This window comes from Myotis nattereri, assembly GCF_964212035.1.
Source record: "Myotis nattereri genome assembly, chromosome: 4".
Classification (NCBI taxonomy): Eukaryota; Metazoa; Chordata; class Mammalia; order Chiroptera; family Vespertilionidae; genus Myotis; species Myotis nattereri.
The window spans coordinates 56587938-56732116 of record NC_138079.1 but is presented as its reverse complement, the minus strand read 5'-3'; the positions used below and the strand labels follow the sequence as shown (position 1 = coordinate 56732116).

General features: G+C 39.0%; 2 protein-coding genes across 2 annotated transcripts in view; one reads left to right on the top strand and one right to left on the bottom strand.

The window, feature by feature from the left end:
- The first annotated feature begins 31915 nt into the window (after positions 1–31915).
- CHD1 (chromodomain helicase DNA binding protein 1) lies at positions 31916–108916 on the top strand. The gene is made up of 37 exons (XM_081090173.1): positions 31916–32445; positions 34530–34725; positions 53915–54116; positions 55313–55441; positions 57927–57991; positions 60292–60441; positions 60573–60841; positions 64685–64910; positions 65288–65388; positions 65584–65762; positions 66615–66742; positions 67481–67697; positions 68350–68439; positions 69632–69822; positions 70497–70685; positions 72788–72950; positions 73786–73938; positions 76352–76423; positions 77128–77277; positions 77438–77586; positions 77958–78054; positions 78171–78266; positions 82573–82749; positions 86508–86668; positions 87976–88017; positions 89467–89597; positions 90285–90423; positions 90643–90793; positions 92530–92652; positions 94492–94617; positions 95079–95351; positions 95701–95841; positions 97219–97397; positions 102563–102659; positions 103650–103701; positions 104208–104418; positions 107384–108916. The coding sequence occupies exons 2-37, from the start codon at positions 34673–34675 to the stop codon at positions 107727–107729; spliced, it is 5418 nt and encodes a 1805-aa protein (XP_080946299.1). The 5' UTR covers positions 31916–32445; positions 34530–34672; the 3' UTR covers positions 107730–108916.
- A 33702-nt stretch (positions 108917–142618) lies between these two features.
- RGMB (repulsive guidance molecule BMP co-receptor b) overlaps positions 142619–144179 on the bottom strand; it is a 21042-nt gene continuing 19481 nt past the window's right edge. Inside the window, exon 3 of the mRNA XM_081088808.1 lies at positions 142619–144179. This exon is cut by the window's right edge and continues 247 nt beyond it. Coding sequence (XP_080944934.1) covers positions 143758–144179 — 422 coding nt within the window. The 3' untranslated portion in view covers positions 142619–143757.

Below are 144179 nucleotides of genomic sequence, written 5' to 3'. Positions count from 1 at the left end.
TAATTTTTATTAAAATGTTCTATTATTTTATGTTAGCGATTACTCATTTATCTTAGCCCTTTGTAGTCAGCATGTCTCTATTGAAATAAACCTACGTTTCTATAAAAATTGAAGCTTTTGTTTTTTTGCGACCCACATAAACTTAAACCTTATTTATTTGGCCCATGTTAGCCTATGAGTTTAACATGCTTGCTCTACAGTATATAGCTCGTCCTTCTTTTGGTTAAACTCCAGTTGTGGTTTTAGTTCATCCTATGCTTATCGTCATAAGAATGTAAACATTCTGCACTTGCCTCATCCTTATCTACTTTTCACAGTGTCTTGGTGACCTGAATTCAGTGGCTTGATATATTCTGCTTTTTGTAACTTACATTAATACAATTTCACTCTCCAAAAAATACATTTCCCCCCTGACCCGTTCTACTCAACACCAAAAATTTTAACACTCTGATCCTTCAAATTCTCCCTAAGCACTGCCTTCAAGCCCCGCCCAACCTCTCCAGAGCTTCTCTTCTTTTTCTGTTTCATTGAAGCCTCTCTTTTGAAAAACCCTAGGCTAGTTTTCCTTAACATTGATCACAATTCAGTGTTGTAAATAGTACATTAAAAATAAATGAAATTGTAGTGGACAGATCATATAAAAATCCATTGCAAGTAGTAAGAGTAAGGTTTTTTTATGTGAAACTTGTTTCAGCTATAACCTATATACTGAATATTATACACACATGTGAACTGGGTCATAACACATATTTCCTATTGTGGTTACTGGTGCTTTGAAAGCCTGGCTAGTTGGCTTAGCTTTTGATGTGTTAAATGCAAGTTAAAGGAGTTTGAGAATACCTTTTCACTCCCTAGGTTTTGCAAGACAATTACCGTCTTAGAGAGGTCAGGAAAGTCAGCTTTTGAGTCTAAAGCTCATCAATGCCCTTTTCTGGTGTAGCTTCTTTTGTGCAATAGCCTTTGGCTCCTTTTGTGTAATAAGCCTCAAACCCAGGAGAAAAAAGAGTTCGAAGAAGCACTAAGTTGTATCAGTATAATATTGTAAAATGTGACTCTATTAATCATGCCAATTATGAATCTTGGGCTTCCATATGAATTTAAAGTTAGTTAAGCAAGAAAGGCAGTTTTTCTTATTGACCTCAGGATGTATTTGAGGAGAGGATACAGTGATGGCTTGCAGATCCCTTGGACAGCTCTGGGAGGAAATGCTGGCACTAGCAGGACAAGCAGTTTCTTTTCAACACACTAGTTCAGCCAGGTGTTTATGTATAAGTACAGTGGTCAACATTCCCCTCCCTCATCTCTGGGCTTTAACAGATGCACTTATCGCTCTAGAGCAGCGGTTCTCAACCTGTGGGTCGCGACCCCTTTGGGGGTTGAACGACCCTTTCACAGGCGTCCCCAAAGACCATCAGAAAACACATATATAATTACATATTGCTTTTGTGATTAATCACTATGCTTTAATTATGTTCAATTTGTAACAATGAAATGGGGGTCACCACAACATGAGGAACTTCATTAAAGGGTCACGGCATTAGGAAGGTTGAGAACCACTGCTCTACAGTCTAAGAACTTTTGTTGACTGTCATATCATTAGTAGCCAGAACAGCATCTAACATATAATGTACACTTAAAAAGTATTTGTAGAAAAAAAATTGCTGATTTAAAGTGTATTTTTGAGCCCTGGCCAGGTAGCTGAGCGTCGTTCTGATACCCCAAGGTTGTGGGTTGGATCCCTGGTCATGGCACTTAACAGGAATCAACCAATAAATGCATAAATAAGTGAAACAACAAATCAATGTTTCTCTCCCCCCACTTCCTCTCTCTCAAATCAAATTTTAAGTGTATTTTTGCATGTATCTTTAAGAAAAGTACACTTCTAGAATCAACAGTTAGCAGCAAAATGTCCATTATCTCCACATAGTGATTGGGTGTTAAGCTGCCTGGGCTGTAGACTATTGAGCATGTGACTGATGATGGTGACTACATTACCTGCAGGGGCCCAGAAAAGAGAAAGCCAAGTCAGAATCCTAAGATTCAAGATTTCAGAGCCAGAACTTAGACATAACTGCTAAGTTTAGGAAGTAGAAAAGATGGAATGAGGACTCAGAGTATGTAGTATGTATAGTCAGCCTAGAACTGTTTCTGTAAATACCGTTGGGTAGTTTCTTTTACAGGCATACAGGTAAGTGGCACATGGTGAGTTAGACTGATTAAGAAGTAGAGGGTTGAAAGAGAAAACAGGAGGATGGTTAAAGAAATAAAATTAGATATATAGGTAGGTTATAAATCTTAAAAAAAAAACCAAAAAACCAAGGTTCCGAATAAAGCAGAGAAAAAAATGTATTTTAGACATATTTCTGATAAGAATTTTTCAAGACTTGGTGACTAATTGTTAGTATGGTATGGAGGAAGAATAACAATGATTAAGGTAATTTACTTTGGGGAATTGGGAAGACAGTGATTGTATTAAGAAGAGATGGAGACCCCATGGGGGGACAGTTGTTACCCCATAGACTCATTACCTTTATAAGTTAGTTTGAGCACAATGACTTTTAAGTGTCTGTAGAAAATTCAAATTGAGAAATTAAAAAGGCCTTTGGAAATACTCATCTAGATCTCAGAAAGGAGGTTAGAATAGAGTTAAACGATTTAGGAATCCATTTGTGTGTTAAGAGCTAATTAATTTCAAAGGCCTAATTTGAATGCAAAGGCATCATACAAAGAAAAGAGTGAAGGATGGAAGGATGAGGTAATCTAAAACTAAGGGGTAAATGGGAGAAGATAATGCAGCAAAAGGACTCTAGATAAAATAGGACCAGTGGTACTTAAGAAAATGAATTTGATATCCAGGCCTTGTTTTATTCTCCTTTCCCCCATCATTATGCCACATGTGATAGCCAAAATTAATCAACTCATTCAAATTTATTTCTTCCCTTATTTTCATGTACACATATATGCTTACTGTTGCAGGTTGGAATCCTGGGAAACAGACTCTGAGATTCTGAGATCTACATGTAAGAGGCACGCTGGGGGTAGTTACTCTTGGGAACAAGATTTGTGAGAGGTAGGATTAGACAGAGGGAGATGAAGTTGTAACAGAGGCCTTTGTGGACCTATTAGAGCCCTGAAGCTTTCTGGAGAAGTTCTGAATTACAGCAAGGGGGCCAAGTCTTTGTATCCTCACATTGACAGAGAGACTGATGCAGTAGCTTCTTTAGGTCAAAATCAATTTCCAGAAAAGAGTGTAGTTATGAGCAGTTAGTAACCAACACTGTAGGCAGATGTAGCATGAGTGTCACAGGTCTTTAAGGGTTGGAATCTACATGTCATAGCATCCACCACAGGTTCACGTGTGTGTGTGTGTGTGTGTGTGTGATGTTTGGTGATTCTCTGGTTTGTCAGTAAGTGCATTATAAAAATTGATTAGTGATGACAGAAGCATTCTGGTGATATAACAAATAAGTTGGTAAACTGACTGCACCTGCTGCTATTGCTGAATCCACTAGTAAGAACAATTTTCCAACTCAGATCCCAGAGGCACAGACAACATAGGCCTGGATGGGAAATCCAAGGTTGAGGGAGTCCGAGAGAAACAGTCAGTAAAAATGTCTCTCCTACGCTTTTGATCTCTATAATTTCCTCATATTGCAGTGTTATCATGGGTGCTATATTGTTATTTAGAACTATCTAAATAGAACTATCTAAACAATAACAAATACAACTTTTGCCAGCAAATTTCAACACCTATCAAAGTTCTTGCTAAGGATAATTTTAATAGACATATAGATGTTGTGATAATGTGCAATAAGTAATGATTTTTATAGATCATCCAAACTTAATACCATATAGTACAAAACAAACCTAAAATTGTTATCTTTTTAAAAAATGTGTCTCTTTGTAAAAAATTCAGATAATGGAAGTTAATTCTTTTAATAAGTAATCATTATGAAATAATTCTGAGGGGGTAAACCTGACCTTATTCAAGCCTAAATTTCTTCAGATTCTTCTGAATCTACTACAAAGTTCATAACTAGTTTCCATTTCATAGACACATATTAAAGACATGGTTCATTTGGTAGTGGTGTGTGTGTGTGTGGGTGCACAATAAAGACAAAATTAAACAAACTCTGCCATCAAGTGGCTAGGTAATCTTGGGGACATCACATAAGCTCCTTAGGTTTTTATTTTTTGACCTATAAAATGAGGAGTTAGACATTTACTAAGGACCCTTCATACTCCAATGCAGGGGTCCTCAAACTTTTTAAACAGGGGCCAGTTCACTGTCCCTCAGACCGTTGGAGGGCCGGACTATAGTTTAAAATAAAACTATGAACAAATTCCTATGCACACTGCACATATCTTATTTTGAAGTAAAAAAACAAAACGGGAACAGATACAATATTTGTATTTGCATGTGGCCCGCAGGCTGTAGTTTGAGGACCCCTGCTCTAATGAATACATCAGAGGTATAAATGATTCATCAGCAATGATTTCAAATAGCATGTAACACATTACCGAAGGAAGTGCTTTTAAAGCAGAATTATAAGACTTTGCCACTGAAATATATGTAAGCTATAGAATTCTTGAAAGTAGTCTATGACTGCCCTCTCCTGTTAATTATATGGTGAAGATAAGAAATAAACCCAATACAAAGCATTTTTATTTTAAACTAACCTAAGATTCCTACCTCTCCTCTCAATAAATATTATATTCATTTACTTAGAAAGGAGGAACTATATTAAAATACTACATTCATGTGAGTTTGATCAAACATTGTACATTTTTACAAGAACGACCATGGCTATCATTGCAGTAAGAAGCTTACTCAAAGAAATAATATGCAACATATTAGGCACCATGAATTCATGCCATTAAATGTAAGTGTTATACTTACAAAATATAAAAAACATTTTAAATGCCTTGAAGGAGCAGAGGTATCTAATCACTCTTTTTCCTCTGAAAAAGTAGCAAGGGAACTTCAAATATATATATATATATGTTTGCCAAAATCTCAAAGTTCAAGACTGTATCCCAAATATGTCTCCTGACAACTAATGGTGTTATTAGGTATTTGATTTAAATTTCCATTACTTTTATTTTTTGGTTGTTTTATTCTGAGCATCATAAATCAGAATTTCAAAATTGCAACATGAATTTCCTTACTTCTATGTTCATTTATTCAATTTCTTTTTTTTTAATATATTTTATTGATTTTTTACAGAGAGGAAGGGAGAGAGATAGAGAGCTAGAAACATCGATGAGAGAGGAACATCGATCAGCTGCCTCCCGCACATCTCCCACCGGGGATGTGCCCGCAACCCAGGTACATGCCCCTGACCGGAATCGAACCCGGGACCCCTCAGTCCGCAAGCCGACGCTCTATCCACCGAGCCAAACCGGTTTCGGCTATTCAATTTCTTTTAAAATTGAGAAATAACTCATCCTATATAACAAAGAGATAATATGCTAATTAGACAGAACAGCAGAAGGACCATCCAGACGACATTCCGGACAACCGTCGGATCAACCTTCCAGACGAAGTCAGGGCTGCAAGGGCTGAGCCCCTTGCATGAATTTCATGCATCGGGCCTCTAGTATACCATAAAATTCACCCTTTACAAGTGTACAATTCAGTGGTATTTAGCATAATCACAAGGGACAAATATTTATTGAGTGCTTACTATGTGCCATGTTTCTGTTCCATTTGATATTCATGTACCAGAAATCAGAATATTCAAATTACAACATGAACATTCCTTTCTATGCCAGATAAACCAGTTAATATTAGGATAATTCTTGACCAGAGATGAAGTTAGCCAGTGTGGTATATGACATACGCTTCCAGAGTTCAAAACAATGCAGTGCAAAGTCAAGAATTGTTTCCCCTTTGGCATAGCCTGGCTTGCTCATAAACTTAAATTTCTGGTATTGGTTGGACAGATGTGGAATGACTTGTCACCAGGTAGAACTGGAGATCATAGAATTTTAGAGCTACCTTAGAGATAATCTATATTTTATATATCTCCACTGTACAGGTCAAGGAACCAAAGATCAAAGAGAATTAATGGCCAGTTCAAGGTCACAAAATTGGAGCAAAGCTTTCAGATTCTTACCTTGTTTCTCTGTAACAGTTTCCCAACAGTATTTTTCAGGGACCCAGGATTCTTGGAGGAGCCTGCAGAACTTCTGGGATGATGGAAGAGTAGCTGAGTGGAAGACCCTCTGCATCCCTCCCTAGTGATTGATCAAGACAGCTGACCATAAGACTGGATGAGGGTAAATTTATTGACCTGGAAGCATTCTTAGGATACGAGATTTAACACCTAGAGCAGTGGTTCTCAACCTTCTGGCCCTTTAAATACAGTTCCTCATGTTGTGACCCCCAACCATAAAATTATTTTCGTTGCTACTTCATAACTGTAATTTTGCTACTGTTATGAATTGTAATGTAAATATCTGATATGCAGGATGGTCTTAGGCGACCCCTAAGGGGTCATGACCCACAGGCTGAGAACAGCTGAATCCTAGAGGATGTTGCCAACTTCCTCTTAGAATGGTTCCTAGAGAAAGTAATGGCCCATGCTGAGATGCTGAAATACTTGAACTACCATGACAGATAGTGGATTAAAAAGTTCAGGGAGCCCTAACTGGTTTGGCTCAGTGGATAGAGCGTCAGCCTGTGGACTGAAAGGTCCCAGGTTTGATTCTGGTCAAGGGCATGTACCTTGGTTGCAGGCACATCCCTGGGGGGAGGTGTGCAGAAGGCAGCTGATCGATGTTTCTCTCTCATCGATGTTTCTAACTCCCTATCCCTCTCCCTTCCTCTCTGTTAAAAGTCCTATCTAATAAAAGAGAAACATGGTAATTGGCATACGACCGCTACCCTTCCCATTGGCTAATCAGCAAGATATGCAAATTAGCTGCCAGCCAAGATGGCGGCCGGCAGCCAGGCAGCTTGAAACTAACATGAGGCTGCTTGCTTCAGTGACGGAGGAAACCAATGTTCCCCGCCTGCCTTGCCGGCCTCTGAGCTTGCAGTTTAAGAAACATTGTAACAAATATAGAAGCTAAACAAAACCCCAGAAACCTGCTTTAAGCAAGCCCGGGATCTCAGAGCTGGAGTTATACATTATTTCGACTATAGAACCGAAACAAACCAGATACCTTCTTTCAGCAGCAGAGGCCTCAGAGCTGGAGCCAGAGCTAAAGCTGGCCCAGAATAAAAAGAAAAAGAAAAAAAGGAGCAGTTGGGAGCTTCAGTCGGCCTGAAAACAGCCCTCAGCCCCTCACCCAGACTGGCCAGGCACCCCAGTGGGGACCCCCACCCTGATCCAGGACACCCTTCAGGGCAAACCAGCTGGCACCCACCCGTGCACCAGGCCTCTATCCTATATAGTAAAAGGGTAATATGCCTCCCAGCACTGGGATCAGCAGAGCCGAGAGGCCTCCCAGCACCAGGATCAGCGTGACAGTGGGCAACGCCCAAACCCCCTGATCGCCCTGCGGCTCTGTGTGTGACAGTGGGCGGGGCCACAACCTCCCTATCCACCCTGCTCTGTTCGTGACAGGAGAAGGTGCCCCAACCCTCTGATCAGCCCTGCTCTGTGTCTGATAGGGGGGAACTCCCCAACCCCCTGATCGCCCTGCGGCTCTGTGTGTGACAGGGTGTGGCGCCTCAACCCCCTGATCGGCCCTGCTCTGTGTGTGTCCGGGTAGAGCCATAACCTCCCCATCAGCCCTGCCCTGAGTGTGAGAGTGGTGGTGCCCCAACCACCTGATTGGCCTTGCTCTGTGGGTGAGAGGGCGGCGCCCCAACCCTCTGATCCGCCCTGCCCTGAGTGTGACAGAGGGCGGTGCCCCAACTCCCCTATCGGCCCTACTCTGTGAGTGACAGGGGGGAGCTCCCCAACCCCCTGATGGGCCCTGCTCTGTGTGTGACATGGTACGGAGCCCCAACCCCCCCGATGGGCCCTGCTCTGTGCATGACAGGGGGTGGCGCCGCAACCTCCCAATCTGCCCTGCTCTGTGCATGACAGGGTAGGCGCCCCAACTCCCCAATCGGCCATGTTCTGAGCCCAACCAGGGGTTGCACCTAGGGATTGGGCCTGCCCTCTGCCACCCGGGAGCAGGCCTAAGCCAGCAGGTCGTTATCTCCCAAGGGGTCCCAGACTGCGAGAGGGCACAGGCCAGGCTGAGGGACCCTCCCCTCCCCCCGAGTGCACAAATTTTTGTGCACCGGGCCTCTAGTCAATAATAATAAAAAAACAAGTTCAGGGAGTTGCAAAGACTAGAGTAGATATATTATGTAATGCCAGAAGCCCACAGGGAGCATTATGTTCCATAGAAGCCAGACATACACCATGCACCAGGTCATCAGGAATGCTGAGGTGAGAGAGACATCAGGCTTGCTAAGAAGTTCAGAAACAGCTCACCTCTGAGGGGGGGGGCTCAGGTAGATGTTATAGAGCTGGGCTTATTAACAGCAGCAGGAATGATTGAGCCCAGAAGCACAGTAGATCCGGGATGCAGAGCTTAATGCCAGAAGTTAGGGGGAGTCACAATGATCATAATTTGCAAATCAGAGTGACAGCCAAGGGAGCTCAACCTGGAAAGTGTTGTGGAGATATTTATGGAATCCAGTGTCCCTAGTGGGAGAATAGATGGGTAAGGGTGCTGCTTAATGTATGTAATGAAGGAAAGCAGGAGTGGATGACGAGACTGAGGGTGGTCACTAAAGTAAAAAGTGTCATGATCCCTTTTACCTATTCCCAGTTCTGAGTCAATTTTTCAGGCTCAGAACCTGTTGACTGTAGAGGTAGCCAGGTCCTGGAGGAAAGGACCCCACAACACTATGACAAGTATATAAGGAACTTAGGCCAATTTCTGAGTTAACTGTGCACTGAGAACAGGAGAATATCCAGACATTTCAGGGAAAATTAGGCACAGGGTCTGAGTTGCGTTGATATGTGGAGACTCAGAATATCATCTTGGCCTCCCCAGTTATGAATAGGAGCATACATACTAGTAGTCCTGGCCAAATCCTGGCTCAGCTACACTGGGTTCATGGAAACATCTAGGGGTCATTTCCTCAGTTCCTGACGGTTACAATTAAGATTGACATACTTGGCAGTTGGAGTAATCCCCACATTGGGTTTTAGCCCATGAAATAGGAGCTGCTGTGGTGGGGAAGTCCAAATAGAAGTCTTGGTAACTGATTCCAAGCCCCCTTCAGACAAAATAAACCAAAAGCAATATATCATATTTTGGGTGGCAATGGCGGAGATTATTGCCACTTTTAAGGATCACAAGGATGCCTGGGTAGTGGTCTGTGATGGTTAGTTTTATGTGCCAACTCAACTGATTCACAGGGTGCCCAGATATTTGCTGAAACATTCTGGGTGTGTCTGAGAGGGTGTTTCCATATGAGGCTAGCATTTGAATGGTAAACTGAGCAGGCTGTCCTCCCCATTGTGGGTGGGCTTCTGCTGAAGGTATGGATAGAACAAAAAACAGGGAGAATTTGCCCTCTCTGCCTATCTTCCAGGTGAGACATCAGTTTTCTCCTGGCTTCAGACTCAAGATTTAACTGAAAATTAAACCATCAACTCTCTTGGTTCTCAGGTCTTTGGACTAGGATGGAACTATACCATTGGTTCTCCTTGGTCTCTAGCTTGCCAACTACAGATCTTAAGACTTCTTAGTCTCTATAACTGAATTAGCCAAAGAAATCTCAGAGGGACGGGGAGAGGAGAGGGTGGGAAGAAAAACTTATATGCATAACCCATGGACACAGACAATAGTGCAGTAGGCCTGGGGGTGGTGGTGGTGCAGAATAGAGGGGGTCAATGGGGGGCAGGGAATAAAGAGCATCTGTACTATTTTCAACAATAAATATAAATTTAAATAAATAAATAAATTCTTATCTCGGCTTCATTCATCTCTTCTTCTGGAGAATTCTCTAGTTCTTTCATTTGGGGGTTGTCTCCTCATTTTGGCTTTCTTTTTGGATTTGGGATTATGTATTAGGTAGATCCTCTACACCTCTCTACATCTATAGGGCAGGACAGTGTTAAAGGCTGTTTCTGACTAATTAGATCAGGCATAGACTCAAAGCTTCCAGAGACCGCCTCTGCCTACAGACTGGTAGGATTTCGACTTGAATTGTCCCCCAGGCAGTCGTCCTTAGGTGTGCTGAGGGTTGTTTTTTTTTTTTCCAACATGGTGGGGCAGTAGCTTCTGGCTGGAGGCTAATTGTTATTTTTAATCTCTTAAATAGCCTCAGGGCAAGGTGTTTTCCAATAGGGTGCGTGGACTGTTTTCCCCCCAGGCAAGGCAGATGTCTATGTGGGAAAGATGTCCTGGCTTGTGTGAGAGTGTTACTCAGCCCAGGAAACTTGCGGAGTGTGCCTTCTGAGCTCTATCCCCCGAGTCCCCAGTTCTGGCTTCTGCTCTCACAGCTCCAGTCCACTTCAGCCTCCCTCTGCCAGAGCACAAGGTGGGTGGCTCAACAGGGAATTTTGTGTGTTGTCCCCTTAAGGGGGTGCCTGAGTTTTCAGTTGTTACTCCCTGGCAAACAGCCCCCCACTGCTTTTCACAGCCAGATGTCATGTGGGTACCCTCCTCAGTTTTAGTGCCCTCTGCTGGGAGGCCCAGCTTGGGGATTATATCCCAGTATTCTCAGTGGCAACCCCCCACACCTGAGATATCTCTCTGGGACTTCAGTTGCTGTCTGTGGGTGCCTGGCCAGTCCTTTCCAGCCTCCGCTCCTCCTACCAGTCTCTATGTGGTCTCCACTTTCAGTCCTCAGGTATCAAGGTTCTCTCCTGTGAGTTTTCCATTGATTATTCAGGAATTTTTTCTGTATTTAGTTGTAATACCAGTTTGTTCCTGGGAGCATGTCCATGCAGCATCAACTTACTCTGCCGCCATTTTTAATCTAAATAAATAAATAAATAAAATTTCTTTTTATACATATCCTATTGGTTCAATTTTTGGAGAACCCTAATACATGGTCCCTATCATATCACCATTTAATTTATCTGTCTGCCCTCTGCAAAACCTGAATGACCATACACTACTGCAAGCCTAACCAAATAGCAGTCCTAATTGCAGATGCCAGACTTGACCTGTCTCTTTACCACAGCATTATTAATGTGGCTTCAGCTACCTAGTATATGGTAAACTGAGCACAGAACCTTCTTGATGTTTATGCTATTTTCCTTTCTCTTTTTTTATAGTTGTCTCACCCACACCTCATGACCTGAATATTTTTAGCCAGTTGCCTTTCAGTTTTTCAGCATTTCACAACATTTTCATAGAAACAACTATTTGCTTTCTTGTTCATCAGTTTACATTTTTTTTCAGTTACATAACAGCAATAACAAGTACAAATAGCATTAACAGATTTAAGAACACGTAATTTTAAAAATATACATTTCAAATTATAGGAGCAGAAACGTAGGTTGTCCTAGAGTAGCTTACCACCTGTAAGCATTTAGCGACTCAGCATGCCAATGACAGCAGTGTGTTTTACACATGGAATGGAGTAGGCTGTTCAGTCCAAGGGTTACTGTGGATTTAAGATTAAGTGGAGCTCAGTTATAAGTGTGTTCACAAAGCACATGATGCTCTCCTCCCTAGCCCCATATGTATATAGGGGGGTGAGAGAGGTGGGGAAATGTACTTTTGCTCTTTGTAACAGATTTGATCATATCGTTTGCCTGACACCAAACCACCATCGGTCCTCAATATATCAATATATATCAATATATATCAATATATATATATATATTTTTAAATTTTATGCTAACATTTTTTAAATCTTTATTGTTATGAGTGTTACAGATGTCCCCCTTCCCCCCTCCCTCATTATCCCCCTCCGCCCAGTTCCCGCTCTGCCCCAGACCTTCATCACCCTATTGGTGTCCATAGGTAATGCATATATGCATATGTTCTTTGGTTAATCTCTTCCTGCCTGCCCCCCGCCCCACCTTCCCGCTGAGATTTGTCAGGCTAGTGCATGTTTCTACACCTCTGGTTCTATTTTATTCATCAGTTTGTATGTGTGTGTGTGTGTGTTTGTGTTTGTGTTTGTTACTCCTCACCCAAGAATATTTTTCCCCATTGTTTTTAGATAGAGTGGGAGGGGGAGGGACAGAGAGAGAGAAACATTGATGTGAGATACATTGATTAGTTGCCTCCTGCACATGCCTCGACCAGGGCCAGGGATCGAGTCTGCAACCAAGTTATGTGCCCTTGACCAGAATTGAACCCCGGACCCTTCAGTCCATGGGCCAATGCTCTATCCACTGAGCCAAACCGGCTAGGGCTATTCATCAGTTTATTTTGTTCATTAGATTCCTTGTTCATTTATTTTCATTTTTATATTCAATTGCTGATAGCTATGTATTTATTGCCATTTTATTGTGCATATTTTTTATCGCTTCTTCTTAAAGAATACCCTTCAACATTTCATGTACTAGTAATACTGGTTTGGTGGTGTTGAACTCCTTTAGCTTTTTCTTGTCTGTGAAGCTCTTTATATGACCTTCAATTCTAAATGCTAGTTTTGCTGGGTAGAATAATCTTGGTTGTTAAGTCTTTGCTATTCATCACTTTGAATATTTCTTGCCACTCCCTTTGGCCTACTAAGTATCTGTTGAGAAATCAGCTGACAGTTTTATAGGTATAACTAATTGCTCTCCTCTTTCTGCTTTTAAAATTCTCTCTTTGTCTATAAGTCTATTTCTTTCACCAGGTAAGGGAGTGTCACTTGTGGATATGGAAGGGTTGTAATTTGGCATGATCTGAAGCGGTCCATTGAGTGCACTGGCTCTGGGACTCACCCTAACCCCTCTGGAGGTGCAAAGTCAGCCACTGCCTGTGTCCTGCCTGGGCCATCCATCAGGAAATACAGAGCAATCTGCAGATGACTGCTATTTGTGTTGGGCTTGGCAGTGCTCAGGAGAGGCCAAGCTGTGAAACAAAGGCGGTTGCTGCTAGTGCCAGGTATGGGGCCTCTTCTTGAGAGGAATGGGGCATGCTGACACTAGCTACTGCTTGTTTGAGAGATTTTAGGAAAGTGTGAAGCCTGAGCCAGGACAGGCCATTCATATGGAAAAGCTGCTGCAAACAGCTTGGATGGGACTGCAAATTGGGTGGGGTGGAATCTCAGGAAATCACCAAGGTGGAGGGAACAGTATGCACCAGACTGATGGAAATAGATATGGTGCCTGCTAGACTGTGACAAGGGTGGGGGGAGGTCTCAGATAGGAAAAATGACCTCTGTGAGCACTTTTGTCTGAGAGGTGTCAGACAACCCAGTTCCTCTCAATATGTCCCTGGATCCCCCTAAGCCGCTGCCCCAGTGCTGGAGCTCAGAGGGAACAATTAAGAGGAGCTTAACCAACTACCCTTTAAGGAGCCGGTCCTTTAAGAGGAGCTACTGGGACTCTAGCAGCCTCTGTGTCACTCAGCCACAGTCTCTGCTGGTTTTTACCGCTCAAAGTTACAGGAGCTTCTCTTCTCAGCTCTGGAAGCCTGGCCTGAGGGGTCTGATGTGGGGCTGGGACCCCTTGCTCCTCTCAGGAGGTCTCCACAGCCTAGATACCCCTCCCTATTGAAAAAACATGCCACACATGGGTGTTGGACCAGCCTGTTCAGCGCTTTCACCCCTCCTGGTAGTCTCCATGTGCTTTCTTCTTTATTTTTCTAGTTGTAGTACTAACATTCAGCAAAATTTCACACAGTTCTGAATGATGGTTGTTCTGTACTTTAATTGTAATTTTGATGTGGTTGTGGGAGGCAGCGAGTCCTGGCATTTACCTACGCCACCATCTTGGTCTCTCTGCTAAGCGTCATGTGTATCCCCCAATACCTTAATTACAAATAAAAACTCCTTAAAAGTGGTGTATAAGGCCTTTCACCAGCTCAGACACCCTATCATATCAGTCATATTTCCATTTCATGCCATTTCCCCCCAACAACCCTCCTGCCAGGCCAAACCAGAGGAGATCATGCTTTTTCACTTACCCATGATTTTGCAACTTGGTCTAGAATTAATTTTTTCTTCTTTTTGGGGTGACAACATAATTTACTGCCCAACCTGGTACACATTTGAGAGTGAAAGGGAACACTAACCAGATGGGACAATGGGAAAACAGATACAAACTGGGGTAGTCCTATGCAAACAGGCCCATGGTCACCCTACTCATATGGACCCACTGATGTCCTCATTTCTGTGATCTCAGTGCCTAGCCCTCAGTGGGTGCTTTAAAAATCTTAGTTGAAATTAACTATATATTCTATGAACCTCTCCTATTGCTGTTTTTATTTCCCTCTAGAACCTTAGTTACCACTAATATACTCTAATACTGCACATAAAAACTTTGTATGAATTACAAAATGTGCTCTTTCTACCTGGTAGCAAATTCAAGACTACACAGTGAGTGGACACAGGCTGGATTTCAGCTATCACTTTCCCCTCACCTGGGCGTTTTTGTGTAATGAAGAAATTACTGAACATGTCTTCAATTATTTATCCTGAATAAAAATTAAGTGGTTGTGAAAAATACTGAAACACTCTATAAGAGATATATCTGATGACGTTTGAAATCTGGATGAAAAAACCTGCAAAGTAAATCTGTAATAAGAAGAGGAGAGTATCAAACATATTATCTGGAATTTTATGCATAGTAGACATGAGGACACCGTGAAAGTATGTTGGGGAGTAATAAATTGTTTTAAATGTTTTTATTTTTAATATTTATTTTTTTCAGAGAGGAAGGGAGAAAGAGAAAGAGATAGTAACATCAAAGATGAGACTTACCAATTGGCTGCCTCCTGCATACGCCCTACTGGGGTTGAGCCTGAAACCCAATGACCTCCTGGTTCATGGGTTGATGCTCAACCACTGAACCACACTGCCTGGGCAGGGAGTAATAAATTTGCTTCACATTGAAACAGGGAAGTATTCTACAAGTGAAACATAGGGTCATAATATTACTTAGACACACCATACTATCAATATCAATCTAGTAAAAACTTATTCTTACCACTCAGAAACAGACTATGAAAACTATATGTATAAAACGTTCATTTCATTTTAAGAAACAGCATTCAGTATTTTTTTTTTTTTTGGCTCAAAATTTCTGTAGTATAACTAGATACATTTAAAAATATTAGCCATTAGGCATTTAAAAAAACCCCACAAAACCTTCCAAACTTCTTATCCTGTAAGACCCTGCCTTGCCTTCCATGTCTACTCCGTGTACCCCAGTCCTTGACTACCATTTTCTACATCTAGAACATCAAATATTTCAATTTTTTAATTGCTTGTATTAAAATAGTAATTAAAGAAATATTTAAAAAATGGACTGGATTTAAAATTAATTTCATTAGGTTATTTTGAAAAGTCTAAATAATTAAAATACATTGTTAAGAAATCAAATCGTTTTGAAAGGCTAACAATTAAAAAGAATAGCCTGTGCCTCATCTCTCTTCTCTCCATCTCTGGTCTTATTTCCTAGAGGCAAACACTTCTCAGCTATTAAAGCTGTTTGTTATTTCCCTCTGAAATTGAGTGTCGACCTATGAACCAGGAGGTCACAGTTCAATTCCGGCTCAGGGCATATGCCCGGGTTGTGGGCTCGACCCTTAATGGGGGGTATGGAGGCAGCTGATCAATGAATCTCTCTCATCATTGATGTTTCTGTGTCTCTCCCCCTCTTCCTTCCTCTCTGAAATAAAAATATATTAAAAATAAAATAAAGCTTTTATACAAGCAAGTTTCATTTTTCTAAATAAAATATAGCAATAGCTTAGAGAATATCTAATTTTGTTAAGAAAGAGTAGGGTTTTGTCAGGATACCTCAACATCTAGTAATTCCAATCTCAGCTGGGATTACTACAAGTGAGAAATGCAATCATTTCCACAATTGGAAGCCAGAGCTGATGAGGAACCTGGGTCGGCTTCATTCAGTGGCCCTAGATTCATTTCTCTGTGGTTCCCTCAGTTCTCTTCTCCCTTGCATAATGGCCCCCATCTTAGACTGCTTCTCCTGTGGGGGCAAATGAGCTGCAACAGTTCCTAGTTTCACAAAGACACATCCAACATCCAGAGGAGAAAAAAGATTTATGAGGGAGCTTTTTTTCTACTAGAGGCCCAATGCAAGAAATTCGTGCAAGAGTAGGCCTTCACAGTCCCCACTGCCTCGGCCCTCACAGCCCGGCTTCATCTGAAAGGTGGTCCGGACAGTCGTTCTGCTGTTTGGCCGTTCGGTCAATTTGCATACCATGCTTTTATTATTATAGATTTCTAGTAAGAGAAGACAATAGACAAGTAACATAAGTGAAATGAGGTAACTGCAAATCATCATCACAACTGTGAAGAGAATAAACAAGGAAACTAGAAAAAGTAACTGAGGAAGGCCTCCTTTGACGTTGTTTAGAAGGCCTCTCTAAGGAAGTGACATATGGTCTGAGACCTGAAGGATGATGAATAAGCTATATGAGAAGAGCTGAGAGAAGCATTCCAGGCCTAGAAACCACCAGAGCAAAAGCCTGCAAGTGGAAAAGAATTTGGCTACCTTGAGGACAGAAAGGAGGCCAAGTGTGAAACACAATGAGCGGGGGGAGGGAGATGAGAGTAAGACTTTGGAGAGCTACCAGTGGTCGGCAAACTCATTAGTCAACAGAGCCAAATATCAACGATTGAAATTTCTTCTGAGAACCAAATTTTTTAAACTTAAACTACATAGGTAGGTACATTGTTATTAACTTAATTAGGGTACTCTTAAGGCTTAGGAAGAGCCACACTCAAGGGGCCAAAAAGCCGTATGTGGCTCGCGAGCCGCAGTTTGCAGGCCATGTACTAACTAGACTAAAGTGGGATTATGCAGGCTCCCAAAAGACCATGGAAAAGAGGTTAAATTTTCCATGAAAGGGTGTTAAACAGCAGAGCAATTATGATTTGTTTTATGTTTTTAAAGACCCCTCTGGTCCCTGGCTGGTACTGCTCAGTGGATAGAGCCTTGGCCCTCACACCAGTGGGTCATCGGTTCAACCCATGTACCTGGGTTGCAGGTTCCATCCTGGGCCGGGTCGAGGCATGTGAGGAGGCAACCAATCAATGTGTTTCTCTACACCCCTTTTTCCACTCTCTCAAAAAATCAATGGGAAAAATATCCTCGGATGAGGAATAACAACAACAACAAAATTTAGATAAAACCCCCCTCTGGTTGTATGGTAAGAGTGGATTTGGGGATGGGGGAATAGGACAGAATGAAAGAATAAAAAACAGAATACTGCTGCTACTGTTTTCCTTGTAGCAATTCTACTAGACTACATTTTCTGTCCTATGTAGTATTTTTTTACGTAAGTTTAAAAAGTTTTGAAAATGTCTAATCAGCTTTATTTATTAATATATCATCATTTAAAACTAGATGTTAACTTAATGATGAAGAGCCATAGGACATCAAACTTAAAGTACTTGCACTTATTTTCCTTTTCATTCTAACATGTCTATTTGTCTTGGCTAATTATATCAGATGAATCATGTAGGCTCATCTACCATTTCCACTGGAAGTTTTGTTAGTGATATTTATGAGACAGTTTCACATTAACTTTTACTTGTATCTTTTTAAAATTTAAACTAGTCAGCGGAAAAAATAGGTGATCCACAATAGCAAATAATATTAATATATCATAAAATCAAATTGATTACAAAATTCTTAGAAATAAAGCATTTATGCCTTATTATAACTGTTTACTCCAAGTATCCAAATACTTCAAATTTCAGGTTTAAAAATCAAGATCTATGGAGAATTTAAAATATGAAATGAGATAGAAAAGCTTCTAACGAAATGAACATTTTTACTTCAATACAAAAGTTAGTATAAGTAAGTAAATAAATACCGGTGAATACTCATTCTACTGAAGTTCCATTAGATTTTCTGCTGTTCCAAAAACATAATAAGCATACTCTGGCCTTAAGGCTGTCATCCTTGCTCTTCCTTCTACAGGAATGTCCTTGCCCCTGACAAATATTTGCAAGTCTCTTTTCTTCACTTTATGCAGTTGTAGGCTCACATGTCTATTACTTTATCAGAGAAGCTCTCTGTTTAAAATACCATTCCCATTATACTCTATCCCTCTCAGTATATATATATCTTTTCTACATAGCACTTACCACTAGCAGATATAACATGATTATTTTCTGGCCTCCCTCAGAAGTTCTAAAAAATGCAGGGATTATTTTGTTGTTGATTACAGTATCTCAAAAACCCTAAAACAGATGGCATGATATAATGATGTTCAAAATAGTTGTTAAATAAAATTTGTCATCAAATTAAGAACCTATATTCTTAGCATTAACTGAGTCTATGATGTTTTTAACTGATAATGATTTAACCATATTCTTTTCAAGTGAAGACTTTCTTTGCTCCTATATTATGAATCTTAGGGTCAGGATCTGGGGTCCATGTCCTCCTTGTCTCCAAGATCATAAGTTCCATCATCAGCTTGACCACTGGCCAGTCCTCTATACTCATTCATTTCTAGTCTCTCTCTTATTTATTGCCAACATTAGCTCCTGGTTTACTACCATATTTTTCCTTTTCAAGACTATACATAGTTATGGTCAGTGACTTTCAAAATATATGTAGATGACCCATCTAATAGCAGTCTCTTTATTCATTAGTGGTTTTTTTGTTTGTTTTTGTATCTCTAGCATTTTTGTTATTGTTCTTAGGATTTCCATCTCTGCTTACGTGACCCATCTGTTCTTACATGGTACCTATTTTATCCATTAGAGCTGTTGGTATATTAACTATAGTTGTTTTAAACTCCTGACTTGGTAATTCCAACATTCCTGACATGTATAGTTCTGATGCTTGCTGTCTCTTCAAATTGTGGGATTTTCTTGTTTTTTGCGGGGTTTTTTTGCATTATGGTATGTCTAGTCATGTTTTTTTGTTTGTTTTTTTTTTTTTTGATAGCTTGGTATAGTGTGCTGTGTAAAAGGAACTGCTGTATATAGGACTTTAGTGAAGTGGCAACGAGGTGTGGAAAGAGGTAAGCATTCTAGTCCTATGATTAGGTTTCAGCCATTTAGTGAACCTGTGCTTCTGGGTGTTATTTGTGCCTCTCAGTTTTTTTCTGCCTCCTTAGGTGGGACAGTATGGCTAAAGCAGGATGGAGTGCGTTATTTCCCTTCCCCTAGGTCAGTTAGGATCTGATAATATCCCAGCAGGTTAGGCTTTGGTTAACTAAATTGCCCTGAGGGCAGGTCTTGTTTATGGCAGAATGCTCTGAAATATTTCAGATAGTTGCATTTTCACTCCTTCTGCTAGAAGCAGAAGGTATTCTTTGGTCAGATATTTTCTGTGGGAACCAGCTGAGCTCCTGGAGGTAAACCTCACAATACTGTGCCCCTCCCCCTTTGACTGGGTCTCCTAAAGTTTTTAATTCTCAGAGTTCTCTGCACTGAGCCTCCAGCAATTCATTTCCAGTTCAGATTTTCTATCCCGGACTGGCTCACACAGTGGTTTCTGTTGGTTTCCATTCAGGTAAACGTGACTCCCTGTATATGCTTTTCTCTACAACCTTTTTTTTTTTTTTTAAAGAGAGAATGGAAGGGAGAGAGGAGGGGAAAGAAAGAGATAAATATCAATGTGAGAGAGATACATAGATTGGTTGCCTCCCGCATACCCCTGACCTGGCCAGGGATCAAGTCTGCAACCCAGTATGTGTCCTTGACCGGGAATTGAACCCACGACCCTTGGGTTTGCAGGCTGATGCTCTAACCACTGAGCCCCAGCTAAGGCTCTTCTCTTCAATCTTGAAGGCAGATGTTTGTTCTGTGTCCTCCCCCCTCTTACAGATCCAAGAAGACCTGCTGAATTTTTAGTCTCACTACTGAGTGATGACTTCCAAGCTCCTTACATATGGAATTGGAAAAAACTTTATTAACTTCATCACCTCCAAAGATTCAACCCCATTTCACACCCTGGACTAACAGGCCATGTAAGACTGCTAATGGTACTACCTGTAAAATATCAATTTTGAACATTCTACTCAGTCCACCACCTCCTATCCATCCAGCTCACTTTAGCTTGGAAATAAGTTTTCAGCCTCTCAGAGACCTCTGGTCAGCCTATTGAGCACCCCAATTTTTAATTACAACCAAAATCCCAAACCTGCTAGAACAAGCATGTCAAACTCGCGGCCCATGCAGCCCACAGCGAATATTTTTGCGGCCCAGCCAACATAGCAGTATGTAAGAAACATTTTAATAAAAATTTAGTAACTTAATTTTTTACAATATCCTGTTACACGTAACTATTAACGAACTACAACGTTCGCTAATGACTGATTACTATAATCGTGTTGCATTAATTTCCCCTATGCACCTTACGTGCAGGCACACCATTTCTTTCTACTAATACCAGCAACAAATATTTTAGCAGCCGATTGCCATGTCAATAAGTCTTGGACTGACTTGCTTGGTGTGCACAACAGGAAATATTTTGCTTTCAGAGAACAAGAAAAATAGGTTTATTTGCATTACGCTTATTAATTTGTGCAGTTATTCAGTGTCTGCTAAGTTAATGTTCAAGAAAAAATACTTTTATTAAAATGTTCTATTATTTTATGTTAGCGATTACTCATTTATTTCAGCCCTTTGTATTCAGCATATCTCTATTGAAATAAACCTATGTTTCTATGAAAATTAAAGCTTTTTTTTTACGGCCCACATAAACTTCCACCTTGTTTATTTGGCCCGTGTTAGCCTTTGAGTTTGACATGTGTGTGCTAGAACAGTTATTTTGTTCTTTGGGCAAAGACTCAAGCAACTTAAGAAACAATGAAATTAGGTGACTGATTTCTTTTTAAATTCATGACCACAGACTGCAAATGAGCAGTCAAGCCCACCTGACTATCCTACTATGCTTCCCTAGGAAGTTCATCTTTACATCCTCTGAGGTAAAAATACCTTATTTTTCTCCCATTATCTCAAACTCCTTCATTCTACCCATTTTCAGCGGGTGATATTATTCTGTAAGCCACTGTGAATACAGAAACCATCAGAGATAACTTACTTCATTTTTATTCTAACAAATATTAAACCCTCTCTGCATCTGTACTCACCTTCTCAGCCTTCTTTTCTATAAAATTAAAAGCATCATTCTTCCTATTATAGACAATTCTGACTATTGACACCTATATTTTCTCTTCTTCTATTTTGCTTCTTCAGTTATACCATTTGTCCACTACCTATCATCAAATTTTCATTCTCTGCTTATTAGTCATGCCAGTCCACCAACATACATTAGTATTTTCTACTTTAAAAAAAAAAAATCCTTGACTCTCTCCACCTAAACCATACCTCTCTAATCTTTTCACAGCAAAGCTTATACACACACATTACACATATTACATACAATTTTTATTAGAAAGTTATATTGAATGTTTATTAAAAAATATTTCTCTTCATTTCCAACATTTCTAGCTCTTTGATTTTTATCTCCACATTTCCAAATATGCTTGTTATTTATTAACATATTTAGATACTGTGTGGTAAATGAGGACCTCAATGTGAATGTTACCTTTATATCCCAAATTTATTTTGATTCCAACTTCTCTACATCTCCAAAGCTACTCCTCTAATCCTAATAGCCATTATATACTAGAATACCTAAATGGAGAGCTAGAGAGTGGAGAGTCACTTTCACCCTTGCTACCACTATCCATTTTCTACAGAGCAGCTAGAACAATCCTGTAAATCAGATTATGCTACTCTTCGGCGTCAAAACTTTCAATGGCATCCTTTCGTGTCTGGAGTTAAACCCAAAATACTTTCCATAGCACACAACTCAGGATCAAAGGAGTTTTAACTGTCTTTTTAATCTAGCATCAGCTCAGCTTCTCACTATGCTTCAGCTATACTTGCCTCCAGCTAATCACATGTAACAAACCCTTTCTTAACTTAGGGTCTTTGCACTTCTTTTCCTTTCCGTTCTCCCCTACAATAGGCTTTGCTTTATTTTTCTAGTTACAGCTCCAAGCTTTCTGTGACCACCCTTCTGCCCTTTCCTTTTATTGCACTTTCCTTCTGCTCTCCGACATTACCTTAGCTTTCCTTTACAGAACACATCCTAATTTGTATCTCTCTTCTCTTCCCTCCACCAAACTAGACTGTCAACTCCAAGTGAGAATAACCCTTACCCATCTTAACACTGTTTTTCATGTACCTAGTCTGATAGGCATATAAAGAACATCTAAAAAAATACTTTGATTAATACTGCAAAGTGGACTAAATATAAACTTAACTAGTTCAACTAAAGTATACATTGTATACAGCAGGAGTGGGATAGTAAATAAAAAGCCCTGGAAATCTTATAAGGCATGAGTTAATTGACCCACTTCCTAATCAGTTATCTGGTTGCACCCAATTTGGATTCTCTTTTACCGACCTCCAGTGCCACTCCTGACAAGGGACACTACAGTTCTTCATTTGGGACAAGCATACCCTCTTCTGGCTGGTGCAGATTTTTTTGTACTCAAGAACGGGAAGTGCTTGAGGAGTTGAGATAGCCTGCGGTCTGAGTCTACTTTGGGGTTTTATGGTATGCAACAGCTCTACACGGAGGATTGCCTGCCAATTTTCTTTTAGGGAGATTTTTTTGTGTGTGTGTTTAGCTAATGCTAAAGACCCTAGTGGGTCAGGTTTCTCCTTAAGTTTTCAATTCTTCTGGACTTTGTTTCTTAGCAACAGCTGGGACTCTACCCATCTTCATTGTTCTCTGCTTTAGCCTCAAAGCAAATAAAGAAAGTGGGCATGGCAGCTTGCAGTTTGCCACTTAGTAATATTCCCAGACACACAGTGCATTCCAATCCCTGTGGCTAATGATAGACAGTTCATTTATATCACTTACTCCTCCTTGAGACTCCTATACCTATAATTTCACTTTCTGGTATTCAATGTAAAAAGTCATTAGAAACAAGGTGGTAAAAAAATTTAATTGTTGTAATTCAATGAGTCTTGAGTAATTTCCTGACTTCTTATATACTGAACCAAAGGCAAATTGTATTGCAATCATGTTAAATATGATAAATTTGGCACAAATTGCCAAATTTGTTCCAATCTACTTTCATCTGGGAACCTTATTACAAAGTCCTCTTTCCTAATGTACTTTTCAAAACTCCACATATACTATATGGCGAACCTTTTGAGCTTGGCATGTCAGCATTTTGAAAAACCCTAACTTAACTCTGGTGCCATGTCACATATAAAAATTTTTTGATATTTGCAACCATAGTAAAACAAAGACTTATATTTTTGATATTTATTTTATATATTTAAATGCCATTTACAAAGAAAAATCAACCAAAAAAATTAGTTCGCGTGTCACCTCTGACACACGTGTCATAGGTTCGCCATCACTGACATATAGTAAACCAATGCACTTGACATTTTTAATATTTAGCTAACAAATTCTCTAATATCCTACCTCAGTGACTAAAGTCTGATTTCTAAGACACTACTGGAGAAATCCTGAGTAAAAACATCGCTATTGCAAAACACAATGTAACAAGTTCTCATCTTAGGGTAGTTCTTTATTACCTGCTACCCCACCTCTGAGGTTTGTTATTTGCAATCCCATTTAAATTGGAGCAGGATTCTTCCTGTTATAATAGGCTGAAATCCAGCTTACACAAAGACATGTAATCTTATATACAGGCAGTCCTCAGGTTACATCGGACTTGATGTATGTTGTTTCGTAGTTATGTTGCCATCTCCTATTTATTAAAAAAAAAAAAAAAGTTCCGCCGAAAATGGTTTGGCTCAGTGGATAGAGCGTCGGCCTGCGGACTGAGAGGTCCCAGGTTCGATTCCGGTCAAGGGCATGTACCTGGGTTGCGGGCATATCCCCGGTGGGAGATGTGCAGGAGGCAGCTGATCGATGATTCTCTCTCATCGATGTTTCTAACTCTAACTCTCTCCCTTCCTCTCTGTAAAAAATCAATATATTTAAAAAAAAAAAAGTTCCATCATTTTGACATATGTATGTATGTGCTTTATGTTTTTTATTATTTACTTACCACAAATAAAGGTCAGGAATTGTTATCTTCTTTTAAACTTTTTTAATTTTAAATTTTATTGTTTAAAGTATTAGATAGTAGTACATGTCTTTTTCTTTTAAATTTTTAATGTTTCACTTCATTACTGCTGTGAATATGCTCCATGTGAGTGACGTAGGTGCTTATGTAGGTGGGTTCTGACTTATGGAGAAAATCGTGTTACGTCACACCGTAGGAATGGATCTCTGACGAAACCCGAAGACCTACTGTAATAAAAGCATAATATACAAATCAACCGAATGGCAGAATAGCGGAACTATCCAGGACCACGCTATGACACCCACAGGTGACAGGCCAGCCAAGGCAGGTGCGATGCAATTGGTTGGGGGCCTGGCCATCACCCCATGATTGCCCCAAAGAGGGAGGCCCAGGCCACCAACCGGCGGGCTGCAGTGCGTGTGGGAGGGAAGCCTGGGTCCCGGGTGCCAGCGGCCGGAGGGAAGCCTGGATCCTGGTGCTGGTAGCCGGGAAAAGGAAGGCCTACTCTTACACAAACTTTGTGCATTGGGCCTCTAGTTTTATCATAAAAATAAGTTATGATAAACAATTCAAAAATAGAGAGCAGACTCAACCATGTTAAGGGCCAGAGATCAGGACCTGGAAATCTATCAGTAACCCAGGCAGCTATTATTTCTGTTTGACACACCAGCACAGACTCTGGAGTTAAAACTGCTGGGGTTTTGGAGAAACTAAGATGGCGGCATATATAAACACCGGGAAATTGCCGCCTCCCACAACAATTGAAAAATACCGCAAAGGACAGAGCAGACATCATCCAGAACAACAGGAAGCCTGGCTGAGTGTAAATTCTACAACTAGAAGGAAAGAAAAGCACGCTGAGAGCCAGAGGAGCTGCAGAGGTGAAGTGCAGAGGTACGGCGGCTCGCGCATGCGCGCAGAAAGGGGGTGGCGCCTGAGGACGCGGCTGTCTTTTTGAATCACAAGCTCCCGACTGCTCTGAACTCCGGTTTCGGCAAGTCTCTGGGGACCCAGGACTCATACAGGGAGAAGCTGGACTGTCGGGCAGCGGGCGAACTTGAGTGCGGCTTTCCCTCAGAGGTGCTTGCAGCCGTTACCTGGACACTGAGATGCGCGACTCCAGGCGGAGAATCAGCCATAGCTGCTTTCTCCGCCCTTTGATTCCCTGAGACCCCGCCCCACCCAGGCTGCGGCAGAGGCTTTTGCATGTGAATGCACCTAACTGCAGCCGAGCCAGGCAGACCCGGAACTTCCAAGAGAAGGCCCAAGGCCCTGCAGCGGCTTGCATTGCTTCACAGCTGAGCCTCTTCGTGGCTCCTGCTGTGTGGCCTCAGGCAGAGGCTGAATTAGCACCTCCTTAGATCCAGGAGCCACTGTACCCAGTGGTCAGAGGGGGACCATCCAGATTGCAACTCCTCAGATCCATAAGGGACACACTCAGGGAGCAGACTCAGTGAGCACCAAAGCCCCAGTGAATCAAGTCTTGCCCGAGAAGGGTGTCTTCAGCACAGCAGTTCTCCCACTTCAGACAGCTGATTCTCAGAGCCAATTGGCCTGGAGGTCAATTCCTCCCAGTGATCCTACAACAACCAAGGCACCAAGAGTGCACCAAGAGTGTCCACCCCAGGTAACTGGGGAGGCTGAGCCACTGGGCCCTACAGGACACCTGGCGCGCAGGGCCACTCTATCAACACAGGGAAGCAGCCAAAATGCAGAGACAAAGAAACAGGTCACAAATGGCAGAAATGGAGGAAAGCAAATGACTGGATATAGAGTTCAAGGCCACGTTTATAAGGTTTTTCAAGAATTTTATGGAAACCGCCGATAAATTTAATGAATCCCTCAATAAGTATAGTGAGACCATGGAGGACATGAAAAAGGACCAACTAGAAATTAAGCATACACTGACTGAAATAAAGAATAATTTACAGAGATCCAACCGCAGACAAGAGGATCCCAAGAATCAAGTCAAAGATTTGAAATACAAAGAAACAAAAAATACCCAACCGAAAAAGAAAAAAGAAAAGAGATTCAAAAAATATGAAGATAGTGTAAGGAACCTCTGGGACAACTTCAAGCGTACCAACATCAGAATTATAGGGGTACCAGAAGGAGAGAGAGGGCAAGATATTGAAAACCTTTTTGAAGAAATAATGACAGAAAACTTCCCCTACCTGGTGAAAGAAATGGGCTTACAAGTCCAGGAAGCGCAGAGAACCCCAAACAAAAGGAATCCAAAGAGGACCACACCAAGACACATCATAATTAAAATGCCAAGAGCAAAAGATAAAGAGAGAATCTTAAAAGCAGCAAGAGAAAGACAGTCAGTTACCTACAAGGGAGTACCCATCCGACTGTCAGCTGATTTCTCAACAGAAACCATGCAGGCCAGAAGAGAGTGGCAAGAAATATTCAAAGTGATGAATAGCAAGAACCTGCAACCAAGATTACTTTATCCAGCAAAGCTATCATTCAGAATGGAAGGTCAGATAAAGAGCTTCACGGATAAGAAAAAGCTAAAGGAGTTCATCACCACCAAACCAGCATTATATGAAATGCTGAAAGGTATTCTTTAAGAAGAGGAAGAAGAAAAAGGAACTCTTACCATTTGCCACAGCATGGATGGAACTGGAGAGCGGATAAATACCACAGGATCTCACTCATTTGTGGAATATAATGAACAACATAAACTGATGAACAAGGACTGATCCAGAGACGGAGAGGCATTGATTGGACTGTCGGGCCTTGGAGGGAAGGTAGAGGAGGGTGGGGGTAAGGGGGAAAGATCAACCAAAGGACTTATATGCAAGCATATAGGCCTAACCAATGGACACGGACAACGGGGGGGGGGGGTGAGGGCATGAGCGGGGGTGGGGAGTGGGGTGGGGGAGGGGGTAGAGGGTAACGTGGGGACAAGGACACATATGTAATATCTTAATCAATAAAAAATACATTTAAAAAAAAAACTGCTTGGGTTTTATTTTAACTTTACACTTACTTACGTTTGTCAAGCTTCTCAGTTTCCTCACCTGTAAATTAGGGATAACAGTACCAACCTCAGAGAGTTATAATACCAAGTGACAAAATAATATGAAATGATGTTTGTTCTGCAACATAACTTCGGTTATCCACGTTCTTCTCCTAGACAAAGTAGCCCTGGCTAAATGTGTACCTCAGAACAGATCACTATCTGATAAGCTTGCTCAATACCAATTTAAATTCTCAGGACAGATAGTATCTAGTTGTTCATTCTACTTTAAACAATGCATTAGAGTTGTTCATATTTATTGAAAACATACCTAGTAGCACTTGAGATATGACTCCAAGTAGTTCAAAATTAGGTTTTCTAGCCTTTACCCCTAATTTTTAATTAAAAAAGGGGGGGGGGGCAAGGCATATTTACAGTAAAGTTCACAAAATTTAAATGTTCAGCTTGATTTTTTCTTATGCATACACTAATATAGGAGCCACCCAGATCATGATATAGAACATTTCCAACATTTCATAAGGCTCTCTTACACCCTTCTAAGTTAATATTCATGCTCAGAAAGGTTATTATGCTGACTTCCATCATGTATTAGTTTTATTCTTGAATTTCATATAAATGGGATTATACAATATGAATTTGTGTCTATTTCACTCAACACAATGCCTATGAGAGCCACCCATGTCATTGTGTGTAGCAGTTTATTCTTTTTCATTGTTGGGTAGTATTCCATTGTATGAATACACTTCACTTTTTCCAGTTTAAAGCCATAATGCATCAAACTGCTATGAACATTCATATATAAGACTTAGTAGGCACTTGTACTCATTTCTCTTAGATAAACACTCAGGAGAGAAACTGCTGAATTATCAGGTAGGCATAAATTCAGCTACAATGGATGGAACTGCCTATTAATTTTCCAAAGCTCCTATAACCAATCTATACCCCTATCAGCAATAAGTTTCAGCTGCACTATAATTAACAAACAAGGAAAATATAGTCTATTGTGATAGTCACATTTCTTAGTTCTGCAAATGTATTGGCTCCTTTGTGGCTGGTTTTAAGCAAGGCTGAGTTTAGGTTAAGTAGTTTACAGGTAGAGTAGATCCTCACTCATTAGCACTCTTTCCAAACAGAAACCCCCACCCATTAAGATTTCACTAAAAAATACTACCTAGCTTGCCTACCTTGATAGTAGGATTTCTCAGCAATGGCACAATTGTCATTTTGGGATAGATAATCCTTTGTTGTGGGGGACTGTCTAGTGCATTATAGGATCTTTAGCAGTATCCCTGACCTCCACCTCCGTATATAAGCAGCACCCACCCTTCCCCCTCCCCTCCTTCATTGTGACAACCAAAACTGATCCAGATTTTGTCAAGTGTTCCCTGTGGGGAAAATCCGCCCCCTATCCCATTAAGAACCCTTATTATTTATTTTCAAAGAGAGAGAAAGGGACAGAAACACCAATCAGCTGCCTTCTGCATGCCCCCTATGGGGGATTGAGCCTGAAACCTGGGCATGTGCTCTGACTGGGAATGGAACCAGAAACCTTTTGGTGCAGAGGATGATGCCCATCCAAGTGATCCACACCAGTCAGGGCTATCTGTTATATTTAATTAAATACATGAATTCAAAACAGGGAAGTGATTTCAGAAGATTTCAAGTCTGAAGGAAGTCTACTGGGTGAGCTGGAGGGAAAGATGGAGAGAAAATAAGGCCTAAATAAAGTAGTGGGGATTAAGAATAAAAGCTGAAGACAACATAGATGAAGTAAAACGGACAGTAAATAAAGGATTTGAAGAAGGAATCATACAGCATGGATGCACCAATTTGTTATTTTGAGGTTAGCTACTTAACTTTTTTCTTAGTCTGTGTGCACAGTTAATTTTGTAAGTAGGGAAAGTAGAATCTTTGTATCCATTTAAATGCCTATTAGATTTTATAAATAGTTGCCTCTCAGTATCATCTGTAATAACTTTCCATTTGAAATTTATCTTAATGGTGATTCATTAATAAAAATTCACAAGTACACTGGCCATAAACAAGGTAGATGAGCTGTTGCTGGAAAATTTTCCAAACACTACCCAGAACCTAGAAATTCTGCATATCAGAAGAGGGGAGGAGTGGGAGTGACAGGCATGTGTAGTTAGGAAAACATTTCCTAGATGACTGACTCCTGTCCCCTGCCCAACACTGAGAACCAGAGCTGCTATAAACTTTATAATTTTTTTAAAAAGTACAATAAATTTTCACTATAAGGTGATTTGGAATTTTATGAGTTCTATTTATAGAGGCCTTGGTAAATTAAAGTATCATTTGGAAGTATCACCTAAAGTATCATTTGGAAGGCTCTTCCTGTTTGTCAAGGACCTGAGGGATGATGTCATAGGTTGAGATTCTAATCTAGCGTATTTTAATACTGACTGTTTTAGGAGTTTCTCATATGCAAAAATCTCTAGGCCACAAGAACATAATTATAGAATTAAAATCCTATCTTGGCATCCTAACATTAACAGAAAAGCAGAGTTATCATTGTCTCACAGTTATGGATAAGTGGTTCTCAATCAACCTCCACCTAAAGGTACCTACTCACTGGTAACTAGTCCTAGTAAAGCATCCCAGAATTAAAGACCCACAAAATGCTGTCCTCGATTCTGTAAAATTCTTTTTAAAGAATATAAAATTTATCAAATGGAAAATCAGATAGTAATAAAGACCTCCTGATTGATGTTAATTTTCAGAGATTTTTAAAAAGTGATGCATTGAGATTATCAACAGTTTTTTAATTGTTTTCAGTACCAGTAGGCTGAGACAATTTATTCAAACAAAGTGAAACTGAGAATTTAACTGTGCAGATAACGGTTAACAAAAAAATTGTTATAGTTTTTCACTTACCTTGTATTTATCCACATTGTCAAGAGTCATTGGAAAATTCTGTACCAGTGTAACCCCAATAAATTAAAAAAAATAAATAAAAAGAAAAATAAAATAAACTTCTGTGGAGTCATAAGTATATTAGGACTTTACCAGTTATATAAATCTCCAAGCATCACATATGTATATATGGAGCATATCATATCCAAATGGCAAATCAGTTTAAAAAGATTTGATGTGCTTTCAGAAAACATACAGATTATGCCTATACAGTAATGATAATAGTATATTAATAGTTATGTTTAGAGACTTTATCTGATTAATACTTCTGATTACAAAATTCGTTATCAGCTATGGTTATTGCTTTTGGGGGGCTTTCGTTTTTTTTTTTACTTACCACTCTAGTAATCCAAGAAAGAAATCAGTCAGAAGCACAGAAAGTTCCTATCATTAAGTCACCTTTATCACATTTTAAAAACATATTAAAAATTAGCACTCAGCTACTTGAGAGATGGAGTTATTCCTCACAACCCAGCATTATAGCTATTTGATAACTAGGGGGGAAGGAATAAAACAAGAGGCTGAACGCAGATAATTTTACAAAGTACAGTAGTGTTTCATTTTGTTTCACTATTTATTGATCAGACATACATTTTTTTTCGGGTAGACCATGCGTACCTTTTTGCCTTTCCCTACGCCCCAAGGGTGAAGATGAAGGTACCCTTCCATACACAGAACACATAGGTTTTGAGATCTTTTTAAAGGCTTTGAACCAAACTGTTTGTAAAAGTTGACTGTCCCACACAACGAATTACTTTGGAAATGCGGTCATTACATTCAAACTCATGGACTTTACATCAAATCAAATAACTGAAGAATGGGATTAGAAAGTTTCAAAAATTATTAACTTTGAGTGATTCAAGATCGATGAAAACTAATGAAGTGTAAACTATTTTTTATTTAAAAAAATTTTTTTTCTAAGAGTGAATCAGGGCACCGCCGTGCTTGCAAAGTTCCCTACGACTCACTTAAAGGATTGTATCCGAGCCCGCGGTTACAGTTATGAAAGAAACGGTCAACTAAATTACAGCACCTTCAGCTGAGGCAGTTACTAACGTCCTACACACTGCTTTTTTTGTTGCGATTCTGAACCGCACCCTCCACCCCGCCTTCCAGGGAAGGAACCTAGAAAGGCTGTAAAAGTTGTTCTTTTTTTTGTTTTTTCCTGAGCCGGGCTCGACTGCCCCCAAAATGAAATCAAGAAGCGGCACCGGATGTCAACAACTCGGTCTCTATGTTCCTCCGTCACCCCAGGTGCGGCCCCGCCCACGCGGAGCCCTAGGCCCCCGGGGGAGCCCCAGTGGCAGGCCGCCTAGGCGCAGGGGCGGCGGGAGGGGGCCACAGTGGCCCAACAGTTGGGTTCCCAGGCTGCCTGGTGTGACGCAGCGGCCCCGGCCCCGGCCCCATGCCTCCCGACAGGCGCTCAGCCCCGGCCGAGGCCCGGGCGACCGGACCCCCCGCTCGACCCAGACCCTTGACTGACCCAGCGCGAACCTTTCGCGGCTACCCAAACCCCATCATAGTCTTCTGTACCTCCCCACCCCTCCGCTTCCTCTTTCCTTCTCAGTCTCTCAGCCTCGACGTCCTGGCGCAACGGTCCCGAATAGCGTCCATACCCGCACGGAGCAAGCCTACGGCTCCCACTTCCCGGAACTCAACTCCAGGCCGCTAAGGGGAGGGCGCCTAGTCCAAGATCCGCGGCCCACGGCCGTGGTCAGAGTCCGGCGGCCTCCGCGTAGTCGGCGTGCGCGCTCCCACCCGCGCGCGTGCGCGCACTCGCAAGCCGCCCGGACTCCGGGCCAATCGCTTGCTTCCTACGCCCTACGACTCCACAACGTAGCCCCTCCCACCGCCCGCGCGCCGCTCGGAGGGTTCGACGTGCTCGCGCCCGCTCGCCCGCCAGCTTGCCTCGCGCTGAGTGAGGAAGGGGAGTGAGCCGCGGAGCTTACGTCGCGCGGGAGGCGGAGGCGACGGCGACCTCGGTGGCAGTGGCGGCGGAGACGGCTACGACCGGGACGGTTGCGCTCTCGCTCTCTCGGCGTCATGGCGGCTTCTGAGAGCCGATAAGCGGCGGGAACGGGAGCGCGCGCGTGGCCGCGGCGACGACGACGACGGCTGGTTACTTGTCGCTCTTGCTGCCCTCGCCGTTGGTGCTTCAATAATGAATTGATTGTTGGATCCGCTCCGTAGGGGATCGCGCGTTGGTGCCGCGGATCGGGGCTTCCCCTTGCCCGCCGCGTCCTTCCCCTCTCCCCTCCCTTTCCCTGACTCCCGCCTACCCCGAGACGCCTGGAGCCTCAGGACTCACTCGGCCGAAGAGACCGCGGGCCCGGGCGCGGGGGAGACCGCCGAGCCGAGTCGTCTCCCTCCGCCCCGCGAATCCTGCACGCCAGCCGGTAAGAAAGGGAGCGGCGGGCGGGCGGGTCAGGATGTGGCGGGGCGGACGGGAGCCCGCCGGGCGGAGGGCGGAGGCAGCGCGGTGCCCGGGCGGCGGCCCAGCGGCCGGACGCCGGGCGAAGGCCGAGCAGCTCTTGGAAGGCCGGCGGCGGCGGCGGCGGACGGGCTGGGCGCTTAGGGGGCGTGTGAGTGGCGAGCGCAGGCCGGCGCCGCGGAGCGCATCCTCGCGCCGGGCGGACTGGCCGCCGGGCGGCCGACCACGGGCCTTCTCTGCGTGGGGTTGGCCTGGGGCGGACGGGGCCGCGAGGGGAGAGCTGCGAGGCCCCCGCAGCGAGCCTGTGGCTGGTGCAGCGATCCCACCGCGGCCCGGGCGCCCTGCACGTGGGGAGCGGCGGCGAGGGGGAGGGGGCGGCGGCCGGGGCGAGCCTGGGAGGGCGCGGGGCGGGTCTGTGGGAAGTTTGAGGCGGGAAGAGAGACTCCGGGACGGTGATGGAGGCCTCGGGAGGCCCGGGGGCGGGGGCGGGGTGGGTGCGTGCGTTCCGGTGGGAGGCTGGTAGTAGCCTGGACGCTGCGAGGGGGAGAGGGAGGAGGCGGGTTTCTAACCTCCTGTCGAGGACGGCTTCGGAAACTTCGCAGAAGCAAAACAACTGTGAAACGACGGGGCGTGAAGAGGGTGGCGGAGGCTTAATGACTTAGGGGAGAGTCATTGTTATGATGCTGGGCAGGCTCGGACAGGGCTGCGGGCGCCCGGGGCTTCGGGACTTGCGAGAAGGGTCTCAGAAAGCGGACTTGGAGAAGGAAGGAGAGGGGGGAAGGAAGTTGCAGTGTACAAAGAAAGCCATTTTGAGGGGCGAAAGCCAAGAACGGAAAGAGGAGCGAACTTTCTCTACCGAGAGAGACTTCTGGGCGGAGAGGCAGTTTGCTCGAGTATCTAGATTTCTCAGTAAGACTGCTGTAACAGTAAAGCTCCTTGGCTGGCTGGAGTGAGTGCTCAACCTCAGGAATACATGTTTCTGGGTATATAGTTACTTTTTGGATAACCAAGTTCTGGCAGAGTGTGCTGGACTGTGGTCTCTGGAGAATTAAAATCCCGATCTGTACAGATGCGGAGTTTGCTATGATTGAATTGGCAACCGCCTGTGTCCCCCCCACCCCCCTTTTTTTTGGCGGAGTGGAACTCACAGGAGTGGATTCTCTTCGCGGAGGTCGGAGGACAGCTCTGCTCTGTTGGCTGTCTCGGTACTTTCTGGCTGGGGAAGGATCTGACGTCTCCTTCCCCCGCTCCTTCCTCTCCCTCCCCTGCCAGAGATCTCCTTTGTTTATTCGTGGACGGCTTGTAGGTGAATCTCCAGTGTTGTGCTGGTGCCTTGGAAAGTGGAGATGCAGTGTCTTGATCCATGATTGTTGCCCTAAACCCCTTATTACAAAATAAGTAGGACATATTTTATTACCTTTTTTAAAAAAATGGAATCTCTGCAAGTCCAACCTGGATAAATATTATTTAAATTTTTTCAGTCCACTATCGGTTTACTTGTGAAAGAACATACTTGTTCTGACCTATACATGTTTGTTAAGATTATATGATACCCTTTAATATTCTTTTCTGCTTTCATGTGAGCATTTGCAGAACTTTCCCTCACTTGAGTATATGAAGTTCTAGGCTTGTTAGCACTAGATAGGTGTTGGTGCTCAATTAAAGGTAACCTTTCCCTCCTTAATTTGTTTGACCAAGTATTTAATAAGACTCCATTTTCTATTCTTTGGGTGTATGTATATGTTATATACTACCACTTTACTTTAGTTATCTGTTATATATATATTGCTACACATTGCAATCAGTCTAAAAGTTTTATCACTCCACAAATATTTTAATTTCTTCTGTCAAAAGTAAGCAGTGGTGTGCTAAATTCTAGTTAATAGTCAGGAATGTAGTTGATAGAAGCCTAGGTATTTTGAATAAAAGATCTCTACCTCTTCCTTACCACCTCTGATCTAAGTGGTTTAGATTTGTGTAAGTTCTAAATAGACTTTTTAATTTTTTTCTTCTAGTGAAATTTTCTTACTTTCTTAATATGTTTTTTAGGTGAATCAAAAAGGGTCCCAGGAAACCTGTGACTGTTGAAGAAAATTCATCTGTCAATTTTTGATATTCAAGGAAGAGTATTTATATTCATCTTTTAAACTGGGAAGATTTATATTCCATTTTAAAACTTGTTGATATTTACAATGAATGGACATAGTGATGAAGAAAGTGTTAGAAACAGTAGTGGAGAATCAAGGTAAGCACTTACTATCAAGTATTTATGAAGAGAATTGAAAATTTTTGTGATTATTTTTAGTTTCCTAATAGGTGGCAGAGTTTTCAGATTCAGATTCTTCTTAGCTATCCAAAGACTAAAAAGTGTCTAATATATGAAGCTTGTTTGGTAAAAAATTTTAATTATTTTTTTTCCATTGAAGTACACAAAGAAGAGTTCATAGAAAGTTTGTCTTAAATCTTTGGAGATTTCTATTGTTTGGGTTAATAATTAAAGCAAGAGTAAGTAAAAAGACATTTAACTTGATTTGACTGTTAATGCACTCTCCAAATAAAAGCAGTAAGATTGTATTTTTCTGGCATTTTGTCTTCTCTACTTGTGCTGTCTAATATATAGTATCCACTAGCCATGTGTGGCTCTTTAAGTTAATTAAACTTACAAAATAGTCAAAATTCAGTTAGTTACACTAAACACATTTCCAATACTAGTCACTTGCGGCTAGTGGCTACCATGATGGACAGCACAGACAGAAAACATTTCTATTACTGCAAAAAGTTCTGGACAATACTGATCTGACATTAGTTGAAATATTGCTGCAGTGCTACCCCCCCCCACCCCCCCCATTATCTTTCACATTTGAGTTGTAATTAAACTAGTATATGAATGAGTTAAAGGTTCTTACTTGAGCCATGTATTTGCAAAGAAGATACCGTTTATGGGAATAAGCCATATTAAGCTATTTTAATTTGTGAGAAACCTTTTCTAGTACAGAGTCTTTAAATTCATCTGTAGACCTCAAAGTTGAGTTATCTGCACAACGATAATACAATCCATGTAGCTATTATATGTGGAAATCGGGAATATGGACGTTGGAATCAGACTGCCTGATATCTTAAGCCAGTTCTACGTATTAGCTTTGTGAGTTAGGGCAAATTATTTAACTTCTGAGGAACTGGTTTTTGCACTTATAAAATGGGAATTACGGTATTAAAGTTAGGATTGAAATGCTACATGTAAAGGGCTTAACATAGTTCCTGATATACTGTGCGTTCCATATTTGCTTATTATAATTTGCATCATGTTTTATGTAACACATAGGATACTACATAACTAAAACATTAATTATAGTGATGGACGGGAAACAGGATAGTTTTGGCAGTCAGAATTTCAGTAAAAATGTTGGATAGACAATGAAACAGTAGTTTATTCCTTTGACTTGAGCCTTGAGATTTTCTGGTCTTGCTGGCTATTTAGTTTATCAGCTTCCATAGGCAGACTGGATAAGAAGAGCATCATAGTGAAAAAGGAGCAGTTAAGGAGAGCAGCATTATTTAGTTGAACAAGTACTGATCTAGGAGTTACTAAAACCAGAGTTGACACCATCTTTGCACTAATTAGTTCTCCGAATGATTTCTTAACTGTGAAACAAGAATTTAAGTAAGTGATTTCGAAGTTTCCTCTTACTACTTAATGTATAAAGTATAATGTTTTAGACAACAATTTGACTAGAATCATCAGTGTTGAGAGGCTAAATTACAAGATGAATCTCAGCTGTGATTCAATCTCTACAGATATACTGACTGTAGTAAGTGAATAGGAGGATCACATTGTCCACTTTCTCTTATTCATTAGTGAGCAATGAGTTGGTTAAGAGGTAGAAATATCTAGAAACATAGGAACCAAATTACCCACAAAATAGGAAATAAGACTCTTGAGAGCAAGAGGTTATGCTTTGTTATATTCTGACCTGTTTCAGTAATCTTTTATGTATTTTGCTGCCATATCTGAAGCAAAGGGTGACTACAGTAGTAAGTGAAATTGGATAGTATAGGGGAAAGAAATTAAACCCCAAGAAATCCATTTATTTAAAGCAATCTTTTATAATGCATACTCATTTTAAATAATTGCATATTCTCTAATTATTCTGAGTCATTACTTCACCCATACAGGCTTTAATCCTCAGAAGTGTTATCTATTCTTACAACTGCCTTGGTGTTTATCAGAAGGAGAACCTGCTTCCATTTTACTTTCATTTTCTTCCTTATTGCTGCTATGCTATCCTTTTCCTTTGCTTCGCTGTCTTTGTTACTAATTCTTAGGTTCTCTCCCACCCCCCATCCCAAACTTTCATAACAGGCCAGTCCAGAGAAGGGAGATTGTGTCTTGTTAAAAAAGTGAGTTGAATTTCATAGATATAGGGATTTTCTTGCAAAAACCCAGAAGTTACCCTGTGAATATTAATATTAGTAATGAGAGGAGAAATGTACTCTGCTTGAAAAATTTATATACACTGTAAATTTGCTTTTTATTGACTAGAGTTTTTAAATGCATTTTGGCTTCAGATTATTTTTATCCTTTGTGGAAGTTCCTGAAATGAAATAGAATTAAGAAAGGTCATTTGACATTTTGGCTTGGTATATAATAAGCTTTCTACTAAAATTTTTTTTAATTCTTTCCGTGTAGAAAGCTCTTTATAACTGTTTACTGAAAGGAACAATACACATAGGAAAATGTCTCTGGCTATGCTATAACTGTCAATTTTGAAACTTATTTACTAAGAAATGTGGGTCAGGATGCACCTGTACATCAGTTTCAACTCAGCACAAAGTCTACTATCTCATTGAAGTTAAGTTTTCTAAAAATACTATTGGAAGATTTCAAAGCATCAATTTCTAGCTGTGTGAATTTATGTTATATGCAACCTGACCAGGAGGTCAGGGTTCGATTCCTGGTAGGGCACATGCTTGGCTTGCGGGCTTGATCCCCAGTAGGAGGTGTGCAGGAGGTGGCCGATCAATGGTTCTCTCTCATCATTGATGCTTCTATCTCTCTCTCCCTCTCCCTTCCTCTCTCTGAAATTAATAAAAATATTTTTTTTTTAAAAAAGAAATATTTCTTGCCATCAGACTCTATTTCTTTCACTAAATGAATTTGAACAATTTTTAAAGGCCACGCCAATTAAAATGGTGTTTCCTGAGCTTACTTTGCAATTATCTCAGAGTTAAAAAAAAAATTCATTCTTAAATTTCAAAAATTTGTACTAAAGAGCATTTTAAGGAAGACATGAAATTCCAAAACCAGAATGGCTAGAAATCAGTGAGTTAAGGAAACTGTTTTTTAAAATTTCCTGTGATGTCATTAATTGCAGGAAAGTATGACTTTTTCATCTCATATTTTGTTAATTTCTCAGTTCAGTATGTGCTTTCTGCATCTTTTTCTATTAAGTTTTTTTTCCCTCAAATTTACATGTACTGGATCTAAGGTCGTTCAAGATAATTTCTTAGGCTTTAAAAATTCAAACTGTTAAGTAGGAGCTTAAGTTATAGGTTACTCTCCCCAAGTAGGATTGATTACATCAAGATTTTCACAGAATTTCCTAGGATTGTGGTCAGTCTAGGTTACTTTATTCAGATTTATTGGAGGCTCATAAGGATAAGAGAATTGTATATGACTTGACTCTCAAAGACATTACATAGGCATGAGATAATGTGGGGCAAACAGTGTCTTTTTAATATTGCTAAAGTTGCTTATTTAAGATCTCGATGACTGGTGGGTTACATGGGTACTTCTTTGTAGTGAAGAGATAACGAATAAATGGAGAAACCTTTTTGTTTTACATTTTTGATGGGAAATTCAAAAACATACAGAAATAGAAAAGCTGCAGGTCCAGTTGTGTTATTCAGAATATACAACCTTGGGCCCCACCTCAGACTTAATGGATCAGAATCTTCATTTTAAATAGATTCCTAAGTGATTTGTTTTCATATTAAATCTATATATAAAAGCCTAAGTGACTATCCTACCAGTAGCTATGATGCACAATGACCACCAGAGGGCAGATGCTCAACACAGAAGCTGCCAAGCTGCGGTGACTTGGCAGCTGCTGTTCTTGGGTGATGCACCTGGAACCAGAAAGGAGGGAGCCTGATTCTGGGGTGCATCACCCAAGAACCACCTTCTTGCAATCTGGGACGCCTTGGGGGATGTCGGAGAGCCGGTTTCAGCCTGATCCCCGCAGGCCGGGCTGAGGGACCCCAGTATGCATATATATGAAGCTGTTTGCTTGGAGTCATTAAAAACCTTGCCATTTTTATTTATTTTTTTTGTTATTATACATGCTTTTTATTTTCTGGGAACCCCACAAAAATGGTGTCATGGGCCATGCCAGCAAGAGGCTGGGTACATTTTATTTTTCAAAAAACAATAATAATGGCAACCAGTAATTATTGAGCTCTTACTCTGACTGAGCCAGGCATAACACACATAGTGCACAGTGCATTGCATGAATTTATCACAGTTCATCTTCACAAAACTGTGATGTGCACAGTATCAATGATTTCCACTTGTCAGAGGGGAAACCCAATTTAAAAATATTTTAAAATCTTTTTGAAAAAACTAAATTCCAGACTTTACTTGGATTTCATTGTTTTTTCCGTTAACATTCTCTTCCTGTTCCAGGATTTAATCCAGAGCACCATGTTGTATTTAGTTGTTAACTCTCCCCAGTATCCTCTGGTATGTGAGAGTTTCTAAGTCTTCCTTGATTTCCTTAATTGTCTTATGAATTACTGGCCAGGTATCCTGTAGTATGTCCCCAAATTTGGATATTTGTCTGATGCTTTTATTAGGATAAGCTAGGGTTATCAGTTTTTAGAAAGAGTATCACAGAGGAAACGTGCTTTTCTATTCACATTATATGGGGAGCATAATATCCATGTGGCATTACTGATGATATTAACCTACATCACTTGGCCATCACTTACGTATTTGCCACATTTTTCCACTGTAAAATTACTTTTTTTCCCTTTCCATTCTGTATTCTTTTGAAGCATGTCACTAGTCAACTCAGGTGGGTGGGAGTATGGAGTGGGAAATAAGTTACATCCTCTGCTGGGAGCAGATATTTATAATAATAATAAAAGTGTAATATGCTAATTAGACTGGACAGCCAAACGACCTTCCGGATGTCCTTCTGGACAACCTTCTGAATAACCTTCCAGATGAAGCCAGGCAGCCGTAGTGGCTGTGAGGGACTAGGGCACAGCTGCAAGGGCTGAGCCCCTTGCACGAATTTTGTGCATTGGGTCTCTAGTATACATATATTAAGTGGAATTCTATAAAGAAGTCATTTCTCCCCCATTTATTCAATTATTCATTTATATATAAGCAAGGACTTATGTGTATGTATTTTATACTTTGGGTTATAAGCCAATAAATTATTTATTTTGTTGCTCACATTGTTCTAGGTTTGCTCATTGGGAGTTCTCTTTCAAATTGGCTTCTGTGTCTTTTTACTCACTTCCATCCTTTTGCCCTAGAATCAGCCATCTCTCCAAGAACTTTGATTATATTTTTATTGATTTCAGAAAGGAGGGGAGAAGGAGGGAGAGATAGAAACATCAGTGATGAGAGGGAATCATTGATCGGCTGCCTCCTGCACGTTCCACACTGGGGATCGAGCCTGCAACCCAGGCATGTGCCTTGACTGGGAATTGAATCCTGACCTCCTGGTTCATAGGTCAACACTCAACCACTGAGCAACGCTGGCTGGATGCAGTTTTGGAATTATTAAGCGATATTCCCAGAAGAAACAAATTTATTAACTAGAATACAATATTTATATATAGTGAACAGTTGCTATTATACTTAGCTTTATAGTTTTCTAATTAAAAAACTTTTCCCAAGTTACTCAAGCTAGCTCTCCCTTTCCCCTCGTCATTATGGATAAATCATAAATTTGTAATGAAGTTAGATTCATTTGTTACTTGCATTCTTCCATCCTGGGATCCTCAGTCACATGGATTGATTTTTTTAAAACTTGTATTTATTACATTTACTCTCTGAAATACAGTTTTATGGGTTTTGACAAGTACATGAAATCATGTATCTTCACCCAACTACTGTATAGAAAGATTCTTTCACCCTAAAATTTCCTGTGTGTGTTCCAGACCTACTGAATCAGAATTTTCATTTTAATAAGGTTCCCAGGAAATTAACTTGAAGAAAGATTATTATGATCTATAGACTGGTCAGAACCTCTGGTTTTAGGGAGAAACTTTAGGAATCTATTGTTCCAGAATCAAGTTCTCTTCTATATTAATGAAAACATTACTGTTTATATTTAAGAATATATTTTGTGTCGTGATGCGAGGTGACTGCTTAGTTAAGAAGTCAACTTTAAGTAAATGTTAAACTACATTTGAAAATTTCTTTAGTATGTATAGATTAGGTGAGATGTAGTTATCATTGAGATTAAAATACAGTAGACACTGAAAGTTCTGGCTAAACTGTACTGGTTTCTGGGATCCAATAGCTATAGTATCTCTCAGAGTTGAGGCACAAGGCACAAAAATAGTGGAGAGCTCTTAATGAACCACTCCTAGTAGCTATTATACATCTCTCCAGTTGCTGCTTTCATAAATAAAGTTCTGTGTCTTCAGGTAGTTGTTTAATTTAGATCAGTGATTTTCAACCTTTTTCATCTCATGGCACACATAAACTAATCACTAAAATTCTACACTATACCAAAAAAAATATTTTTGCTGATGCGACCAAAAACAGGTATAATTTTGACTCATTCACACACAACAGCTATTGGCTGTTGTCCTTTTGTAATGTGACAATCTAAGGGAAAAGAGGTCATTTCCCCTAAGTAGTCAGGTATTAGTGTGTTTTAAAAATTATTGAGACACACTGGTTGAAAATTGCTGATTTTGGTGATTGAGCAACTACTAAGTCATAGATGTCCTGAAATGCTAAAATTGGAGATTCTTTTCTAAAGTTTATAATCAAGCAAGAAACCTAAGCCTTAAATATTTGTACTATCATGTGCATATGGTAAATACAGAAATAAGAGTCCTCAGCAGTTAAAATGTAGGAGACAGAGAAGTTTGATTATAAGACAGGTGGTTAATTTCAGCATCAAGCCAAATACAGAATGAAGTTAAAAAAAATTTGTGAGAGATCATTTAAAACGCTGGTAATCTTAAATTTGGTGTGTGTTAAAAGTCCTGGCAATGTGGTTTATAATATAAGGTGAGGTATTTTGACAGGCTAAGGCATAAAACAAAAGTACTTTTTATATCCAGGAAAAATGATGTTAGAAGGCAATAATTACTATGCTGAAGAGTTTTTATGTAAAGAAATGGGGCCATTGGAGAAGAGTGGAGTTACAGTCTAAATGCCCACAAGGAAAACTGTTCTTGTTTTTTTGTGCTTGAGGTAGAATTCGTGCACGGGTGGGGTCCCTTGGCCTGGCCTGCGATTGGGCCAATCAGAGCCCTCTCACCTAGTCGTGATCAGGGTGGGGCCTGCTGGTGGGGAGTGGGGAAGGACTGCAAGAGGTTGGCTGTGAGAGTGCACTGACCACCAGGGGGCAGCTCCTGCATTTAGCATCTGCCCCCTGATGGTTAGTATGTGTCATAGCTACCGGCCTGTCATCCGGTCATCTGGTTGACCGGTCATAATGGTTGCTTAGGCTTTTATACATATAGACTAGAGGCCCGGTGTACAAAAATCATGCACGGAGGGGAGCGGGGTTCCCTCAGCCCAGCCTGTACCCACTCCAGTCGGGACCCCTCGGGATGTCCATAAGGGATCGGGCCTAAACCGGCAGTCGGACACCCCTCTCACAATCTGGTACCACTGGCTCCTAACCATTCACCTGCATGCCTGCCTGATCACCCCTAACTGCCTCTGCTTGCCTGCCTGATCACTCCTAACGGCCCTCCCTTGCCGGGCTGACCTCGCTCCCAACTGCCCTCCTCTGCTGGCCAATTTGGTTCTGATTGGTCAGTTTCGATGCAAGTCAGTATCAAAAGCTCCGCCTCCACCCTAACCAGTTTGGCTCAGCAGATAGAGCATCAGCCTGCAGACTCAAGGGTCCCAGGTTCGATTCCTGTCAAGGGCATGTACCTTGGTTGTGGGCACATCCCCAGTAGGGGGTGTGCAAGAGGCAGCTGATCGATGTTTCTCTCTCATAAATGTTTCTAACTCTCTATCGCTCTCCCCTCCTCTCTGTATAAAATCAATAAAATATATTTTTTTAAAAACCTCCACCTCCTAGGCAGCCAATAGCTCCTCACAGTTGACCCAGATTTGGTTCTGATTGGTCAGTTTCTATGCCAGTCAGCCTCAAAAGCTCCGCCTCCTAGGAGCCATTGGCTCCTTATATTCACCCAGATTTGTTTCTCATTGGTCAGTTTCTCTGCCAGTCAGCTTCTCTGGGCCTATCAACGGGGCCTGATCAGAAAGGCAGGGCTGATCAGTCCTAATGGAGGCCTGGAGAGAAATGGAGGTGAGGCTGTTGGCCAGGCCGGGAGAGAAAGAGAGGCAAGTTCTGATCAACGGCTGCCACAGAGGCTACAGATCAAACCCTGCCTCTCGCTCTGCAGGCCTTTCTCTGGGCCTGATCCGCAGCCCCCTAGGCAGTCAGTGCTTGGTTGGGGTGCCTGGAGCGGCCCCAGTCAGTGCTGGGTCGCTATGGCAACCCTGCACTGACTTTCCGGTCTGGTCGATCCTTAGGTCGTAATTGGTCATTACGACCCTGGCTCTTTATTATATAGATTACTAGAGGCCCAGCGTGGGAAATCACACTTGGTAGCCTGCCGCTGCTCACAGCCCTGCCCACCTGCCACCCACCTTACTGCGATCAAAGCCTGTGGGCTGCAGGGGAGGGGCTGAGAGGTGCTCAATGCACCTCATTGTGACAGGTTGTTTGGTCATCACGGTCATCATGGACACTGACTTTTTATATATAGATTGCTATTTGATGGAACTACTGCAATACTTCCACTTCTGTAACTAAATTCTGGATTCATTAATAAAAGGAAGTTTGAGCTGAAAGGAAATTTTATAAGAATTACAACTAGCTGTACACGAGTACAAAAACATGATCTCTTTATTCCAATTTTAGCATGTATTTTATACCAAAGCATTTGCCAAGTGTGCAGTAGCTTATCCCAGGCATACTATACTACATTGATTAACTTTTTTTGCTATATGACTCACAGTAGATGGAGGTTGTTTTTATGTGTAAACATTCCCATGGGTATATGCAGACTGTGATGAAACACTAAATTACAAATAATTTTGTTAGAAAGCAAAGCATATGGTGCTGGAAATTTTGTGGGTTGTGTGTGTGTGTGTGTTGCGTGTGTATGTGTATGTATGATGGTATTCATTAAAGTAATTTAAAGGCATATAAATATGTACATACATTTTCAGTCCTTACCCAAGGATATGTTTATTGATTTTAGAGAGAGGGAGAGAGAGAAACATTTATGTGAGAAAGAAACACCGATTGGTTGCTTCTCATACATGCCCCTACCAGGGACCAAACCCGAAATCTATGTCCTGATTGGGAATTGAACCCAATACCTTTAGGTTCATGGGACAATACTCCAACCAACTGCGCCACACTGGCCAGGGTTCATATAAATGGATTAGCTTTTTAAAATTGAAGTTTTAAATATAGACATTTATTTTATTTGTGCTAACCTAAGAATTGCTGATAATTTCAAGCATATGCAAAAGTAGTGGCAACTGTAAAATGAACCCTTGTGTACATATCATCTAGCTTCTGGAGCTCCAGTGGCGCAATCGGTTAGCGCGCGGTACTTATAAGACATATCATCTAGCTTCAACATATTTTATCTCATGGCCACTTTAGTTTAATTTCTAAATTCTACCTACTACTAACCCCTCCTACTCAATTATTTTAAAGATTATTTTGAAGCATCATTTAATTTCTCCATGTTAGACTTCCACGTGATAGGGAATACCAATGAGGAAAAAAATTGTTATCAAGCTTTACTTACCTGTTGTAATTATAAATTATTTAATTTGAGATGTATTGTGTCATTAATAACAAATTTAATGTATTTTATGAGACTATTACTTAGTGACTTCCAAGCATAAACATATACACATAGGCCTTATTTCTCATCTGATTCCTGATTCCTGAATTTCCAGAAACTTTTCAATTTACTGTCTTTAACTTAGATTCAACATGACTAAACCCAGACAGTCATGCTAAATGTTATCCTTCCTAGCATCTATTTCTAGCAGCTTTATTCTCATTTATTAGAGACTTTAAGGTATTGTACTGTGCTTTAACAAAGTTTACTTTATAATTGGATTTTTGTCTTGGATTGGTAATTTAGAATACTAAAAGGAACCATTGTATTTGTTGTTCAGTTCCTAAAAGCAGTGGCACTAACAGTTTCCGGAACCGTATGGGTGGATAGATGCTTTCCAGATTTTTCTCTATATACTTATATTGATTTTAGAGAGGAAGGAAGAGGGAGAGAGAGATAGAAACATCCTACCTAATAAAGAGATAATATGCAAATTGACCATCACTCCAACACACAAGGTGGCCACCCCCATGTGGTCAAAGATGGCCACCCTCATGTTGACACAAGATGGCCAGCAGGGTAGGGCAGTTGGGTGACCAGGCCTGCCGGGGAGGGCAGTTTAGGGGGAGCAGGACAGGGCAGTTGGCGGGGGCAGGCCTGTTGGAGAGGGCAGTTGGGGGGGACCAGGCCGGCAGAGGAGGGCAGTTAGGGGCGACTGGGCTGGCATGGGAGGGCAGTTAGGAGCAATTGGGCCGGCAGGCGACCGGTTAGGCGTCGTCGTTCAGCCTGTCGGGAGTGGTTAGGGGCAATCAGGCAGGCAGGCAGGTGAGCGGTTGGGAGCCATCAGTCCTGGATTTTGAGTGGGATGTCTAACTGCCTGTTTAGGCCCGATCCCTCAAGGGGTCCCAGATTGGAGAGGGTGCAGGCTGGGCTGAGGGACACCCGCCCTCCCACCCCCCGCATGAATTTCGTGCACCCGACCCTCTAGTCCAGCCGTAGGCAAACTACGGCCCGCGGGCCGGATCCGGCCTGTTTGAAATGAATAAAACTAAAAAAAAAAAAAAAAAAAAAGAAAGACCGTACCCTTTTATGTAATGACTAGGGGCCCGATGCACGAAATTCGTGCACTGGGTGTGTGTGTGGGGGGAGTGTCCCTCAGCCCAGCCTGCCCCCTCTCACATACTGGGAGCCCTCAGGCGTTGACCCCCATCACCCTCCAATCGCAGGATTGGCCCCTTGCCCAGGCCTGACGCCTCTGGCCCAGGCGTCAGGCCTGGGCAGGGGACCCCCAGACCCCTCCCATTGCTGGGTCTGCCCCTTGCCCAGGCCTGATGCCTCGGCCAGAGGCGTAGACCCCCATCACCCTCCGATCACATGATCGGCCCCTTGCCCAGGCCTGACGCCTCGGCCAGAGGTGTCAGGCTTGGACAGGGGACCCCCATCTCCCCCCGATCACTGGCTCTGACCCTGCCCAGGCCTGAGGCCTCTGGCCCAGGAATCATGCCTGGGCAGGGGACCCCCATCTCCCTCTGATCGCATGCTCCACCCCCCGCCCAAGCCTGACATCTCTGACCCAGGCTTCAGGCCTGGGCAAGGGGACCATCATATCCCCCCAATCCCCGGCTCCGCCCCCCCAGCTCCCCGCGGTTGCAGGCTCCGTCCCTGCCCAGGCCTAACGCCTCTGGCCTGGGCATCCGGCCTGGGCAGCGGGGACCCGCAGCTGCAGCGGCCCCGGGATCGTGGGCTCCGCTTTAGGCCCAGGCAAGGGTCCCCTAGCTCCTGGGACTGCCAGCTTCAACTGTGCCCAGCTCCCATCGCTGGCTCCACCCCTACTTCCTGCTATCACTGGCCAGGGCGGCAAAGGCGCCTGATTCTCTGATCATGGCTGGGGGGCAGGGCGAAGGCGGCCCCAGGGCCGCCTTCGCCCTGCCCCCCAGCTCTTAGCTCCCCCCTGGGTTTCCGGTCACTGTCAGTGGCAGGGGGCTTCTTCCTGCTTTCCCTTTCGCCTCCCTGCATTGTGCCTACATATGCAAATTAACCGCCATCTTGTTGGCAGTTAACTGCCAATCTTAGTTGGCAGTTAATTTGCATATAGCCCTGATTAGCCAATGAAAACGGTTCGCCGTACGCCAATTACCATTTTTCTCTTTTATTAGTGTAGATGTTTACTTTGAATTTATATTAGTTCACACAAACACTCCATCCATGCTTTTGTTCCGGCCCTCCGGTCCAGTTTAAGAACCCATTGTGGCCCTCGAGTCAAAAAGTTTGCCCACCCCTGCTCTAGTCAGTGATGAGAGAACCATTGATCGGCTGCCTCCTCCATGCCCCCTACTTGGGATTGTGCCTGCAAACTGGGGCATGTATCCTGACCAGGAATCATACCATGACCTCCTAGTTCATGAGTCTGCTATGCTCAACCATTGAGCTATACCAGCAGGGCTCAAATGTTTAATAATTATTTTATGGTTTGTAGTAAAAGATAAAATGGATAACAAATTTTAACAGTATAATTTTATAGAATTTAAAGATAGTCTGATTTTGGTCATCATCTGCCTAGCTAAACCTCATTTTCTAAATGACTTGTTCTAAGCTAATATATTTTAAATAGTGAGTTGCAACACGTTACAAGATCATGATAAGATTTTTAAGTGAAAGAAATAATATAAACTAGAATAGAAAATGCAGTGTTGTAGAGTTATTTCATCAAGTTTTTTCATGTATACATGTGTACACATGCATATATGCTTCATCGTGATATAAAATGTATGTTATATAAGTTATGGTCTTAAAGTTTGAAAGGCCTTTGGCCACTAATTTGTTTTTTCTAATTGTAATTATTTACTCAATGCCTATTTCCATATTGTTTTTCTAGTTCTGTTAAAGTGGATAATGATCTATAAAAATAACTAAAAGGCCCTGACTTAATGAATACCTATGTTAACTGCTTGGTCCTTATGACCATTTCTCTCTCTGATACAGGTAGTCTAATTTACATATGTTTAAGCATGCAGTCTTTTTTTTTTTTTTTCTTTAGTGCTACTGTTTTGAGATGTTCTTTTCATTCCTCTTCAGAACTTTTACACCAAGTCCAATATTACTTTCTTGACTTTTTAAAATCTATTCCAAGATTTATCAGAGCCAGTTTTTTCTATTAGTGATCTGGTGGTAAGGAAAGCAACTGCTCATTGCTACCATTTTCTTATAAGGTCATTTGTTGTTTTATTCTTCCTTTATGTTCCATTGCAGAATAGTTTCAAATTCCTGTGATAAAAAAGCAAAGAATACTTGTAATATAAAAGAATCTTTGTTTAACTTGAGAATACATTGTTCTCATGTATCCAGTACAGGTCTCAGTGTTTTCCTGAGTTCAAAGGATTGATATGAGTGGAGATTTGGGTACAGAAAAGGGACGTTGCTATTCTGCCATATGTGGGCTGAACTACTTTATAATATAGACTCACTGCTACCCACAAACATATGAAAAATGCTAAATGAAATAGAACATTGGGGAACAAAGTAGGTGCATGGCTGAACTTCAGAGAAAACTTTCCACTTGCCAGGAATAAAAGGGAACTCAAAGTCAGAAGAGCAGAGAGCAGTAAATTCTGAGCAAATATGAGAGGACGGGATATTTGGAAGGATGTAAGGCCCTCAGAACAAGAGGTTGGGGTTGGGATTGGAATTAAGTATTTGACTATAGAATTAAGTTTCCTTAAAGCTGAGACCCTGATAGGTCTAGAAAAACTCCCTGTAAATGCCTACAAAGATATTTTTTGTTGATGTTGTGAAGATAAAATGGAATACAGTATAAAAATAATTTGGAGGCTGTGAAGAGCTATTTAAAATTTTGTCTTAATTGGTGTATAAATGAGAGAAAGGGCCATAAGGGTCAAGCAGTTAACATACATGAATAAAGCTGTCCAGGTATAAGACATTGGGGATAAGAGGATGGGGGACCATTATGAATTGGATATCATATTCATCATTGAAAGGAACTAGTGCTACTTTGTGACCGTGTGGGAAGTAGACCCAGTGTTTCCAAATTTCTGCTGCTTTAAAAGTAGCTTCTTAAAATTATTTCCCCCCCCAAACAATTTAAAATTAGATAGATGACTTGGAGGAAGAAAAAATACAAAAGGAGAAAATTAGAGGCAGAGAAACCAGGAGGAAAGAGCAAGAAATCCTATTTAATAAAGAGCTAATATGCAAATGGTTATCACACCCTCACACCATCATGCCTCAGACACTCAACACTGGGGAGAGAGAAATAGAGACCAGCCAGGCACAAATGAGCTCACAAGAGAGGAATGGGGACCAGCCAGGCTGCGGCCCAGGAGAGGGACAAGCCGCCCGCCCTGTGGTCCTGGGAACCAGCGGCTGGGGCTGCGGCCTGGGAGAGGGACAAGCTGCATGCCCTGTGGTCCTGAGCGCCAGTGGCCGTGCCTGTGCCTGCGTCCCAGGAGAGAGACAAGCTGCACACGCCCCATAGTCCTGGGCGCCAGCGGTTGGGCCTGTGCCTGTGGCCCGGGAGAGGGACAAGCCACCTGCCCCGCGGTCCCCTGCTGCTGTGGCCGGCCCAGGCGAAGCCAGCCCGGATCCTGGGTGCCTGCGACCAGCCGGAGGAGGGAATCCTGGGTCCTGGGTTCGGGGCGATCAGACTGGTAGGGGAGCAGTTAGGGGTGATCAGGCAGGCAGAGGTGGTTAGGGGCAATCAGGCAGCCAGGCAGAGGGGTTAGAGGTGATCAGGCAAGCGGTTAGGAGCCAGAGGTCCTGGATTGTGAGAGGCAGCCGGACATCCCCTGAGGGATCCCGGATTGCCCCCCCCCCCCGCATGAATTTCGTGCACTGGGCCTCTAGTATTATATGAAAAAACTTAAGCTATGGTGTTTTTGAATAAAAAGCAAAGAGGAAGTAGTAGCAGTAATTAATTTACAAATATGTATATTTTCAGAGTTTGTCAGGTAAAGTGCAGCGGTTCTCAACCTGTGGGTTGTGAGCCCTTTGGCGGTCGAACGACCCTTTCACAGGGGTCGCCTAAGACCATCCTGCATATCAGATATTTACATTACAATTCATAACAGTAGCAACATTACAGTTATGAAGTAGCAACGAAAATAATTTTATGGTTGGGTCACAACATGAGGAACTGTATTTAAAGGGCCAGAAGGTTGAGAACCACTGTGCTAGAAAATAAGAGATACAGTTATTTAGTAAAACACCCCCTACTAGTTTATGTTAAGTGCGTACTAAGTACCAGCAATCCTGAGTTGTCTTATATAATCTGGGGGCAGAGGTCTAGGAAAGCTAAATTTTAGAACTGAAGGCTGAGTAGAGAAGGAGTACCAGGGAAGGAGGATTAACAAGCTTTCCAGGTATGGAGAATTGTTTTATACCAAGGCTATGAGGTGAGAAGGCATAGCAAACTAAAGAGCTGAAAGAAGTAAGTGAGGCTATGGTGCAGAATAGAGATAGGGGAGTGGTTTTAAGATGAAATTGGAGAGGTAGGCAGAAGTCCGATTTTAGTCATTTTATCCTAAGAACAAAGGTAAGCCATTGGAACCCTCAATGTGTTTTATATACCTTTTGCACAGATTCACTGTGCTTGGCTTCAACACAGATTATGGGATTGGGCCTAGGCATATGCAGTTAAAAAATTGGAGAGGGATGGGGTTATCTTGATATTGGTTTAGAGTTTGAAAAGCATTGCTCCAATCTACTTCATAGATACTGAATCATAACATTTTAATTACATAGAACTCACAAGGAAGTAAATAATTGACGATAGTTGCACTTATAAAGCACCTAAAAATTTAACTTGAAAAAACAGTTTTAAAATGGATTACATGTCTTATTGAACAGAATAGTAATTTTTCTGGTCACTCAAATTATTAACAACATTGGCTTATAATAACCCTCCAAATACTGGAAAAAGATACTGGCCTCTGTACTATTCGAACCCGTGCAGATATAAACGTTGAGCACTTTCCCCATCTTTTCTTCTGTCAGCCGAAAGTTTTAAGAGTTCTGAAAGTTTTGAAGGCAAATCAGAAGGGCAAAAACGGGAGTATCTACTGCCTACTTTAGTCAGCCCCTACTGAACAGTTTCTGGGATAAGTACAACTCAACATTTCTGCTTAATATCTTATTTGAACTTGAGTTATTAGCAGTCACTGCAGGGAGTTTGTGCTATACATTGTTTTATACTGGGTGACCATAACAGTAGTATTTCTGTTATTAAGGAAAAGATGATACGCTGAGTTAGGCAACTAGCAGTTTCTAAGGCAGCTGTTATATACCATTGGTTTTCAGTTTCACTTTCTTAATATTTCTACTTTTCCATGTCACTTTAGGAAAAGCTTGTGTAGTTTTTATACTTCACCTGTGTTTTGGCCATTTTATTGACTGACTGTATAATAGCATACTACCGAATGTTTACCAACCTCATAATCATTTGACTTTTGTGGCTTTTAAATTTTCTCATTTTGTATCCGTTATCAGCAAATGAGATTTCACTTAATGACAAAAGCTTGTGGTATTGGAAATGTTTTTGTTTTATTGACATTTTTATTTTGAATTAATTTTTAATTTCAGAAAAGTTGCAAGAATGGTACCAAGTATTTTTAAAAATTAATCTCTGTTGTGAAAAGTATTAAAGATGTCTCCTTTTTTCCCCCATTGACCTCCTCCACGCCAGGCCTTCTCCACACTATTGTCTATGTTCATGAGTTTTGCATCTATGCATAAAAGTTCTTTGCAAGAATGTTTTTTATATACCTTTTGCACAGATTCACTAATTTTTAAATTTTTGCTGAATTTTCCTGTTATTCATTCTCTCTCTCTCTCTCTCTCTCTCTCTCTCTCTCTTTCTCTCTGTGTGTGTGTATGTGTGTGTGTACATACACACACGTACACACACACAGTATAAATCTGATTGTTTATGAAAGGGGATATAAACATTCTTATTCATAATTTGCTTATGTTAAAAAAGGGGGGAAATAAGTTTTAAAAATAATTACTAAATGGGGAGAGTGGGCATAGTATAGAGGAGATAGGATGGAAGCTGGACTTGGACTATAAGTTTTGCAGCTCTCAGGTTCAGTCCAAGTAAATAATAAATCCAAATGAATAAAAAGCAAATGACCCTAATTAAATCAATTGGCCATACAGAATTAGATTTTTTTCAGCTGACTTTATGACAATAATATGATTATATGAGGGAGTATTCCTAAAGGACAAAAAGAATTATAAAGAAATCTTGTTCTTAACCCTACTAAGAATAACTAAACAAAGTAAATAAATACTTTATACTTCTAATATCTAAGGTAGAAACATTCTAATAATAAACCTATGCCACTAGAGTAGCCTAGATTCAGGCTGTTTACTTTTATCTCCAGCCAGAACCATGTCTTGCCTAATAATAAGGAATGTTACTCCCTATTCATCTTGAAGGACTGTCAAGATATGACTAAGATACAGGCCTATGATGGGCCCCTCACCCCCAGATTAAATAATTTGTTTACTTTTCCAAGTATTTGTTGAGTAGCCACCTGTAAAAGGTACTATGGTAGGTACTCTGGAAAAATAAACAGTACCCTCAAGAAGCTTATAAACAATTAAAGTGAAATCCCTTTTGCGTATTCTTTCCTAAAGAATTAGTTCGACTATGCTTTCTTCTAAATGTTATGATATTACTGTACCAAACTTGGTTGTGTCATCAGTGCTCCCTTTATACCTGGATACATTATCTTAAATATAGCACAGAATGGTATTTATTGATTGACATAACCATCTGTCCATACCAGGCTTATGAAGTTCTCTAAAGGACTGTCTCATCTCCATCTTTCCAGTGCCTAACATGGTTGTTCTCAGTTAAGTTTATTGAATAAGTAGACGTCTCTTACCTATCAGGTCACAGTAGAATGAAATTGTATGTAAGGAAAAATATCTTCTCTAATGTTCTTGCTAAAACTTCTCTCAAGGGACTCAAGTAAAATAGGGATAATATTTTTTGTGGGTTTTTTTGTTTTATAAATATTTATTGAAAGTATTACATATGCTCCCCCCCCCCCCTTTTTTAAGGGATAGGTTTTTTGTTGTTGTTGTTTTACTTAATTAAAAGGCAGTGTTCTGTTTTTAGACTTCAGAACCATGTGATCAGAGGATAGAAATTGTCACAAAAATGATTTTTATATCCATAGCTCTTAGGAACCAAATTTTTGTTTATTTCTATATTTCCATTGAAAAAAATCTGTATATATTTGCATTTTAAACATTTTAATTTATATCTCACGTTTGAAATAAAAAATTTTCTTGCAAACTTTTATGTCACTGTTTCCATGTAGAAACTATTAACTCCTTGCTCTTGGAAAGGAGAATTACTTTTAGGAAGTAATTTGTTTTAATGAAATCTATTTTCATAGGGTAATACTTCCATCTGGTGGTTTTTCTGAAAATTACAACAGAAGACTTGAAGCATGAGTTTTTCTTTATATAGATGACATTACCTATTGTTGCTTATAAAGTCAGATGAAATTACATCAAAGGCTGGCTGTGTGTCAAAAATTTCATTCTGTAATTTTCAATAATTCAAATGTGAATGCCACATGAACAAATGGCCTTGGGGATAATAATAATTTATATATTCAATTGTTTAGTTCAGACTATATCTAGGCTTCCCTGAACTGAAAATTAGTAATGGGGAAATTGATAGTTTCTCAATGAACGATTAATTGCTTTCACGTTTGTGTGTATAGAGGTTAGGAAAGATTGTGAGAATTTGCTGTTATTTTAGATTATTACTGTGGAATCATGACAGTCGATTTTCTCAGAGGAACAATTACTGATTTTACTTCTTAGTACCTTGTATTTTATATTAGCCTAGTTATAATAAATCACATTTTCCTAAAATGATAAAACATAGATATAAACTTGAAAACAAGTAGAAACTACAAATAAACTTCCACCTGTTACCATGAGAATTTTCAACACATTTTTTTAACCTTTTCTTCACAAGTTCTACTTAATATTTTACTATAGCCAGATAACCTCTTAAGAATATTCTTGTGGCTTAAACTTTCCAAGTTTGTAGCCCAGGATTCTGTACTTGGTAGAATATGTTCATTATCTTGGAGGAAGATTGTGATCTGATTACTTACGTTTTGGCCCAAATTGTATAAAATCTATTAACCATGTCAGTTATTACTATAATTAACCTTATTTCCTTTTTCTATTTGGCCATAGAAAGTTGGAAATAAACAAAGTTTAATGATTTGCAGCTTTCTGGTGACTTTTTAAGAAAGATTAAATTCCTAATGAATTTTGTTTGAAATCTGTTCATTTTCATATTGCAGCCAGTCGGATGATGATTCTGGGTCAGCTTCGGGCTCTGGATCTGGTTCCAGTTCTGGAAGCAGTAGTGATGGAAGCAGTAGCCAGTCAGGTAGCAGTGACTCTGACTCTGGATCTGAATCGGGCAGTCAGTCAGAGTCTGAGTCAGACACTTCTGGAGAGAACAAAGTTCAAGCAAAACCACCAAAAGTTGATGGAGCTGAGGTAATAAAGTATCCAATGAAGGAAGATTTATAACATTGATTCTCTTTTTTAAAAAACATCTTTTTATTGATTTTAGAGAGAGAAGAAGGGAGAGGGATGGAGAAATAGAAACATCTGAGAGAGAAACATCGATTGGCTGCCTCCTGCATGCCTTCCTCCCCACTGGGGATTGAGCCACAAGTTGGGGCATAAAACCTGACTGGAAAACATGGTCTGACCAGGAATTGATCTGGGGACCTCTTGCTTCATGGGTTGACACTCAACCACTAAGCTACACTAGCCAGACAATTTATAGCATTCTTTATCTAGCTTTTATAAACATTAATTTTAATTAAAATTTACTTTCAGTGATTTTCACTTATGGTTTAATATCTGTGGAATAATTGGCTTGGAAGAGAATCTGTAACTATAAAACATCAAATACAAAATAAACACACACCAAACCTATTCTTCTTTGTGAGGCAGACATTGAGTTTCATGTTTAGTGTCCAACAGATAAATATTAAAGACTGTGAGATCTTTTTGTTAACTTTTACAGTGTCTGATCTCTACTTTCAGGATCTTCATGGAGATACTTTATTGCTAGTAGCAGGAGAACTCTGCTTCCTTGAAGATACCTGATAGAATAAACTAAGGGATATTCTGTTTGTAAAAGCTACTACAAGACTTAATAAAACTTGTCTACACTTCATAATAGCATATGTAGTATTACTTAGAGATCCAATCCTAAGATGCTTGGACCAGAGTACCATTCATAAGATGCTTGGACCAGAATATAAATAAACACATAGCTTTCTTCATGGAGAAAATATTGTCAGGAGAAAAAAAAAATTCTTAGTAATGTAGCTGATTTGCATTCTGACTTAAGCTCTTCATGTTTACTTCATACCAATTAGAAAAAATAAGCAGCCATACTTGGAGTAACACTGGTGTCTCATATTATCACTTTGTTTCTGAAAGTTAACTTGTAACACAAAAGAACATTGTCTATGAAACTTGCATAAATATTTATATGTAACTAAAGGTCAACATTTTATCTTTATTAGATTGCACTAATATTATATTACATGTGAGTAAGGAAGGTAGTCTTTATTATTTGGAGGCAGTGAAAATGTTGGTAGTGCTTTTCAATAAAATAACCTCTTTTCAGTTTTTTTCAAAACTTTATCCTTTACTGGTCCATATTTCTATTATAGTTTTGGAAATCCAGCCCTAGTATTCTGGCTGTTCAGAGATCCGCAATGCTCAAGAAGCAGCAGCAGCAGCAGCAGCAGCACCAGCAGCAACAACAACAACAAGTTTCATCTAATAGTGGATCAGAAGAGGTGAGTTTTCATTATGAAAGCTAATATTTTAAAAGTAGATATGATGCCTAATTATTTAAGTAGGAAGATACTTAAGAGATTATTAGAAATAATAAGTGTTTTTAAAGGATAAGAGATCATTTAAATATGTGTATCAAGAGTCTTGAAATAGAGATTTTACCTAATAATTGTACTTTTAAGGATTAATCCAAAATAAGAAATGGAAATTGGTGTGCATTTGCTCATCAAAGCAAAACTAGAAATAAGCTAAATGTGAATACCAGGAAAATACACATATGTATGTGTTTACACATATATGAATGAAGAAATAATATACTGTTTAAATCATATTTATACAGAATATTAATAAAATTCTCAACATATTTTTAAAAGAATAGGCTGCAGCTATAAATGCACATAGTTCCTATGTGCATGTGAGCCTAATAGGGAAGAAAAACATTAAAATTTGACATACCAACAGTTAAGATTCTTTATTGAGGTCATACTAGGCAATAATAATGGTCTCCAGAGTTGATAGATTTCATTTTTTCAATTACAGTTGACATTCAGTATTATATTCTGTCAGGTGTACATCATAGTGGTTAGACATTTATATAACTTACGAAGTGATCCCCTCTCCCCTAAGTCTAATACCTACCTGGCACCATACATAGTTATTACAGTACTAGAGGCCCAATCGCGCTAGGAAGTGCCCCGCCACCCGCTGTGTGAGGAGGCACCTCACGGGCCACCTAGGAAGTCAGGCTGGACCGTCCCTGACTTCTCCCCCAGGTCCCCCTCTCTCCTCTGCCTGTGTCCGCTCTGGGCCGCCGGAGCTGCTGCACTGGCTGGGGCAGGATCCCCTTTCTCTGCTCCGGGCCTCACCTTCGACCAGTTGTCCCGATAAGGCAGGGGTCCTCAATCTATGGCCCGTGGGCCACATGCAAATACAAGTATTGTATTTGTTCCCGTTTTATATTTTTACTTCAAAATAAGATATGTGCAGTGTGCATAGGAATTTGTTCATAGTTTTTTTTTTAAACTATAGTCTGGCCCTCCAACGGTCTGAGGGACAGTGAACTGGCCCCCTGTTTAAAAAGTTTGAGGACCCCTGTGATAGGGTATCCTGGCCTAATTTGCATATTGCCTCTTTATATATTAAGATTATTGACTATATTCCCTGTGCTGTAATTTACATCTCTGTAACTCTTACAACTGCCAATTTGTACTACTTAATCCCTTCACCTTTTCCTCTCAACCCTCTAACCTTCCTCCCATGTGGCAACTATAAGTTTATTCTCTGTATCTATAAGTTTATTTCTGTTTTTATTCACTTTTTTTTTAAATTCCACATTTGAGTGGAATTATGTGGTATTTGTCTTTATCTGACTTATTTCACTTAGCATAATACCCTCTAGGTCCATCCATGTTGTTGCAAATAGTCAGATTTCATTCTTTTTCATGTTAGAGTACTATTCCATTTTATATATGTACCACATCATTATTCAGTTGTCTATCGATGGGTACTTATCTTCAGTATTTTATATGCAATGTTCTTTTTTTGTTTTTATTGATTTCAGAGAGAGGAAGGGAGAGAGAGACAGAAACATCAATGGTGATGTTTGATCCGGTGCCTCCTGCATGCCCCCTACTGGAGATCAAGCCTGCAACCCAGGCATATGCCTTGACCAGGAATTGAACTGAATCTCCTGGTTCATGAGTCAATGCTCAACCATTGAGCCACACCAGCGGGGCATTATAGCCTTTATTTTTAAGTCTATTTTGTCTGATACAAATATAGCTGCTCCAGCTTCTTTTCATTTCCTTTTGCATAAAATAGCTTTTTCATCTCTTTATATTCAGTTTGTGTGTGTGTCTTTCAATCTGAAGTGGGTCTCTTGTGCATGTTGCCAAATTGTTGTCTTATTTTCTTCTCCATTCAGCTGCCCTGTCTTTTGATTGGAGCATTTAATTCATTCCATTTAAAGTAATTATTTATACGTATGTGGTGACTGCCATTTTATTTGTAGTTTTCATCATTTTTTTAACTCCTTAAAGAAGTTCCTTTAACATTTCTTATAATGCTGGTTTGGTGGTGATAAACTCCTTCAGCTTCCTTTCTCCTTTCATGTTAAATGATAGCTTTGCTGAGTTGAGTAATCTTATTTGTAGGTCCTTGCTTTTCATCATTTTGAATATTTTATGTCTGTAAAGTTTCTGTTGAGGGAGCTCCCTTATATGTAACAGATGACAGATTTTAAAATTTTGTACAAAATGCTGACATAATGTTTACCTAATTTCACTGGCTATGTTATAAATTTAAATAAAAATGTTATTGATCACTTTATGTGCTAATGGTATAAACATAACAACATGGGAAAAGAGGTTTTATATTTACTGTTATTAGCAAAGTGAACTTTAAATAATATAACAAGCAAAAATTTGATGTGATGGTTAAATTGCAATCATTAATAACATTAACTTTGATTATTTTTTTTTCCTACAGGATTCCTCTAGCAGTGAAGATTCTGATGACACATCGAGTGAGGTCAAAAGGAAAAAGCATAAAGAGTATGTGATTTTGTGCAATTAATTACTTGCTCTCATATCAAGAAAATTCTATTTCTTCCTTTATTAGAAATTGTTACCAAAAATGGACTTTTGTAAACTATTGATTCATGACATTTGATTAGGTTAATTTAAACCATTAATTATTTTTTAAATATATTTTTACTGATTTCAGAGAGGAATGGAGAGGGAGAGATAGAAACATCATTGATAAGAGAGAGTCATTGATCAGCCGCCTCCTGCACACCCCCCACTGGGGATTGAAACCCCAATCTGGGCATGTTCCCTGACTGGGAAGCAAACCATGACCTCCTGGTTCATAGGTCAACGCTCAACTACCTAGCCATGCCGGCTGGGTTAAACCATTAATTCTTAACATTTATCTTTCTGTGATGACTTAAGTTTTTTGTGCTAATTGTTTATCTCCTATAACTCCTCTCCCTTATATATTTTTAAACTTCAAAATATCTGCTTATTGATAATGTCAGATAATCTTAACTTCAGTATAAGGGTGTAAAGGATCAACTGATGATGGATTTGGGGTTATTCTGTTAATTTATGTTAACAGTTATTCTTACTATTCATCTGCATATGAAATTTACTTTGTAGAACTCATTTAGGAACTCACTGTAATTTCTTAAAGTATTAGAAGTACTTCAGATTCTCAATTCAGATATTTAGATGGTCTGAGTTTTTTTCCTCATTTTTTTCGAAAGCATTTTTCTATTGTCTCCTTTTCAATTTTCTTTGATATTTTGCATTTTCACTTTGATATATCTAGCTTTGAATCTGTTACTCTGCTTTTGCATCTAATCTTATGCATCTTTAATATGAAGATGCATATCTTTTATTAGTTTCTGAAAATTCAGTCATTATGTCTAGATATTTTCTCTCTCTAGTACTACTATTAATAGATGTAAATTTGTCTTGGATCATATCCGTTGTATATATTTATTGGATCATCTATTCTATCTTCCATGAATCTTACTATATCATGTTTTATATCTTTTTATTTCTGTGCTACAATCTGGCTAATTTTCCCAGATCTGTCTTCTACTTTACTAAGTTCATTTTCAACTATTGTGTCTCATCAGATATGTAACTCTTATCCAGTTCGTAATTTCTAAACTCAGCATAGGTGCAAGCTGAAAATAAGAGTAATGTCGGGCCGTAACTGCTTTGACTCAGTGGATAGAGCATCAGCCTGTGGACTGAAGGGTCCCAGGTTCAATTCTGGTCAAGGCCATGTACCTTGCTTGCTGGCTCGATCCCCAGTAGGGGGCGTGCAGGAGGTAGCCCATCAATGTTTCACTCTCATAAATGTTTCTAACTCTATCTCCCTTCCTCTTTGTAAAAATCAATAAAATATACATATTTTAAAAAGAGTAATGTTGGATGATTAATAGACTTGCTTGGATATAAAAATCATAATTTATATTATAAAAATATAAAATGGAGACTTTTCATATATTCTGCGACTTGTTACTGCTAATGTATAAACTCTGAAAAGATTTCAAGATAAAAAAGAATTTGTTTCTCTATTATGTTTTTATTATAAAGCAGATCTTATCATATGTACTTGCTTATGTAACCATTAACATAGTCATTAGTACAAGAGATTCAGAGCAATGGAGTAGAAGCAGTGACTGTGAGACAGTTCTTATGTAGAACTCAGTGTAAATCTTTTATTCAGAATTTATATTATGGCAGAATATTAAAATGTGCATCCACTATTTTATTTGTACATGTTGATTGGAATTAGACTAAAAATAGTAATGAAGGTAATAATTAAAGGTTAAGATGGGCTGATTTTTCAAAAATATATTTTCCCATACTCTGTTTTAAGTTTTTTGATGAACATGTACTATTTTTTAAAATCAGTTTTGAAGGGTATATTTTTAAATTCACTATCTCCAGATAATTGTAAGAGATTTGAATTTTTGTTTTTAAGTGGGTAAGTATAATCATTATACAATATTTTAAAAATTAATCCCTGTGTTTCTTAAAATTAGTATACTGTTTTCATCCATAGTGATAGTCAAACTAATATTTATGTATGGCCATTCATTGACGTATAAAGTAAATGATTAACAAAACCCTGGAGTTATGGGAGAAATCTATGACAAATATTTTCTAGAATGTTTTTCTTTTTCTACAGACACAAGTGTTTTTAGTATGCATGAAAGCAACAATATTTTTAATATTTAGAATACAATTTATTTTATTATTTTTGTATTTTATGAGATAAAATTTGCAATAAGATGTAAATATAAATAAATGTATTTTATATATTTTACATACAGTGAAGATTGGCAGATGTCTGCATCAGGATCTCCATCTCAATCTGGTTCAGATTCAGAATCTGAAGAAGAAGGAGATAAAAGCAGTTGTGATGAAACGGAATCTGATTATGAACCAAAAAACAAAGTTAAAAGTAGAAAACCTCAAAATAGGTAAGTATGTTCTCGATTTGCTGAAAATTGTTGGTTATAGAAGGTATTTATTCTTTTTGTATATAGTTTCTCAATTCTGGTTTTATGACATTGTTTCTATAAAACACCTCTCTCTCCCTGGTCTTTCCTAGATCTAAGTCAAAAAATGGAAAGAAGATTCTTGGACAAAAAAAGAGACAGATTGATTCATCTGAGGACGACGATGATGAAGATTATGATAATGATAAAAGAAGTTCTCGTCGCCAAGCAACTGTCAATGTGAGCTATAAGGAAGATGAAGAAATGAAAACAGATTCTGATGACCTCCTTGAAGTCTGTGGAGAGGATGTTCCTCAACCCGAGGAAGAGGAATTCGAAACAATAGAACGATTTATGGATTGTCGGATTGGGAGAAAAGGAGGTATTTAAAAACAAAACACATTTACTGTTGGGTGGTTTCAATAATATTACTAGATTAAATAAAATATTTCTTGAAGGTTTTTTAATTTTGAAAGCAAAGATTGTAGATTTTCTTCTGTTTTACTTATTTGCTGTAAAATATACTTTGCATCGCTTGAGTATTTTCTTCCCAACAACTAGGTATTTAATCTCAGTTCATGTATTTCAGATAAATACAAAATTTTTAACCTGTGTATTTGAGTTTTTCTGTTGCCATGCCTAAATAATAGTTATTTAGGTGCTTTTGATTTCAGAGTTTGGTTTTTTTATTTTTTGTTCTGTTTTTGGAGAGTTTTTTTTTTTTTAATGAAATCTTTATTGTTCAGATTATTACATTTGTTCCTCTTTTTCCCCCCCATAACTCCCCTCCTCCCAGTTCCCACCCCACCCTCCGCCCTCACTCCCCACCCACTGTCCTCATCCATAGGTGCACGATTTTTGTCCAGTCTCTTCCCGCATCTCCCACACCCCTTTTCCCCCCAAGAATAGTCAGTCCATTCCCTTTCTATGTCCCTGATTCTATTATAATCACCAGTTCATTCTGTTCATCAGATTATTTATTCACTTGATTCTTAGATTCACTTGTTGTTAGAGGCGTATTTGTTGTTCATAATTTGTATCTTTACCTTTTTCCTCCTCTTCCTCTTCTTAAAGGATACCTTTCAGCATTTCATATAATCCTGGTTTGGTGGTGATGAACTCCTTTAGCTTTTCCTTATCTGTGAAGCTCTTTATCTGACCTTCAATTCTGAATGATAGCTTTGCTGGATAAAGTAATCTTGGTTGTAGGTTCTTGGTATTCATCACTTTGAATATTTCTTGCCATTCCCTTCTGGCCTACAAAGTTTCTGTTGAGAAATCAGCTGACAGTCATATGGGTATTCCCTTGTAGGTAACTGAGTTTCTTTCTCTTGCTGCTTTTAAGATTCTCTCTTTGTCTTTTGCTCTTGGCATTTTAATTATGATGTGTCTTGGTGTGGTCCTCTTTGGATTCCTTTTGTTTGGGGTTCTCTGCGCTTCTTGGACCTGTAAGTCTATTTCTTTCATCAGGTGGGGGAAGTTTTCTGTCATTATTTCTTCAAATAGGTTTTCAATATCTTGCTATCTCTCATCTTCTGTCACCCCTATAATTCTGATGTTGGTACGCTTGAAGTTGTCCCAGAGGCTCCTTACACTATCTTCGTATTTTCGGATTCTTTTTTCATTTTGCTTTTCCAGTTGGGTGTTTTTTGCTTCTTCGCATATCAAATCTTTGACTTGATTCTTGTGCTCCTCTGGTCTGCTGTCAGGAGTCTGTATAGTATTCTTTATTTCAGTCAGTGTATGCTTAATTTCTAGTTGGTTCTTTATCACAACATCGAGGGTCTCATTAGATTTCTCGAGGATCTCATTAAGTTTATCGGCAGCTTCTAGACAGTTCTTGAGAGACCTTAAAAGTGTGGTTCTGAACTTTATATCTTCCATTGACAATTTTGTCCAGTTTCTTTGTCTCTGCATTTTGTTCTGCTTTCTTGGTGCACCCCGTAGTCGTCTTTGTGCGCAGTCTTGTAGTTAAGCCTTGATTGTTGTAGCTAATACTAGGGGGGATTTGACCTCCAGGCCAAGTGGCTGTGTGAGAGTTTTTTTGTTTTTGTTTTTTGTTTTTTTAATGTATTTTTGTTTTACTTCAAATATGTAGGTTAATTTTCCTTATCTTGACATGCATTTTACTCCTTTTTGTATTATCAAATAAAACGGTAATATGCTAATTAGACAGGACATCTTCCATATGACCTTCCAGACATCCTTCGGTAAAAGCCATGGTGGCGGGGCCGAGGCAGAGGCGGTTATGGATGATCAGGCCAGCAGGGGGAGAGCAGTTAGGGATCAGGTCGGCAGGGGAGAGCAGTTAGGGTGATCAGGCCAACAAGGGTAGATCAATTAAGGGGATCAGGATGGCAGGCAGGTGAGTGGTTAGGAGCCAGCGGTTCGGGATTGCAGGAGGGATGTTCAACTGCTGGCAGTTAGACATCCCCTGAGAGGTCCTGGGCTGGAGAGGGTACAGGCCACACTGAGTGACATCCCTCTTCCCCCATGCACAAATTTCATGCACCGGGCCTCTAGTCTACACTAATAAAAGAGAAACATCCAAATTGGTGTCACTCCGCTATGCCCACCAGCCAATCAGAGTGAATACGCAAATTAACCCAATAAAGATGATGGTTAATTTGCATACGCAGGCGTGGAGCAAAGACTGAAGACAGTGTAGAAGGAAGCCAAGTGCTGCAGAAGGGAGCAAAGCAGTGGAGAAGGGAGGGAGCCGAGGCAGCGGAGACGGAGCAGAGCCTAGGCAGCGGAGACGGGAGTGAAGCCTGCCTTGGCGGGTTTCGCTCCCGTCTCTGCTGCTTCGCTCCGGCTGCAGGAAGCCCTATGCTTGCAGGAATCTTTCTGCAACAGGCCTCTAGTTGAGATATAATTGACATATAGCATTGTATAAGTTTAAGTTGGACAGCATAATGATTTACCTGTATTGCAAAATAATTACCACAATAAGTTTAGGTAACATCCAATAGTTCATAGATACAATAAATAAAAAAGGAAAGAAAATTTTTCTAATGTGAGAATTTTTAGAATCTGCTCTCTTAGTAAGATGTAGTACATAGACACAATGGAATACTACTCAGCCATAAAAAAGGATGAAATAGTGCCATTTGCAACAGCATGGATGGATCTTGAGAGTATGCTAAGTGAAATAAGTCAGTCAGAAAAGGCTAAGAACCATATGAATTCACTCATGTGAGATATAAAACTGAAACTCATGACTGCAAACAGCAGAGTGGTGCTTGCCAGAGGGGACCCTAATATATGGTGAAAGGAGAAGATTTGACTGGGCCGTGGGAACACAGTGCAATATACAAATCTTACAATATAAAAACCCACACTCGAAACCTATATGTTCATGTTGACCAATATCACCCCAGTAAATTTAATAAAAAAAAACAACAAAGAATCTACTCTCTTAGTAACTTTCAAATATACCATATAGCAGTGTTGACTATAGTCATTATGTTATACATTACATCCTAGTACTATTTATCTTACAACTGGAATTTTGAACCTGTTGGCCACTTTCATCATATTCCTCCCACCTCTGGTAACTATAAATCTAATGTCTTTTTCTACTAGGTTGTTCGGTGTTTGTTTGTTTTTTAAAGCTTTTGTACATGAGAGCATATAGTATTTGCCTTTCTCTGTCTGACCTATTTCACTTAGCATAATGCCCTCAAAGTCCATGTCACAATGGCAGATTTCCTTTTTAATGGATGATAATATTCATATATATATGTGTGTGTATATATCAAACTTTCTTTATCCATTCATCTGTTGATGGATGGACACTTAGATTGTTTCCTTGGCTTGGCTATTATAAATGATTCTACAGTGAACATGGGGGTGCAGATATTTCTTTGACATAGTGATTTCAGGCATGCAGTTTTTAAAAATGATTTTAAGTTATTTTAGTTTCTAATTATCAATCTCCCAATCAACAGTTTTTGTATATTGCTGTATACTCTTAGGTTTGCCACTAAGTTTTCACCTTGTTTTTTCTAATTTTAATACTGAGGTGATTAAATTAGGTAATTTTTCTGTTCTATAATTCTGAGGTTTTATTATATACATATAATGTAACTTCACATAAATTCCTGTGCCCTGATATTTGACTTGAGAGTATATATTTTTCTATTTATATTCTTTAATTTTTGAGTTGAATGGAAGTATTCCTATAACAGAATTACAGGGAATGTTATTGTGCTTTGCTTTTCAGCTACTGGTGCTACAACAACCATCTATGCAGTTGAAGCAGATGGTGACCCAAATGCAGGATTTGAAAAAAACAAGGAACCAGGAGAAATCCAATATTTAATTAAATGGAAAGGATGGTCCCATATTCACAATACTTGGGAGACAGAAGAAACCCTTAAACAACAGAATGTTAGAGGAATGAAAAAATTGGATAATTATAAGAAAAAAGATCAGGAAACAAAAAGATGGTAGATATGACATGTATTACTAATATTTTTATAGATTTAAGATTATTACTAAGGTTTTTATTAATAAGGAGTACATTGTGAAGAATCAAAGGATAACGTAAAATAGCTTATTTATGGAGAAATTTGTATTTTATCTCCTAAAAGTTCTTAGGAATACCCATACATAAATTCTTGACAATCACTTAGTATAGCTCTCATATACTATAAATTTTTAAAATTAATTATGCTTTGCTTTATTTCTGTTTTAGTTTCTTTATTACCTAAACTGGCTCATAAGATAAGTGGCAAAATGGTACATTTTGTGTTACTGATAGTTTTTTGGGGGACAGGTTATTTAGGCAAGATTTTGAAGCATGTTCCTTGCTTTAATCTTTCAGGTTGAAAAATGCTTCTCCAGAAGATGTGGAATATTATAATTGCCAGCAAGAACTTACAGATGATCTGCATAAACAGTATCAAATAGTGGAGCGAATAATTGGTTAGTAATAAATGTTTCTAATTAAACATCTGAAAAATACCTTAAATTTACTGCTTACACATTAAACACAGTAGCTTGCTTTTACGAAATAATAGAGTATTGTAAAACATGACTAATTTTTAGTTGTGTAGTTTTTAACAAGAATTATTCATTGGGTAAGATTTAATTTTAAACAAAATCTGATTTATCTCACAGCTCATTCCAATCAAAAGTCAGCAGCTGGTTATCCTGATTATTATTGCAAATGGCAGGGCCTTCCATACTCAGAGTGCAGCTGGGAGGATGGTGCTCTCATTTCCAAAAAGTTTCAAGCATGTATAGACGAATATTTTAGCAGAAATCAGTCAAAAACCACTCCTTTTAAAGATTGCAAAGTGAGTATTATTTGACATTTTTAATATTGAAAATGTATTTGTGCATCTTAAGTATTACAAGTCCAGGTTAGAGAGTTAGATCCTGATTTTGGATAGGCTAAGAAAGAGAACTACTTGGTTGGTAAATCTTATAGGAAATGATATTCTTGTAATTACTGTGTGATCTTACATGTGGCACTGTCTTTTAGCCTTGGTGAGCAAAACTGTGTCAGAAAGATGATAAATTGGTGGTGGTAGTTGTGGTGAGTAAGTTTGGGACAAAAAATAGAACATCCTTCTGGAAACTAGGTATATATGATTGGTTTAAAAGGTAGTGAATATTTTCTTTGAAGGTAGGAAAGGAAAAGTCACGTATCTATAAGGTATCCAGACCTACCATGCCTAATATAAGATCTGTGTACTTTAAGTTATTATTAGTGATAATTTTGGGGTCTAAGTACCACTGGAATTTTTTATTACAAGATTGAATTAAATTAATAATGGTAACTTAGAAATCAGAAATCAAATGGGAGGGTAAGCCAGTTTTATGATTTATTTCTAGGTCAGGGCTTAGCAATGCTTAAAGTGAATGGATAACATAGCTTGAAATACACAAGACCCAAATATTTCATCAGGAACTTAATTATCTCTTTAATTTTTCATTCAAAAGGAGGGCAAAATGTTTCACTGTATGTTCTTGTTATAATAATAGAAGACAGTCTCCTTTAACTGAATCAGGTATATTTTGAGTCATGGAATTTCTGAATTTGATTTGAGATGATATTTAAAAACTTATGGGAAAAGCTGAGATTTTTCATCCTTTAATTTATTACATTTAATAATTTTTCATATTAACATTTATTTCTACTAAAGGTATTAAAACAAAGGCCAAGATTTGTAGCCCTAAAGAAGCAGCCATCCTACATTGGGGGACATGAAGGTTTAGAATTAAGAGATTATCAACTGAATGGTTTAAATTGGCTTGCTCACTCTTGGTGCAAGTAAGTGTATTTTGAATCATCTGTTCAATTTGAGAGGGTAAGATAGTATAATTATAGGATTTGGAAAAGATTCCCCAACATAAAGGATGAGACCCTTTAGTATTTATATGCAGGTCTTTGAATTGCTTGTACATAAACAATACTTATTACATACTAAGAAGAAAAAGTAATGCCGTTTTTAGTTTAACCTGTCACAGTACTCAAGTTTTTATTCATCTTAAACTCAGAACATATATAGTCCTATCCCACACTAGTCTTGGACTATTTCTCTTTTTCCTAGTTATTTCTAATACCCAGTTAGCCCTTTCATTTTTTTCCCCTCTCCCCCATGTCCACTGCTCCATTATTAACAATATAAGGTGACATTAGAGTGCTTTTTTTTTTTTTAACTTTACCATAGCTATAGTTTTTCCCGTTAATATGTTCTTCCTACTTTTTACTTAATATATTCGAACTCTACCATTGGAAGATGGATTGAGTTCTTGGCTACATAGTTGATTAATTGGAAAATACTTTCAATTTCTAAGATTCTTCTGCCCTAAAATGATAAACTCCCTCTGCTTTCCTTTACCTTTACCTTTGTTATTTATAGCTAATAAAAGTGGTATATTGTATATAATACCTTTCAGATTAATTTTATTTAACTGGTCATATAAACTTATACTTGAATTATGTAAAAAGTTTCTTTGTAAATTTGAATCAGTATTGCATACATGATTTTTGTTTTTAACTTTGTAGAGGAAATAGTTGCATACTTGCCGATGAAATGGGCCTTGGAAAAACAATACAGACGATTTCATTTCTGAACTATTTGTTTAATGAACATCAATTATATGGACCTTTTCTATTAGTAGTACCACTCTCCACTCTCACGTCCTGGCAAAGGGAAATTCAGACATGGGCTTCTCAAATGAATGCTGTGGTTTATTTAGGTGACATTAACAGTAGAAACATGGTAAGTGGTATCTTCACAAATTTATGAAATATAGGCATACTTTTCTTTGAAGAGAATTATTTCATTTGTTTTTTGGTCTTAGTTTCTAACATAGAACTTGCCAAAAAGTAAGTGCTCAGTACATTTTTAATTGGCTGTAATTAAAAATCAAATTTTGGTTTAGTGTTACTTTATAGATTATTTTTTCTTTCTAATGGAAAATTTCAAATATACATGAAATCCAACAGAAGAGTATAATAAACCTTCATGTGCCTATCTCCAGCTTCAAAGTTTTAACTCATTGCCAGTTTTGTTTCATCTGTACCTCTACCTGGTATTTTCCTCCCAATTATTGGGAAGCAAATCACAGATACCATATTTCATCCATAAATGTTATTAAATGAGTTAATCACTAGTGTTGTGTTAACTATCTTCAGTGAAAAATGTACAGTATTAAAAGACCTGTGTGCTTTATTTTATAGAAGATTTTTGATACATTTTACTTACATGGTTAACAGCTGGTTGGGCTATATAAAGAATAACAAAACTATTTTATTATATAAACATGTACATAATTTTTGTGTGTTTTGAATGGATTTTATTTTAGAAATTCAAGTAAAGTTATCCTATTTAAAATGTGTATCTTAAAATTATCTTTAACATTTCTTGGTAGATAAGAACTCATGAATGGATGCATCCCCAGACCAAACGGTTAAAATTTAATATACTGTTAACAACTTATGAAATTTTATTGAAGGATAAGGTGTGTATTCCTATGTTTTTGTTTGATGGATATCAATTTTTTCTTTATAATGTGTGTGGATAGAATGAGATAGTAAAGGTCAGCACACTGTAGCCCAGCAGTTCTCAACCTGTGGGTCGCGGCCCCTTTGGCGGCCGAACGGCCCTTTCACAGGGGTCGCCTAAGACCATCCTGCATATCAGATATTTACATTACGATTCATAACAGTAGCAACATGACAGTTTTGAAGTAGCAATGAAAATAATTTATGGTTGGGTCACAACATGAGGAACTATATTTAAAGGGCCAGAAGGTTGAGAACCACTGCTGTAGCCCTTGAACTAAGAAGAATATTTACATTTTAAAAGGTTGTAAAAACAAACCAAAGAATATGCAACAGCGACCATAACGTTCGTCTGGAAAGCCTAAAATATTTCCTGCCTGGCTCTTTAAATAAAAGTTTGCCAGCTCTTAACTTATATGAAACTAGTTTGGTGTAGTGTGTTGATTTATAAGACGAGGAAGGTAGGTAGCTAGCAGGATTGAACTGTCACTGCATGTAGCACTATGCTAAATGTTTTATAGCTATTGTCTTGTTTCATTTAATATCTCAAATAATTCTCATTTACTTTACAAGATACTGCTATCTCTATTTTATTAGAAAGAAAAATCAAGTCTCAAAAGGATAATGAACTTAACCTAAGGTCATACAACTATTAAGTAACAGAATAAAGTCTCTGATTTAAGTCAGACACATGTTTATATATGAGAAATGTATAGTTCTAGAAGCATACGATGAATTCTGTAATTGAAGTAAGATACTGTTTCAAATTTGTATTATGTCTTCTCCGAGTTGACATTTATAAAGGCTTTTCCTGGACTTAGGTTAAAAATCTCTTGTAAAAATTTTAAATGATATTAGTGTTTTGTTTTTAGTCTGTAAACTGATAAAAATGTTCACTTGATATTATGCTCTGTTTTCTAATGGCTAAATTGTTCATGGAAGGAACTTTATTTTCATGTTTAATTACTTGATTTGAGGATTCCAGTTAATCTTAAAATGATAAAATTTTCATTTGAAATCTGAGTTAGGTTTGGTTTTAATTTTAATTTGCCTCATTTTAATAATTTGAATTACGGTCAAATGAGAAGCATAAGTTTAAATTTAATTTTTCTCTCAAAATATTAACTATATTTTTCTATTCATTTTAAGGCATTCCTTGGCGGTCTAAATTGGGCATTTATAGGTGTAGATGAAGCACATCGATTAAAGAATGATGATTCTCTTCTGTATAAAACTTTAATAGACTTTAAGTCCAATCACCGTCTCCTTATCACTGGAACTCCTCTACAAAACTCCCTCAAAGAGCTCTGGTCTTTGCTTCATTTCATTATGCCAGAAAAGTAAGATAAATCGGGATATACAATATTAAAGTTTCTATGCTAAGTTTAGCAGGAAGTAATAGTGTAGATAATAAGGTTAGTAAGAGATTTTGTTGTCCTAAAACATTGGTCCACAGATTATTAAGAAGAAAAAAAAAGGAAAATGAGATATTTTATATTTGTAAGTGCTATGTTAATTTTCTCATTTTGTAAATAAATAAAGGAGCCCATTTTAATAAAAGTTAATTTTGCCCATGTTCAGAATATACCTTGCTTAAAACACTCAAAACTGATTACTTTGCTAGTAATCCTATTTTCTAAGTGAGGAAAACTAGACCAAATGTGTATAATAACTTTTTCTTGGTTACATACATACTCTATCTGTAGTTTCAGAACTTTAAGATTATATCATTTGAGAAATATTTTAGTGATAATTACTCCCATATTTGAAAAAACTTCATCTTTATTTAACTCAAGGATTTTCCTAATTTTTATAAAACAACTTATATTTTGTCTTTATGGATATATAATGGACTTGTTGGGAAGGATAGTTATTAAAACTGAAAAATTTTAGCTAATTTTTCCCTAAAAAAAAAAAAAATCTATTTTTTTGTTTACATATGAATACCCTGAAAAAAATCTCATCTGCAATATGACTGTTTTTAGTGATTCTTCCATTTTCTTAACTTTGTAAGGTTTTCTTCCTGGGAAGATTTTGAAGAAGAGCATGGCAAAGGCAGAGAATATGGTTATGCAAGCCTCCACAAGGAACTTGAGCCGTTTTTGTTACGCAGAGTTAAGAAAGATGTGGAAAAATCACTTCCTGCTAAGGTTGAGCAGATATTAAGAATGGAAATGAGTGCTTTACAGAAACAGTATTACAAGTAAGTTGTAAACTAAGCACATGATCTAAACATTTAATTATAAATAAGCGCCCTATACTTGTCACATTGAGGTGTCCCCATCCCACCAATAGGGTCTTAAAACAGTAATAATTCTTGAATCCTGTGGCATTTTTGGGGCAAAGAAAGATTTAGTGGCAATGTTCAGTGGCATCACCCATCATGGGAAATACAAGACTAAGTCATTAACCTTCTAACACATCATTAGTTGTTTTCTATTTCATACTTTATAGAGGGTTCCTTTTAAGTGTTAGGATTTCCATGGTATTAAGGCATTGTTATATAATTACTAGAGGCCCGGTGCACAAATTTGTGCACTGGTGAGGTCCCTGTCTATGACGCCTACTGCAGCCAGAGAACCGGCTGATAAGAGGGTGGGGCCAACCTCCCGCGGACCCTCCACTCGACCAGCCCCACCCCTGATCAGCCTCTCGCACCCCGATTGAGGGTGGGGCGGCTGGCCAAACACCTTGAGGCCCTTCCCCCCGGCCGGCCCTTCCCCTGATCACCCTCCCTCTACCTCAATAGGGGGCAGGCCAGCTGGCCAACCTCCTGCAGCCCCTCCTCCTGCCTGGCCCTACCCCAGGACTGGCTAGCCAACCTCCCCCTGGCCACTGACCCAATTGGCCCCCCACTCCATTCAGGAGCGGGGCAGGCCAGCCCACAGCCCCGCCCCTAATCTGCCCCCTCACCCCAATCGGGGGCAGGGCCTGCTGGCCAGTTGCCCTCAGCCCCTCTCCCCAGCCAGCCCAATCCCGATCAGGGTGGGCTGGCCAGGCAACCTCCTGACGTCTCCTCCTCCCGACAGGCTCGGCCCCAATCTGCCCCGTTTGGGACCGGGCCGGCTGGACTCTACCCGTGAACAAATTCCTGCACTGGGCCTCTAGTATGCATATAAGATCTTTGGTTAATCTCTTCCCACCATCCCCTCTCCCCTCTTCCCTCTGAAATTCATCAGTCTATTCCATGTTTCCATGCCTGTGGTTTTTGCTCCTGCATGGAGTGTCTACCCCCTGGTGGTCAGTGCACGTCATAGCTACCAGACAGTCAGCCGGTCGCTTAGGCTTTTATATATATATATATATATATATATAGATGATCATTATATAATGGACAGATAGAGGTAGAGACCATAAAGAGAAATTTAGAAAAATATTTTAGGTCTGCTTTTCTTTTTTTAATAATAAATCATTTTGTATAAATCACGCATGTCAGATCTTATATATTGAGTTAATAAATCTAATCGCATGACACATCTATTTAAATAGCTAATTGCATAAAATGTACTGCATGCATTTGAATTCTCAGAAGCCTGTTTTATCATAAAATCTGTAATGCCATACATTTAAAGAAATAAATTTATTGCATGAATTTTATGTTTTTATTATGGAAAATTCCAAATGTATACAAAAAGAGGATGGTAATAAATTCCCATTATTCCACTTAGTTTTTTTCAACTCATCCAGTCTTTTATCTAGCCTCCTCCACTTCCCCCAACTACTATCATTTTGAAGCAAATGAGAGATATAACTGTTTTAAGTACCTTTTAAGACTAACACTGTAAAAAGGAAGAAAATAAAAGGTGATCGAAAACAAAATGGTTTATGATGAGAAGAATTGTGTATAATTGGGAGTAATAAAGTAATCACCCATAATTTTTCCATAACTTGTATAATTGTAATTTAGAGAAATGGCTAAAATAGGTATTCTCATGAGATTTCTTTTAGGTCTGTTCATGAGCTACCTATGGAGTGAAACTTATAGGAAGGTTAAGATAGACAATACAATTGACCATTTTTAAAGTAAATTTTTTGGGAAAGGATAAATACATTCTACTCAGCTATGTTACATTAAACTTTTACCATTTTTATTTAATGGTTCAGATAACAAGTTATCTATCGTTATTCTTATGAACGAGGTTTATCAGTCTTGTGAACAAGATTTAGTCCATTGATGCTGTAAACTTCCTAGTGGTAAAATTTTGCTTTGGTGCTTGATTATTTTTTATGGTTTTAGAATTCATCCTGGTTTTGTCCTCTTCTAAACACCATTTTCTTTTCTTTTTTTTTTTTTTTTTTGGACAGATGGATATTAACTAGGAATTACAAAGCCCTCAGCAAAGGTTCCAAGGGCAGTACCTCAGGCTTTTTGAATATTATGATGGAGCTAAAGAAATGTTGTAATCACTGCTACCTCATTAAACCACCAGATAATAATGAATTCTATAATAAACAGGAGGCCTTACAAGTAAGAATTTTAAAATACTCTAATTTTGGTAAAACAAAATCCTAGAAATGTTTATTTCAGTTATAACTGAAAATGGCTTTAATATATTGGTTAGAAGTTCTCTTTGGCTAATGTATATCTAAATAATGGTGTTTGTTATCTTTTAGTCTTTATCAACTCATTTAAAGTTAAAATTTATCCAATTATTTTGATCATTTTTCTAAAAATGGATCTTTCTAATTATGAGCTGTTATAATTTATCCAGCAAATCTTATTGTATTCATAATTGTGAAAAAAAATTCACTAATAATGATTATGCTGAATATGTAATGATGGCAAGTGGTTGTCTTAAGAAGGATATCTTGACTTCAGATCTTATCCTTCTCTCTTCAGAAAGACAGATGAGAAGTGTGAACAAAGTAGTTGACATTCAGTCACAGTAATGCTTTGAAGTACTAGGATCATGAAGTTCTATATGTATAAACTAGAATACATTTTCTTACTCTTTCAAAACCTTTGAATGCTTAGTTCCAGCGTATTGTTTTTCAGCTTACATTTTTGGGGAAATAGTGTAATAAGTAGCAAATAGAGTGAGACCATGTCTCTTTTTTTCTCTTGAAAATATAACAAAAACCTAGGTGCCAAGTGGCAAGAAAATTTTTAGCCTAAAGCATAGAGCAAAATGATAAAGGCCATCCTAGAAGATTTCGTAAACTGAAAACAAATTGTTTTCCAACTTTATGAAAATTTAAAATCTCAATTTAAAATTAAACTTGTGTTTAAGTGGTGGGGCATTTGTTTCATTTGATTAGTTCTTTTAAAAATTGTAACAGTTGTTAATTTATTGTTTCCTTAGCACTTAATCCGTAGTAGCGGAAAATTGATTCTTCTTGACAAGCTGTTAATTCGCCTTAGAGAAAGAGGCAATAGAGTTCTTATTTTTTCTCAAATGGTGCGGATGTTAGATATACTTGCAGAGTATTTGAAATATCGTCAATTCCCCTTTCAAGTAAGCATTTCATTTTGTCATTTTTGTTGATTTAAATTTCATGGAATTCCTTAACATATTCTTAAGCCTTTGAAATTCTTCTGTAAGTGAAGATTTTTATAGAAACTCCTTTTAAGAAAATGTGTGTTTAAAAATTCTATTTGTGATCATTCCTTTTACTTCTTGACCTTACATTTAACAGCAAAACAATTTTTCTTCAACTTTTCTTTTAATTCTGTATTTCTCTTCTGTGCTCAAATCTAAAGTAACATCCTTATGTATTAGGCTTTAGTCTGAGGAAGGAAAAGAGAGATCACTCCTTGTGAATGTTATCAGGACAGTTGCAGATTCTGAAGATTTATGTGCTCATAATTATTCTAATGCATAGTTTGCTGAATAAAACTTAATGACCTTAGAGAAGATACTAGCGACCAAAATTGGCTTATATTCTGTTTATTCAGTATTTACTTTGAAATTCAACATAATTAAAGCAAATATGGATGAGTGTTTAGTGTTAGAGTTAGGTGCTACTTCCAGAATTTTATATTTTATAATCTTAATCCAGTATATATAGCTAGTGAATTATGTGTATTTGGTTCAGGCATTAGAATAGAAGTAGAATTAAAATGATCAACCTCAACACACATAATCCCTGCTCTGTTGGTGTTTACAGCCTGGTATGGGAGATAGACATTAAGCAGTTAATTACAAACTAATATAACATTACATCTCTGGTAAGTCCTATGAAGGACAGGTGTTTGGTGATATGAACATGGTTGAGAAATATGTAGTCATTTAAGGGAAAAGTGAGAAAGAACACCATTGGTTTTTAAAAAAACAACAGCTTTATTGAGATGTAATATTTGTTTCATACAACTCATCCATTTAAAGTGCATAATACATTGGTTTTTAATATATTCGCAGATACCCATCACCACAGTCAATTATAGAATGTTTTCACCATTTCAAAAAGAGACTGTACCCTTTAGCTATCACCCTCTGCCTCCCCATTCCACCCCACATCCCCACCCCATCTGTGTTGGTTTGATTTTAAGGAAATTTTTATGTGTACGTGGTCAAATAAAAATAGTGTACAGCTCTGGCTGGGGGGCTCAGTGGGTTAGAGTGTTCTGTATACCAAAAGGTTGCGGGGTTTGGTTCCCAGTCAGGGCACATACCTAGGTTTTGGATTCATTCCCCAGTTGAGACACATACAGGAGGCAATAGATTGAGGTTTTTCTCTCTCCCCCTTCCTCTAAAATCAATCAACACCTATCATCAGGTGAGGATTTTTTTTTTTTTTAAAGTATATATACACACAGAAATTGTGTGTGTGTGTGTGTGTGTGTGTGAGAGAGAGAGAGAGAGAGAGAGAGAGAGAGAGAGTGTGTGTGTGTGTGTGTGTGTGTGTGTGTGTGGATGTGGTACAAAAGTACTTGTAAGCAACTGTTCTCTGCCTCTAATTACTTCTCCTTTCCAGATCACTACCCAGAATCATTGTTTAACTTTATTTTGGTTTAGGTCATGCCTCAAAAAAATGATATCCCACTATTTTTTTAAAGTTTTTTATTTTTAATTAATTTATTTTTTACTTGTATTTATATCAGAGGGGAATGGAGAGGGAGAGAGAGAGAGAAACATCAACAATGAGAGAGAATATCATTGATCGGCTGCCTCCTGTATGCCCCCTACTGGGAATTGTGTGGGCAATTCGAGCATGTGCCCTTGCCCGGAATTGAACCCAGGATCCTTCAGTCTGCAGGCTGATGCTCTATCCACTGAGCAAAACCAGCCAGGGCAAAAGTTTTTTCTAATTGTAATTTTTAGTGATAAAAGAAACAACTTTAAAATTTTATATTTATTTTGGACATCTATTGGTTAGCTAATGTTTAGTAAGCACTTAGTCTGTCAGGCACTGTGCTAAGTGTTTTACTGCATTCTCTCACTGAATCCTCTGTTTTCTATTAAGTAAGTAGTACTCTTATGTTACTAAGGATGAAACTGACAAGAAGAAAAGCCAAATCACTTGTCCAAGCCACTCATTAATACTCAAATGTGGGCTATTTGACTAGAGCCCCAAATCGGTGATTCTTAAACATTAACTAGAGGGCTTTTTCTGGAACTCCCTCAGAGCTTCATCAGTCTGGGACAGAGCTCAATAATTTGCATTTCTAAAATGTATTACTTACAGAGGATCTAGGGCAGAATGACAACCTATGCTATTTACTATTTGGGGAAACAGTCCTAGTGGTTAAGAGCACAGACTCCAGAGAAATAATGCCTCGTCATTGTTTTACTTCTTAAAAGTACTTTCTGCCCTTACAGTTTTAGCAAAAAAATGCTGAATTTTTATATATTATTTTATAATTTATTTTAATGCCTTTAAAGATTTTAAATTCTTTTATATGTGATATTTTAATGTGTTTTATTCTAGAGATTAGATGGATCAATAAAAGGGGAGCTGAGGAAACAAGCTCTAGATCATTTTAATGCTGAAGGATCAGAGGTATGGATGCTTTTAAAATTGTAAACTGTTTCATTCATTATTTTTGTCATACTTGTAGTTTTTACAAAACATCTTATCGGTGGGAACCAATTCAATTTGCATGTCAGGTTTTTAAATTAATATGGTATCTTATAGAGCATTAATCTTTCTTTCTTTCTTTCTTTTTTTACATTTTATATATTTTTTATTGATTACATTATTACATATGTGTCCTTATCCCCACATTACCCCCTACCTCACCCCCCTGTTGTCTGTGTCCATTGGTTAGGCCTATATGCCTGCATATAAGTCCTTTGGTTGATCTTTCCCCCTTACCCCCACCCTCCCCTACCTTCCTTCTGAGGTTTAACGGTCTGATTGATGCTTCTCTGCCTCTGGATCTGTTTTTATCAGTTTATGTTGTTGCATTAATCTTAATACTATTTCAGGATCAGGCAGTTTGCTTTAAAGTAAATTAGCCCACTTTCATTGAAAAATTTATTTAAATTTGATGTTTATTTTTCCCATGTATAGCTATATTTTGGAATCTTATTTGGTCTTGTAGAGGTGCATATATTTTGTTACTATTTTTAAAAACTACCTTTCCATTTTATTGGTAAGATATTTTTTAAGTTCAAAAAGTGAATAATAAAACTCTCATATTGATTATTTTGAATTATCATTTGGAAGAATTTAAAATTGTCCCTATTTATAATTCCTTACAGGATTTCTGCTTTTTGCTTTCCACAAGAGCTGGAGGTCTAGGAATTAATTTAGCCTCAGCTGACACTGTGGTTATATTTGATTCTGATTGGAATCCACAAAATGATCTTCAGGCGCAGGCTAGAGCTCATCGTATCGGGCAAAAGAAACAGGTATTCTTTATCCCCTAATTTTTTTTTTTCTAGTTTGCTTTGAATCAGTGAAAACTTCACGTGGGATGAGCTTCAGTCTATATTCCAATATTTGGGTACTTCAGATTAGCAAAACAAATCCTTTTAATTTCAATTTGTTTCATCATGCATATCTTCACAGGTGAATATTTATCGTCTAGTTACGAAGGGATCAGTGGAAGAGGATATTCTTGAAAGGGCCAAAAAGAAGATGGTTTTAGATCATCTTGTGATTCAAAGAATGGACACAACTGGGAAGACAGTGCTACATACAGGTTCTGCCCCCTCAAGGTAGTTACTTTACTGTAAAAACGGTCATTTTAGAATCTTAGTACATTCATTTTTTTTGAAATACTGTAAGCAGATCATTGAAGTACTACATTTAGTCTAATTTTTTTTTTTTTTAAGCATTGGACTAATTTCTAGTCAAAGACATAAATTCAATACCTGATTTCACCACTCTAGTTTTGTAATTTTGGGGGAAATCCCTTTAACATTTAGGCTTCAAGTTGTTTTCGTTATAAAATAAGTATACTATGATGCTTATCTAACTATGGTAGATAGCTGTTATAAGGTGATTGTCCATAATAATAAAGGTGCTTTAAAAATGTTAAATTTTTAACTGAATGTTAAGTGTTTTTATTTGCTTTTCCTGATTTTAGTTCTACTCCTTTCAATAAAGAAGAGTTGTCTGCCATTTTAAAATTTGGTGCTGAGGAACTTTTTAAGGAACCTGAAGGAGAAGAACAAGAGCCCCAGGTAAAAAAAAAAAAAAACCTTCAGAATGTGTCATCTATTTAAACTATATTTAACTATAAAGTACATTTACTTTAAAATATGTGAAAGTATGTTTAAAGATTTTTTTCTAATTATAGGAAATGGATATCGATGAAATCTTGAAGAGGGCTGAAACTCATGAAAATGAACCAGGCCCTTTAACTGTAGGAGATGAATTGCTTTCCCAGTTCAAGGTACATTTTTTTTATACTTATGTAAATTGAGAGAAACAGACTTTATTTCATAATATTTTTTGTTTTAAAATTTGCCAAGGTGCATACAATTATATTTTCCTTATTTTGAAAAACCAGTAGCAAACTAATTTGAAAGGTAGCAAGTCATTTATGAACAGTTAAATTTAGTAGAATGGGGAGGGATATTATTTCCTTAAATTAGCACCTAAAACAGTGCCCAGCCAATAGCATGTACTCAAATATTTTGGTAAAAGAATGACTGTGATCCCTTTTTTACATTTCCATGACTGAGCAGTTTTAGACATCAAGTTAATTTAAGCATTACCACAACTGAGAAACTTCAAATCAGTCAAAGTAAGCTGTAAGCTCCTGTTAATACTTATAAATACTCTTGGTTTGATGAGGGCTAAAAGGCTGCCAGGAGTCCTAAAGGAATGGAAGTCAACCGATCTCATCCTATCTAATAAAAGAGAAACATGGTAATTGGCATATGACCGCTACCCTTCCCATTGGCTAATCAGCGAGATATGCAAATTAACTGCCAGCCAAGATGGCGGCCGGCTGCCAGGCAGCTTGAAACTAACATGAGGCTGCTTGCTTCAGTGACGGAGGACACCAACGTTCCCCGCCTTCCCCTGCAGGCCTCTGAGCTGGCAGTTTGAAACATAGTTACAAAAATAGAAGCTAAACAAAACCCCAGAAACCAGCTTTCAGCTAGCCAGGATCTCAGACCTGGAGTTGATACAGAGTTTCGATTGTAGAACCTAAACAAACCAGATACCTGCTTTCAGGAGCGGAGGCCTAGGAGCTGGAGCCTCAGAGCTAAAGCTGACTCAGAATAAAAAAGAAAAGGAAAAAAGGAGCAGTTGGGAGCTTCAGTCCTAGCCTGAAAACAGCCCTCAGCCCCTCACCCAGGCTGGCCAGGCACCCCAGTGGGGACCCCCACCCTGAAGGATGTGTGACCAGCTGCAAACAGCCATCATCCTCTCATCCAGGCTGGCCAGGCACCCCATTGGGGACCCCCATCCTGATCCAGGACACCCTTCAGGGCAAACCAGCCAGCCCTCACCCATGCACCAGGCCGCTACCCTATATAGTAAAAGGGTAATTAATATGCCTCACAGCACCGGGATCAGCGGAGCCGCGAGGTCTCCCAGCACCGGGATCAGCATGACAGGGGGCAGCGCCCAAACCCCCTGATCACCCTGTGGCTCTGTGTGTGACAGGGGGCGGGGCCACAACCTCCCTATCGGCCCTGCTCTGTTCCTGACAGGGGAAGGTGCCCCAACCCCCTGATCGGCCCTGCTCTGTGCCTGATAGGGGGGAGCTCCCCAACCTCCTGATCACCCTGCGGCTCTGTGTGTGACAGGGTGCTGCATCCCAACCCCCCTACCCCACGGACCCTGCTCTGCGTGTGACGGGGTAGAGCCATAACCTCCCCATCGGCCCTGCCCTGAGTGTGACAGTGGTGGCACCCCCACCCCCTGATCGGCCCTGCTCTGTGGGTGATAGAGGGTGGCGCCCCAACCCCCCCACCCCACAGGCCCTGCTCTCTGTGTGACGGGGTAGAGCCATAACCTCCCCATCAGCCCTGCCCTGAGTGTGACAGTGGTGGCGCCCCAACCCCCTGATCGGCCCTGATCTGTGGGTGATAGAGGGCGGCGCCCTAACCCCCTGATCTGCCCTGCTCTGTGCGTGACGGGGGGGGGAGCTCCCCAACCCCCTGATGGGCCCTGCTCTGTGCGTGACGGGGGAGCTCCCCAGCCCCCTTATGGGCCCTGCTCTGTGCGTGACAGGGTGGCGCCGCAACCTCCCCATCGATCCTGCCTTGAGTGTGACGGGGCGGTGCCACACCCCCCCAATCGGCCCTACCCTGAGTGTGACATCTCAACCTTCCGATCTGCCCTGCTCTGTGCATGACAGGGGGCAGCGCCCCAATTCCCCAATCGGCCCTGCTCTGAGCCCGACCAGGGGCTGCACCTAGGGATTAGGCCTGCCCTCTGCCACCCAGGAGCAGGCCTAAGCCAGCAGGTCGTTATCTCCCGAGGGGTCCCAGACTGTGAGAGGGCACAGGCCGGGCTGAGGGACACCCCCCCCTCCCCCCAGTGCACAAATTTTTGTGCACCGGGCCTCTAGTCCTGTATAATAAAAGCCTAATATGCTAAGTGTCCGGTCCTCCAGTCTGCCATTCAACCAATCAAAACATAATATGCTAATGATATGCTAAGGCTGCTTAACTGCTTGCTATGACGTGTTCTGACTACCAGGGGGCACAGTTGACCAATCGCTATGACATGCATTCACCACCAGGGGGCAGATAGTCTACCAGTCGCTATGACATGCACTGACCACAAGGGGGCAGACACTCCAATCAGTAAGTTAGCTTGCTGCTGGGGTCTGGCTGATCGGGACTGAGCGAGACAGGCTGGACACACCCTGGAGCTCTCCCTTGGTCCCTCTCCCGCTGGCCAACCTCCCACACCTCTCCCTGGCCCTGATCATGCACCGGTGGGGTCCCTTGCCTGGCCTGCGCCCTCTCGCAATCTGGGACCCCTCAGGGCATGTCGGAGAGCCAGTTTCAGCCCGATCCCGCAGGCCAGGCCGAGGGACCCCACTGGTGCACAAATTCATGTACTGGGCCTCTAGTAGTGTAAGAAGTAGGTTGTGCAACAATTATCCTATATAATAAAAGGCTTATATGCAAATCGACTGAACAGTGGAATGACCAGTTGCTATGACACACACTTACCACCAGAGGGCAGACGCTCAATGCAGGACTCATGGCTGAGCTGGGCTCATGGCTGGCGAGCGCAGCAGTGGCGGTGGCAGGAGCCTCTCCCACCTCTGCGGCAGCACTAAGGATGTTCTAAGCTGTCAGTCAGACATCGCCTGAGGGCTTCTGGACTGCGAGAGGGCACAGGCCTGGCTAAGGGACCACGCCCCACCCCCCGAGTGCACGAATTTTGTTTGCCAGGCCTCTAGTTTAGTACAAAAAAGCAGGCTCCTCTGTATTCTAGCTATTGTCTATGAACTGAAGTTTTTAAGGATCAGTTCAATTTGTCATTTGTTCATTATGTGCCATGTACAGGGACATAGCAGTGAATAAAAACTTTCGTAATTAATTGATCACTCTGCTGCATGGGAGAGGATGTACTGTATTGGGAAAGAATTAAGCAGGGAGATAAATTTGAAGATTATTTCAGTAATTATGAGAAGTGAATGTTTCTGAAACTTGCACTGACTCTGGCTACAGTCTAACCTTTTCTTTACATAAAGGTATACTATTTGCTTTTTTATTTTCACTAATTGAAAAATTGTAAAAAGTTGCCGATAAATTAACTAGAGTATAAATTTATATGAGACTGATATTTTTATGCCAGTGGTTTGATATTCACACAAAGCTGGCTTTAAATAATAGACTTGAGAGAATAAACACTGTTTTTAGCCCCATTCCTTATAGAGGATAAGCATAGTTTTCTTCATCCAGTTATCTATAAATTTTAATGTTACTAATATTGGCAGAGTACTTTCTTATACCAGACAGCACGGTTCTTTAAATATAGTATCTTATTTAAACCTCACAAAAGTTAGTGTGCTATTATTACTATCACTTTTGTTTTAGAGATAAAAAACTAGGGGTTGGGGAACCTAAATAAATTTAGTGCCTCAGGGCTCCTGTAGTTTGTCAGTAGCTCTTTAGGTACTATTTTTATGAAAATAAAAATAAGAATATTGGATTGTTTTATAGCAGTTGGTAGTTAATGGACTGGTGTAATTCCTGCAGAAGGTAATTAGCATGTTGGTAATATAAATTACTTTATTATTCTCTTAACCTTCTCTAGTTCTGTTGTAATAATTTTATTGAATAGCAGGACAAGAGAGAATCATTCCTGAAAAAGAATTCTTAGAAGTCATTTGGTTTGATCTACTTTGACCTAATAAAGAAATAAACTTAGTTTAGCATTCAGCATTCATACTTGGTTTACTCCATAGTCATATTCATTATCCTTTAAGTCAACGGTTCTCAACCTGTGGGTCGCCTAAGACCATCCTGCATATCAGATATTTACATTACGATTCATAACAGTAGCAACATTACAGTTATGAAGTAGCAACGAAAATAATTTTATGGTTGGGTCACAACATGAGGAACTGTATTTAAAGGGCCAGAAGGTTGAGAACCACTGCTTTAAGTTTTATTATCTTATTCTGACATGCTACTTCCTTCCCCAAAAACATGAAAAATAAAATTTAAATGTGAGTTGTTTTTTAATGCTTACTCTGTTAATATTCTGGAATTCATTAGGTTGCCAACTTTTCAAACATGGATGAGGATGACATTGAGTTGGAACCTGAACGAAGTTCAAAGAATTGGGAAGAAATCATTCCAGAAGATCAAAGAAGACGATTAGAAGAGGAAGAAAGACAAAAAGAACTTGAAGAAATTTATATGCTTCCAAGAATGAGAAACTGTGCTAAGCAGGTGACTTTTTAATTTTAAAGATATTTTTATAATGAAAGAATATTCGCATCTGTATTGATATTTTTTCTGTTAATGAGAGCTATTGGTCTATAGTTTCATGTAATATCTTCATCTGATTTGATAATGCTTGCTTCATAAACTAAGTTGAAGAGTGTTCCCTCCCCTGCTATTTTTGGAAAGAGTTGTGTAAATTGTTAATATTTCTTAATTAAATGTTTGGTAGTATTTTTCAGGGAAACTAGGCCTGGAGTTTTCTTTGTTAGAAGATTTTTTTAAAAAAATATATTTCATTGATTATTTTACAGAGAGGAAGGGAAAGAGATAGAGAGTTTGAAACATTAATGAGAGAGAAACATCAATCAGCTGCCTCCTGCACACCCCCTACTGGGGATATGCCCGCAACCAAGGTACATGGCCTTGACCGGAATCAAACCTGGGACCCTTCAATCTGCAGGCCGACCTCTATCCACTGAGCCAAAACCAGTTAGGGCATTTGTTAGAAGAATTTTAAACTAACTTCAGTTTCTTTTCTAAATATGAATTCAGAATATCTTTTTCTTAAGTGAATTTGGTAGTGTGTTTCTTTCAAGAGATTGGTCCATTTTATCCAATTTGTTGAATTTATGGGCATAAAGTTATTCTTAATATCCTTTGTTATCCTTCTAGTGTCTACAAGATATTTACTGATTCCCCTCTCTTCTTAATACTGCTAAATTTTTTTTTATGATCATTCTAGTTAGAGACTTATTTTATTTATCTTTTCAAAGGACTACCTTTTGGTATATTGATTTTCTGTTTTAAATTTTATTGATTTCTGCTCTTTATTATGTATCCTTTCTTTTTTTTCCTTTAAGTTTGCTCTTTTTTTCTGTCTTAAGATGTAAGCTTAGACCATTGCATCAAGACTTTCCTTTCCTAAAGTTAGGTTTTAATGCTACAAGTTTCCCCTAAGTACTGCTTTTCTGAATCTCTAAATTTTGATATCTGGTATGTTTTCATTTATTCATAATATTTTCTTCCCCTTGTGACTTCCTCTTTAACCCATTGGTTTCTTTTTTAGAAGTATGTTGTTTAATTTCTAAATATTTGGGAAATTTTCCAAGTATCTTTTGTTAATAATTTCTAGTTTAATTCTGTCATGGCCAAAGAGCATTCCCTGTATGGTTTGACGTTTTAAAAATTTGTTGATTATTTTGTGCCCTAAATGAAGAAAATAGACAGGTTTTTGATAATGGTAACAGTGCCATACTAAACTATTTTGAATCCTGCTGTAAAAGGAAAAAAACCTTAATATAGATTTTTTTGCATTAACTTTTTTTTTTAAAAAAAATATATTTTATTGAGTTTTTACAGAGAGGAAAAGAGAGAGATAGAGAGTTAGAAACATCGATGAGAGAGACACATCGATCAGCTGCCTCCTGCACACTCCGCACTGGGGATGTGCCCGCAACCAAGGTATATGCCCTTGACCGGAATCGAACCTGGGACCTTTCAGTCCGTAGGCCGACGCTCTATCCACTGAGCCAAACGGGTTTCAGCAACTTTTGTTTTTTAGGCTATATCATTATAATATAGTTGTCTTTATTACTGAGGTTTTTTTGGTGCCTCCTTAAGTTTTGAGGCAAATGAGAGACTTGCCTCACCCTAGTCCTTGTCCTGCTGCTCTTCTCCCAATTAGGGTTTTTTGTTTTCTTGTCCTACAACTATATTAGGTCTTCTCCTGTGCACTCAGTTCAGTAGCTGAGATGGGTCTGTATTTCCTGCCTATATTCTGAAAGGTGACCACTCCTTTTCTTCATGGGTGCACCACAAAATCAAGTTTTCTCTAATTTCCCTCATGAGCATGAGATGTAGGTTTGTGGAAACGTGCTTGAGTAGGGACAGGTTCTCCTTTTGTCTTTGGTTCCCAGGGATTCTATGCTTTCAAGGCAGCCCACATTCAGCCTTTAGTAAATTTTTAAGTTCCTCTTACCTGCCTTTATAGTACTTGATGTCTACCATTCACGTTCTTCCCAAGTGAGCCAGTATTTGAGCCTCATCTCTTCTTACAAGCTGCTATATTTCCTTATATTTGAGACTGTTAGGTTGCCTTGTGATTTTTATGTGTTTAAGAAAAGTGATTTTTTAAATTAGATTTTAGAGATTATGATTTTTGTTGTGGTAGGAGCAACCTACCAACTTTATACATCCCACGCAGATATGGAGCCAAATAATGTGTTTGGCCTGAAAGTGACCATGTTTGTAGTTTCTTGTTTGTGTTTATTTCTTCAAACCCTATAATGGTTTCCTTTTACAGTGGATGAGAAGCATAGCATTATATTAGATCTTATGAAAGGAGGTTAGAACAGTAAAAACTAAATGCCCATTCTTAACTTCCAATAAGCCTTTAGCATATTAAAGGTATTCAAAATATATACTGAGACTTTGGAAAAATGCTCAAGACTTACCGAAAATATGCTTTGGTATATTTGTTAAAGAACTAATGGATATTTAGCTATTTTTATGTGGGTTCAACTGGCATTTTTTTTCTTTTAAGTATCTGATCAACCTAATTAGAATAGTAATAAGTAGATACTTAGGAAAACAGATAAAAATGACACATAATCTGTCCACCCAGAGGTAATCACTAATAATATAATATTATGGTATACATAATTCCAATATTTTTTATACATATCTGCCAAATTTAATTGGAGTATTAATTTGGAAGTTGCTTTCTTTCCTTTGACAGTATATAATGAATGTTATTCTACAATACAATTTTTTTTTTTAATCCTCACTTGAGAATATGTTTTTTTGATTTGAGAGAGAGGGAGAAACATGATGTGAGAAAGAAACATCAATCATTTGCCTCCTGTATGTGCCCCAACTGGGGACTGAAACCATAACCTTTTGGGCCACAGGATGGTGCTCTAGCTAACTGAGACACCCAGCCAGAGCTGTCCTACAACTATATTAGGTTTCTCCTGTGCACTCAGTTCAGTAGCCGAGATGGGTCTGTATTTCCTGCCTGTATTCTGAAAGGTGACCGCTCCTTTTCTTCATGGCTGCACCACAAAATCAAGTTTTCTCTAATTTCCCTCATGAGCATGAGATGGCTTTCTTAAACTTGTATAGGTTACTTGTCCAGTCTCTTTGATGAACATTTAGATTGTTTGCTATTAAAAAAAGAAATCTATGCTGTAAATGACTTTATTGGCCAATGTTTCCTCACATTTCTGATCTCAGGAAATATGCCTGGGAATGATGTTGCTGGGTCAGCAGAATGATAATTTTCAAGGCTTGTAATACAATATTGCTAAATTGCCTTCTGTCCCAAGTTTAAATACCCAGAAGAAGTATATTACTATTCATTTTTCTATCCCATTATACTAATATTAGCTATTATTGCTTAGTTGGTATTGGTCAAATTGATGGATTGATAAAAGAATTTCATTTTATTGTTACTTCTCATTTTTAAAAAGTGTTACCAATGAGTTTGTATTATTTTATGCTTATATTATTTAATTGCGTGGTAATAACTTTTCTCATTTTTACAAAAGGACAGTGGGTGTTTTCCTTTAGATTTATCAGAATGCGTTACATATTAAAGTTATTAATAACTCATCAAGATGCTGTATTTTTCTGTTTGCTTTTTAAAAGTTTTTTTATAGAATATTTTTGATTTATAGAAAAATATTTGAAGTTATAAAATTCTGTCAGTCTTGTACAATTTTCTTTGCCCTAAGTTTGGTTAAATTTTTGTTTTCAAATTCCAGATTAGTTTCAATGGAAGTGAAGGGAGGCGCAGTAGAAGCAGGAGATATTCTGGATCTGATAGTGATTCAATCTCAGAAAGGAAAAGGCCGAAGAAACGTGGAAGACCACGGACTATCCCTCGAGAGAATATTAAAGGATTTAGTGATGCAGAAATTCGGCGGTAAGATGATGTGACACCATTTTACTTCATTTTATTTTTATTAGAGGGTGAAACTAAAATACAGAAATCCCAACATTTCAAAGATGAAGGTGAAAGTGTTAGAGGAAGCAAATATATGAAAATTGTTTAGGAATTGGGTGGGTTCTCCTTTGTGTGTTCATTATAACTATGAGAAAAAAATGTTTGGCATCTAATCTTTGCATATTATTTATTTATTGTTAGTATATTTAGACTGTTACATTCTTTTGGTTTTATTAATGTGGTTCAGAACAGTGGCCTTTTTGAATAATGAATGTATATTTCAATACATTAGACTTATTTAATAAAAATTCTTACTGCACTTCTGACTCCCAACATTACTATTTTTATGTGGGGATAATTTAGTTCCATATTTTTCTAGTTTTTTAATTCTGAAGTAATTTGCTCTTTGAAAGTAACCATGTTAAGGGTATTTCTGTTATGTCCAAGTAGGAATTGAGGTAAGAATGGGTAGTAAGATAAATTGTAGTTTTCTTTCAAAATACATTTATGTGTATATACAGATATATTTAAGGGGAATAAGATAAATTTACTTTTGTTTATGTAATAATTTTGCTTATGAAATTTGTAAAAAGGTTGTTCATTATTGTATTTTGAGAGTTTGTTTCTTTCAAGCCATTGTAACTCTTTTCTTTTACATCATAGACCTGACCGATAAAGTTCTTCCTCATTCTTTCTACCAGAAAATTAAATATGTTATTAGATTTTATTAAGGGTATTTTATGACCACCTGATTTGCTGGACTTTCTGTCTTTAGTTGAAGAGGCATTTCAACTTTTCCTGGATATTTTTCCTCATCCATCAACCACTTGGGTAGCTTTGTTCTTAAGTAAAATTTTTATTTTCCATTGTTGGTATAATACCCTACATCTGAATTAAAGCTATTTTCAGTAAATTTTATCAACACTTGGAATGTTAGGAGGTGCAATATGATTGATAATTCTGGAGACACTTCCTGTGGTAGCCTTGAACCTTATTTTGTCTTGTGAAAAAAAATAAAGTAATTTCTAAAATAAAATTTAGCTTCTATTGTTTTATTTATACTGGTTTCTAAACATCATCCTGGGTGTTAATTTCTTGTCTTACTTGGTATGTTTTAATGTTTTAACATTTTGGTTTCTAGCATAGTTTATTCATTTTTGTCAGTAACTACCTTGAATTAATTTGTATTCTAAGAAGTATTTTCTTTTTTCTACATATTTATAAATTTATCTATTTTTAATGGGTACTGAAACCTGCATTTAAATCAAACAATTATTTTCTGCTAGGTTTATCAAGAGTTACAAGAAATTTGGTGGCCCTCTAGAAAGGTAAATACATCTGTTATTCTCATAGAATCATAGTACGTTTTATGTTCTTGTCAGGGTTATTTGTTTATACTAATATTCAGTTTAGGTACTTTGTTAAACTTGCTTTTAAAATATATTTGCAGAGTCTGTAGAAAGTAAAATTCAAGTATAGTTTTGAAAAATATTTTACTGTCATCCTTAATTCTTTCTAGTCTCTAAAATTTTACCTGCCAATAAAGTTTTCTATAAAATGCCTTTCATTTTTATAATTCTAAGATACTTTCAAAGGCTTTATCATTTTTTAATGAGAAACTTATAAACTAGCAGATTCATTCTTAAGAAAACTGAGTTGCTAACCTAGTCACCTGACCTGTTTTATTTTCCCTTACTAGGGAAATTTTCTTGTTTTCCTAAATACAGCTTCCTCTTACACAAACAATTAAAATCAAATTGTCAAGACAGGTTTTTTTGTTATTGTTGTCATCAGTTAATTTTAGTCATTGTCTGTGATTTGGATATTCTTTGTTCTTTGTTATGGTAAACCCATTGTCGGATATAGAATGGCAAAGACTCAAATTGGTTTAAAATTTTTTCTCTACACAACTCCTTCTTAAAATATATTTTCTTTTTTATCTTGATGACTTGCATACAATACAATAAAAGACTTGTATAATTATTTTATATGATGAAAAAACTTTGAACATTAATAATCATATCTACTCAGTGCATAGTAATTAGAAACTATAGAACATTACTCTTATAATGTCTTTTTCATTTATCATTATTACAATCCTTAAGCACTTCTTTTGAATTTAAGATCTGGTCAGTTATAAAAAGGTTTTGTAGAATCCTATATAATAGAAGCATAATATGCAAATCAACTGAATGGTGGAAAAGTGGTAGCTATGACACGCACTGACCATCAGGGGGCAGACGCTCAATGCAGGAGCTGTCCCCTGGTGATCAGTGCGCTCCCACAGAGGGAGTGCCCCTCAGCCAGAAACTGGGCTCATGGCTGGCGAGCCCAGCAGCAGTGGCGGGAGCCTCTTCCGTCTCTGAGGCAGCACTAAGGAGCATCGAGCTGGGCTCAGGGCTGGTGAGCGCAGCGGTGGTGGCAGGAGCCTCTTCCCCCTCCACTGCAGGTGGGCGGTACGGAGCAAGGGGTTCCAGACTGTGAGAGGGTGCAGGCCAGGCTGAGGGATCCCCCCCCCCACCCCCCTAGTGCACGAATCTAGTTATTACATAATCTTCAAATTTAAAGCATACCACTTGTTCTGTAATGAATTGGTTTACTTTATTATTATCCTTGAATATATAGACGAATTGTTTCCCCATCAAATCTTGGTTTTTATGTATCTTATGCCAATTATATGAACTAAAATTTGTAGAGCATGCAATAGTATGATTTGTAGAACTTGAGGTGAAATTTAGTCTGTGTGTTTACTTGAAAATTGTATTATTTTATTACAGATTGGATGCAATAGCTCGAGATGCTGAATTAGTTGATAAGTCAGAAACAGATCTCAGACGACTAGGAGAATTGGTGCATAATGGTTGCATTAAAGCTTTAAAGGATAATTCTTCAGGAACAGAACGGACAGGTAATATTAAAATGAGAGTGATTTAAAGAGAGGTCAATGGGACTTTTAAAATATGCTTTTATTGAGTTAGGTATTATATCTTGTTAGCTTTTCATCAGTCTTAAAAGTATTAGCTAGGTAATAGGAAATGCGGAGCAGAATTCTATTATTGAAGGCAATCTATCTGCCTGATACAGTCTAACTGGGAGGTAATGTCAGGAATTACTGTTAGTTGTACTATAATTTTAGCATACATGACTGAAAAGATATCTTAAGAATACATATGTAATACTGGTTTGGGGCATACTTAACTTCATTATGCTTGTTTTACAATTCATACTCTAAATAAAAATATTTAGATAAGATTTAGTAATCAGATGTACTGAAAAAAAAAAAATCATACCGGAAATCTTATTGAGAAATTATTGATCATATCAATAGATTGATGTACCTTCTGCAGTAGATAAAACACTTAAGTACATGAAATGCTTTTTATGAATCTACATCTCCTATATTTCAGTCACTAATATGTACTAAGAAATCTTGTAGTGAAATTTAAGGTTTGCCAGCAAGTCCCCTGCAAAACATAAATAATACTAATAAGTACATCTAAGTAATACTTATTAAAATAAATAATAGCATACATTGCTTTTTTATTTTGTAGTTATATATTTTATACTTCTTTTACTCTTTCTTAAAAAAATTAAGGTGGTAGACTTGGAAAAGTAAAGGGTCCAACATTCCGAATATCAGGAGTACAAGTGAATGCCAAGCTAGTCATCTCCCATGAAGAAGAATTAATACCATTGCACAAATCCATTCCTTCAGATCCAGAAGAAAGAAAGCAGTGAGTTCCTTACTTTTTCCATTGTAAAGTATTTCTTGTTACTCAATAATTTGGATGTAAGTTAAAATGTTTTTTTATGTCATTGGCTAGTTTGACTGAAATGTTTTTGAACATAAAATTAAATTTTGAATGATTCAGATATGTTCTTAACATGTTTTTAAAATTAATTTTTAATAAGGCAATTGTAAACTTGACATTGGTTATTAACTTGAATGCTAGGTATACTATCCCATGCCATACAAAGGCTGCTCATTTTGATATAGACTGGGGCAAAGAAGATGATTCCAATTTGTTAATTGGCATATATGAATATGGATATGGAAGCTGGGAAATGATTAAAATGGATCCTGACCTCAGTCTAACACACAAGGTACTTAAATATTTCTTCATTCTGATGTTGAATTTAATTTTGCTTTTAAATTATGTTAGAACCCGGTTGGTGTGGCTTAATGATTGAACATTGACCTATGAGCCCGAAGGTCATGGTTCGATGCCTGGTCAGGGCACATGCCTGGGTTGCAGGCTTGATCATTGATGTTCCTCATTGATGTTTCTATCGCTCTCTCCCTCTCTCTCCCTCTCTCAAATAATGCAAAAAAATGTTTTAAATTATGTTAGATATTAACTCAACTAGGTGTCAGGAAAAAAAGGCTCTAGATCAGTGGTTCTCAACCTGTGGGTCGCGACCCCTTTGGCAGTCGAACAACCCTTTCACAGGAGTCGCCTAAGACCATCCTGCATATCAGATTATTTACATTACGATTCATAACAGTAGCAACATTACAGTTATGAAGTAGCAACAAAAATAATTTTATGGTTGGGTCACAACATGAGGAACTGTATTTAAAGGGCCAGAAGGTTGAGAACCACTGCTCTAGATGGTTGTGTGACCTTGGCTTCTTTGGAATCTGGTTTTCATGAAGGGATTTCATGAATTTAAGTATTCTCCAAGATTTTGCTTCACCTCTAAAATTATATTTTTGTTAGGACATTTTTCTTTAGGTTAAAAGTAAATCTTTCATTCCATGATTAACTGGATTATTCATGGGCAGAAAAAGATTCTGAAATCTTTTATATGTTTGTATTGTCAAACCATGTTTAGGATTTTTGATGATTTGATATTACCACATTAACGAAATCATTTCTTTGCTTAGAATGGAAACCACTGAAAGCATTGCCTTATTCTTATCACTTAAGTTCCTTTTTTATATTTTACTTCTTCACAGACAAATGGGAATCTTGAAATACTAGAAATTTGCCATTTGCTACTTTGAAGCAAAACTAGAGTCCTACTGTAAAAGTTTCCTCACAGTGCCTGTTGTGGGTCATCTTCTGGATAGATGATACCTTGTATTCTAGGAAGTTTTGTGTACTTTATAGATCATATATTATAATGAGAAAGGAAGGAAACCTAAGAATACCATAATCTATACTAATAAAAGGGTAATATGCTAATTAGGGCAGACATCTTCCGGACGTCCTTCCCGACAAACCCGCAGCAGCTGCCTGAGGCTTAGGCAAGCCACGGATGGCGGCTGCCGCTGCCAGGGCTGGCCCAAGGCTCAGGCAAGCCACGGTGCCTGCGAGGGCCAAGGCTCAGGCAGCCCCAGCAGCTAGCAGTGGCTGCAGCAGAGGCGTGATGGGTGTGTTGCCTTCCCCTGATCGGCTGGTTGTCTCCCACAGAGGACATCCCCTGAGGGCTCCCAGACTGTGAGAGGGAACAGGCCAGTCTGAGGGGGACCCTTCCCCCTTCTAGTGCACAAATTTTCATGCACCGGGCCTCTAGTGTTATTAATAACACTGGATGCTAAATATACTATTGTATATTTGAAAGAACTTTTTAACCTCACACTGTGTATTCTCATTTTGAAGAGGGATTTTTTTCTCCCATTGTGTATTTTTTAAAAATTCTTCCCCAGGGAAACTAATCTTTACTGTGTTATAGATATTAAAAAATGTATTTTTCATTCTAAGTTTATTCCTAAATATTGAAAGAATTATAATTTGTTAGTGAATTGTATATATTTAAAAAATGAAAAAGCACTTTTTAGCTTTAAATTTTTTCATCTTATGAAAAGCAAACTGAAAAAATTAATTGCTTTTCAGATTCTTCCAGATGACCCTGATAAAAAACCACAAGCAAAACAGTTGCAGACTCGGGCAGACTACCTCATCAAATTACTTAGTAGAGATCTTGCCAAAAAAGAAGCTCAAAGACTTTCTGGTGCAGTAAGTTAAAATTCAGATGCTAAAGAGCAGTTTACTTTTAAGACAAGTCTAGCTTACTGGTTGCCTTAGACTAGCAATTTTCAACCCTTTTCATCTCATGACAAACATAAACTAACTAGGGGCCTAGTGCACAAGTTTGTGCACCTTGAAAGGAACTGTGGGCCGTGAGGCTATGATAGGCACAGGGGTGGGTGTCGGCCCATCCTCCATGCTCCCGCCGGGCCCCTCCCACGGTGGCCCTCAGTCCCCTGTCTGCCAGCAGCCCTGCTCCTGCCACTCCCACAGGCTGACAGTGCCGGCCCCACTTGCACCCTCTGAAGGCAAGGAGCAATTGGAGCTGGCGCCAGCAGTGGGTGCAAGCAGGGCCGGTGCCATCAGCAGGTGTGAGCAGTAGCTGCTGCCCTGATTGCCCCTCAGGAGCAGGAGAAAGTGGAGAAGCCCTCAGGTGATCAGGGCCATCAGTCGGTGTGAGTGGGCCTGGCGCTGGCGCTGGCAGTGGGTGTGAGCGACAGCTCCAGCACTGGCATCGGGTGCGAGTGGGGCCATTGCTGGCAGTGGATGTGAGAGGCGGCTGCCGGCCCCGATCTCCCCTCAGGAGCAGGGGGAGGTAGAGAAGCCCTGAGGGGCGATTGGGGCCGGCAGTGGGTGTGAGTGGCAGCTCTGGTACTGGTAGCAGGTGCAAGCACCGGGTGGGACTGGCGCATGGGAGCAAAGAATTTTCAGTAACCACCCGAGGTTTGCCCTGATGTCAGCGACCAGTGCCCTGCTTTGGTCTGGTACCGCCACTCACCTCCACCATCCCACCGTGGCTGACACCCGCCATGTTCCATGCACACTCCCTGGTGGTCAGCACACATCATAGTGTATGGTTGTTCTGGTTGTTCCGCCATTCTATTAGCACATTAGCCTTTTATTATATAGGATTGCTAAAAAATATACTTTGTGCTGATCTGACAAAAAATTAGGTATAATTTTTATTCATTCACACCAGACAGCTATTGTTATGCTGGCTGTTGTCATTTTTATATCTGACAATCTAAGGAAAAAGAGTTAAGTGCCCATGACTACATAGTCCAGTATTGCATATTTTAAAAATTCTTGTAGCATACCAGTGTGTCTCTTGCAGCACACCAGTATGCCACTGTACGCCGGCTGAAAACCACTGCCCTAGACAGACATCTATGGTTAATATGAACTTACAAGTATATTTTCCCGTGATTTAGTAGTGTCACTTGAATATGGTAATATTTTGCCTTAAATTATCTCAGCATTCACGTTAACACTAATGAGTCATGTCTTTCAGAAGTGAGATCACATTTTTTCTTTAGTATTTAGAGAGGGAGTGGGGGCAACTTGTTTAGAATGGAGTTCTTTTTGAAAGGTTAGGCCTCCATTACTGTGTTATTTGGAGACATTGGAAAGCTTAAGGAGTAGCATTAAAGATCACTGAGCTTATTTATGAGGGCCTCCAAAAAAGTAGGAAGAAGACACTAGAAGAGGTGATTGGAACTATAGAAATTTTTAAAAATTACTTATGACCACAATGCCATAATTACGTACCATTGAAAATAATTTCTAATGCTACTCTGGTAGCATTGAATTTAGTTGAAGATAATAACTTAGGATGGGAAAAACCCTCCTTCTGTTTCTCTCTACTTCATTTTTATTAAGTTATATGACGCTTGTTGACTTTCTAAGCTTGGTGTATAGCTTTTTACCAACAGGCTAAGGATTGAGTAAAACTATTCATTTATTTAGCCTTTTTGATTCAGTATTTAAGAAGCTTTTTTTATAAATGGAATTTATGGAATTGGTTAGAATAAAAATAATTATTTTTAGGGAGGTTCAAAGAGGAGAAAAGCAAGAGCTAAGAAGAATAAATCCATGAAGTCTATAAAGGTGAAAGAGGAAGTAAAGAGTGATTCTTCTCCTCTGCTCTCAGAAAAGTCCGATGAAGATGATAAGGTAAGAATGTGTTTTAGAAAAGCAACCGTTAAATAGAAAGGAACATGGCATATTTTGGTATGTTTTACATTTAAAATTTGAACTAAGACCTGAAATTTTATTTTTTAGTACTGAAATTTTCTTTAAAAAATAGCTTATTATGCAGTCTCATTTACAGAACAGTATTTCACCCATCCAATAGAATATCATATATCACTAGAGAGATAGAGCAAAGGTTCTTCCTTTGCAAACATTACTATTTGAGTGAGGTTCTGTCTCCTTTAATTTTATTACGAATTTTGAATGGGACTGGCTTACATTAGTTTTTATAGGAAGGTAAATATTGCATGTGTCATTATTAATTGGATTCTGGATTATTTTTCAGAATCTGCATACATGCAATCCTAGTCATGCAAAGAAAAGAAATTTAATCTTTGTCAAGATTTGGTTAGTAATACATTGGCCACACTTGCACTTTCTAGGATAAGGTCACTTCTTTGAAACATCCAAATAAAAAAATTAAAACAGAAAGAGACAGTGAAGAAAAACCTGAGCCAGATGTTTTTATAAAGAAGGAACCAGAAGAAAAGAGGGAAGCAAAAGAAAAGGAAAATAAAAGAGAACTTAAAAGGGAGATAGAAGAAAAAGAGAATAAGAAAGATATAAAGCAAAAAGATTTTAAAGAAAAGAGAGAAAAGAAAGTAAAAGAAGCTATAGAAGCTATGCAGAAAGAAAAAGACATAAAGGAAGAAAAGGTATGCAAATCATAATGTAAAATTTAGAAAGTTACACAATCAGCTTATTTATATTTTAGGAGCATAAATTGCCTATCAGCCTACGTTAGTCTCAATAACCAAGTTCAATTCCTGTGGGTATCTTGTAGAAGAGAAAAATAGGTTTGAATCCTTTTTAAAATTCCTTACCTATAGGGTAACATTACAGAGTAACCTTATTTATTTATTTATTTATTTTTGTTTTCTCCAAATAAAATTGGGGAAAGATAAAATAGATAGGGATATTAAAAGTGAATAAACAGTTGTTTTTGGAAGTGTTAATCATTTTACCTTTGTTATTGTTGGGTTTTTATTTTTGCTTTTTCTTTAGTTGAGCGAATCAAAATCTGATAGCAAGGAAAGATCCAAGAAATCTTCAGTGTCTGATCCTCTAGTTCATATTACTGCAAGTGGTGAACCAGTTCCCATATCCGAAGAATCCGAAGAACTGGATCAGAAGACATTCAGCATTGTAAGTAGTATACCAGCAGTCACCAAATGGTGAACCGCGGACCACTAGTGGTCTGTGAGGTCCAAAAGGTTGGCGACTGCTCTAGTAGACTGTTATTAGTAATAATCCATATAACATTTAAATTGCAGTTTTATTCTTTGCTGCTTTTAATTTAAAAATGTCTTTGAATTTGTTGCTACTGCAACTCAGGTTGTAAAAACAATATATTTGAAAGGTAATTTAAATTTAGAATCAATTTGGAAGAACTTTAATAAATGAAGAACTCGAAGGAGAGGCATTTAAGGACTACTTAGAATGAACTTCTCCAAGGATAGAATTTGTAGAATTTAAACCATTTAATTTCTGAACCTGTAACCTATATGATACTGATTCTTATCTGTAGTGAAGTAGTAGCTTCTTTTTTAGTATTTTAGGAAGTATAATAAAAACAAAAAGTGAACTTTTAAAAAAATATACAAAATACAAGCCCTAATGTTTTATTACTAGGTTCAGTAGACAAAAATTGCCCTGTCAAATTGATACAAAGCAGAGGTTCTCAACCTGTGGGTCGCGACCCCTTTGGCAGTCGAACAACCCTTTCACAGGGGTCGCCTAAGACCATCCTGCATATCAGATATTTACATTACGATTCATAACAATAGCAACATTACAGTTATGAAGTAGCAACGAAAATAATTTTATGGTTGGGTCACAACATGAGGAACTGTATTTAAAGGGCCAGAAGGTTGAGAACCACTGATAAAAAGGTTTCTAGCCACCGGTTTGGCTCAGTGGATAGAGCATCGGCTTGCGGACTGGGGGGTCCCGGGTTCGATTCCGGTCAAGGGCATGTGCCTTGGTTGCGGGCACATCCCCAGTGGGGGGTGTGCAGGAGGCAGCTGATCGATGTTTCTCTCTCATCGATGTTACTAGCTCTCTGTTCCTCTCCCTTCCTTTCTGTGAAAAATCAATAAAATATTTTAAAAAAAAGGTTTCTAAAATTTCTGTGCCTATCCCCTGGAACCAAGGCAAGGTTCATAGACTTCACTTGGAGTAACACTGGTCTAAAATACATTGGTTTTGTATGCTACCATGCTTTTCATCATTCTGTGTTTAAGCCTGCTTAGAATGGTTTTCTCCAGTGTAAAAAGTACCATTTTTACAAAAGATAAGTAAAATACAAAGTTATTACTCTCACAAAGACTGATAATGAAAGCCTTGCTTTCCAAAGAATCTGAGGGGGAAACCCCTGGCATCTAAGAGCTGTGAGGTGATATTTAATAGTTACTTTAGCATTAAACAGTGCTATATTTACTGATGTAAATATAATTGAAAGAAGATCTTTGTTGAATATATGTTTAATACATGTATTTATGTTTTTATTTTCCACTTTGAAAGTGTAAAGAAAGAATGAGGCCTGTCAAAGCAGCTTTGAAACAACTTGATAGGCCTGAGAAAGGCCTTTCAGAAAGAGAACAACTAGAGCATACTAGACAGTGTTTAATAAAAATTGGTGACCATATCACGGAATGTCTGAAAGAATATACAAATCCTGAACAAATCAAGCATTGGAGAAAGTAAGTAATGTACTTTTTAGGAAGTATTATATTTGTGGGTATGTAATAATCTGTTTCTTATATTTCAATTTATTTTTCTATTTTTGAAATTTAGTAACTAATGTTTAGAGAAAGGTAACTTGAGGATGATTATTTTTACTATTTTCCCTTTAAAGCTTTTTTATTCGTGAGTGATCAATTAATTATGCATCATGGTAATCATACTTGGTATTTCTGCCTTAAATAAAAGATAACAAAAGCTGTTTCATTAAAATTTAGATTGCGTTTTATTTTTTAAAATCTTCACAATTCACTAGATTATTCTCAATAGTATCTTTAGAAATTGGTGTGCCAAACAAATTTATTATCATTTAAGTATACTTAGCAATTTGTCTTTGGATACGAGTATAACACCTTGTAAAAATTAATATCCTCAAGCAATGTAAAATGGAGAATCCTCCTTTATTTTAGAAGCAGTAGCAACACAGTTGATCTTAAAATTGTAAAACTGAACTGCTATATTATTATACAAATCACGTAATGATTACCAGATCCAGATCAGTGTTAAATCAAACTACTATCAACTTGGGAAAAACATAAAATAAACACAAACAAGTCCCTGATAGCAATACAACTACACATCAAAACAAAAAAAATGGTAATATATTTCTGGAGGAGTGATTGTGATTATGCTAAAATAAAAAAAATTCTGCACTTGTTCCTTTTATCCTTAAATTCAACCAGGACCCATTTTAGGAAGAGGAGATAGGAAATCGATCATGTAAATTTTGCTGTCATGTCTAAAGAAACTAAAGCCATGTATGGGTAATAATAATATCCTTAAGTTGTGCCTGTAATGCCATGGAGTAGTCACTAGAGTTGATAGCAGAAGATCTGCTCAGTCCTCATCTTGGCTAATTTGGGGCTTTATGACCTTGAACAATATTTCAGAGCCCCAGATACTATATTATCACTGGTGAAATGATAACATCTGTATTTGAAGCTTTTTTAAAAAATCCTCACCCTAGGATATTTTTCCCATTGATTTCTAGGGAAAGTGGGAAGGAGAGACGGCAGGGGGGGGGGGGGGGGTGTGGTGAGAGACACACATACATCGATTGGTTGCCTTCCACAGGCACCCCTACCAGAATTGGGGAACCTACAACCAAGGTATGTTCCCTTGACCTGACTCAAACCTGACCCTTCAGACTGTGGGCCAACGCTGTTGACCACTAAGCAGAGCTGGCCAGTGCTGTATTTGAAGCTCTTTTTTAAAAATACATTTGTATTGACTTCAGAGAGGGAGAGCGAGATAGAAACATCAATGATGAGAACGAATCATTAATGGGCTGCCTCCTGCATGCCCGCTACTGCAGATTGAGCCTGCAACCCAGGCATGTACCCTGAGACTGGGAATTGAACCACAACCTCATAGCCAAACTGTCTAGGTATGAAGCTCTTTGTAAATTGTAAGGCGTTATATATTTTCCACTTATTGAATAACTGGAGGCCTGATGCACAAAGATTTGTGCAAGAATGGGCCTTCCTTCCCCTGGCTGCCGGCACCGCCTTCACTCCGGCCTGGAGCCGCCTTTCCGCCTTCCCACACTGCCCAGACGCCTGGAGCAGCTGGGGCGTTGCAGAACGCCCCCGGTCGCTCGGTGCCTGCATATGCAAAGTAACTCGCCATCTTTATTGGGTTAATTTGCATACTCCTGATTGGCTGGTGGTCATTGTGAAGGTACGGTCAGTTTGCATCTTTCTCTTTTATTAGTGTAGATAAAATAAATTTTGAGGAATGGGAGACAATAATTCTAAAGTGCTATATTCATATATTCTAGCTTAATCTTTTATTTTTGGTTGGACTATATATACTGACTGGAGCATTAACTCTTTCTTCAAATACTATAAAACAATTATTTCATCCTTTTTAATTCATTGGATGATTCCCAAGCTCAGAGCCATAGATCAAGAATACAGTCAAGGTCAATTATATATTTTAGGCTTTCATGGGAATCTATCTTTTTACATTGAAGATCCAAAGTTAAATTTTCTCTGTCGTTGGCTCTCAAACATGTTCTTGATTGTCACTTAACTGTTGTAAAATTGGGAAAATAAAGGAAATGGAGTGAATTATTCTTATAGTTAAATTTCGTTAATTTAAAGGATTATATTAAACATCTTTTCTACTTTTTAGTGTAAAGGAGCTTGGTTTTCATCTGAAAATATTTCAGTGTGCTATATTTTGAAACCTTATAATTAGAGTTCAGATTTTTGAGGTTGTAGAGAAGGAGAAAATCTATTTTACTTGCTAGAAAGATAGTAATAAATATCTTGTTGAAATTATATAGTGACTAATACAAATATATGCTATTTCAGATTTAGTTTATAAACACAAATGGGGGCAGGGAGAGGAAATCTCTAAAGCAAAAGAGACTAGTAGCCAGGAGACTGACTTCTTTATGTTTGTCTTGACCTTCAAAGGTTTGATTCTTCTTTTTACCCAGCTGAGCATCTTACCTTTTTGTTTTTCTTCCACTTAGTTCTTAACCTTCCTTGACTTCACTGTTAATCGATTACATGGGAAAATGTAGTCTAGGCAGCGGTCGCCAACCTCTCAGACCTCCACCAGTTGGCGACCACTGGTCTAGGGCAGTGGTTGGCAAACTGCGGCTCTTTGGTCCCTTGAGTGTGGCTCTTCCACAAAATACCGACTTCTGCGCATGGGCCACGAAGTTTCAACCGCACTGTATATGCATGCCCGCACGTGGTATTTGGTGGAAGAGCCACACTCAAGGGGCCAAAGAGCCGCATGTGGCTCGTGAGCCACAGTTTGCCGACCACTGGTCTAGGGAATGCTTCTCAATTTTTGGACCATTTCTGACCTACCCCATTGTCTATTAAAACTCTGTTGGTAAAAGAACTTAGACATCGTGAAAAGGCAAAACAGAACTTTTTAAATATGTTTAGGGGTTATAAAGTATTTTAATTTGTAAAACTCAGCAAGTGTAAACTTAAAAAATTGTGCATCTTTATGTACATTTTATTTTTAAAAGAAAATAAGCAGGTATTCACTAGTTAATGTTATGCATACTGAAGTATTTAGGGTGAGAAATACCAACACCTCCATTTGTCTTTGAAATGCAAACAAAAATTACAATGATTGACAGAGAGATGGGTGTATTTGAAATGAAACATCATAGAGCAAGCATAGTAAAATACTAATAATAGAATATAGGTAGTAGGTATGTGGGTGATCGTTGTAAAATTCTTTCATCTTTGATGTATGTTTGAAAATTTTCATGAGGTTGAAAAAAAATTAAGAAACAAAATAATTTATGCATATGTAGTTTGAAAGTGTCCCATTAGTTTAAAAGAGCCTGATAATGTTAGTCTTGATACCTTAATATGCTGCAGTTTATTTCAATACCCCAATTTTATAGGCTATATATAAGGTATTGCTCACTATAGGAGATTTTGAGAGTATTATGTATATGTGTGCCCATTAACTATGAAGACATAGTGACAGCTCTTTAAATTGCAATGCGTTTTTACAGTCTTATTTTTGTAAAATTATAGGCCAAAATATTGATGAAAAATAAGTATTGTTATATGTTGCAGTTAAGCAAACAACCTTCACAAACTAAATTGATAATACTAATGGTTATTTAATAAAACACAGAAAGCCACAATTGACTTAACACTGATAAGAATTCATCTAGAAAAATCACCAGACACCCATCTCTTTATGCACATGTGCTGGGATAATTCTGCAGTTAATTTATAACTCACAGACTTATATATTCCAAAATTTACTAACACATAGCAATTTCTTAGTAGTTTACTAGCCAGCAGCTATTCTTACATATCAATGCCCAAAATCAGAAGGCTGAGAGTTACTTACTTTAGTGGAAAGCAAATTAGAAGCCCTGTCTTCTTGCCTTACTTAGCTATATGAGTCACTTAGCCTCATTACCTAATTTGCTTGTTTATTTTTAAAATTGGTTGCTATTTTTATTATGCCTATTTAAAGGTTATTTGTGGAATTAAATAATAGGAAAGATCTTTGAAAATATAAAAACAGTTTAATATACCTGTTACCGATAGTATCCCATGCAAGGCTTTATAACTTAATGTCTGCTTTGTAGTGATAAGCAATAGGTGCTTGATATTTGAAAAATGTGTCAGCCATTTATAAATCCCCAACTTAAGTGCTTTCACATACTTTCTCTCATAAGATAGAATGAAAAGTTATTTTCCAGCTAAGAATTTTTGCTTTCTAAGACCATCTTCCTTCAACCAGTGTCATTGGAAGATGGCTTTCTTTTGGGAAGTCATTATTCATACAGAGGATTTTATATATATGTTTTTTTCCCCTTAAAATTGATTGATTGACTCATTAAAGATGTTGATGTTGGCTAATATGCAAAACTCTATCATTGACTGATTAGTAATTTCTTTACCCTGTTTATATAAGCAAGTTTCAAGTCATACTTTATAATACCTACTGAAAAATATTTAAGAAAAAAATTGTGAATATGTAAAACCATTACTATTTCAGTGATAGCAGATAGACTCAAGTGTCACTGATTATAATGATTGTTTAGGAAGCTGTGTTAAGAAGTATTCATAGGCTGCATCTGAATTTATCATGAAATACTATGATCAGTTACTAATTCTTGCCTTGGGATGGCAAGAGAGGCCTAAAGACTCCATGTTGTCCATTGTTTGTAGTGTCCGGTCATGTTATTCTCATGACCATTACATTACAATTATAAAATGACAGTTGTCTTCTAAAGTATTATTTAGGGCCCTTTTTTCACAAGTGTTATTATCTGAAGGTATAATTGTTCAGACTAGGAACATAGCTTGTTCCTTTTATAAGTAATCTGAATCACATTATGAGTCCTTTCCTGATTTGTAAATTTGCATCTCTGGTTTCAAATTAGGATTGATTAGTACTTTTCATTCCAAAAATTATAAAATGAAGGGATTTGGAAGAGAAATCAAACTTAATGTTTAGGTTCATTTAGAGTTTTATCCATATATGAAGTTTTAAAAAACACTAGAAGTAATCTCCTTAGGCTTTATTACATAAAGGGCAAAGTATGTGTGTTTGGGTGTTTCGGGGATTATGAAAAAGCTAAATATTTTTCACCAGACTAATTTGCCTTTTTTTCTTCTAGAAACCTGTGGATTTTCGTATCTAAGTTTACTGAGTTTGATGCAAGAAAATTACATAAGTTATATAAGCATGCTATTAAAAAACGGCAGGAATCTCAGGTAAAGTAATGCATCATTTTTTTCCCTTATTTATGTTACCAAAACAGACATTCTTCCTTAAAGAAGAATTCAGTTAATTAATGTAGAAGGAATGAACAAAATAGAATATTACCACTAGAGTACTACATTAAGAACTTTTGCAGGTAAGAGCTTCTGAAGGAAGCTAAAATTAGTGAACAAGAAATGAGATATTAGCATTGTCTAAAAGTATCTCCTCTAAGATGTTTATTAATTACAAAGAGAAACAATAACATTTAGAAAAGAAACCTGCCTGACACCACTGTAAATAAGTGACTAAAATCACCAGTGAAATATAAGACATTGACATCATGAACCACCTGATACGATGCACTGAGAAAGGTACATCACTTCTGTGGTTTGCATAACCTCAATCTAATCATAAGAAAATTCCAGACAAATGGCAAGTAAGAGATATTCCACACAGTAACTCTATAGTACTCTTTAAAAGTGTCAAGATCATGGAAGACAAGAAAAAACTACGGAGCTGTCCCACATTGAAGGAAACTAAGTTAGACATAAAACCTAAGTGTTACATGAAGTTCCAGATTGGATCCTGGAGTGGAAGAAAGATCTTAGTGGAAAAATGTAAAATTTGAATGAAGTATGAAGTTCAGTTAATAGTGTTGTATCAATGTTAACTACTTAGTTTTGATCATTATGCCATGGTTATATACGATACTAACATTAGGAGCTGCTGTAAGAAAGACCTATGGGAACTCTTTGGTATTATTTTTGCAGCTTTTCTGTTAAGTCTAAATTTATTTCAAAGTCAAATTTCTTAATGTCATGTGACAAATAGTTTATGATTTTTTTAAAAAGGTACCTGCAAATGCTACATATATATATTTTAGTATCTTATGTAAGGGCTTCTTTCAGCCTCGAGGTTTTCTTTTTAGGGTCCTCCACCCCTTTTTTGTAATTGTTTATTATACCACTTAAAAGATTCTTACATATGTGCATTTATTTTAGCAAAATAATGACCAGAACAGCAACGTGAATGTTCAAGGGATTAGAAATCCAGGTAGGTCAGTCTTACTAATTATTTTTAAAAGTACATTTAAAAATTGTTTTCCTTTTTGGGGTTTGTTTTAGATAATACATAACCACATTATTATATTGAATCTATTATCTTAATAATCCTTTCTTTGCTTATTATTAACCTTTCCACAAGTCACCTTTTACCAGCTTATAGAAATTGTAGGTAATTATTAAAATACGATAAATTACTAAAATGATAATTAATTAATTTAGAATGCAGTAATGCATTTTTTATGCACAAGAATCACAAAAGTATAGTCTGTCTCAGAAGGAAATGGGCCTTATATATTTCAGTTGTGATTTTTCACATTTTGGAATAAAGTGACCCCTTTTGTAACTCTTAGTATTGCTTTAATAGACCATTTCTAAATGCTTTAACTACCTGTATTTGGGAACTGATTTTGTTTAGCTGGAGTTAAGACAGGAGTTCTTACAATGTAGCAGCAAAGTTAAAGTCATTAACAAAAGTTGAATTTTTTAATTTAACAGATGTGGAAAGATTAAAAGAGAATACAAATCACGATGATAGCAGCAGAGACAGTTATTCTTCTGATAGACACTTATCTCAGTATCATGATCATCATAAAGACCGACATCAGGGAGATTCTTACAAAAAGAGTGACTCTAGGAAAAGGCCCTATTCTTCTTTTAGTAATGGAAAAGATCATCGTGATTGGGATCACTACAAGCAAGACAGCAGGTAAACCTGACAGTCAGTTCTTAAAGTTTGCTTATTCATGTCTTTCTGTTTTTTATTTTATTTATTATATTTGACCTTTTTATCACTTCAAACATCAAGTAATCAAACAAGCCTTATGTGAAATAAAGGTGCTTATTTATAAATAAGAAAAATATGAATTCTAGTACTTTTTGTTAATATTAAGAACTGGATTTTTCTATAAAATTTTTTTTAAATTATAAATTTAAGATCAAAGTTTAATAAAAGATGAAAGTATAGGGAGGAACTGATGAACAAAAACAGATCCAGCGACAGAGAAGCATCAATCAGACCGTCAAACCTCAAAGGGAAGGTAGGGGAGGGTGAGGGGGAGGATAAGGGGGAGAGATCAACCAAAGGACTTGTATGCATGCATATAAGCCTAACAAATGGACACAGACACCAGGGGTGTGAGGACATGAGTGGGGGGGGATAGGGACACATATGTAATACCTTAATCAATAATGAAAAAAAAATTTTTAAAAAAGCATAGGGAGTTCTATAATTATGTCAAAGATTCATTGTTGGTTTTGGAGAATATTGGCTTGAAAACTCATCAAAATATAATTCTATATAATAAAAGGCTAATATGAAAATTGTTCCTTTGATCGGGAGTTTGACCAGTGGTCAGGGCTGGCCAGCCAAATGCCCATGGCCCCTCCCCCCAATTGGCCTGGCCCGATTGGCCCCAATTGGGGCAGGCCGACCAGACCCCACCCATGCATGAATTCGTGCACTAGGCCTCTAGTCTATAAGCCTAAAAGCCTAAGCGACCGTTACGACCGAATGATCAGAACGACTGGTCAACCAGGCACTATAGCGCACACTGACCAACTGGGGGCAGATGCTCAACGCAGGAACTGCCCCTGGTGGTCAGTGCGTTCCCACAGCCAACCTTCCCTGGTCCCTCTCCCCCGCCAGCTGGCCAACCTCACTCGGTCCCTCCTCCTATCCTTACCCCCCTCCCCGGCACACCCTGATTTGGCTCAGCCTTGATTAGAACTGGATGAGACAGCTCCAATCATCCCTGATCACTGGCTAGGTCTAGGGACCCCCACCCTTGCACAAATTCGTGCACCAGGCTTCTAGTAAGGTAAAATAAAAGCTTGATGGAATATGGCTGAAATTTGATGGAGTTCTTTATTACACTCTATTTAAAACTCAATGGGAAAAATTTTATTTGATAACACCTTATTGCAGTTAAATTTAATCACAGCATCTGAGATGGTCCTGAAATCAGGATGTTTTATTTGTTTACTAGAGGCCTAATGCATGAAAATTTGTGCAAGAGTAGGCCTTCTTCCCCTGGCTGCCAGCACCAGCTTCCCTCAGGTACCCGAGATCTAGGCTTTGCTCCAGCTGCCACCTGCAGGCACCCAGGACCCAGGCTGCTTCACTTCGGCCACTGCTGGCAGGCACCCGGGACCCGGGATGCTTCAGTCTGGCCCTGGCTTCATCCGGATGGACGTCTGGAATTACACCCGGAAGGATGTTTGGTCTAATTAGCATATTACCCTTTTATTATTATAGATTGTTTTGGGGTTTTTTTAAAGCCTTTAAACAACCTGAATATAATGACAACATAATACGTTTTGTTCCTTTATTAATAAAAGAATATTTTTACTAGTTAATGATCATTACCAGAAGCAAAATAAAAATGAATAAAATTAAAAAAAATAAAAAATGAATAAAAGTAAAAATGAGAAAGAAGTCAGTAGACTTTCTTTGTATTTTAACTGTGCTCATTGCAATAATTTCTTCTCTCTGGGAAGCACAGTCACATTATAAATGCATAATTGTAGAATAGCTCTTAAAATTAGAAAAGGGCATAAAATGAAAAGACCATATTTATAGTAGTAAATATTTATGTCATAGGCTTATAGAAACAATTTATATTATCCTATCTAATAAAAAGGTAATATGCAAATTTACCATCATTCCAACACACAAGATGGCCAGCAGGGAAGGGCATTTGGGGGGGGGGGTGGCCCAGGTCGGCAGGGGAGGGAAGTTGGGGGCAACCAGGCCCACAGGGGAGGGCAGTGGGGACGATCGGGCCGACAGGGGAGCAGTTAGGTGTTGACCAATACAGCAGGGGAGCAGTTAGGCATCGATCAGGCTGGCAGGGGAGTAGTTAGGGGGTGATCAGGCTGGCAGGCAGAAGCGGTTAGGGGCAATCAAGCAGGCAGGCAGGCAGGCAGGCGAGCGGTTGGGAGCCAGCAGTCCTGGATTGTGAGAGGGATGTCTGACTGCCCGTTTAGGCCCACCGGGATCGGGCCTTAACAGCAATCAGACATCTCTCGAGGGGTCCCAGATTGGAGAGGGTACAGGCTGGGCCAAGGGACCACCCCCTCCCACCCGCCATGCACGAATTTCATCCACTGGTCCTCTAGTTTATAATACGGACCTTTCATGAACCAAAAAACATCAATGTTCAATTTATTAATCAAACCTCAGGAAAGCTTTTAAAAGACATCAGCAAACCAGTGAAAATTCTCTTTTATAAGTTATTTCATAGACTGAATTTTAGAGTTTTATTTTTTTGTGCTTAGAGGCTCATATAAAAAGGCTCTGATTTCAAGTGTATTCTAAATAGTTGTAGTTATCTTTATTCTAGCTTCCAGATAATAAAGATGCATTAATACAAAAGATGCATAAAATAAAAAGTAGCAAACAACATAAAATGGGCGTGTGAAATTAGATGCTATCTGAGGTGGTCTGTATGGTTCACTTTAATTTTATGAATCAAATAGTTTTTCAAAAGTGCAGTTATTTCCAGTAATTTTTAAGCTTACTTATGAAGTTTTATAGTGAAACACTGAACTTTTATACAATTAAAAGTATACTTTAAAGTATTTTGTTTTATTTTTCATAAGATGTTATTCATTTCGAAACATTTAATTTGTATTATTAATTTAACTAATATTTCTGATTTCTCTTTTGTTAGATATTATAATGATAGAGAGAAACACAGAAAACTGGATGATCACAGAAGTAGAGATCACAGGTCAAATTTGGAAGGAAGTTTAAAAGATAGATCTCATTCAGATCATCGCTCTCATTCAGATCATCGGTTACATTCAGATCACCGGTCAAGTTCTGAATATACACATCATAAATCTTCCAGGGATTATAGGTATCACTCAGATTGGCAAATGGACCACAGAGCTTCCAGTAGTGGGCCTAGATCACCACTAGATCAGAGGTCTCCTTATGGCTCCAGATCTCCATTTGAACATTCAATTGAACACAAAAGTACACCTGAGCATACCTGGAGTAATCGGAAAACATAACAAAAACTGATATTTTGTCATTCTGGACTTTTCTTTTAGCCATATATCATAAACCAACACAGTAATTGCCTTACATGACTTGAAAGATATAAACAGATCTTCTATCAGTAGCAGTATTGTTACTTCTTTCCAGGATGCAAGGTCTATTATCCCGACAGAAGAGAAAATATTTTTATATTTAAGGATTATGCTGCACTGTGCTACAAATATTGTAGTACTTTTTTTTTTTTCTTTTTTAAAGAAATGAAAAATGTTTACTCTTACAGGGACCTCAACACTGCCCTTCCATATAGGCTGGATAAACTGTTTTTAAGTCAGTGATTTTAGACTGACCTCCATTTAAATTATGTTTGTATATGAACTTTACTCTGACCTGTGATCATGTTTCAGGAAGGAATGAAAGAGAGTTCTTTTCTTAATAAAGAAAAAACACTCAAGGATTTTGTTCACTTTCCAAAGCTACTTGTTTACATTGTACACTGCGACCACCTTGCCGCTTTTCATCACAAGCTTGAATATTTAAATTCTGTACTTATATCTGTAAAATAGCCAGGAACTTCCTGTTTGTGATCTATTATTATGCCTTTTTACATACACAAAAAAAATTGACTGTAAATTATTGTAAATAGATTAAATGAGCTTTCCTTACTTCCTTCCCTTTCTCAGGCTTTTTTTGACTGTTCCTTTCCCTACCAACTCAGGCCTTCTTATTGTTTAAAAAAAAAAATCAGTGTAACAACACTTTTTAATGATTTGTCTTGATGGAATCATTGTTTAGAATGTAAAAAATGGGGAAAGGGGCTACTTAATTCCATTAGTCCTCTTTTTATATTGACTATTTTATTAGATACATGTTATTTCTTTCCTTTTACATTTTTATTTTTTGGTCAGTAGTGTGTATGTAGTAGCAAAATGGTGAGATAATATGTAAAATCTAAACTGCATGCTCTGGAAACATTTTCAGATGCATTTGGTTTAAAAGGGGTAAGTGTATGAACACTTTCAGAATTCAAAATGGCCAAAAGTTATTGTAAATCCATTTGTTTTCCCTTTTCATGTGGGCAATAATGTCAAATGTGCTATGCAGCCAGGTAACATTTTAGATAAACTTGATTGACTTTTATAATATAACTGTTACAATGCACACTGATTGTATATAAAAACCTTATATATGACAAATTAAATTTAAGAAAAAGGATATGTGGGCTCCTGTAATTTTCTGCTGCATTTTTATTCACTCATTTAAGAAAAAAGGCACTTATTTTTTTTTTTTTTTAAGTAGTAACATTTAGCTGCCAGAAAATGGATATTTTGGTAAGCAGTTGAATATAGTTAATGTGTAGCACTACAACTAAATCTATTTTGAAGACCATATGAATCTATGGCGTAAAATTTAGGTCATAGGAGTTTTGTTGTCCTCTTTTTGGTTTTCTGCAGATATTATTTCAAAATGCCTTATATTTATTCACAGATTTTTATTTTGTTATATTCAATGGGAATTTTTGACTCGTGTAGCATACATTTTTGGATGTGTGCTGTAATGTAACAGATTTGAATCTTTGACAAATATATTGATATATTCCAATAATCTTAAGTGTGTCCCTATTGATTTAGGTTTGGGAGCAATCTACAGAAATTTGTTCATAGATGTATTTTTAAAATGTTTTCTGTTTATCCAATTAGGTCTAAAATTTACACTAAGGGTACAAAATAAAGCTTGCTTTCCATTTTTTGTTGTTTTTTAAAGCAGTGATTCTTCTTTTAGATAGTTACTCTGAAGAATGGTGATCTTTTTTTTCCTGATATGTCTCATAACATGGGGAATAATTCAATTTTTAAATCTCATTTATAACCAATATAAAAGTGATAAAACAGTTCAGTACCAGTACACATTTTTTAAGCTTTTTCACTGTTTACCACACTTAACTATAAATGATTATGTATTCCACAAGATAGCAGTGAATAAAAAAATGTAATGCTTAATGAGGTCATAATACTAACACAGAAAACAAATCAGGGTTGACATTTTTAATTCATCACTTTGTAGTTGGGACATTTGGATTAGATCCTATTATGCAAATTTCATGAACAGTATTACATTTTTTGAGACAATGGAATGGATTCTTAACAATTCTATGTTTAGTTGAATATTTCAGTCAACTAGTGGAATTGAATGAAAAATCTAAAACTGTATGTAACATTAATTGATGGAAAATATGTTCATTTGTAAGAAGTCAGTAATTACATAGAAGAGGAATAAGCCATAAATTTATTAAAACAATGGAGAAGAACATTAGTACATAGATATAACAGGGAACATTCTCAATAAAGTATGCTTATTTTTGTCTTTTACATGCTCATTCTGCTTTGCATTTTTATCCATTTGTGTTTAATTTTTCAAGGATAAGAGATTATGCATAGTACTGTACCAATTAACCTTCCACTTTAATAATATACAATAAATGATTCTATGAAAAGCAATGGCCTGTTTGCTTATGAAGAAAATATTTTTGTTTAGGATATGTTAGAAGATAATTTGCAGACTGGAAAGCTGTGGAAAATGAGTGTGAATGATTTGTTCATTCAGAGTGGTTTAGTAAAATTAGAACCTTTACAGTTGTAGTAGGTTACATCTGATAACTTTCTGTTTGTAATCTTTTCGTAGTTAAATAATGAAAGGGTTGTGTAGATTTTAGACTGATTTTACACATTTTACTTTCTTGAGACTTATCAGGAATATGCACTAGGGCCTGGCTATATGCAGTAGTTGTGTGTCGACCTATGATCATTGATTGATTCTAATCAATGATTCTCTCATTGATGTTTTTCTCTCCTCCCTTCCTCTCTGAAATCAATTAAAAAAATGTTTTTTTTAAAAAGTATACACTAGGGCAGTGGTTCTCAACATTCTTAATGCTGCAACCCTTTAATACAGTTCCTCATGGTGTGGAGACCCCCAATTTCATTGTTACAAATTGAACATAATTAAAGCATAGTGATTAATCACAAAAACAATATGTAATTATATATGTGTTTTCCGATGGTCTTAGGCGACCCCTGTGAAAGGGTCATTCGAGAGGGGTCGCGACCCACAGGTTGAGAACCGCTGCGCTAGGGAGCAATGTCATAATTCTTATCTGTGCACTCTATGTTTTTGACTAGAAAATGATCTTTGGACCATAAATGTCATAGATTTATCATTCAAACTATCAAGACTCAAATATAGAGTGGGCGACTATGGCATTGGAGCCACCTGAGTCTAATGACCTTGTTTAACAATGAATTCTTGGTTAACTTTACCATGGCAACTGTACTTAAAGATAATCTGTTTGATTGAGTTAACCTGTTCGTTCATCCTTAAAAACAAATGTTATTCACCGGAGGCTTCCCATAATCCCCAGATAAGCTGAAATCGGACCGGCCCCACCACGGACCCAGTCTGACTCCAGCGGGGTTCCAGATCTGGTGGGGGAAAAGAAATGCTCAGATAGAGTCTGAAAGCTCATAATGCAAAAGCGCAGAGCTAGGGTCCAGGTTTGGAGAGGGACTTACCCACCAACCACCTCTAGAAACAGCGAGCTCATGGGACTGGACAGGTACACTTGCCTGGTTGCTCATTGCTCCTGAGACCGTGGTGGGATGTCTCCTCTGGTTTCCTCTCCTGACACTAGGACTGTTCAAAGGTAAGTGAAGGCTTGTTAATTTTATTTCATTAAAAGTATATTTAAGTATATTTGGCCCTCTGCACCACACCGGAAGTGGTTAGGAGTGCTCACGTCCCTGTCATTTTATATGCTTTATTTTGCTTTTTCTTCTAGCACTTACCAGTACTTGTCTTTATGTATATTTTATCATTTGTCATTGAGTGCCTCCTCACTAGAATGTAAGTTCCATTAGGGCAGAGACTTTATTTTCTTCACTACTGTATCCCCAGCATGTGAAACAGTGCCCCAGACCAATTGTATTTTTTCATTATTTTCTGGTATCTCCCAGAAATGCGATGCCTTATTACTGACTTTTTTTTCTTTCTTGTAACTGTTACCTAGTTTGTTAGTTTTATTGGAAACTTTTATATGCTTTATCAGTGTCTTTGTTACTCAAATCTGTGTACTACTATCTTCTAGTTTTAAACTTGATTAATAAGAATCACCTGAGGTGCTTGAGAACTATGGAAACACCTAGGTCTCATTTCTAGGAATTAAAATAGAGAGCCGCCGGTGTCAATGGTTGAGTCTCATCCTATCTGAAATCAATAAAAAAATATATTTAAAAAGAAAATAGGCAGAGAAAGGCCCCAACTAATATGGTTTTAGGGATTTTACTGTTTATTTCATTGACTTGAATAATAGATTAACTACACTTTAATGGGTAGATAAAACACTTATATTTACATATAAATGAAAAATTGGTTTGTCATTTATGGCTACTTAGGAAGTATGATTCTTTGAACAGATATTCAGAGATGTATGCATGAAATAAGAAAACAAACATTTTGGTTTGTCTGTATTATTTATCCTTTGAAAAAATGTTTTTATTTTTTTAACAGTATTCTTTCAGGTGAAATTTAGGTTCACACCAAAATGTATTCCTCATTCCCCTCCCCCACTTTCAACACCCCCCCCACCACAGTGATACATTTATTACAATCAGTGAAGCTGTATAGACACATCATGATCACCCAAAGTCCATAGTTTACATTAGAATTCACTCTTGGTGTTGTACATTCTATGGAGTTGGACAAATGTATGATGGATATGTATCCACCATTGTAGCATCATACACAATAGTTTCACTGCCCTAAAATCCTGTGTTCTATTCATCCTTTCCTCCCTCCAACTCCTGACAACTCCTAATCTTTTTAGTGTCTCCTTAGTTTTGCCTTTTCCAGAAAGGCACATAGCTGGAATCATAGTTTATAGCCTTTTCAGATTGACTTTGCTCACTTAGTAATAATATGCACGTAAGTTTCCACCATGTCAGCCAGAAAAAGAAAATAGCACAATACACTATCTTTTCCTACTTACAAGTAAAGAACACAACTTGTAAAGACATTATAATGCAAATGAAATATGTTGTGTTTCAATGCTTTTAAATTGAAATAGAAAAAAAAAATCACCTCTCACTGGTAACTGCTTTTTTCTTTTTTTTCCATTTAAAACATTTAGATTTTTCTTTTTAAAAAAAGGTCATGTTTACATTAAGTAAGTTCCTCTTTTTTAGGTATACAATATGAGGAACTTGGACATATTATACTATGGGTGCAACCACCAACGTATTCAAGATATAAATCATTTCCAACCTAGCCCCTGGCAAGCACTGATTTTACCCTAGTGTTTTACTTGTTTTCATGTCATATGGATGGAATCATACAGGATTTAATATTTTGAGCCTTTCTTTCACTTAGCATAATGTTTTAAAAATTCATGTTTTTGCATTTATCAATAGTTCACTCCTTTTTATTTCTGAGTAGGAGTCTTTGTTCAGGATGTACTACAATTTGTTTATCCATTCACCAACTGATTTTCTAGTCTTTTGGCTATTATGAATAAGGATGCAATAAACACTCATGTACAGGTCTCTGGATAGACATATTTAATTTTTCTTTGGTAAATACCTTGTAGTTGGAAACTGGGTTGTATGATAAAGTGTATTTTTTTTACTTTATAAAGACTGCTAAATATTTTTCAAAGTGGATGTATCATTTTACATTCCCACCAGCCACAGATGGGAGTTCTTATTACTCTGATTCCATGTGAACATTTTGTATTGAAGGTTGTTTTCATTTTAGCCATTCTGATAGGCGTTTAGTGGTAATTTAATTTGCATTTTCCTACTGACTAATGATATCCAACATTTTTAATGTGTTTATTTGCCATTCTTATCTCTTTGGTAAAGTATCTATTCAAATTTTTTCCTATTTTACAAAATAGAATTGTTGATTAAAGTAATCTATTAAATAAACTGCAAATATTTTCTCCTCAGTTATGGCTTGTCTTTTCCATTTTCTTAACAGTGTTTTGAAATATGTAATTTTTAAAAGGTGGTTTTTTTTTTTCTCATTGATTTCAGAAAGGAAGGGAGAGGGAGATAGAAAGAAACATCAATAATGACAGAGAATCGTTGATCAGCTGCCTCCTGCATGCCCGCTACTGGGGAAAGAGCTCACAAACCAGGCATGTGCTCTGACCTGGAATCAAATTGTGACCTCCTGGTTCATAGGTTGATACTCAACCATTGAGCCACACCAGCCGGGTGAAATACAGAATTTAAAAATTTTTTATAAAGTCCAGTTTAATCATCTTTTTTTTTCATTTTTTGTGTGTAGAAATCTTTGTCTAACTTGAGGTCACAAAGATTTTTCTCTGTTTTCTTCTAGAAGAATTATACTTTTTGGAATTGCATTTAAGTCTCTGATTTTAGTATATAGTGTGAAGTATATATCCAAGTTGTGTGTGGGATTGTGTTTGGGTTTTGTTTTTGTTTTTTGGATATGTATATCCACTTTTTCTAGCACCATTTGTTGAAAAGACTATCTTTTCCACTGAATTTTCACTTTGCCTTATTGAAAATCAGTTCAGATTATGTGTGGCTCTGTTTCTGAGCTCCCTGTTCTATTCTGTTAACTTGTATTTCTGTCCTTATGCCAGTACTATACTATCTAAATTTTATTCTTTTTCAAAATTGTTTTGGCCTCCTAAATTCCTTTGCTTTTTCACAGACATTTTAGGATCAACTTGTCAATTTCTACCAAAAAGTCTGCTGAGATTTTAATTGAGGTTTTATTGAATCTATAATCAATTTGGAGAATATTGACAATTTAAAAATATCGAGACTTCTGACTTATGGACACAGTTGTTTAGGTCTTTAATTTCTCTTATCACTGTGTTATGTGTTTTTTCCATGTACAAATCTTGCACAACTTATTGTTAAATTTACCACTTAGTAGTTCATATTTTCCTGCTATTATAAATTACTTTTTAATTTCAATTTTTAAGTGGTCACTGATACTTAAATTTGATTGTTATTCTTTTGACCTTGCTATACTCACTAATGTTCTAATAGTTTGTTCCAGATTCTTTGAGATTTTCTACATAAATTATCATATTGTCTATGAAAAGAAAATGTTATCTTCACAATCCTTATGCCTTTTCTTCTTTCTTTAATGTACTTTCTATGACCTCTACTATGTTGGTAAGAATGGGCATCTTAACTATTCCTGTATGGGTTTGGGGGAGGTTAAGAATTCAGTCTTTCACTATTGGATATGCTATATCGGTTTTCTTGTAGGTGGCCTTTATGATATTAAGGAATTTCCCTTCTAATCTCAGTTTTCTGAGAATTAAGGAAAAATGAGTAGAGGTTTAACAATGACTAGCAGTGACTGCTGCTGCCAGAACGCGTGGTCAGATTCCTTTCTCCTTGGGCCTCTCACATCTTTGCTCCATTACAATGAACCCCTTATACATAGGATATCTTTTGAAACTGTCACCTTCTCTCTTACTTCAAGAATTCAGAGGGTTCCAACATATTTTTTCTTATTTTAATTCTAACCACTAAAGCTATGAACCATCAATATCAATAGAAAAATGCTTGAAAGAAGAGATTGGTATTTTAATTTAACTAATAATATTAATTGTTCTTATTTGAATTGATGATTGATGACATAATAGTAATGAATAGATGCTAAGATTTTAATATTTTGGCACATCTCTACTCGAACATGTACAACTGGCTATAAATAAGTTTGAGGTCTCTGCAAAAACTAGAAACGAGCCTGCTCTCTGACACCATACACAAAATTTAACACAAAATGAATGAAAGACTTGACTATAAGACCTGAGACAATAAAATACATACATGAAAACATAGGTCCTAAACTTATACATCTTGGTCTCAGAGAATTTTGTGTGAACTGAACCCCAAAAGAAAACTGAATGGAACTACATCAAACTAAAAAGCTTCTGCACAGCAAAAGAAACTATCAACAAAATTAAAAGGCAACCAACAAATGAGAGAAAATATTTGCAAATGATACCTCCAATAAAGAGCTAATATCCCACATATATGAATAACAAAAACAATAAAATCTGATTTTAAAATGGGCAGAAGATCTGAATAGACAGGTTTTCAAGAAATACATGCTGACAAAAGGAAGTTCCCTGGCAATGATACGTATAGTACAGCTGAACCACTCCCATATCTTGTCTCTTAAACCTGCTCTCCAATCACAGGGAAGACTTCTTATGGCCAAGCTTGTTCTTTGTGATTGAATTAGGGTTTTCCAGAGGAACATTATGCATACAGAACTATCTATCTATCTATCTAGAGATTTTAAGGCATTGGCTCACAGGATTGTGGGGGAAGAGAGAAGGAAATTTAATCAAGATGAAAAAGGGAAATATTTCTCTTGGAGAATAGGAAAGGAAATTAAAGAAGATATATGTGATTGTATGCTATGATTAAGTAAATAAAAATGAATCCAACAAGTGATTCCCTGTGACTATCTTCTTTATCCTCCAAATAGGCAAACTAGCTTATCTTTCAACTCTATAAAGTAGCAATAATTACAATTGGTTGCTATTATCGAGCACCTTTTCTATGTGTTTTTACAGTTTTACACAGCACATGTGAAGCCAGTATTTTGACCATTTTACTGTGGCAACTGACCAAGAGAAGTTAATTCTCCCATGATTACAGCTAGTGATACAATTCAGATATAGTTCTTTCGAATTTCTGTGTCTACTGCTCTTTATGCTATATCATGCTTTCTGCATTATGAACATCCTACTTACTAACAGCAGCAGGGCCTGGTGTCCCTGAGCACAGAGGTGGGCAAAGAGAGAGAACGCTGTTGGGAGACATATATAGATAAACCTTCACCACCGTGGCACTGAGAGCAATCCACAGGACAATTTTCTCCACTGAAAAACAGTGTCTGTGTCACTTCTCTGGACTCTAGCACTGTCTGGATGTCTCTGAGAAGCAAAAATCTTTTGTGCTTGGTCAATGCCAAGTTATAATTATTAAAGGTGAACAAGCTGATTTTTTTGATCCATTGTAAAATTCTAATTTCTCAAATCCTTTCATAATTACTTGTGATAATGTGTGAGATGTAGTCATCTCTATAACATAGTGCAACAACAGGAAATAGAATTCCTGTGTTTCCAAGATGCCACATGTCCAAATTTGTAAGTCATATGTTCCAACCATTTGAACCACCAGAGGGCAGTATGAACCTACTCATTAAACTAAAACAGAAAAGCTGTTACTTCTTGGCAGGTGTTTTGCAAACTTCTTGCTCTGACTTAGAAAAGCAATTTCAAAATTATAAATTTTCCTTAAACACTTTAATTTTTTAAAATATATGTTTCTTTATTGATTTCAGAGAGGAAGGAAGAGAGAGATAGAAACATCAATGAGAGAGAATCATTGATCGGCTGCCTCCTGCACTCCCCCCACTGGGGATGGAGCCTGCAACCTGGGCATGTGCCCTGGGCCAGAATCGAACCTGGGACCCCCAGTCCGCAGGCTGACGCTCTATCCACTGAGCCAAACGGCTAGGGCACACTTTAATTTGATATCCAAAAATTTTTAAGATAAGTAGATAATTTTTTATGTTATAACAAATTTTTTTATATTATTACCAAATCTAAATACCATGGCAACTTGATACTCATTACCATCCATTTAAAAATTATATGGTGGGGTGCAGGACAGGGAGTGCTCCAAGGGACCTGTGCTTCTGTGGGTGGTGCCCCCCTAGCCCTGCCCTGCCTGGCCTCACCTTGTATTTTGATTGATTGATTGGGTTGGTGTTGGCTGGGGGAGGGCAGGGGCGCAGGGGGAGGAGGAAGAGAAGAGAAAGAGAAACATTGACTTGTTGTTCCACTTATTTATGCATTTATTGGTTTATTCTTTTTTTAAATTTTATTTTTATTGTTGATACTATTACAGATGTCCCCATTTTGCCCTCCTTTGCCTACCACCACCCAGCCCCCACTATTCCTTCCCTCTGGCAATCACCAGACTGTTGTCTGTGTCTATGGCAGTGGTTCTCAACCTTGGCTGCACATTAGAATCACCTGGGAATCTTTTTAAAATCCTGATTTCTGGGCCTCGTCATCGATTGCTGTCAGTCTGTTCCATGCATCCATGCCTCTGTTCCTATTTAGTTTGTCAGTATATTTTGTTCATTAGATTCCACATATAAATGAGATCTTTTGGTATTTGTCTTTCTCTGACTGGCTTATTTCACTTAATATTTCACTTAATAATCTCCAGGTCCATCCATGCTGTCCCAAAGGATAACATTTCCTTCCTTTTTATGGCTGTGTAGTAATCCATTGCATAAATGTACCAAAGCCTTTTTCAAAAAACTCATGCAAGCAACTTTCCTCTCCAAAGCCAGTTTACTGTGGGATGTTAATAGCAGAGCCATTTAATTATACATTATTTCTTCACATAACATGAAAAAAGCAATCATCACCACAACTTAATTATTATTAACTAGAAGCCCAGTGCACAAAAATTTGTGCACTGGCGGGGGGGTGTGGGGTGGGGGTGTCCCTCAGCCCCACTTGTGTCCTCTCACAGTCTGGGACCCCTCGGGAGATAACGACTGCTGGCTTAGGCCCACTCCCGGGTGGCAGAGGGCAGGCCCAATCCCTAGGTGCCTGCCCCACAGCTCCTGGTCAGGCTCAGAGCAGGGCCAACTGGGGAGTTGGGGTGCCGCCCACTGTCATGCACAGAGCAGGGCGGATCACAGGGTTGTGGTACCACCCCTGTCACATACAGAGCCAGCCGATCAGAGGGTTGGGGTGCTGCCCCCTGTCACACACACAGCAGGGCCAATCGGGGTTGGGGAGCTCCCCCCTATCAGGCACAGAGCAGGGCCGATCAGGGGGTTGGGGCGCCAGAGCAGGGCAGATAGGGAGGTTGTGGCCCTGCCCCTTGTCACACACAGAGCCGCAGGGCAATCGGGGTTGGGGCGCTGCCCCCTGTCACGCTGCTCCAGGGGCCAGGAGGCCTCGCTGCTCCACTGATCCCAGTGCTGGGAGGCATATTACCCTTTTACTATATAGGATAGAGGCCTGGTGCACAGATGGGGACCGGCTGGTTTGCCCTGAAGGGTGTCCCAGATCAAGGTGAGGGTCCCCACTGGGGTGCCTGGCCAGCCTGAGTGAGGAGCTGAGGGCCGTTTTCAGGCTGGTGGGTGACTGAAGCTCCCAGCCTCTCCTTTTTTCCTTTTTTTTTATTCTTGGATTTATTTACCTTCTATAGCTGTCACTGGAGCTGAGAGCCGGCTTTAGCTGTGAGACCTCGGCTGCTGAAAGCAGGTTTCTGGGCTTTGTTTACTTTCTGTATTTGAAACTTTGTTGCGACTCCAGCTCTGAGATCCCGGCTGGCTGAAAGCAGGTTTCTGGGGTTTTGTTTAGCTTCTATATTTGTAACAATGTTTCTTAGAGAGCAGCTCAGAGCTCAGCAGCAGCAGGCAGGGAAGGTTGGCTTCCTCCATCACTGGAGCAAGCAAGCCTCCTGTTCGTGTCAGTTGCCTGGCTGCCGGCCGCCATCTTGGTTGGCAGTTAAGTTGCATATCGCCCTGATTAGCCAATGGGAAGGGTAGCAAAGTTACAGCTAATTACCATGTTTCTCTTTTATTATATAGGATAATTTTCACAATTTCATTCAGTGCTGAATCAGGATTGAGTGTTATATTTTCTACATAACTGTTCTCTGTGAATAAAGCATCGTGTATGTACATTAGCACTAATTTACAAATTATTTTCAGTGTCTGCCTCTTTCTTTCTGCATATCAGCTGCAGTGTTTTAAGAGACACATTTATAGTCTAGAACAGGGGATCAGCAAGTTTTCTGTAAATGGCCAGAGTTAATACTTTAGGCTTTGGAGGCCATATAGTCTCTGTTGCAACTACCCAATCTGTGTAACATCAAAGTAGCAATACAAACGTGAATGTGCCTGTATTTAAAAAAACTTTATGTATGAACACTGAAGTTTTCATTTCACATATCAGGAAGTTTATTCTTTTTTTAAAAAAAAATGTTTATTGTTCAGATTATTACAGTTGTTCCTTTTTTCTTCCTATAGCTCCCCTCCACCCAGTTCCCATCCCACCCCATGCCCTTACCCCCCTATTGTCCTCGTCCATAGGTGTTTGATTTTTGTCCAGTCTCTTCCCACACCCTCCCACCATCTTCCCCCTGAGAATTATCAGTTCACTTCCTTTCTATGCCCGTGATTCTATTCTATTTACCAGTTTATTCTGTTCCTCATATTTTTTATTCACTTGATTTTTAGATTCACTTGTTGATAGATATGTATTTGTTATCACTTTGTTGTTCATAATTTTTATCTTTACCTTTTTCTTCTCCTTCCTCTTCTTAAAGAATACCCTTCAGCATTTCATATAATACTGGTTTAGGGGTGATGAACTCCTTTAGCTTTTTCTTATCTGTGAAGCTCTTTATCTGACCTTCAATTCTAAATGATAGCTTTGCTGGATAAAGTAATCTTGGTTGTAGATTCTTGGTATTCATCACTTTGAATATTTCTTGCCATTCCCTTCTGGCCTACAAAGTTTCTGTTGAGAAATCAGCTGACAGTCGTATGGGTACTCCCTTGTAGGTAACTGTTTTTCTCTTGCTGCTTTTAATATTCTCTCTTTGTATTTTGCCCTTGGCATTTTAATTATGATGTGTCTTGGTGTGGTCCTCTTTGGATTCCTTTTGTTTGGGGTTCTCTGTGCTTCCTGGACTTGTAAGTCTATTTCTTTCACCAGGTAGGGGAAGTTTTCTGTCATTATTTCTTCAAATAGATTTTTAATATCTTGCTCTCTCTTCTTCTGGCACCCCCATAATTCAGATGTTGGTACACTTGAAGTTGTCCCAGAGGCTCCTTACACTATCTTCATATTTTTGGATTCTTTTTGCTTTTTGCTTTTCCGGTTGGGTGTTTTTTGCTTCTTCGTATTTCAAATCTTTGACTTGATTCTTGGGATCCTCTCATCTGCTGTTGGATCTCTGTATATTATTCTTTATTTCAGTCAGTGTATGCTTAATTTCTAATTGGTCCCTTTTCATATCCTTGAAGGTCTCACTAAATTTATTGGCCGTTTCTAGAAAATTCTTGAAAAATCTTTTAACCATGGTTTTGAACTCTATATCCGGTAGTTTGCTTTCCTCCATTTCTATCATTTATGACATTTTTCTTTGTCTCCGCATTTTTTATGCTTCCTTGTGTTGATAGAGTGGCTTTGTGTGCTAGGTGTCCTATAGGGCCTAGTGGCTCAGCCTCCCTAATTACCTGAGGTGGACACTCGGTGTATCCCTTTGTGAGCTGTGTGCACAGTCTTGTTGTTGTAAAGCCTTGATCGCTGTTGGTATCACTGGGAGGAATTGACATCCAGACCAATTGGCTGTGAGGACCAGTTGTGTCTACAATGGGGGAACTGCTGTGCTAGAAACACCCTTATGGTGCAGGACTTGCTTCAGCGGGGCTTTGGTGCTCACTGAGTCTGACCCTGAGTGTGTCTCTCATGATCTGAAGAGTTTTAATCTGGTATGGTCTTACTCTGACCACTGGGTACACTGGCTCTTGGATCTCCAAGGAGGTACAAAGTCAGCCACTGCCTGAGGCCACCCAGCAGGAGCCACAGAGAGAGCTGCAGATTCCTCCTCTTTGTTTGGGGTTTGGAGGTGCCCAAATGAGGCACATGCAGGCTGGGAAGCAATGCAGGCTGCTGATGAGTCTTAGGCCTTCTTTTGGAAGCTCTGGGGTTCTTTGACCCATCTGCAGTTTGTTAGATTTTAGATTGCAAAAGGCCAGGCTATTCATATGCAAAAGCCTCTGCACACAGCTTAGGTGTGGTTGTAAATTAGGTGGGGTGGGGTCTCAGGGTATCACGGGGTGGTGCAGCCAGCAATGGTTGCCCATGGGCCCTGCCCCGGGTTGGTCCCTGGGTCTCTGTGTCCCGCAGCCCTAGATGGCCCCATACAGGAAAAATGAACGCTGCAAGCACCTCTGAGTGAAAGCTGCCCTCGTGTTCTGGCCCAATACCATACAGTCCAGTTTCTCCCCATATGAGTCTGGGTCCCCAGAGTCTCGCCCAGAACTGGAGTTCAGAGCAGTTGGGAGTTTGTATCTCCCTCCCGAATGAAAAAGACCACAGCGTACCCAGTTGCCAGCCCATTTCGCATGCCTCTGTACCTCTGCTCTTCTGCACCTCTGCACCTCCTACCAGTCTAGATGTGCTTTTCTCTTTCCCTCTAGTTTCGGACTTCCTCTAGTTTTTGGACTTCCACTCAGCCAGCCTTCTCGTGGTTCTGGATGATAACCATTTTATCTTTTAGTTGTAGCTTTGATGTGGTTGTGCGAGGCAGCAAGTTCAGGTGTTTACCTATGCCACCATCTTGGTTCCTCCTAGGAAGTTTATTCTTTAAAAAAAATTTTATTTTTTATTTTATTTTTTTAAATATATTTTATTGATTTTTTACAGAGAGGAAGGGAGAGAGATAGCCAGAAACATCGATGAGAGAGAAACATTGATTAGCTGCCTCCTGCACACCCCCCACCGGGGATGTGCCCGCAACCAAGATACATGCCCTTGACCGGAATTGAACCTGGGACCCCTCAGTCCGCAGGCCAACGCTCCATCCACTGAGCCAAACCGGTTTTGGCTAAAAAAATTTTTTAATCATTTAAAAATAAAGCCATTGTTAACTGGTGGGCTAACAGGTGGTGAAGCAGATTTGGCCTGTGGATCATAGTTTGCTAATTCCTGCCCTATGTCTTGGCTCAGAAAACAAAACATGCCCGGCCAGTGTTGCTCAGTGGTTAAGCATTGACCCATGTACCAGGAGGTCACAGTTCAATTCCCAGTCAGGACAATGCCTGGGTTTTGGGCTCAATCCCTAGCAGAGGGCATGCAGGAGGCGGCCGATTGATGGTTCTCTCTTATCTTTGATGTTTCTATCTCTCTCTCCCTCTCCCTTCCTCTCTCTGAAATCAATAAAAACATATTTAAAAACAAAACAAAAATCACAACAAAATCAGAAGTCTATTCTTATGTAGTCTGGGTTTTAAGTGATAAGCAAAACAAAAAAGAAATCATCAAATACTTCTGCCTTATATGTACTGCATAGAGGCCAAATCTGAATCATACCTTGGCCATCAGTGAACAATGAAGTAAATTTACGTGCTAGCACACAGAAGAAAATGATTGCCCTTCCATATACTATATTATAATGGCATTGATATTACATAACATCTAAAAGTGTCCTTTGAAAAAGGAATTTTACCAATGGCTTAATTTTTATCTCTATTGGCAGGCAGATAAGAATATTTAATTGTTGGTATTCAAGTTTCATTATAAATTTGTTCTCTATAAATAAATTTTTATTTTCTAGCATTTAAAATGTTTTTTTCTTTTGACATTTATGTTTCTAAACCATTGGAATTTATTTGCATGTAGAGTGACATAAGATGTGATGTTAATTTTTTGCATATTAATGAGCAAACAGTTCAAGGTCACTGTTACCAGGTAAATGCCTTCTTCTTTTCCCACTAATTTGAATGATCAAGTCCATCGCATATCAAATTCCTCTGTATCAACTGTTGGCTTGTATTCTGTTTCACTAACTTGTTTTTCTCATTCTGAGGCAGTATCATTGTTTTAGTTGTCATGGTGTTCTATAAGTTATTGGTACCTGGTAGACATGTTTGGACATGTTTTTCTTCAAAATTATTGTTTTTCTCTCCCACATAACATATAATATTGACCTTTTTGGGTTCAAAGGTTTCACAGCAATAAAGGGTAACAAGCGTATAAATATCAGTCTGTAGTTTGGTCATTTCTCTGCCATCAGAAAAAAAATTAAGCAAATAGCATGTTTTTGCATAGTTTTATAAAACTGACTGATTTTACAAGAACAGTCACTACGCATGAAATCTTCTAGGGCTATTTGCTACTACGGAGTCTTTTAACAGAGAAGGCACTGGGACTGTTGTCAAGGGATCAATTTTCCAATAAAGTTCATTCATTGTATGTTCCTCACAATACTTAATCACACATGTCTTTATTGGCTGCATGTGCAGAACCACTGCAGGTTAGATCTTGCTCTAGCTTCTGCAGGTGCATTCTACAGCCATTCACACTGCAGTTCTCCTCCAAGTTTCTATTTCCACATTTACTCTGGACCTCCTGAGAGTCAATGTTCACATCCAGGACTGAGGCTCTAAACAAAACAAAACAAAACTTTCTCTTCGTTGTCCATCACACTGTTTTGCTGTTGGACCTTCTTGAACATTTCCTAGACTTGTTTTCCAATTCTCCAAGTGATGTCTTTAATTCTACTACATGTAAATGCCCAGAGCTCCTTATTTATTCTTATCCTATACTAGAGGCCCGGTGCATGAAATTCATGCACTGGGAGAGGAGGAGTGTCCCTCAGCCCAGCCTGCACCCTCTCCAATCTGGGACCCCTCAGGGGATGTCCAACTGCCGGCAGTCAGACATCCCTCTCACAATCCGGGACCACTGGCTCCTATCCACAGGCCTGCCTGCCTGCCTGATGGCCCCTAACCCCTCTGCCTGCCAGCCTCATTGCCCCTACCTTGCCCTCCCCTACAGTCCTGATCATCCCCAACGTCCCTCCCCTGTCGCCTGATATTCCCCAACTGCCCTCCCCTACCGGTCTGATCGCCCCTAACTTCCTGTACCTTGGCCTCCAGTCTGGCCTCCCTCTGCAGGGGAAGGCACCACCCCCATGACCCCACTGCTACTGCCACTGCCGGCCTGAGCCTCAGCCCTCACAGCCACTGCGGCTTTGTCTGGAAGGACGTCCGGAAGATGACCACTCTAATTAGCATGTTACCCTTTTATTAGTATAGATAATAAAGAGGGAATATGCAAATTGACTGTCATTCCACCACAAAGATGGCTGCACCCACAGCTGAGGCCAAGTTTCCATAATGAGCCTTAAGGAGCAATCAGCGGGGACCTGAGGCTGTGCGCCCCCCCCCCCCCATGGGGCTTGACAAGGGACCTCAGGCCATGCCCCCTGCCCTGGCCCGGGCTGGGGGACCTCAGGCCAAGCCCCCCACCCGGTGGGGCTTGACAAGGGTGGGACTGGCCGGGTCTGATCTAGCCCAGTGAGAGAGGGCCGGCTGGGTCTGGGTCTCACGCGATTTTGAGGCACACGTGGATAGGTGGGGACTTGACTCTGGGTCCCATGGTGTGCCCCAGAATCTGTCAGGAGGAAGATTTTCATATACATTTTACTAATTTTCTTTCATCTCTGACACTTCTATTATAGAGAAAGGGCAAATAGCAATATTAAAATATTTTCTCTAATTAATCCCCTTTTAATGTGCACGAATTTCATGCACCAGGACACTAGTATTTTAATAAAAATAAAATCCAATTTATTGACTGTGGGTATACATCTGAGGATATCCCCCCTGTTTTGTCCCCATATTCCCCCTCTCTCTCAAGCTTGGGGTGGAAGTGGGATGGTGATAGAGGTGGATGTTGGTGTCAGTTATGTAGGGGTGCCCCTTGACTTGCTGGTGATTCCAGGTTTTCCATTCATGTGAAGGCATGAGCACTCAAAGGCTCGGTGAAAGCAATGTGTTTGACCGGAATCAAACCCAGGACCTTCAGTCCAAGGAATGACTCCTCTTTTCACTGAGCCAAACTAGCTAGGGCAGTGTGCCTTCATTTTTAATTATCTATTAATGCCCTTACATTTATGAGAAATGGATCAGACTATCTTAGCCTTGAGCTTTCTGGTACCAAGGCAAGAGAGGAATGGTGATCAGTGCCATGATTGATAGAGCCCATAACTTAATCAAGAGATAGTATTATTTCTTATATTAAGAACAGAGAGACATGCATCCCCAGGTCCTAATGTCTATTATTTCCACAAAGTCCATCATAATTAATGAAGCAACAGTTTTTACTGGGCAGTGTCTCATCACCCCTTTCAGTCACATCATAAATAATTCATGAGAGCAACAGCAAACCGGCAGAAGGTGGGACATGGGTCAGTTACGCACTATCTTTATGGCCTGGCTTAGTCTAGGAGTAGCTTTGAGAATGTCGTTAGGAATGAGTAGATAGCTTATCTTCCAGGCCTCAGTTATCTAAAGTTAAAAACGAAAGGCAGGGGCTGGGAGTGGAGCTTAGCATATGGTAAACACGCCATGTCTATTTAATAAAAAAATGAATGAAGTTCTTTATTTCAGCCGTTTTTACTGACAAACTTATATAATGAGCAATGCATATTCTGCTTTTTTGTTTGCTGAATTAAAAATATAATTTAACCTTTTTCCTGATGACTCAGTTTCACTGTAATGAACAGCAGTGGTGGCTTTATGGATGCTGAGGTGCCTAAGCCTGCTTGCTCCCCGGCTCTAGTTTAGAATATTGTGTCTTTTATTCTGATGTATATTTTGAAGTTCTCACTTCTGCATCCAAAGCAGTTGTCAGGTTTATTTTTTGTTATTGCTAGTGTGCCTACTTCTACCAGCCTTCTTTCTTCCCTCTGTATATTTGTTGTTTCTCTTCTGATATTGAAACAGAAGTTGGCTGATTAGCATGTAAGAACTGCATCAAAAAATATAAGTAAAAAAGCCTTGAGCGATGGCCAGAGATTCTCCGATGAGTAAAATGCACAAGATTTTGAGCACATATTCTTGCGTAAGAATCCTTCGGTGGCTCAGGTGATTTTTTTTATCTTCCTATTTATTCTTGGCTGTCTTTTGGATAGTTGAACTTGCCAGATAGATAGATGATCTTGGGACAAATGCAATGTTAATCTACACAGGATACAGTGTCGTGCTGAGTGAGGTGTCAACAGGAGAGCTTTCTTACAAAATATTTCATGAGAGAAGGAGATTGCAGGAGTGTTTCTGGGAAAGTCATCTTGTTATATACATTATAGATCAGTTAAGCAAGAGCTCCAGGTGAGTAGGGACCAGACAAACCAGACTATCACACTGAGTCATCCAATTGTATTGCCAAAAGACGTTGAAGGCCCGGGGCTTAGAGCTTGAAAGTCCTAGATACCCATCTGTACCCACCTGAAACATCCCCTGCCTGCCACGGAGAAAGTTTAGTCAATGTTTCTCTTCATCATTTTCACATTCCTTGGGTGGAGAGGAAAGAACACTCCTTTCTCCTCTGAAATTTAGGCAAGGTTGCATCCAATTTTCATTTAGTGATTTCGTTGTTTACCCTAAACATTTTTAAGTACCTAGAGATATTTGGGACTGGCACAACAAAATGCATGGGCAATATAACACAATATGACCTTAAGGGGTTAATTTTTAGCAGCATGAACAAGGTTAACTAAGGTCAGTTTAGCTTTTTAAGTGGATCATTGCAGTTCAGTCAACTTGAGAAGTAAAGTAAGATTTTCAAGAGAATAAGGGATGTGTAGTCTGTAACAAATAAGCAAATCCTTGAGATTTCTTTTTCTTGCAAAAAATAGTGTGACTCAGCATGACATAGTAAAGAATGCATTAGGAGTATTTTTAAATCTTATAAAATTTAGTTCACACTCTACTTAGTTGGACATATTCTTCCAATTTCAATCAGATAATCATTTGCTAGCAATTGAGCTTGTTGATGCTGCTGCCAACTTGATTGATGAAACAGAGTGTTTGGAACACTAATTCATTTATTCCATTAAAACAAATAATTTAGCTCAGCCAGGTGTGGCTCAGCAGTAGAGCGTCGACCCAAGAACCAAGAGGTCACCAGTTCGATTCCTGGTCAGGGCACATGCCCGGGTCGTTGGCTGCAGGCTTGATCCCCAGTGTGGATGTGCAGGAGGCAGCCAACCAATGATTCTCTCTCATCATTGATATTTCTATCTCCCTCTCCCTCTCCCTTCCTCTTTGAAATCAATAAAAATATATTTTAAAAAACAAAAACAAATAATTTACCTTGTTTCTGAAGTTTCTTCCCACATGTCCACCACCTTGGTCTTTATCAAATTCTTCTCCAAAATCTAAATTCATCTCTTTCCTGGAAAAAAAAAAAAAGTGCTTCATAAGGGGTGATCATTGCATTATCAATTGGCTTGTTCAATTTAAGGTCATGTTCAAACTACACTATTACAACTATAAACAGATTGCTTAAATTGAGGTCAAAGGTAGCCCAAAGGAAGTAAACCTTCTTCATTGAGCCACCTGAGCCCACTCCCAGAATTCATTGACCTACACACATAACCCATGTTCACAATCAATTTGAAGTGCCCTCCAGTAAACCAACCTCCTATGACTTTCTTTTTAACCTCGTCATTCAGAAAGCTTGGGAGCCATCAGGACTGTCCATCCTGATAAGTGGCAGCCAGGCTCACGCTGAAGATGGGAGCTGGGAAAGGGGACTGAATCTTTGCTCATGGACAGTGCGAGGTGAAGAAAGGCCTGCTCGACTTTGCACCAAAAAGTGAGGCAGGAAGAAGTTCTTGTCAGGAAAATCTGAACCTTATACATGTTTCTCTCTTGCCCACATGCCAAATCCTATACATTTACCACCTGGAATTTTTTAAAGTAAATTGCCCTTTTAAGAAGACTAAAACATACAGAGAACTAGCAAGTTTTAAACATTGGAAGAATATGTTGGTGTTTTCCAAGCTTACCTAATGATTTCAAACATAAAGAGTTGATGACAGTTTTCCCAAAGTTAATTTATGTTGGTTATTGTTAAAATTGTTAGTATTTATTTCTCTGTTATGTGGAGCACTAGGAAAACATGTTGAGATATTTACAATGATCTCTATTGATGGGCAAACAAGAGATGCATGAACCTGTTTCTAAATTGAAAGGCAACCTACTCAAAGTTAATTCTTATTTTGAGCAACTTATTCTGGTAGCCATTTGGGAGAAAAATGCCAAAAAAAAAATCCTAACACACCCAATAATAAGAGACACATCAACCACTGAGACTAATCCTGAAGGAGGGTAATATTTTTCTGCCCTTTGGTATAGGTTGTAAATTTTATGAAGACATAACTTCTGGAGTATAAGCTTTTATACACTTAATATCATATAGATGATTTCAATAAATTAATTTCTATTGAATTGATGGAGAGCTGAAAGGATAATGTACTCTAGGATAAGCATTTAGATTTATTATCACTAAGGACTGTGTTTGAATTTATTATCTTGCCCTGGATATTAAAGCCTTGTGCCTGTGCTTTGTGGGGATGTGGGTGTGTGTGTGGTGTACACGTTAGACCTGAACTAGTACCTGTCTAGCAATCTAGGGGAGTTCTTACCTCAACTAAGGTATTTCCATCTTTCCCTTAGGACAGTATAGATAGGATAAGCTTGTTACAAATAGGTGATGATTTACTGCATTTAAAAGTTGTAATACTAGGTTAAAATAATTTGAAATGAAATGTTGCTCAAAACAAATGACTTTTCTATTTGTGGCAGAGGGCATTTTCCAAAGATATTTAAAGATAACTCTAATCCCACATTATCTTTTACAATGTGATCTTGATACTCATCAAGAGACAGAGTTATTTCTCTATTTTCTTAAATTTGAATAAGCTCTGTGACTGCTTTGACTATAAAATACAGTGGAAGTGAGACTGCTGGTTCCTTAACTGTGTTTGATTTATTACCTACTCTGATATTAGGAAACTGCTTCTGCACTATGCTTACTTTAAAAAAAATTTAATTGACAGAGAGACACAGAGAGAGAAACATTGATTTGTTGTTCTACTTATGCATTCACTGGTTGATTCTTTTCTTAAATATTTACTTTGTTGAGAGTATTACAGATGTCCCCCATTTCCTCCCTTTGCCCACCTCCACCCATCTTCCACCCCATCCCAAGCTTTCACCTGTCCATTTGTCATGACTAATTTGTACTTCTAAATTCCTTCACCTTCCCCCCACCCCATATTCCCCACTATCCTCCCATCTGGCAAATGTAAAAATGTTTCCTGTATGTATGAGTCTGTTTCTGTTCTGCTTGTTCATTTATTTTGATTTTTAGACTCAGTTGTTCATAGATATGTATTTATTGCCATTTTATTGTTCCCATTCTTGATATATTTTTTTCTTTTTCTTCTTAAAGAAGACCCTTTAACATTTCATGTAATACTGGTTTGATGGTGATGAACTCATTTAGCTTTTTCTTGTTTGGGAAGCTCTTTTTCTGACCTTCAATTCTAAATGATAGCTTTGCTAGATAGAGGAATCTTGGTAATAAGTCCTTGCTTTTTCATCACTTGGAATATTTTTTGCCTTTCCATTCTGGCCTGCAAAGTTTCTGTTGAGAAACCAGCTGTCAGTCATATGGGAACTCCCTTGAAGTATCTAACTGCTTTTCTCTTACTGCTTTTAAGATTATTTCTTTGTCTTTAACTTTTGGCATTTTAATTATGATGTATCTTGGTGTGGGCCTCTTTGGGTTCATCTTGTTTGGGACTTTCTGCACTTCCTAGACTTGTGTGTCTATTTCTTTCATCAGGTAGGGTAAGTTTTCTGTCATTATTTTTTCAAGTAGGTTTTCAATTTTTTGCTCCTGCTTTTCTCCTTATGGCACCTTTGGGATGCTTGAAGTTACCCCAGAGGCTCTTCATATTTTTGCATTCTTTGTTCTTTTTGTGGTTCTGATTGGGTATTTTTTGCTTCCTTATATTCCAAATTCTTGTTTTGATTATCGGTGTCCTCTACTCTACTGTTGATTTCCTGTAAATTCTTCTTTATTTCAATAGTGTAGCCTTCATTTCTGACTGGTCCTTTTTTATGTTGTTGATATTCTCACTAAGTTCTTTGAAATTCTGAGTAAGTTCCTTGAACATCCTTATACCCATTGTTTTGAACTCTGTATCTGGTAGTTTTCTTGCTTCCATTTCAATTAGTTCTTTTTCTGGAGATTTGTCCTGTTCTTTGATTTGTGACATGTTTCTTTGTTTCCGTATTTTGGCTGTTTCCCTGTGTTTGTTTCTATGAATTAGGTAGATCTATTATGTTTCCCAGATTTGGTAGAGTGGCCTTGTGTAGTTGATGTCCTGTGGGACCCAAAGGCTCAGCCTCCCTAGTCACCTGAGCTGGACACTCCAGGTGTGCCCTGTGTGAGATGTGTACACTGTCCTATTGTTGTTGAACCTTGGTTAATGTTGGTGTCCCTGGGAGGGATTGACCTGAGGACAGTTGGTGGGGAGGACTGGCTGTGACTACAAGAGAAGAGCTCCTTGCAGGAGCCAGCCCTATGGAGCAGGACTTGCTTTAGTGGGGCTTTGGTGCTCACCAAGTCTGCCCCTTGAGTGTGTCACTAGTGGAGGTGGTAAGGTTGTAATCCAGTGTGGTTTAAGTTAACCACTGGATGCACTGGCTGGAGCCTCCTGGGAGGTTCAAAGTCAACCACTGCTTGTACCCTTCCCAAGGCCACAAAGCAATCTGCAGATGGTTGCTGCGTGTGTTGGCCTTGGAGGTGCTGGGGGGCCTGATGTGGGGCTAGGACCCCTTACTCCTCAACAAAACCTCCATAGCCAAGATATCCCTCCTGATTTTTAAATCACCACATATTGGTGTGGAACCAGTTGGTTCCTTGATTCTGCCTCATGTCTTCACCCCTCCCAATAGTCTCGATGTGCTTCTTCTTTAATTCCCCACTTGTAGAACTTCCATTCAGCTAGATTTCAGGTGGTTCTGAATGATGGTTGTTCTATATTTTAGTTGTAATTTTGATGTGGTTGTGGGAGGCAGCATGTACCATCTTTACCCACACCACCATCTTGACTGGAACCTTCATTGGATTATTCTTATATGTGCCCTGACAGACGATTAACCCACAACCTTGGTATTGGGACGATGCTTTAACCAACTGAGCTACCTGGCCAGGGCCTGCACTATGTTTACTTTTGACATGCTTCCCAGAGCTTCTGTGCTATATATGAGAAGACCAAGCCAAAGTCTCATGGAAAGCCATGTGCTGGTACTCTAGTTCACAGCTCTAGCTGACCTCCCAGCTGTCATCATTGACTGTCAGCATTTGAGTGAGCCATCTTAGATGTCCAGCCCAGTGGACCCTTCAGAGCATTGCGTTCCCAGGTGACCTCTAACCACTGCATGAAAGAGTCCGAGAAAGAACCACCCAGCTGAGCCCAGCCAATCCACAGAACCATGAGAAAGTATGTTACCTATTGAAGTTATGGATGGACTTCATAGAAATGAACTACATTTGATACATGAAAACTATATTGTCCCATTTAAAAACATTTTTTTTAAAGTTGAGCTCAGAGGGCTAAACATAACATTCCTATTCCTAGACTATAAATTCCTCCAGGTAAGGAAATAGGACCATTCGGCTTTGAATCTTGAACATTCAACAATGTTTTGTACTTAGTAGATACTCAGTAGATGGTTGTTAAATGAATACCTCTTCCCTTTCACATTACACTCAATCCAATTTTCCTACTCATTGAAATCCTTGCTCAACTGCAATGAGTTATTTTATAAATTGAAGTCATAATTTTATCCCATGATTTCCAAAGAATGTGGTTCTGATAAGATGACAAGTTTCAACACATATTTGGATGTGTTATTAGTAATGTTAAAACTTATATAAAATTTTATTAATGTTACATAAATATACATATGAGTTTATATAGGTATTTATACATAAAACAGGCTAAACATTATTTTTGACCCCATTGACTCAAGGGGTTTGAAATATACAGAGGGAAGTTCATTTTTATGTCTAAACTAAGTATTTGATAAGTAAGATTATAGATTTGCTATTTATCTCCTTATGATAATATTCTCAAATATTTTACTTGCCTGTTAATAAAAATTAAAATGGTGACTTGTATTTACTTATCTATAAACGAAAGTCTGTTTAATAGGGCTATTTATCCAGACTTTGTTAACATTTTCTTTCAAGGAATTATTAAAGTTTAATGTAAATCATAGAGCAATAGTAAAACATTACAGAGCTAGAACATGATTTCACATGGCAAACATGGGTTTTACAGTTCCAGTAAGTCTGAATTTCAGTGTAAGTACTACTCCTCATTGTTGGGTGATCACAGTCTAATTACTCAACCTCTCTGCTCAATATTCTCCAATCTAATAAAGTTTGCAAGGCTTGCGTTATCTCTAGGACAGTGATGGCAAACCTATGACACGTGTGTCAGAGGTGACACGCGAACTCATTTCTTTGGTTGATTTTTCTTTGTTAAATGGCATTTAAATATATAAAATAAATATCAAAAATATAAGTCTTTGTTTTACTATGGTTGCAAATATCAAAAAATGTCTATATGTGACATGGCACCAGAGTTAAGTTAGGGTTTTTCAAAATGCTGACACGCCGAGCTCAAAAGGTTTGCCATCACTGGTCTAGAACATAGTAGATGATCAACCAATATTAGATCTCTTTGCTTCCCCTCTGCTGGATGCAGGATCAGTCTAGTTCTAGAATCAGTTGGTTCCCTTTCACATAGCATCCATCTGGATAGTGCTAACAGAAAGTGGTTACCCTAAGCTTGAAGTCTTCCTGATTATGATCATCATGCCTGTCAGCTAATTCTTGACTCTTTTTTTTCCCCGTTTCAGTCTTTGTCCTATTACTTAGACATCCCTAAGTTCAATTTCAGCCTTCTTTCCTTCTTTCCTCCCTCCCTCCTTCCCTCTCTCCTTCCCTCCCTCCCTCCCTCCCTCTCCTTCCTTCCTTCCTTCCTTCCTTCCTTCCTTCCTTCCTTCCTTCCTTCCTTCCTTCCTTCCTGTCCACAAATACTCTGTTGATACATAGCGGTCACCATTGTATTCTCTGGAGACAAAACAGTAACTAGTACATCTCTGTTCTTTTTTTTTTTTAAATTTTTTAATTAAATCTTTATTGTTCAGATTATTACATTTGTTCCTCTTCCCCCCCCCCATAACTCCCCTCCTCCCAGTTCCCGCCCCACCCTCCGCCCTCACTCCCCACCCACTGTCCTCATCCATAGGTGCACGATTTTTGTCCAGTCTCTTCCCGCATCTCCCACACCCCTTTCCCCCCCAAGAATAGTCAGTCCATTCCCTTTCTATGTCCCTGATTCTATTATAATCAACAGTTCATTCTGTTCATCAGATTATTTATTCACTTGATTCTTAGATTCACTTGTTGATAGATGCATATTTGTTGTTCATAATTTGTATCTTTACCTTTTTCTTCCTCTTCCTCTTCTTAAAGGATACCTTTCAGCATTTCATATAATCCGGGTTTGGTGGTGATGAACTCCTTTAGCTTTTCCTTATCTGTGAAGCTCTTTATCTGCCCTTCAATTCTGAATGATAGCTTTGCTGGATAAAGTAATCTTGGTTGTAGGTTCTTGGTATTCATCACTTTGAATATTTCTTGCCACTCCGTTCTGGCCTGCAAAGTTTCTGTTGAGAAATCAGCTGACAGTCATATGGGTATTCCCTTGTAGGTAACTGAGCTTCTTTCTCTTGCTGCTTTTAAGATTCTCTCTTTGTCTTTTGCTCTTGGCATTTTAATTATGATGTGTCTTGGTGTGGTCCTCTTTGGATTCCTTTTGTTTGGGGTTCTCCGCGCTTCTTGGACCTGTAAGTCCATTTCTTTCACCAGGTGGGGGAAGTTTTCTGTCATTATTTCTTCAAATAGGTTTTCAATGTCTTGCTCTCTCTCATCTTCTGGCACCCCTATAATTCTGATGTTGGTACGCTTGAAGCTGTCCCAGAGGCTCCTTACACTATCCTCGCATTTTTGGATTCTTTTTTCATTCTGCCCCTCCGGTTGGGTGTTTTTTGCTTCCTCGCATTTCAAATCATTGACTTGATTCTTGCGCTCCTCTGGTCTGCTGTCGGGAGTCTGTATAATATTCGTTATTTCAGTCCGTGCATGCTTAATTTCTAGTTGGTTCCCCATCATAACATCGAGGGTTTCATTAGTTTTCTTGTAGATCTCATTAAGTTTATCGGCGGCTTCTAAACAGTTCTTGAGAGACCTTAAAAGTGTGGTTCTGAACGCTATATCTTCCATTGATAATTTTGTCCTGTTTCTTTGTCTCCACATTTTGTTATGCTTTCTTGGTGCACCCCCTAGTGGTCTTTGTGCGCAGTCTTGTAGTTAAGCCTTGATTGTTGTAGCTAATACCAGGGAGGGTTTGACCTCCAGGCCAACTGGCTGTGAGAATCAGCTGTGTCTGCAGTGAGAGAACTTCTGTCCTCTAGGGAGGTGCTAATCTAGCCTTTGCCTGAGGCTATCCGACAAATGCCTCTGTGCTGGGCTTGGGCGGGGCAGGTCACACAGGATCAACAGGGTGGGCTGGAGAGAGCAGTTATGGCTGTTCTCAATCCTGTCCCCATGGGCTCTGCCTCTCTGAGTCCCAGCACCCGCTGCAAACCTCGGAGAGAAAGCTGCACTCGCTCTGACCGAAGCCAGACAGTCCCGCTTCTCCCGTTTGAGTCTGGGTCCCTAAGGACTCGCCCGTATCTGGAGCTCAGAGTCTGTGACTCCCTCCCGATTGAAAACGCCAACTGCGCCCTCCGCCGCCAGCCCGCTCCGCGCGCTCCGCACCTCAGAATTTGACTTCAGCACTGCGCCTCCTCTGAGTGTCCGTATGCGTTTCTCTTTCCTCCTAGTTGTAGGACTTCCACTCAGCCAGCGTTCCTGTGGTTCTGGGTGATGTCCGTTCCGTCTTTTAGTTTCACTTTTGAAGTAGTTGTTCAAGGCAGCAAACTCTGGGGTTAACCTATGCCGCCATCTTGGTTCCACATCTCTGTTCTTATGGAGTTTGCATCCTAGCAAGGACACTAAACACATAAACATGAAATGCAGTATATTGTAAGATTGTGAAGAAACAAATAAAGTAGGGTTTGGAAGCAGAAGGTGAGGGAGGGGATTTCATTTTAGGTAGGATGGTAATGGTGGGCCTCTCACCGAGTGATTAAAGTGGACCTTTACTCCAATACCCTGTAGCTTCAAAGAGCCAAAATGTCACAAAGGTCTGTGGCGAAGTGTGAAAGATGCCCACTGCCCATCTTGTGTTATGCTCACTTATCACAAAGAAATCCTCCCAGCCCCACCAGGAATGTGAACTCTCTGTAGGTGGATGGAACCATAACTGTGAGGTGGCCATATTCCAACAAGACTACTTGTGAGGTAGAGAAATCAGCGTGCAAAGTGAGAGAGAAGAAAGTGCTGTACAGTCAGAAACAGCGATGAGACCCTAACAGCCTCCCAGATCCTGTTTCTAGCCTTGTGGGTGTGGCTCCATTTCTGCCTTTGGATTCCATTAAGATACCTCTGGAACCTTTCAATAAATCTTTCCCTCTTTGTGTTGAGGTAGTTCAAATTGTACTTGATGAAATAAAAAAAGTTTTGACCAGTTATTGCCCCTTTAATGCCTGAGGGATGTCTAATAACTTTTAAATCTATATAAAAGGAGAATGTGAAGGTTAATTTTAGGGTCAAACTGACTGGGCTAAGGGATGCCCAGATAGCTGGTTATACATTATTTCTGGGTGTGTCTGTGAGAGTGTTTCTGAAGAGATTAGCATTTGATTCAGTAGACTGAGTAAAGAGCTCCCCCTCACTGATGTGGGTGAGGTGGGTGGGCATCATCCAATCAATTAGGGGTCTGAATGAAACAAAAAGTTGGAAGAGCGGATTCTCTCTCTCTCTTCTTGAGCTCAGACATCCATTTTTGATCCTCAGCTCCTCGTTCTTGGACCTTCAAACTCTGGAACTTAAACCAGTTGCCTGTAACAAGTCTATGCACACACACACACACACACACATACAAAAATACAGGGGTGGACAGAGTAGGTTTACATTTGTGAATACATGAGACAGAGTTTATTCTTATATTATTTATTGATTTGTATTTTTCCATATGAACAACTATAAACCTACTTTTGCCAACCATGTATAAATATGGTTATATCCATATTCTGTTGGTTCTGTTTCTCTGAAGAACCAGAGAATAATCTGATCCCTTCATGCCAATACTTTTCTCCATAAATACCTCAAGCACTGCCTGCATTTTTGTGTCTCTATTCTGTGTTAATTAGCTGTATATATATAACTTTTCTCAAACATCCTTCACCTTTTAGTTCTCTCTTTCTCATTTCTATTATTTTTGTAGTCTTTTTCAACGTCTTTTCTTTTCATTAATTTTCTGTCCATGATGCCTTTTTATTGAGTGCCTGTGACAATTTCTCACAACTCCTCTCCTCTCACTTCTTACATTGGAAAAAATCCTAAGATCACAGCGCAGAAGGATTTTGCTCAATTGAGCAAATCGAAGTCTTTCAGCGGCCATGGTAAGCTCTCCTCTTTACCTTCTCCATTTCCTGCTACAAGCAATGCTGATAGGATAGGAATGCTGTAACTGGCCTAGTGTGAACACCCAGGGATCTATGGCTAAGAGTTAAGGTTCTGATGGGAGCACTGGACGCCTTGTTTCCAAACCTTTTATAGGCAACCCAATCTATGAAAGCATTCCAGTGTCCTTTCCCAAAGTTGTCTCTTGCCGGGAGCCGGTCCATGCTTGCTGTTTCAAGGGACCTGGCATATATGGCATATGGTTCTTAATATGTTTGCTCACCTTCTTGGCACTATGTGTTTTAACCAAGGTCACCTCTCCGAGAAAGGTTGAATCCCCAGGTGGGGATTTTTCCCTGAAGTCAGGGAGGGGATTCCTCTCCTAGAAAGGTTGTTTCCCCAGGTAGGAATTTTTCCCTGAAGTCAGGGAGGGAATAAAACCTCTTAACTAAGTGCCAGGCAGGTAATTAATCATTTTAACTACGAACAATCATGCTTAAGCTACATAATCTTTACTCCCTGGAATGGAGATAAGAAACGCCCTAACCTTTGGAATAGAGATTGATAGGATTGGAATCAACTGGTATAAATACAGATGCAACAAGACAGAGAGAGACAGAAATTGGCACAGAACCTACACAGAACGTTCTCTAGAGACAGAAGAACTTCGCTGGAGAGAACATGGCAGAAGGTCCTGGACTGAACCTGACTAGAGAAATTGGCAAGAGAACCTGACTAGAACCTGGTGACTGAACCTGGCTGGAGAACCTGGACAGAAGCTGGCTGGAGAACCTAGCGAGGGAACATGGCTACAGAGCCTGGCTAGAGAACCTGGAGAACCTAGCAAGAGAACATGGACACAGAACCTGGCTGGAGATCCTAAGCAGAACCTCGCTGGAGATCCAGACCAGAACTTGGTTGGAGATCCTGGATAGGCTGCTGATCAACTGAACGCTGTCTCAGTGTCATTCCTTCTTCGCCGACTCCGTCCACACCTTTGGGGACCCCTGGACCCGCTGGGGTTGGACCCCAGCAGTCTCTCTCTCCACTGGGACTCCTATTTGCTGAGGTGTATAATACATGACCAGAAATCCCTAGCAATAATTTCACCAGTGGCAACTTTTCTTTAGAGTTCTTCCTGTTCCCAGGCCACCCGTCATCCATGAACTTCTATCTGGGACAAATGGTTGCTCACAAATCAGGATTACTCTCTTTGCAGTGGTCTTAGGAAGTTTATGCAGAGATTCCTGGGGTGGCTGCATGAGGAGGCAGGCGGGAGGCGCCTGGTGTGCAGCTTTTGCATTTGGTCTTGCCTGTTCTCCTAAGAGCCCTGTTGTAGTCCATCCCTCTCATGGATATGTCTAACTTCAGATGCCTAGAGCTCTTTGGCTCAGCTCTAAATGCTGGGATGCACATAGGGGTGTAAATGCACATAGGGGTGCAAATGCACATAGGGTTGGTTCTAGGAAGTGCTCCTCCAAGTGAACACAGAATTCTCCACCCCAGGAACACTTCGAAGGATGTGTATTGAGTGCTACGTCTTGGGCAGCTCACGAGACAGTCTTGCTGGAAAATAAATTTATTGTCCTCCCTCACCCTCACGTTCAGTGACTCCTACCTTACTGCTTCCCCTTGGAAGGCTTTGGAAGTCCTTGGCGCCATCCAATAGCATCATGGAAGTAATCCGGTGTTGTTGTTGTTGTTGTTTTTAAATGTCACTTATGGCAGATGCAGTTTCTACTTGGTTAATTTGCACGTGGTCGATCATGTATATTCAATCTGGTAGCAAAATGCTAGCAATTTTTTCTTAAGTTGAAATAAAAAATGGGTCATGGAACTGTCTCACATGAGGAACTCTCAATTAGGAAACTGCCCTGTTGCTTTCTTCTTGCTGGAGTTGGATGGACTGATTTTAATATATTCTAGTTGATAGGACTGGTTTGTTCATTTGGTTTGAGCCTCATCCTAATGAGGCCAAGGGTGTACATCCCGTCTCAGGAGGATCTGTGAGTGTATCCCCCTGGGCACTGGAGGCCCCACTCTCCATGTTCACCTGCACACACCTCACAGACATCACATGTTGGGTATAAAGGACTGTATATTCTATTTCCTTGATGTCAAACATCTTGCTTACTAGGGGTACTTAACACATTGCATACCGCATAGAAATCTCTAAGACATACGCCAGGGACCGCATGTTTTTGGGCAAACTGCACGTTATTTAAATCATCATAATGCACTTTAGGTGTTGTTTTTCAATAATTATAACATTTTTATTTATAAAAACAATTAAACAATTAAAGTTCCTAGTACTTTTTTAATGTACCATACTGCGTAAAACATTTTTCTCTATGAAGAGGGACCAAACAAAATTTACATAAGTATCTAGATTTGCTCCTTTTTCATGGGCGCGTAAAACGAGAACACTTGTGAGCGGTCCTTAACAGATGGCACGCGAAACACGAGAAAACTCCTGAGCGGTACGAAATGTGTTAAGGGAAGAAGAGCAGGAAATTCAAAGGAAAATACCATCCTATATAATAATCCTATATAATAAAAGGGAAATATGCAAATCGACCAAACAGTGGAATGACCAGTCACTATGACGTGCACTGACCACCAGGGGGCAGACGCTCAACACAGGAGCTGTCCCCAGCCCACAAGCCTCGATCGCCCATTTGGGGACTGCTGGCCAACCTCTCAGCCCCTTCCCCCTGGCCTGCAGGCTCTGACCGCTGATGGGGAACAGGGAATCGGAAGTGGGTGGCGGCGGGGGGCGGGGCCGGCTGTTGGTAGCTGGGGAAGATGGCCCTGATTGCAGGCCAGGCCTAGGGACCATACCCTGCATGAATTTTGTGCACTGGGCCTCTAGTCTAAATAATGATAGTATGAGTATGAGTTGTCCATTTGGAAGACATACAGAAAATGCATGGAAGCAGCACTATGATGAGCAAGGCAGTGAAATCACTGAAGTGGCTCCTCTTGCTTCAATGGTGGGGGAGATGCTTTTTGGTTCACGTGCAAATTTAAGGGAACAGGAAGGAAAACTGTGCAAGGTATCTTTGCTCAGAAAGGACTGAAGCAATGCAAGACTATTATTATAGCTGCCTCCAGGCAACAGAATGCTGCCAAGTGCCTCCCTTTTGGGTTTTTGGACAGTTGCTCAAGTTTCAATTTTTGAAAAGTTGGAGGGTCTGGCCATAGAGTACGTTAAAAGGATCTTTGCCTTTTAAGCATAGACTTCATTGTGCTGTAGATTGTTTCTTACTGTTCACTTGGTACAGACCTATGTACTAGGTACTCAGTGGCTAGATCGCTGTCATCTTTGTGTGGTTCAACTGACAATTTATTTTCCTGTTTCATTTGTTATGAACTGGGGGGCTACATAGCTTTTCACTTAAGCAACGATTACGTGTCTGTTCCCCTCAATCAACATTTGCTTCATGTACCATTCTACCTAGGAGCAGTAAGAGTGCTTTCCTGTTTCTTTGGGTTAATTCTTCTTCAAACTTCTTTACTCTTTGGCATGTTCCTTAAACGTGTAATCTTGTGATGTCTCTTTTTAGAATACCCAGGAAGCAGGGATTTTAAAAATTGCAAAGCTAGGAAGTCTTGCCCTCAAGATCTTCCCCACCAGGAGTAAGTCGCTTCAGTGCATACTGCCTTCAAGAACCAAAGTGCAAGTCCCATGTCTGCGAGGGACCAAAACTATTACTGAGAACAGGTCCCCGGGGTAACACCAGTGGACCAATCTAGCAGACACTTATTTGAAATTGCTTAAAATTAAAAAAGGAGAAACTACTGTAGTGATACAGTTCAGAAAATAAGTCAGTTCGTGGGCAGGTGGTACAACTTGCTGTCAGTAACCGTAAAGGATTTTGCACAAACACCCTCACTTCCTTTCTTCTGCTGTTTCTCAGCTCTTCCAGCAGGTGTCACTATAACCACAGAACAAACATTCCACAGCTTGGTATGTTAACTTTATTTTTCTAGCATAATAATTTAAAGTATTTACACACTGCACACTCACTGTTTTACACAGATACTTATTCATAATACCTATGAACCACATCTAAAGACTGGACACACTGTGGGGTTTCCAAGCATAAAAAGGGGACAAAAATGTTTTGAGTCTTTTAAAGATAGCCATGTGGAGCATCTGTGAAAACCAGTGTTTCCCTCCAAGTCTGAGGCTCCCCAGGAGACCTTGGAACAGCTACAGCTTGTCCACATGTTGGTGTCACCCGAACTCGTCTGGTTAAGGAGAATTTTAAGAACCAACATGTGCAAGTTGCATTTTCTCTAGAAATTCCAGAAAAGAAACAGGAGAAATAAAGCTGGCCCTTCTCTAGAGAAACACCAGTGTTTCTGCAACAATTATCTCTGAGGATTTTAAGTGTTGTACAGGGACACTGGTGATTAAGAGGGAATAGCTAAGTACACTGGTGCTAATCTTAGTGATGTAGGATGCTTCTAAGCATCCTTTCCAGTTATATATGGCAAAACGGTTCAATTTTCTTTTCCCAACTATTAGTAGAGATGCTTGTTTTGCTTTCCCTACAAAAAGACAAAGATATATTAATCATACACACTCCAAACCCAGATATTAGAATTGTCTACTCGTTTTCACTTCACTTTTATACTATTTGCACAAACATAGTGGTTAGAAGTACCCCATTTCCTCTCCTTTCTTCTCAATTTCAAAACAAAACTACTCACTAGCTATAGCTTCTGACCCTGGCACATGGTTCCCTAAGTGAACAGCAGCAGCCACAGTTCGGAGCTAATGGTAGTAGGTAGGCCCCTCGTTTTTATAAAAGGATGACAGGTTGAGTTTCAGCTTTCTGGTGTTGAATGTTTGTTAAGCAGCAGGGTGTCCTCATTTTCCCCTAGACTGGCCTGATTATTCTCTCGTTTGCCCTAAGAGAGGACGTTTGCCACTTCTGGGTGAACCCACAGTTCCATCCTGGGACTGGATGACGACAGATCGGTTCACTCAGAAAAAGAACTTCAGAAAAATGACATCCTCTTTTCCTGCCAGTTTGAGCCTCTGGCAGTGCTAATCAACGGAGCACGGTGAAGGGGAGATGTTACCTGGCCAACTGAAATTTAGCACAACCTTGACCCAAATTGCTATGGTATTTAAAGTTTATTAACTGTTGCTTACATTAATGGAAACTTAAGGTAAAGCACAAATTCTATCACTTTTTCTTGGATTCAAGCACATTTGAGATATGACTATATCAGTGGTTCTCAACCTTCTGGCCCTTTAAATACAGTTCCTCATGTTGTGACCCAACCATGAAATTATTTTCGTTGCTACTTCATAACTGTCATGTTGCTACTGTTATGAATCGTAAATATCTGAGATGCAGGATGGTCTTAGGCGACCCCTGTGAAAGGGTCGTTCGACCGCCAGAGGGGTCGCGACCCACAGGTTGAGAACCGCTGGACTATATAAACCTACCTATTGTGTTTACTTTCCTCAGTTACTGTGCTTGCTGGTTATTTTCCTTTTGCAGGGGAGTGCCAACAATGGAATTGAAGAGGTAGGAGTTTTTATATTTTATGGGGATTTTACCAAGTTACATGAGCAACTGACTGACTAATATTCACCTACAACTGTTACGAGAATATGTGATTAGAAAGGGACCACCTGGGAAGAAATGCTGCTTAATGAGAATGTCTAGATTAAGGAGCCCTGAGTCGGGCCAAGGAAGCTTGTCAGCGACACCCAGTCCATTCCATCACGCAAACAGGTCAGGCTGTGGCGAAGAACACAGTGGCGGGCACGGAAGAGTGGGGAACTGTGATGGGATCTGGGCCTCAGTAAAGAAGGCTAAGAAAGTGGCCTCCCGTTAACTCTACAGCCAGACAGCATCGCTAAATTTGTTTGGGGTTTTTTGGCCGTTTGTTTGTTCAATGCAAAATAGAGTTGAAAGAGGGGGGAAAAACACTATAGTTTAAAAAGGGACAGGGGATGAGAAAGGCAGAGCTATGGGAGTCTAGCAAAATGCCTGGTTATTTGATGAAATTGCCCCTTCTGACCTATAAAAACAGCAGTTTCATATGGTTCAACTTAACATGCCATAAGTTCTCACATATAACAATCCTAAAGGTCATAGTAATGTTCTCCCTACCCCCTGGGGAAGTGACAGCTGTGAGAGAGGGTGAGGGCTTCCTCAACATCGGTGTTTAACTGCCAAAAAACACCTGTAAGGAAGAGTTAACCATCCTTCCAATCAAGTGAGGACAGAAGAGGTGAGGAGCTCAAAGGAACAGGAGGCTGCACACTGTGGGAATCAGTAGCAATGGGGAAGGGCAGAGGGGGCGGCCAAGAACAGCTACACATGTCATCACTGGTCATACTCAAAGGGTCGCTGGGTATGGTGTCTCTGTATACGTACTATACATACTAACCAGGTACACACATAAATATTTAATATATAAAAAATAAAGTGCTTTCTAACAGGTCCCCAGGCAGGGACATTATAAAACATTTAACAAAACTGCAAAATAAAATCGATACAATCAAAGAACACTACATCCAACATACATGAGAACAGTCAAACACAGTATGTACAATCTGGTGGGTGTCCCAGGACAAACATCCTGTCATATACATGGTATATACATATATACTCTTTTACTCAATATATTATGACAATATATATTTAAAATTTTGTTATAGACAAAAAAATAAAAGACAACCCCTACAAAAACACAACAAGGATCAAGCACGTGAGTCCTAGACTGAGAGACCGATGGCTGCCTCCTCGGGGCGTCTCGTGCCCACTGCTTGGGAAAATGTGCCAGCGTTCCTTCCTGGGGTGCAGCGCCTCCACGTCCTCCAAGGCGCTGTGGGCAGCTGCGGTGAAGTTGGCGTCACCAGTGGTGAGCAGGTCGAAGACACAGGACTGGAAATAGATGTCCTTCACTGGCATCTTCTCGTGGCATTGAGCGTTGGCAGTCTCCAGTGTGTAGCCGGGCCAGGCCTGTGCCAGAGAGGTGTGAGGCAGGGTGTGCCCCAGGATGGCAGACACCTGGCCCTGCCCGTCGTCGATGCGCTCGCTCAGGGGGCAGCCATTCACACACAGCTGCAGGTCCTGGCTTTCCTCGTAGGACATGGCCAGGT

Excerpts from the sequence above, each read along its gene's own strand:
- CHD1 (XM_081090173.1), top strand. The coding sequence starts at position 34,673 with ATGAATGGACATAGTGATGAAGAAAGTGTTAGAAACAGTAGTGGAGAA. Across the intron at positions 60,842-64,684 it reads TCGGATTGGGAGAAAAGGAG|CTACTGGTGCTACAACAACC; the intron begins GTATTTAAAAAC and ends TTTGCTTTTCAG. Across the intron at positions 64,911-65,287 it reads GATCAGGAAACAAAAAGATG|GTTGAAAAATGCTTCTCCAG; the intron begins GTAGATATGACA and ends TTAATCTTTCAG.